Genomic DNA, 144,179 nt, shown 5'->3' on the forward strand with positions numbered 1-144,179 from the left:
TGAAAAAGCACAGGTGTTTTTACTCTTTAATTTCATTCGTGATGCACAGGGCTTTCTAAATCCTTCTAGCCATTTCAAATGAAGAGGTAAAAGCCAGGCATAAGCTTAAATTACAACATTCTTTCTCAGAGAAAAATATGCATGTACGAATCAAAGCTATTGTACTGTCCTTATTATCTGCAACCCAAGGGCTCTGTTCCAATTAACAGAATACCACAGATGGACCGTTCGGCAGGCATGCACACAAACGAACCTACAATAGGTACGGTAAAATACCCGGTATTACAGAGCCAAGAGAAGAGCTTTTTACTTTAAAAACTATTTAATCAGGAAAATCAACGCCTCACATCAAAGAAATGGAGATGAGGGACAGGCGGATAAAGAGGCTCATCAAAGAAGGAGATCTAGTTCGGGATTCAACGGCCTAATTCCCTTTCTCTTAAAACCTTCGTCAGAGGGGGCACAGGGCCAATTTGCTCCCTAAATGGCTGTGTGTGAATGGGCAGATTGCTTTGCATAGCCGCTGGGAATCTGCGCTTCTTCCTCTTTTCCTTCTCCACACGGAGCCTGTGAATTAGAAAAGATCCAGAGACAGATAGGCTTAACGGAGCCCTAGCTACCTTCCCTTAACTCCAGAGCCCTGTTCCAACTTCCAACTAATTCAATCCATAGGCCTAACTCAATTAATGGACTCTAATGCACTGTTTCTTCTTTATCTTTTCTCTTTCCTGGGGATTGGGGACTTCAGTTGGAGTTGTCGAGTAATAAGAGCAAAAAGGTTTGGATTGTATGTCTGCCTGAATGTTAAGACAATGACGTGTCCCAGGGGCATTACGGTTAATCATATACGCATCCTTAATCTCAAACATCTCTTTAATTTCACCTTCTGGGACTCGCTGTACTTTAATGCAATGTAGTGCATGAAGTATTGACAGACAGTCTCCCCCGTCTCTGTCTCTCCACTATATGCATCGCTATAGGATTCATTAGTCAGAATGTCCTTGAGAGGACCTCCGAGTATCCATGTGATGAGCCCCTGTGTTCTGTACATCATGTCAAACCAATCATGTAGGATTGTAACCCCCACCTCAAGGTGAACATTACATTTGAATCAATCGAGGGGCTATTTCAATACTTTTGAATGAATACAATTCATTATTTGGCTTTGAATTGCAGCACCAAGTACATATACTTCAGCACATATACCGTACTAAACCTGCGGAGAAATAAAGATCACATAGTAAGTAACATAAATAATTTAAGATCCTGTCAGTTCACCGACCCGGTATTCTTCGGGGCATGCGTGCACCTCACGAGGACACAAATGTTATGCTATCCTCTCCGCTCAACAGAAACATGAACCTCATCCGAGTGCAAATGTGTGTACGTCTGTCTGAGCCGGTAGATCTGAGACCAGCTCTCCGCAATAGGCTTTCTATCACGCCTGCAGTTCCGATTGATCGTCTCGGCAATCAGCAATTAAGCCGTAGTGATCAGAGCGGGAGAGGGGAGGAAGGGGGAGGGAAGAGGAGGGGGGGGAGTAGCCCCCCCCCCCCCGCCCAACCCTTCTCTTGTCAGCCCGGGAAAGGCTTCACTCAGCTGGGGTGCGTTTGGCCCGGGGCTGGGCTCACTGGTGGAGGTTAACTCCAGCATAAATAAGCATCTTTGGACTCATTACAGGGATTAGAGAGTAATTCGCCTGCGAGGAAGGAGACGACTGCCAGGGTTTTGGTACAGTTTACTACAGTCTTATAGGGGCGAGGGCCCTGGAGATTACAGAGGGAGAGAGATGGAAAGGCAGCAAAAGAGAGAAAGGCCAAGAGAGGCTGGCTGTCAAGTGTGTGTGTGTGTGTGTGAGTCAATCCAAGCCCCCGGCTGCCCCCTTGATCTTGAGCATGTTGGGGTGCTGTGAAAACGGATAATGGGAGTTAGAACGACCGGGCCCGTCGAGAGAGAAGTGTGCTGATTGTTATAACTTTCCCTCATCTCTCTCTCTCTCTCCACTTAACTAAATAAACACCCAAGAGGTAGCACTCTATCAATTTTAATGATGTTGAAATACAATTTAGGTACAAAATACACAACAAATGCTAATTTGGCCATGATGAGAGGCATCAGAAATTCCTCCCATGATTAATTCAGCTGACTTTCTGCATTTTTCATCAGAACAAATATTCCCATTTCAACAAACACACACACACACACACACACCCCCCCAATTTGGAGCATAAATCAACACGTTCACTCATCAAATATATGCTGTGTGGTCCTCTGTAGTCCGTCCAGTGCACCAAAGACAAAGTTCTGTCCAAAGTCCAGTTGGAGAAATGGAAGGGGCAGAGGATTGTCAATATATGCACACATATATTAAACATAGCAGGTCTATGTGTGTTCAGGAAAGACAGACATCATAAAGACTGAAGTCCAGTCATCAACTCATACACGACTACCATGTGAATCTTTGACTATTAAACCCCATTTTTTCATGTTTTGATATACTTCTGTCTTTACAAAATATTCTGACATGATCAAATTGAATTGTTCCATACATTTACATCACAATACAAAGGTGGTTAGTCATGCGTATGTTCGTATGTGTCTTCTATATGAGCGACTATAAAGATTTGAACGGCACCATTTCAATAAGTCCCTGAAATTACAAGAAAAACTCCGTCATGACGGCTTCTTCACACCATCATCTGCCAGTCATCTCCACCGCCATCTTGACCGGCGCAGGCTGCCCTGCCTCTGCACCACATTTGGGGCAGGTGAGGTAAGCGTCTGCAATGCTGTGGCTTTTGATGCAGTAGTAGCAGAAGACATGCTGGCAGCCCGCCGTGTGAGGCATGGTGGGCCACTCTCCGCACAGGCCGCACTCTTTCCACGCGCCGTGCTCTTCTGTCGCCCCCTCCCCATCAGCGCCGTCTCCCCCCAAAATAAATGACGACACGGTTGCCTTCAGCTTCCTTGTATTGATCAGTGGCAACAGGAAGATGAGGAACTCGGCAAAGCCGTGCCACAGCAGCTCGCGGTTCATGTACTGGTAGTCTACGTCCCGCACCACATTGGGCTTGCTGAAAACCGCCCGAGCTCCCACCATCCTTTCAGCCAGCACGGGATGGCAACCTTTTCTCAGGAACACGAGGAAGTTGATCAGACTTGTGAGCTGTGCGATACTGGAAACAAAGGTCAGGCAATTGCGGAGACCCTGTTGGAGTAAACCGCCGTCTCCTTCAGACACAGGCCCTCCTGAACTCAAGCACAGCAGCAGGCTGCGGGAGCGCTCCAGGAGCCAGCGGGGCCCTGCAGTGAGCAGGGCCAGACCCAGCTTCTGCCTGCGAGACAGAGGTCTGTAACGGGGAGACGAGGGGAGGATGTTGTGGTAGCGTAGACTCAGTAGAGACTGGCCCACAGTGGCACTGCTGGAATAAAGTGTGAACCTCCACAGAAGCAGATGGAGCAGAGCCCTCAGTTCAGGCTCCAGCGGCGTGAGCAGGCCCGGGCGGCAGTTGTGGAAGCACTGGGAGAACTGGGTCCACACCAGCTGCTCGAGGGACGAGTCTAGCTCGAGGGCATCCAGCTGGCTGATGCGCAGCACTGGGGTCTGCGGGTCAACATCGGTCTCTCCAGCCAAACTCTTTTGGTTGTCCTCGCTTTCCAAACCTGCTGGAAAAAATAAAACCAACGAGTGTAAATATGATAATCGTGTTTTTCAGGAAATGTATGCGCGGACTATCAATAATGTACAAAAAGAATGTAAACAATCATTTTTGTTTCGTTTGGCCTTCAATCCGAGGGTTAATACTAAGTTGATTGTTGACGAAATAATCCTTGGCTTTCCACTGAAGTGCATGAAGGCATCAACATGAGTAATCGGACAGGTTTTTGAATAACGGCTAAAACCACATAAATAGTAAGAAGTCGTAAAAAATAAAAAATAAATGAAAAATTGAAAAACTTCCTCCTAAAACGGTTAATCAAGTATTAATAATAACAATAAAGTGTCTCGTGACCGTACATTATTAAATACCTTATAAACCTACGGGCGACTCCATACTTGACAGGGACATGAACATAATGTACACAAAGGCACAACTATTAATAAGGACAACTGGGTTGTTGGGAGGAATGAGGCCCCGGAGGTGAGGCCCATCCTGTTAGGAAGGTTCGTTTCTTTATACATCGAAACGGAAATCACTTTTCACATGTAAAACCCATCCTTAATGCAACCTTTGAGCTGCGCAATGCAGAAGAGCAGGGGGTCTTAGACTGCTCTCTCCAGTGTATAGACACACACAATCCAACACACACACACGAAGACACACACACACAGATACACAGGAGGCAAAGCTCGGGGGCTCTTGGTGCCGGCTCCCTCTGGAGATAGGGGTGTGTGTACAAATCACATCACTAGGGATTAGGCTAACGGCACAGTCTCTGGTACACCGTAAACATCTGCCAAATGTGGAACAATTTTCCTCCCCCTAGAGTCGCCTCCATGTGGGATCCCACCATTGTGAAGTCTGGGCTATTTTGCGCCGCATACGATTCCAAACTGCTCACAGTTCCCCCCAGTTTTATCTGCCCTTTCCTCAAATGAAACGCTTAAGAAGTGGGGGACTAACTAACGCAAGGAGAGACAGAGCGAGAGAGAGAGAGAGAGAGAGAGAGAGAGAGAGAGAGAGAGAGAGAGAGAGAGAGAGAGAGAGAGAGAGAGAGAGAGAGAGAGAGAGAGAGAGAGGCCTTTTTCTGACAGTGGCTTTTGTGTCTAGCTGAACAGGATTTGTCACGAGGCTTTAAAAGAGATTTCAGCCGGGTAAATATGGCAGTTTTGACAGAAAGAGAGAGAGATGATGGTCACTTTAGACGTTTCTCGAGGAGGCAAAAAAAAAAAAAAAATTCTCTTTAAATACGCGGTGGCAATGCTTGGGTTTATTGTGGCGCACAGGACCATCTGTGTATTCATGATGTTTCAATAGAACCAGGACACACCGTCCAACTAAGTTAGAATTAGCAAATGAATGAAAAAAAAGAGTGAATTCACGCTGAAGTAAGCAGGTGTGACAAATTCATTGAGCTGCATTTGAAATGCTGCCATGTTTAGTGACTCGAACCTCGCCTGTGACGGAAGTGGAGTTTGGCTTTAAAAAAATAAAAAAATAGAGGTAGTCAGACTGTGTATGGTAACCAATAAACAGGCTCCATTTGTTTAGCTTAATCTGAAAGTTTTTCCTTGATGGGAGAAAATGTGGAGATTATGTGCCTGTGTGTGTGTATGTGTGTGTGACTATGTATGTTTGTCAAGGGTAGCCTTGATCTATGCAGAGCTCTCATACAGAGCTAAATTAATCTATCAGTGCATGGTAACACACACACACACACACACAGCCAGGTGGTGGAAATCCCCGTCACAGCAGCAGCAGCCCTCTCGGGAGAGCAAACCCGGCCGGGTCCAATATTCTTTTCAAAGCCTTTTATCGAGCAGTTTACAAGTTATGAATGAATCTGTTTTATTTGGGGAAACACGGTATTGACAGCCACCTATCAATAGTAATGCGACTATTGTCAAGGGTCTGTCAATATTAATGTAATTATGATGTAGAGGGATCAGAGGGATGCCAGAGTCGGGGGCCAAGTAACATCTCCTGCCCACTGCCATATCAATTGCTGGGATTGCTATTGACAGCTTCCCTTCTGACTTGCAGCACTTGCCAAATATGTAACAAGCAGACACTTCAGTCAATGCAGGGGCTGCCTATAAAAATTAAGCATTTGAATTTACAAGGCTCTCACCGTGGACGGCTGGAAATCCATGTTCCTTATGTAATAGTCAAAAGTCACAGTCAATGTCAGTGTTTACAGAGCACTGGCACGGTGTGTGTGTGTGTTTGTTGGAGGACAGCCATCTACACACAAGAAGTGCACGGATACAAGCCGACGGACTCTTTCTCGGATGATTTCGCACACAACCACGCACGCCTGATGTGATGTATTGCCTTGATAATTCTCTCGTGGGTCAGCCGACCGACCCGACCCAAAGACAAAATGCCTCTCTCCTGGTTTGTCGGCAGCTGACGACCAGCAGTCAGAAGGCAGGTTAGAGGAGTTCACTGAAAAATCAACAGATACATCTGGGGTCTTGCTTTTCTATCAAAGCTGTGTAACATACTTTAAAAAAAGATCTTCCTGGGAATATTAAAAGGTTATTTTGATTCAGGTCAGATGAGTTTGTTTCCCCCCCCCCCCCCTTGTTCTCTTAGTCGGTGCATCTTGTTCTGACAAAGATAGCGCGCTGACTCAAGGCTGACTGCCGTAGCTTACAGACAACAACAACAACAATATCCAATATAACAGGGAACAAACTGCAACATCGCTTCAAGGCAAAAAGGGGCCATGACCAGTGTGAGGAAGGAGAGACGAGGCAACAAAAGCGTACAGAGCATCAGACCGAAGCCTCGCAGCTGCACCGGGTCCTCTGAACAACAGACAACGGGCTGTAATGACACCCAACAGGAAGATACAGAATGACAAAGAGACAGACGCGTCACGAAACCCTCAGCCAGGAGCTCTAAACTACTGTCTACTGATACAGTGAAGGGGATAAACAAAAGAAAAACTGGGGGCAAAGATAGCTCGGGAGGAGAAAAACAGATAAGCACCAAACCCTTGGAGCAGACCTTGAGACTGACGGTCACAATAAAGGAGGCGGGAACATTCCTGAAGCATGTGCGGCTCAGCCCCACTGAGGTGCCGGCATCCAGGGAATAGCCTGTAGAGAAAGAAAGGCTGCACTTTCTTCTTGACCTTGGCTTTGGTGTCTAGGGAGCGGATGAGGGTGTTTAGGGCAGAGGACTAAAGACTGAGGGATACTGGGAAGGTGGAGTATCTCTGGGGGGGATTGCGTTTGGCTTTTTTTCCCGCAGCGGACAAGTGCTCTGAAGCTGCTCACAGGGCTATCATGCCACGCCGTTTGGAAACGGTGTGTCCAGAAGTCTTGATTCAGCTCATGGTTGTGGGGCAGGGCTCAAACACCTATGCACTTAATAACTGTGGTTGTTAGCGTAATATATTTGCTGAAATAATGCATAAACGTTCCCTTAGCTTTCTATGATGCTTGTGGCAAGAAACCGGCTATGCATTGGCAAAGCATGCTGGATTACAACTTTACATTTTCTTCTCTCTTTCATGTAAATTCATTTGTGTAAAAGCTCTGGTGAATAGATCCTATTTCTCCGAGCACTCTATAGTCGCGTTTTTTTTTTTTTTTTTCTTCCTGTCTCGCCCCCTCACTTTATTGCCCTTCTTTCGCCAGGAAGGAGCGCAGGCCTATTAGCCATGGCCTTCTAATGTCCTCACTGTTAAAACAGATGAGAATGTCAGATTTAGAACTTTTAAGAGAGTGATGTCATACAGCAGACCACAGGCATTACGGGGACGCTAAGATTACCCAGGCGGTAACCAGACTAATTGTTATGAGTCTGTTTCATGAAAAATGAATGCGTTCAAATGCAGGGGTCTTCAGGCTGTGTGTGCGCGCCACACACTAATGCTTTATCAAGGCTCTCCCCTTTTTGTAATCACCCAAGACTCCTCCGAGCCACGGGGTGAGGGCCAAGTTAATGCCTGAGCACAAAAAAAAAAAAATACACATCAGTTAGAACAGCGCGTCTGACATGTGAAAAAAAAATTTGCTCTGCTTAATCTGGTAAATTATTTAAGAGAATTAATTGATTTCATGAGTAGGAGGGTTGAGTATGCTGGGGCTGTATGAGTAATAAGTACAGGGGTTTGCAAAAAAAACAACTTAAAAAGTAATGAAACATTTAAAAGGGCAGAGGCACAATGAACGTGGAAGAAAATAATGGAACAGCTGAGAAACGAGAGAACTGAAGTTGTGTCTTTCTTCGGACTCACAGAGGGCACTGGGGCCTCACCTCATGCAAATAAAATGTGTTGTACTGAGGAAGATTTGATCGGCACATTTATTAACTTTTGCTTTATGCATGAACACATTCTGTCACTTTGTTTTTTTTGTAACAATGAGAAAATTCTAAACTGAGGTGAACTTTTTGTCTCCAGTAAATCTTTGAGAATGTGAAGGCCTCTGCAGGATGAGAGATTTAAAAATGTGCAGGCAAACCCATGGTACAGACCCTACTTTTAGGAATCCCTCTTTTATATCTGCGAATCAATTTGGAGAATTGGATTGCTGCCTCTGCAAATTGTACCCATAATGACATGTCAACATGTTATAGGCAACTTTCATTTTAGTTTGGAAGTTTAACGCCTCGATTTCCAGCCAAAATGTACACATTATAGCCAGTGCACTGCAAATATGATGAAAAATACTGTGATACTTGGAGACAACTGAACATGATGTATATACTTGAATGCAATTATTTAAGCACACTGGATGTAAATAGCTGCAACAGGAACACAAATCTGTTTAATTCCTATATGTCTATATGTGGTACGTATGGATTCTAGAGCAAAAAGGAAATTAATGAAATGACATAAATAAAAACAAGACAAAAATCTGTCTGAGAATTAACATAACCGTTAGCTGTACAATGTATGTGCGATATCATGTCTTTTGTTCTCTTAAACGACTAAAATGATAAAGCTAATTGAGGAGGGTGGAATTCTTTCCCAATGAGTGCACAGACAACCCCTCTTGCCTTTATCACTTCCCTTCATCTGGAAACTGTATACAATGACCTTATGACCGAGTGAGATCACAGCCCAATTTAACTTCAGCGACTCCCTTAAAAACACACTCATTACACTCAGTGTTTGGCTCCAGAGGCACATGCCTATACTTCAATTTCATGCAGCCGGTCCACATTCTCCTCATAATGACATGGTCTCTTAATTTTTTAAGCTCATGCCCATCAGTCTTTAACAACAACAAAACTCAAATCTGCTCCATTTTGATAACAAGGCCAAAGCATTATGAGATAATCACAGTGGGGATTAGGTTTTGGATAGAGTGTGCAAGAGCAGTGCAGTCAAAGCCAGTGGAAAAGAGAGATAGAACCAAGAGAGAGATAAGAGTAGAGGAGTCGTGATTGGGATGAGAGAAGTGAGTAACGTTGGTCTCTTGAAAATCAATAAGATCAACTTCACCTTGATTTGCAGTGTGGAAGGTTTTGATCTCTGCCACTGATTATTTAGTGGAATAATGTAATTATGTGCAGAGCAGTACTCTTGAAGGAAGACACTCACTCAAAAGGTTACCATCCAAAGTTGCAGATGGCAAATATACCTGACAACATGACTCACAATTCATAATGGTTGATCGTTTGAACCGTATCCACTAAACGCATCGACAGGCATCAGCAATCGATTTGATTTTAAATTCAAACATGCAGGTGAAGGGGGACAAATATCGCTTCGGAGACACAACACTGAGAGAAGACAGCAACAAGGAGGGGAGTCTTTTAAAATAAGCGGAGGTGGCGCATTTAAGCTTCCCGTGGGAATACCAGGGTGTGAAGAAAAATAATGCACACTTGGATTTTCGCTAAACAGCACAACGCAGTTATAATTACCCATTTCTGTTCAAGGCAAAGCTGAGCTCAGTGCCATTCCTCTCTGACCAGACCAAAACAACACGTATATCCGGGTTGTGCGAATATGCACCGCCTCCTAAAGAAAACTCACCAATGGTGTGCAGCGACGTCACGGCCACGAAGCCAGATGGTGCAAATGAGCCAATCAGATCGCACAGAGCCAACGCAGCGGTAAAGCATGAGGGTGAAGCGTCGGTCTGTTTGGAAATAATTCACGAGTCCTCCGTTGTAGGAACGGAACACAGAGACCAATTTGTTGGTGAAGCCACGGTAATTCACATAAAGTAACACAGACAATATCTTACATGCACTTAAAATGCCATGCATTGCCTTTTTTTTCCAGGTTTGCGCAACAGTCTGATAACGTAAACTGTGCAAAGACTCAACCAGAGGAACAAGCCGTGGTTTTGAGTTGTAGCTTTTTCGAAGCCTGCGGTTTGTTGCATAAACATTACGTGCACTTTTATTCGAGCCATGCTAAACACTTGCACAACCACATGAGCCAAAAGACAAAAAACATCACCAGGGTCAGGCGAAAAGTGGAAGCTATCGGTACAGGGGATGGATGCTTTGAACCTGCCCTCTCCTTCAAAAGAGGAGCTTAGAGTAGCCATCCACGACCCTGGGATGGAGACAAACAGCTTGTACACGAGTTCAGAGGACTTTACGAGCAGAGATTGACAACTCTGGAGCTGGACACCAGTGTAACCAGAGAGGAACTGCTACAGGTGAGTGCCCGACAAGGTGTTATCACACGTGTGTGCTTATGGTGATGGCGTCGCGCGGTCTAAATCTCACGAGATGTGGGTTCAAAACCCCCGCTGCCATTATAATTGTCTAACGTTATGATGAGTAGTTATTAGCTGCTGTAATATGTGCAAGACGTGTGACATCATTGACTGATACTGTAACATGTAGTGACTAACAAATAAATTACAACTTGGTTAGTTTTACCGGTGCTACTTTGCAGCCTTCTTAGGTAAATCCAGGGCACTGAACCTTGTATTCATAGGTCCACAACATAAATTATATATATAAAAAAAGAGGAATTATTGAGGACCTTCTTCAGACCCAAAGTCTCCACAGTAAGTGCAGTTTTCTTCCAACATCCATTGTCATTAGGTTGTCATCCATCCAATACAAATCAAAGAGCATCCTGTCCACCGTGACTCGGGCATCAGAAGATGACCTCTGTCCTGTCAGACAAATGACAGGAGGAAGCGCAGGGGTGCTTTCATAAAGCCGCAGCACTTGTAACAGGTGGCAAATTGCATTATGTTTCCATCTGAGCGGCAGGGATCAGGAACACAGATCCACACTCATATTTAAAAAAGAGAGGTTTCTAATCATCAGGATTGTCATGTGACATCATTTAGCTACAGAATGTAGCCTGTGCGAGCTGGGCTGTGCATCAAAGCAAGTGTAACAAGGTTTCAGAGATGGGTTTCGGTCAGCCGGCCCCAGTCGTGGGCCCGCTTAACAAGGTTATTTGTTTAGAACTCAGAAGCTCCCGAGTCCTAAAGGTTGATGTGGACAATTAATCATAAAGCTTGTCCACTGAAAACACACAGCCCATTCATCCATGAACCCATTGTATGTTTATAATGTTTCCTAACATGTTAGAACAACCTCCCAATTATAGAATTCATATAAAGTATGTTTTTTTTTCTTCTGCTTTGTGGCAGTAATCACTGTGAGGGGCCGAGCTGGCAGGCATGAGGAGCCTCAGGTGGAATTTCAAAAGGCGCAAACAATGACCATGATATATGCAACAAAGTTCTGGGCCCACAGAAGAGGCTATGCTAAGTCAGTGTAAACTAAATAAAACTGAACACACCAAACTGACTGAACAAAGACAACCCACGAAAAGCTGAAGACAAAGGGAAACATATGATCAGACCATTTTTGTAACAAAGGGGTAACACAAAGACAAACACAGCCAACTAAACACCAAGTAAAACAAAACAAAGCAGTTATCATCAATATACATATTTCAGCAGTTCACCAAAACAAAGCACAACTTAACTAATATATTCTAAAGAAACAAACTATAACCATGATGTGACTAATACATGGTACATTCTGATTGGCCACTTCCTGTATTGAAGAGCTCTGCTTTAGGGCGGCATCTTCTGCTCCAGCCTTGCAAAGATGTCCCTCAACCAGCAGCGGCACTCTCAACACTGGTATCTCAAAGTTAAATAGAAATTAGAACAACTTAAGGCAAATGTATCGAAATACAAACTACAGCGCAGCTGTACAGTAGTTAACTAAGTGTGTGTCCTTCAAATAGAAGCGAATGTTCTACCAACAGTACTACAGTGTGAGTATGTTGCTTGAAACAAATGTGTCATTGTCTATCGGTTAGCTGATGTATGATTGCATTAGGTCAATAAACTCTATGAGGAGAAAATAAACTGTAAACAAAGCTAAGGAGCGTGCTGGAGGGTTACTCTCATTTAAATCAGCTGTGTGGCAGCAGATGTCCATCACAATCACTGATGGCTGTTTCAAATCTGGAAACCGGTTAACCAAAAATGCTGTAGTCATGTATAATGGATGTGTTTTCAGTTTCACAACTTGTTATTTCAGATACTGTCATCTATCTACATGCTTTTTGAAAAGTTACTCTACCCGAAGCTATACATCAGTGTTGTATTATGCACCAGGGGACGGTACGAACCGCTTGTTGACTGTTTGGCTTTAGGGGACAGACGTTTTATGAACACAGATGTGCAGGCTCTCCTCTCAGGCAAAATGATTCTGAAATTCAGTGGCACTCCCTTTTTATCAGAGCTACTATCGTCGTATGTGTATGCTGTCTGGCTACCCGCGCAATCCCTTTAAGAAACAAGTGTATTCGAAAAAAACAACTGAGATCACCGGGAAGACTGTGCCGAAGGAGTGTGAGGATGTGATACATGATATCATTGGTGGAGCATGTTCAGGTGACCTTTTCTTTTCTCAAGCGTAAAATGTAACGCTTAGAAGTGCTTTCTTCCACACACAAAGCAGCCAGGAAATAATATCTTCCTGAGCCTGCTCTAACCCCTAATACACTACACATAACGAGAGCAGGTGAATACTTTCCACAAAAGGCAATAGAGCTGCTGTAAATCTGATGTAAGAGCATATCTGCTTTGATATCGTGCTTATTTTACAGCTTTCCTCATAGGCAACGTGTTGCTGCTCTCTCTTTTGCGGGTCCTACTCCAGATGTCAAAACTGCATGGTGGTAGAATCACAGCCTGTCATAGACTGGTGACTTTTGGCCCTAACGTACTGTAGGAAGTAGTTTCAGAGAGGAAATAGATTTGGATGGATTAGTTTAGTGCTTGACCTCACCACCGTAGACGAGCATTTGTGTCCCCCGTGCTGTCGTGTAGTGTGTTTTAAACATTGAATATTTGTCAACGCTCTTTCGTTTACCATTTGTTTTAATGGCCGTTGGACACAAACACAAATATCACAATTCAGTTACCACAAGTGGATACTGAAGGAAAAACAGAGTTTTAAACTGTCCATAAAGACACGTTTCCCTTCAAGCATACAAAGCTAATGCAGAGTAGTTTATCAATGTAATTCTGAAGGGAATCTGGGGGATTTTGTTTCTGAGAGTTGCCCATCGGTTTCAGCTTGTTGATAATTTGACTGGCTCAATAAAATGAAACAATTTCTATTCCAGTCGAAAAATGCTTGGTTGTGCTGTCAGCTTGTTAAAACAAAGCTAATGAACTCCCCTTTGATGCTGCTGTTGTTCTTGCAGAAGAAAGTGAATTTCCTGAGGTCTAATGTGAATGACGTTGCAGACCAGAACCAGGTGCTGCTTCAGACCATTGAGGATCTGCAGAAGGAAGCTGACTACAAAGTCTCCAACTGGGGAATAACGCTCCACACCTGATCGTATATTGGACGTAAGGTTTTTATAAATGTTTTTTTTTTGTATTTAATGAAGTAGTTGGCCCATCATTATTTTTAAACAGATGCACAGTATAGTCTTCTTTATGGTATTTAATTCCTTGATGTACATTTGTCTTCAGGAGAACAATCTGCAGGAAATACAGTCAGGTTTTCAATACATAAAGAGCATTAGAATATTTTTAGAGACGTGTTACACAGTATAAGCATAATGGCAAACATTGTACTACATACAGTACAATTTGGAGCATGTGACCTACAACCTGAAGATTCCCACTACTCCCAGGTGACACACTCCAAAGGTTTTAAATATGAATTTTAGGTGTAATTATATATACAAATAAATGTACTTTCTTTCATATTACCTTCCTGTTTAACCTGGGGCATATAGTATTCTGTGAAGAAGCATAGCCCAGCGATAATCCCCCCCCCCCCGCAACACTGAATAGGATAAGCGGTTTCGGATAGTGGATGGTTGGATGGATAGAGAAGCATATGTCAATAGGATGAAATGTCTATTCGTAAACCCAATCTATATGAAAATATCAAACGGGCATAAACACAGCAGAATTTATACAGCATAGAGAAAACAAGAGGGAAAAATAACAGCTCATGGCTGTCTTTTATGCAGTATCTATTTCCAAGATCCTTTCTTTGTGCACACTTCTCGAGGCCAAGGCCACTTCAACTTCACAGATTAAAAGCGTCAGGGATCACACTGAATTTGGTTAACAGTTAAGAAGATGAAAATCCCTCATTGTTTGTACAAAGCAGGATCAGCATAGAGTAATGGCAATATAGAGAGCCATGCAACACTTTTCTGTTTTTATTGACGTCAATTCTTTGCAGAGACTGGTGTTAAAGATGCAGTGAATTATTCAGGATGAGATGAGACAAGGAAGGAGTCAAGCAGAGACAAGTCCCCTGTTCTTGTCTTTTAACACGGTGGACCCAAACATTCTGGAGGAGAGGATGGATTAGCAGACATTTGTAGTGAACTGGAGATGGAAAGTTGTGTGCAAAAATGCTCTTCCATAGTTATTTTTTCTTCTCACCCCCCAAGATTGCAGCAAGGCAAGGCAGGACTATAAAGACATCACCACTTGATGTAGTGACTTTAAAGTATTGTTCCATTTCAGTTATGGCCAGGCTTCCATCAATATTCGCTCTTCTGAGTGGATTTCGCTCACGGAAAAGTAATTATGGCCTTTTATCCATCAAAGTACTGATCTGCTCTTATGGAGAAGGTCAGAGGGATGTGGCTTTGTGTGCGCTCTGCACTGGTCAAAAAGATCATTGTAAGACGATGCTTAGCATTTGTTAATGCTGTCCATTTTTTACTTTCATGATTGTGAAACTTCATTCTCCTATATTGCATTGCTTTGGCAACAACAAATTCAAGAACTCAATCTGCACAGTTTCTCTTTCCTATGAATTCCTCAAGTGCCTCTATATGCCGTCATATGTATTTGTTTTTGTTGCAAAAATGCATGTGTACTGAATGATGAGAATGGCCAAGACCTTTATCAGTTTTCACATGTGTTATCAGTCATTGAATTGTAGGCCAATTTATTTCGCGCTCTTGCAGATAATAATAAAAAAAAAAAAACAGTTTAAAAAGAAATGGGTAAAGAAAAAAATCTGGAAAAGGGATGAAATGACGTTCTCTTAGTTGCAAAGAGTCCTTCAGTTCATTTAGTTGCACAATGTTGTTGTTGCTCGTGAAAACAGCAGCTTCATTTGACCGCCAAAGACACAGCGTGTGGGAACATAACGGCTTGTTGCCGTACTGTCGACCCATCTTCTGAGCTTTTGAATCTCCATTTTCACCCATCTTAAACGATGCTCTCACTGTCTGTTTATGTTACTTTGTATGTTTTCCGGGTCTAGATTGGTAGACAAATACAAACAAATGGACTGTTTCACTCAACAGTCTATTAGGATAGCCAGGGGACAACAGTGTGTTTCTGCTCTGATGTCCATAATGTGAAATCCAATCAAATGAAGAGCATTTAGAGCTACTTATGGACCGTTCCACCATGTAAACGATGCAATGAGCTCTGTAATAGGAGCTTGGCTAACGTCTGATTGAATCGTAGTGTATGGTCTTGTTGATGCACAATAGGGTTGAACTGTAATGGACACGAAACAGAGTTTGTTTTGTGGTCGTAATATCATGAAATCCAAGTCTTGTGTTCTCTTTTCTAGACTGCTTCAATTAGCCTGTTGTCTATTTGTCATCCATCGGCAGACGGATGTAGCATCATCATGTTCCCTGCATACAATATAAACCTGAATTAAACAGTACTTTGTGAATAATACTAAATGTCTATTTTAACCTGTGGTTACAGGGCAATGACATCCGTACGCGCAAGTTCAGTTCAATATGGAAGTCATTGGAGAATCTCTTTAAAATGCAGTCAACTTCTCCACTTTTATTGACCAATGTGACTCTATGTACTGACTCGATAAACTCCACCAAATATGTGCTCCACCCAGGTTAAAACTTATTTTAGTAATTCTGTGGAAAAAACTACAACCACAGTCATTACACTGAGGTTAATTTCATCCTGTGTAGTATTCATTGACACTATTTACTGTGGAATAAGGATGTAGTTGTATTGTGCCAGTGGCAGCTGAACTCTAACGCATCATTGTTTCACTCAGAGATTGATTGGTTTCTGTTAAGTAGCTTTCCAAGCTTTGAAAAGATATATGGAAAGTGCTGAACTTTCTTTCTGTTGAAATAAAAGGCATTATTATGAGCGCAGAGTTTGGGAAACTTCCTCACAGTAATTTCCTCCAATCGTCTGGTTCATACTCCCGTTGGACAGTCTTTTTGGCAGCTTAAGGATAAGTAATCATGTAATGCAATAAAATCGTCACTTTATTGACCTCAGTCGGAATATCTTTTTTTCCTTGCGTCATTCCAGGCACAAGGGCAGCTACAGAACAACTTCTGGAGCTACTTGTGTTGGCCACTTGCCTTTTATAAGACGTGTGATTAAGAAAACATAAATAACGCTGCTTGAAGTTAATATGTTCTTTCATGTCGTCATATTTTATAACAGCAGGCTGCAGATGGTAAGAAGGTTGATTGGTTGGTAATTGCTTGTTAGACTCTTTTTCCAGATCTATTGGACATTTTGTGTGTCTTTGTGCGCGCACACGCAATACGTGTAGTCGGTGTAAGTTTGTCTGTTGGGTCGATTTTTTTAAATTCAGAGTTTAGCCCCTGGGCTACAGGGCAGGATGGGGGACTGTGAAGGCCTGAGAGGGATCAGTGTAGATCAGAACAGATCAGTCGGGATCATTTAGGATCACTGGCCCACTCTTTGATCCACTCATCCTGTCATCTCACCATTCCCACACAATTCTCAAGTTATTACCATACCAGCATATTCATAAGATCCATTGAGACTGGTGCTTTGTTGTGCTGGGGCTTCAATTGAAAGTATCCCGTTTTGTTAGCTTACCTTGTTTATCAGAGACAAGGTTAAGAAGACCTCATTTATTTTCTCTTTTTTTCTACCTGAGAAGAAACAAACTGGTTATAACGAGTGACGAATACAAATTTGCTAACTGAATGCCGGGAATGTCTCCAGCTGTGATGAGAGTCTCCAATTTATTTTGTGTGATTCACAAAGTGACTATTTATGACAGTCCCCATAAACCACAGAACGGGGGCTATTAATGCGCTCAGGAACCAAATGAGATAATTGGTCTCATGACTTAATCCATGCTCATGAGAACATCATTCTTCCTGACATGTGCAGCACCCCTCTATGGTAGCCCTCTTAAGGCCCATTTCAATGAAACAGTACATTAAAGAAGCAGAATGTAAGCTATGGCGTCGCCGTCGGATGAAAACCTTTCTGGAATTTGCAAAAACAGCCCTCTTTTCAGAATGATCCCAACTTTTTGAATTCACAGGTCAAAATCACACATGCAGATGCACGACGATTGAATCATAGTACCACAAATGCATGCATACCCTTTTCCCAATCGCACTATCGCTAACCCGATTAAGAACAGAATTAGGCCGGCGAGCCTGTATACTATTCACGCCTGGAGCGTAATGCAAAGAAAGAGTTGCTCCAAACCTGGTCTGACCCTCTGGAGTAGTGACTGCTCTGCCCAAGTCAATGAGAGAAGGTGGAAACTCAATTCAGGTCTGCATTAAAAAACAGTCTCTGAACTGTGTGACCTTCATCAACCCCCTCTTCTCTCTCACACACACATACATACATTTGCTTGTGTAGCAGCTGCTTGGAGGGAGAGTGAGAGAGCAGGGCAGGTCAAGGGGTGACGATGGTTGACTATGCTAATGCTGTTGTTAATGACTTTGCTGTGAGTGATAATTGATCGTCTTCATTACCATATTAACTTCTCTGCCCCCACCCCAACCCCCACTCTCTCTCTCTCTCTGTGCAGTAATGGATGCCCCTGTTTGATCCTTCAAATAATGAACTAATTAGCTTAATTACAATCAATAGAGGTGCCAATACCGGGTTAGACATCTCAGGGATGCTGTCTCTATCTGCAGGGAAAGGAATTTTCAGAAAGAGGTGGTGAGAGAGGATGGATGGATGGTTAGAGGAGTAGTACATAAACAACAGGAAGGGTGGGAAAAGGTGAGGGTGCAAGAGTAAGAGAAGACAGGGACAGGGACGGGCAGAACACGAGGAAGAGGTTATTTGAAACGAGAGCATGACAAACACAATGAGGTGAGATGGGTATGAACAAACGGACAAAGAAGAAGTGGGACGGTAGGAGTTGGAGGTTTGAAGATGGTAAAATGTAAAAATGAGTGGGCAAGGACAAGAAAGCACGAGAGAAATATCCCAGAAAAGGAGGGAGCCACGGAGAGGGGGGAAATAAACGAGAGAGAGAGGGCAAAAGAGGTTCCTAATGCTGATTTATGAGTGCTTGCCGGTCGTTAGCTGGAATAAATGGCTTGTAGGAGTGGCTGCAGCATTACTCCCTGTACAGGATACTAAGTGCATTGTAAGGTCAGCCATAAGGCCAAACTTGCATGTAGTGCTCTGCCCTTGTAAACCTTTGTTAATATATCAGCCAGACCTGTAACTACTCCATCTGATACACATGGACGACTGTGACTCCTGTATGGTAATTCTTTTCATTTCACTTTGATTTTGGGAACAACGCAGATGTTTAGTGGACACAACTTATGTAGTTGGACAGCACAGGAATGAAAAGCACATCCTGTGTTTGGTGTGAATGTAATTTAGTAAAAGGCAGCGCTGCAACAATGAGTCAATTCATTGATTAACTGATTGCCAGGAAACTAATCTGACAATGTTATTTAGCCATTAATCATGTAATCACGTCTATAAAACAAGAAAACGTGCTAGCAGGTTCAAATGTCAAATCTTTGGTTTTGCTGCTTTCTTCAGTAAAGTGAATATCAGATATGGACGGCCGGTCGCTCACCTTGTGCAATTTGAAATTGTCATTGGATTTTTTTTGTAATTTTATTGACGCGATCAATCGAAGAATTACAAAACGTTAATAAAAATGTGGTTAAGTTATTAGCAGCCCTGCTACAGTCCTTGCTCAGGCGTTTTGTGCACAGTCTTGTTGAATGAACCTGCACACGGTAAACACGCTGCTTCTTTCAATGGACAGAGGAAGTTAAAAGGTTTGTCTTGCAAAGGGTTCGCATAATCTATAAAACAGGCAGACATCTGCCAACCGTACAAGGTTGTAAGTCAAGCCCCTTTCCCACTGGACAAAAACCCCTCTAACGTCTGGCTTTTGTCTTTGGTGGGAAAGTTTACAATTTGCATTCATTCCCGGGACGAACAATTCTGCAGGAGTCACGTAATAGTATTTACTGGCAGTGATGGGAACATGACACTCTGGTGGAAGTGCAAATGTTTGCCCTTTTTCCTGCGCAATGCTATGTGACACACGAAGTTGTATTTAATCCGTGTTGAATAAAATGGATTTGGACAATTTTTGTGTAATTTATTAACGTACAAAACAAACAATTAATACGCACTCCTCAAAGCCACCAGTCTCCAGTCAGACAAAAGTAATTTAGCCTCGCCGGTCATCGAAACACATTTTATTCAAACTCAACAGAAACAAAAAAAGAACTCATCAAACCTGTCTTAGTCTTTCTACTTCAGCAGTCACCAACTCTGGTTTGGTCAAAATAAACCCATAATTAACAGAGTTAGATATGAAAAGAAACAGTATTGTTGAGCTTCTCCAAGCCACCTGAATGCATCGACAGATTCTGTAACTTTACCCGACTGACCATCGCAAAACACACTTAATTCAAACTCAAGAGAAACAAAATAAAAATGTACAAACTCTAGTTTGAGAGTGGGATGGACTCTCAGGTCGGACAGTTATTTTCAGAAGATGTCGTAATAAACGGTCAGAATGTCGAATGAAAAATGTAATCAACTTGTGTGGGTATACAGAGTATATTTATATGAAGGTTTGAGTGCATTTTGATGCTGTAAAAGTTATTATAAATATGGCACAGAAACAAATCCCAGAATGTAAGGCTGCAGATGTGTGTTTTTAGTTCATCATCACAGTTGCATCACTTTACACTTGCGTCAAGCTCACTCTGGACAAAATGAAAGGCCACATTTTCAGTCCACGTTCTCTCTAAACATGCAGCCCATGACACAAGCCGCTGGCGTGTTCCGTCCAGTCACCATCACCGCGAGTCGCGTTATCTTACTTATTTTCATTCCTCGCTCTCCGTTGTGATGCGGTGGCTCACACGTCGCTGCCTTTGTTTTTTCTCCTCTCTTGCTTTCAGTTGACCTAGCTCCAGACAAAAGGAATGGAGGGGGAGTGGGGGAAATGGAATGATTGCGTAAATGGCTGGCTATTTTCAGAAAGAAAAGAAGCAAAAAAAAAAAAAAGTGAAAGTGAGGTGGGGAAGAGGGGGGGGGGGGACAAAACAGGGAAGAGGAGGCGTGGGCGAGGGACAAGTGGATGAGACAGGAGGAGACAAGAGGATGTGACGAGGTTGAAAGCGGAGCGATTCTGTGAATGACTGTTGCTGTAATAAGTTGGCTTTGTTTGTTTGTTTCTAAGTAGAAGTACAGCTGCCATTTCTACTTTTAATATTATATTACAGTCGTTCAAATACTTCTACCAGTGAACAGATCCACAGGCAGAGGATTTGTTTGACTGCCGGTACATTCCACATCCTTGCTATTCTGTACTGGGGACTGCGACGGGATGACTTTAGGAAGGCTCAGTACTGCTTGTTATGGACAGAGCACCTTCTATTCCAACACTTTGCATGTGCCCGTTCTGTTTGTCTCAAAACCGAGTGAGAACACGTAGTTGTAACTAAGATGTGATGCAACATCCATGCAATGCGCTCTCTTTCTCTCACTCTGCTGATTGTGACCATTACTTTATTCGTGTATTTCCTCACTACTCTTTAATGGTGTAGCTGTAGTTCAAACAATAAAAAAAAACAACGACAACCTGCATTCAGATTCAAGCAGACAATCGCATGCATGCCCTCCCTCTAAGAAATGAATGTACCGTGCTCATAACCTTCACTGGGCTCATTATCATAGATTGCAGGCCTTTTCATAAAGCTGAGACCACTGGTGACGGATTACCAACGGGATGGCCACACACACACACACACACACCGTGATCCATAATGAGACCTTATTCCGGACACTCAACCCCAGCTGCCTGTAAATTACAGCCGCCACTCTGCCATACATACTTAATCAGCTAATGTTGTTTTATTCCTTTATTATTAATTTGCTCCTGTTTCTGATTTATCTAAAGCGCCCTGCATCACACCAGTATTTTGTCTCCTCTACAGTTCAGAGAGGCAGAGCGAGTCCATGTGCTTATTCATGTACTTAGGGGATTGCATCTGTAATGAATGGACCGGCTGTTTAGGCATACACGACACAGCCTACTACTCACCTTAATAATGTAAGCAGGTCGTAACTCCTGCTAACCCAAGGGTATATAAGGCATGCGTACACAGACACACACTTTCACACGCCCAGCCACACACAGTCTACCTGTATTAGCCGCCGACCTCTATGTGTGCCATGTCTTCTCACTGTCACATTGCAGCTGCATTAGAATATGAAATGTTTTGTGAGTGGGGGAGAAAATCGTGTGTGTATATCTGATCGTCTTTATGTTTGTTGGTTGGGGGACGCAAGCACACTTTGTTTGCATTAATAAGATCTACTACACATTTAGAAAATCATTTTTTATACACTGTTACATTTAAAAGGTGTTTAAAGATAGTAACTTATTGGACTTATCAGTAAAGAGTGCACCGTGAGGTAAAGAGTGAGGTATAGGGAGTTAACAAGTCAGTCTGTGTTCAGCATTTGTTGTTTCCTGTATTAAGTGGAGTCCTAAAAAAACAACGAGTTCCCGCGGCAGTCTTAAAGTAGCCTGTCTGCCTGTATCATGCATCAAATATTAACTTCACACATAATGGGTTCAATCCCATCTTTCCGTCCGCACCAGCTCCTCTTTTTGGATGTTTTTTGCTTGTTCTTGTGTGTATAATTTGGTCACTGCCCCATATCCTGCATTCACGTAAACACACAGTTGCACACATACCCGTACTTAAGACGAGCACATGCATAATTGAAACACACACACACACACACAAGCTCATACTTAAAGCAGACACACACATACGCTCACACACAGGGCCGTGTGTTGACCTGTGAGTCATTGCTGTCCGCATTGATTTCCTTTTCCCAGAGTGACCCCTGTCACCACAGCGATAGAGTGGCCGATATTTCACCAGCACAGCCGGCTCCTTCTCTCTTTCTCTCAAAGCCCCTTCTCGCTCTCTTTCTGTAAGTCTAAGACTCTCCCTGTACTTGCATCTCACTTTCTCTCTTCAACTCCTTCTCCGTACCCTTTTTTTCCCCTTTGTCTCATCTGTTTATTTTCTCCATTTAATGGTCCTATGTAATGAAAAAGCCAGGTCACTGTAACTGTTTACCTCTCTTTTGTGCACCATTCATTTATAGTGTTTCTTTATGTTCTCTTTTTGTACAGATACAGTATGAATTGACCCCACAACAACAATTTTGACCCATATTATTCACCCGTCCTCCACAAACCAATGTTAATTATGGAGAGATGCAGGCAGACAGGGTAGTGACAGGGTTATTTGAGTCCAAGGAGTTGTACTATATCTGGGAATGAACAGAAGACTGTGTGTGTGTATGTCCGTGTGTGCACTTTCATCTAACTAAACTAAACTGTGCTGTCTCTTCATCTCAATGTCCTGACATCCTGTGCTTCCATTGCGTCAAATGTATTATTTTTTTTTTTTAAATCCCCAAACAGGACAGCCAAATTATTAAGTCATTAGAGTAATCATATTTCAGATTTCATCTTCGATTCTTTTCTCTATATTTGATTCTGTCAGCTTTTTGATTTGATTTTGGTGATTTGTATGCCGTTGGCCCCGTTTTGAAAATGAGCAAAGGAGAAAGTGGAGACTTTTTTTTTTCTTTCATCAATCGTTTATGCAGTTGCATGCTGTGATTTTATTTTTTTTTAGTTTTATTTTCCTGTTCTTTTTCCCGAGACGGTATTACCATGTTTCTGTGGTCATAAAGAGGCAAATTCCAAGCGATTAGTTCAACTTCATCACAGTTTACAGCACTTGGAAAATGTTTTAAAGAATGATTTTCCTGTATTGAGCGTGAGCAGCGTCTAATTGATTAATAAAAGTCAAAATTGCATTCGGCTGAAAATGTAACTCCTCGCATCAAGTACAGTATATGTTCCCCTTTATATAATTTATAACATGTTGTTCTACTTGGTATAATGTTCTCTATACTAATATACATCGATACTAATATACATTACACTATCTCCGCATGTCCTTAACAAATGAAGAAGCATTGCTGCACATGCCCCATGTGACTAAATCTGTTTGCCATGTCTTTGTCTCTCCAAGGTGTCTGAGGTCGATGTGAGGACTTTGTTGCTGGATGAGCTTGTTGGACCAGCGTCTCAAGTCCCCCACAGGTATTGATGGATATCGCCAGACGTGCTGTATGCCACTCTTATTATGAGTTACTCAGCTGCCCTACATCAACAAGGATTTTTTTTTTTTTCTCAGTAAAAGTTTACTCTTGATAACTAATAACTTCTTCGTAAGAACTTCATGAATCGACCACACACTCTCACACAGGTCCTCTACTGCAGAGAGAGGTAACAGTGTTGGCCTCAGGGGCTCTGTCTCTCCGGAGGGAGTTTGAGCTCCTGAGGGAGTCACTGGAACACCACTGTCCCCATGGCATATGCAAATCCCTATATGATATTTCCCACCATGCAGTGCTCCAAGGCCCCGAAAGACTTGTTCTGTTTCTACTTTAGACCTTTCCTGAAAGACAGATTCTCATTTTAAGTTTCACACATTTTGACAAAACTAATGAAAGGAGCATTTTCTGAATCTAAATCTGCATGCTCATACATATGTGCCTATTCCAGATGTTGCCATTGCTAGTTAGACACCTGGACTTACCAGACCAGGGAGAGGTTTGATATGCAAATCACGTGAGTTCCAATAATCCCCATCGCTTGCTCAAGGTTAAGTTACCCAGTGTCAAATCGAGCACAACCATCAAAACCATCCTGCAAATAAAACATTAAATTCAATTGAAATTGGCACTTTAATACTACTTCTTAACATTAACTTTCCATTGGTGTCCTGTACTGACAACATATAAAGTACTGTATTTCTGCCAAATGCTATATCACACAAGTTGACGTTGTAATGGTTAGTGTGATTACACGAAATAAACAAACATAATATTATATTCTAACGCTGTCATATGAAAACTAAGAACACATCCAAATATGGTCGGAAGTAACCAGACAGTAGTTTGACAGCCTGCAGTGCAGCCAATTAAAGCACCAGGCAGAGCAGGAAAGGGTGGTCTGGCACCATGTGGCACAGTTGAGTTTGTGGCTGTACAGGCTTTCTTTGGCAATCCTGCGAAAAGGCACTGAAGGGCATGATGGATCCTCAGCCAGTGTTCTCGCTGTCAGAGACACGGGGATTTGCATCACACCTTGAGCGTTTTAAATGGCTGCACATATACCGTAATAATAATGAAAAAAAAAATGAAAAAATGAAATGAGTAAATCGGGTCTCATGAAAAGAGATGACAGGCAGGTTGAAACAGTGGGTGAGTGTGTGTGTGTGTTTCTTGCCACCAGCGTCAACATTAAACACATCAGATTGAAGCCACCCTCCAGGGTAGCATCACTCAGCCAGGTGTGTGTGTGTGTGTGTGTGTGTGTGTGTGTGTGTGTAAATGTGTGCGTGTACATGGTGGAACCTAAGTCTTTCATCTACTTTTCCATTTCCTCTGGTTTTTTGTTTATCTCCAGCTTTATTTATATATTTCTGCTCAAATGGTGTTCCGAACACACACGCACACACACACACACACACACACACACACACACACACACACACACACACACACACACACACACATTGATCTATCGATGTATTGATGTGTGAGTGGGTGTCAGTTTTTTTATTTCCCATCTCCCTCCAATTTTTTAATTATTTTCCCTTTGTATAATCTCCTGCAGAGTTGTTTCCTCTAGAGTTAACTTGAGTGCTGTTTTCCTTTGCTTAGGTTAAAAAAAATAAAGCTTTGACAGAATATCCTGATTCTCATTTGGGAAAGGTAGGAACTTAACTTATTTCGCACTCCGGCAGTATCCCTCAGTGTAACTGTTGTAATTCAACTCCAAACTTTTCTTTGTTAACAAAAGTGATAAGATATTTAGGCTTCGGAGACTGGTGGTTCATTATTGTTAAATTATTATTTTCCTCATGGCTGTGCTTGTTTTTCTGTTTGTCTCCTGACTCTTTCCTCACCGTTACAGTAGTGGATGCACATCACTTTCTCTCGCTCTCGCTCTCTCTCTCTCTTTCTTTCTTTCCTTCCCACTTCTCTCTCAGGACGTGAGGAGGATATGTCTCTTTTTCTCCATATTGACTTTCCCAGGTCAGGCTCCTCTTCTCCTATTAGGCCAAGCTAACTGATCAATACGCAGGCCTGGTGGGCTGCTGTGTGGACATGCAGACAGGCATACACAGCGGGCCGTGCCCAGGCCAATTGCCACGCTCATTAACACACACACACGCAATCATAGACACACACACACACACAGCAGGACACGTACAGTACACGCATCTACCCAATCGCACACGTTCACAAATATAATTACATGTAAAAAGAACAATGATACAGCTGACTGTAGATTCTAACATTCCTACAATCTGTTATAAAAAATCGCTAATCTGAACACAACAAATTTCTAAATCAATCAGTTCTGTATGAATCTCTAAGTCGTCATTGAGTTGGTTGCTTCTCTGTCAAATCTGAAGATGTAACAAACTCCTCCTCTCCTCTCAAACCTTCTCCTCTCTTCTCCTCCCCTGCTGTTTTCCCAGCTGGTGAATTGTGACATCTGCAGTGCTGCATGGATAAGCAGCTGCCATAGATTGAGGGAGGGAGGGGGGGGGGGGCATAGGAGACAATGCAGGAGAAAAGTGAAGGGGGGGGGTGCCAAAGCGAGGGATGAGGGGCACTGACAACCAGCAACAGTTAGGTGTACAGCAGGGGAAGACAGGATTGTGTGCGTGTGCTCGTGCATGTGCACATACTGTATGTGCATGTCTACGTGTGAGAGTGTATATCTGTGCTGTGTGTGTGTGTGTGTGTGTGTGTGTTCATGGCAACGTGCCAGGCGGTGCCATCTGGCTGCTTGACAGAGCTCTTCTCATTAACAGGGAGGTTAATTGCTGTGGCAGCACCCAGGCTGTGCCAAACACCACCCTGGGGACCGGAAGCAACTTACGATCAGCATGTTTGTGTACGCACATGCACAAATGTGTGTGTGTGTGTGTGTGTGTTTAAGCATAAAATATGGCACTGGCAATCTTAAAACACTTTGGTCAACATTAAAGTGGTTAACAACAAGCTGCTGTATAGTGGCCCTGGCATGTGAAGAGGGCAGCGTAGCCTACCAGTGTCCCGTGTGGGTGTGTGCGCAGACAAGTGTGTGTGTGTGTGTGCTTGTGCATGTATGCCAGGCTACATGCATGTTTATATTATTCTTATGAATTATGTCTTGTTGCTGTAATGATGTAGAAAGAATTGGGTTTACAGAGCCAATGTCTATGGCCCTGGGGGCAACATGCATACCGGCTCACACACACACACACACACACACACAGGACAGGGGGAAGGAGTGGCAATTTGCATGTTATTACTGCATATTCATGACTAATTTTGTTAGCCTTGCCTAATAGGCCTGAGTGACAGCTTGAGATATCGAGAGCCTGCTTTAATATTACATACACTAACGGTGATACACACACACACACACACACACACACACACACACACACACACTTCAGTCACATTCACTCGCCCTGCTCTCTTTGTCCACACAGTAATCATAACAACACTTAGGGCTCTAAATAGGAATTCCCTGTTCATCTGTTGGTTTGACATCGTGTCATTTGTTTAGCACAACTGCTTTATTGTATATAACAATACAGTAAATCATATCGCCTCATTTCTTACGTACATAATCATGACCTGATGTGCACATACATGCACGCGCAGTGAATTAATACATTTGCATTTTGCCTTGTTGCAGGTCAGAATGTGTTGCAGGTTTTCGTATTCATTTGACCAAAAATGAGTTAAAAACTACAAGAAACAACAAAATGATACTCCTTATCTCAACTCGCGAGTGTTTTCTGCAGTACACATATGCATGTACACACTCATACGCACAGACCTCTAAACCCACCCTGAGTATAGGGATGAAATTGGTTGCAGTTACTGTTCATTCAAAACCCTTTTTCTCTTCTCGACTTGTTCCCGTTTCAGACCGTTCGTCTCGAAATAATCTCCTAAATTTGGGGTGATTTCAGTATTTTTCCACCAAACTGACGGGTGAATGCGTTTTTAAAATGCTGATAAACAGACCAAGCTTCTTCACTCCATCTAACAAGCCCCAAAATAACAAGAGAAATCATGTTATAATGCAACTGTAGACAGTTTTAACCTTTGTAAAAGTTGAGGATTGATTTTGTGCATATATTTAGGGAAAGATTGTCTTTGTCTCCACATTTATACACCCATAAAAGCGTACACACAGTTTTTGTTCATTCTTTTTTTTTAAACAGATTTTCTCAGTGAAATGCTCAGCAAAGTGACAATTCATAACAAAGGAACAGTGTAGTTTGAGTGGAATAAAACCATCAAGTGAATTGATAGCACAGAGCACGCACACGCACTCCTTCCCATTCTCTTCTCGACACGGAAACAGACGATAATCTAAAGTCAGTTTGTTCACTCTCCTCTGTGGCTTTCACTCCATTTGACTGAAAAGTTGTTTTTTTTTCCTCCTGAAGTGAACGATTTAACTCTCGGCGCTCTCGATCCACTCACATGTCACTTTTGTCAAATCTTGCCTTCCCCGTCCCTGCTCGGTGCCAACGTGTAGACACGCTTGATCAAATGTGAGTTTACCATTTTTAATCTGCGCAAAGTTTCATCAGAATAACTCCTCTCATGAGGCTGGTAAATATGAAATAGTGTGTGTGTGTGTGTGTACGTGTGCGTGCATGTGTTTGTGAAGAGTACCGCACAGTGCCGTGTGATGTGTTTTCTCCCCCCCCCCCCTCTTCTTCCATCTTGGGTGTGTGACAGCTGTCACTGGTGACTCAGAAGGTGTCTGGGCAGAGTTAACATATTTTCACCGCTGGGAAACAAACGCACACACACACACACACACACACACAGACGCATATCAGCTCCAGTTGCTGTCACCTAGCACAAATTTCACGTTATTTTATGTTGGAAAGCATTGCATGCATTTATTTAAAATCTTAATTACCCATCAGGGTTCACTCAGTGTTAGTTTAGCGTCTCATGTTCTGTCGTTTTTGATACAGCTATCCAACACAGCTATACAATGATATATATATCACCATATGCTGTGTTTAGATCTGTCATGTTATTGTAATTTACTGTAATTGTGATCACATTTTTTTTTTTATCCAATACATATACTGGAAACTGTACCAGTGAATATATCTGCAACTTGTATAGTATTACAAGTGCAGTGGTGGTTTAATTTCACCAGTTTTTCCTGTAAATCTTTGCCATGCATCATACTGTCTCTCCTTTTCTGTCCGTCTTTCTGCTTTAGTATTGGTTCCCTGGTCCAGATCACATCTGAGTTGGAAGACCGGAAAATCCAGTCGCAAACCGAGGACATGGTCATCTCTGATCTGGAGACGGAGCTCAGAGAGAGTTTCCAGCAGAAACAAAAGGTAATCCAGCTGGACCTTGAGTTCATACAAAGGATAAACTACAAGATCACACCACAACATGTCATCAAGACATATGTCCAGCCCTCAAACTTCTGCCTCTTGGTTAAGGTCATTTAGCTTATTGAAAGTCTTTCCTCTGTTTCTCAAAATTCAATTGAGTACAGTACATTGCATACACTGTATTTGGACTGACTTCCCTTATTTCAAGGTGTTCCTCAAATAAGTAAGCCTCTAATGTAAACAACAAAACTAAACCCTATCATTCCAGCTGATTTTTGTTGCCACAGTTATAAGACTGTCTACACAATTACATTACTTGTTAAGGTGAATTTCTCTGCAGGGAGCTTGTTATTCGTTAGAAGCCTGTCTGAGAGGTGTAGAAGTCTTTTTTTTTTATTTTTTTTTTTTTACGATATTGGTTTGGCAGCTGTGCTAGAAGCGCTCCATGTGCAGCCAGGTTTAACAGGAAGCCGAGGCGTGGGTGATGAATTGCCGGCATATCTCAGAGCCCTGGGTAACAAACATGGCGTCGCCGACCGGGATTAAAAGGGAGAGTTTTTTACGGCCTTCCCACACCTCCTTATAGGGTGTCACTAAATTATACCCACTGCTGTTTTACTGTCTTCTGTGGCTTACGGTTAAGACGCACGTAAACACACACAGACTTGCAGATATGCACACACACACACACACATACATTCATGCTTGTGGTAAACCTGGGCTTGTTAGTTGTTTATGTGTGTGTTGGCTGGTTAATGTTTGTTCATTCTGCTTGTGAGTTGAGTCATTCATTTGCACCGCCGCTAATTAGTGGTTTGTGTGATTACACAGCCGAAGAGAAACATGCAAGAGTTACTGGAGCTTGTTCTGTTAATCATATTTGTGTTTTCATTCTGCTTGTGTTTCTGTTTAGCTGGTACGTCTGCGATGCAGATGCATGGGTAGATTCGTTGGCACGGACTCGCGCACACACACACAGCTTTTAAAAGGATGATTGCCACAGAATTGCATCTTTGTTTGTCGGCAATAAGCCAGTTTCTGTGTAATTGAATACATTCACAGAATCTGACACTTCAGACGCCCAATTAAAACTACTTTATATCCGTAACAATGGAAACAAGGCAGGTATACATGCAATTCATTTGAATCTGGCTGTGTAGACGGGTTTCATGTCTGCAGCGGATCCAGAAAGACAACATCGCTGAGAAAGACGTCCGCATCACCAACCTGCAAGCTAACATTGAGCTGCTGCAACGCGAAGGGGCCGACACACGCGCTCAGGTGGGTACCGGCAGATTATGAATGAGTTGCAATGGTGGCAGAAGTATTGAGATACTTTTACGCAAATACAAATATTAATAAAAACAGCATGAAAATAGTCGTTTACAAATGTTTTATTTAAGTACTGCATTTAAAATCATGTTCATAGATGTTCTATAATATTCACCGCTAAACAACGAATGTATATGTAAAGACATCGTGGAGTAATGTCTACCTGAGCAGAGTGTGTTGTTGTCAGAGCTTGTCTGCACGTTGTTGACGTAGCCGGGCCAGCAGCGTGCATGTTAGTGCATGTGAGGATGCCCCACTGACGAGCTTAAAGTACTTATTCTGCAGTCACATTTCCCCGATGACTGATGTTCTATTTCATTTATTATAGATGTCTGTTTTCATGTGAGATCTAGACCTGAAAAAGAACTAGTAAGGTCACCTAGTGTCACCTATTAAGTACAAGTCCCTCACAACTGTACTTTAGTATCTACTTGAGGAAATGTACTTCGTTACTTTCCACAATTCATGAGTTGGGATTCCTCTTTGCACACGTGTACTTCCACATAGAGAACAGTACGAGCTGTTTTTGGGACGTGAAAAACAGCTGGAATGTAAAGGAGCTGAACACAACACATAACTGTCTGACATGCTGCTGTCCTGCAACCACCCTCTTGGTGTTTCAGGTTAGTTTTGCGATTGAGTGACTGGTTCAGATGCGACTGCCTGCCCATTTCTGCTTCTTTTTCTTTCTGTCCGACTTCAGCTCTCCAGGCTGAATGTGAGAGCAAGCGAGCTTCAGCAGGAGCTGAAGAGAAAAGAGGAGGAATGGAGGCAAAGAGAAGACGGACGGAGACTGAAATCTGAAAAGGAGCATCAAAAAGCAGAGGAGAGGAGAAGGCAGGAGCAACAAAAGAGAGAGGAGGAGGAGAAGAGGGAGGAACAGTGGAGGAGAGAGAGGCCCACACTCGAGTCTATAAAAAGTGGACTGAGAAGGAAGCGATGTTGAATTCTGAGGTGAGTTTACAGATGTACTTAGTTAGATCTATTGTATCTAACCAGACTACTCAACAGTGGGTGATAATGTGTAAACTTGGCTGCAAGTAAGAACATTGATTCTCTTCATTGTGTTCCCTCATTTGAATTCTCATGTATGCTTTTTCCTCATCACGAGCTCATCACACAATTGCACACCTGCATCCACGATTAAAAGATGACCAGGTTCAATTAAAGATGAATTTATGTGTTTGAAACAGCCTCTCCTCTTTGGAACTTTGAATATTTTACTTTTTACTTTTTACTGTTTAGGCCCTAATATTAGGGGTGTAACGGTTCACGAAATGCACGGTTGGGTACGATACAGTGGAGCCACGGTTCGGTACATTTCGGTACAGTAGAAAACTATAAATGCAGAGAAATGTACTTTATTTTAAAATATATTTTTCATTACAACTAACATCATGAAGTTATTCTTTGACTTTGAACAATGATGGAACTATACCTGAGTGACCCGTCTTCTGGGGTGTCTTCTTAGCAACACATAAGCATAAAAAACAAAAACTGCTCCTTAATGTTATGTAGTATTGTTACTTCCATCTTGCAAAAGAGATTTTTAATCTCAATGGGACTACCTGGTTAAGTAAAGGTTTTTTTTTCCAAACGTATTCGGTTCGTCATGCGTACAGAACCGTGAGCCTCGTACTGAACGGTTCAATACGAATACGCGTACCGTTACACCCCTACCTAATATAGTGTCGATGTTCAGTTACATTTTTTACGCTGTAGTTTTCTCAATTGAGCGGTTCTAGTTTGTTTACTTACAGCGCTACAGAAGACGGCATATTTACACGCACGCATGTACACGCACTTACACGGACTTGTAAAAAAAAAAGAAGAATTACGACAAAACACTTCACCTTAATTCAGACCTCAGACATTCTCTCCTCTCCTCCACCCCCACATCCCCTCCTTCTTTCCATCCTGCCATCTCGCCACAACCGCTCCAAATTAATCTGCAAAATATTGATTTGAGGAGCATGGGGGGGGTGGGGGCGCAGGATTGCGGCCGCATATTAATACGAACGGGCCGCTCTTCGTCTCTCCTCTATACTTTAAGATCCTCATATCTTCATAATTGATTAATGTTCCTTTGTGAAGTGGGGATGAATAATACATTAGTGGGCCTGCTGCACCCTCAGGCTGATGAGAAAATGTTTAATTTCAGTAAATGTAGCGCTCTGCCTCTCTCTTTCTCTCTCATTTTCCCCTCTCTGTGAGTGTTGGAGTGTGTTTGTGAGTTTTCACTTGTGAGCTGAAGACCAGAGAAGTGTTGTTGATTTGCTTTTTTCGTGTTTACTGTCGGCTAGAAGCGCATGTTAAGCATCACAAACAAAAGGCGGCATCTACATTTGCAAACACGAATGAATAAATTTGGCGAAATGAGCTCTCAGTATTGTTCCATTAACTGCTATAACGGCAAGAGTTGTGTCACTTTACAAGCTGTTTGCCCTAAAAAAAATATGATAAAAAAAAAAGAAAAATCTTCTCTTTGGACATTTTTGCACACAATGCATCAGAACACGCTGTGAACATCAGCTGCTACATTATCCATCAGCAATCAGTGAAAGCATGCAAATGTGCCACAAATCCACCTGATGGGGACAAGTAGCCTCTTCAGCTGCCTGCAGGGTGACATATGTCATTGGCTGTGTGACTGGCACAGCCTGACTCGACTCTGCTCATCTGGTTAACAATACTAATTATGCTAAACAGAAGACTAATGATGATGATGATTAGGGATTTAAGAGCTACAGCATAGCGGGCATGGTGTGTGTGTGTGTGTGTGTGTGGGTAGGGGTGTTGGTAGGGGTGAACGGGTGGGGTCTGATGACTGATGGTGAGCATCTGTGTGTAGAATAGATAAATGGAGTGAACACACACACACACACACACACGGGTCTCACTTCATGCCTACTTAGCTCTGCTTCATTTTCATTTGAACTCGTGCCAGTGATGAACGGGGGATCTATACACATGCACAGCTTCATACATACACTCAGAGTGCTAATTGAAGAAATAATTCTTCTCCGTTAACAAGCATCCTTATTAGTTATGCTCATCAGCCGAGATAACCCAATTAACCCCACAGAGCGAGGCTCCTCTGTGTGTGTTATATGTGGGTGTGCATTTCTATGCCTGAGAGGATATCAGAGACACTTAAGAAAACACATTTGCTTAATTAGTTTTCAATGACATAGACAAGCATTTATGTTTTTTCTTTCATGGCCTGATTGTTTTTCTTTTGAATGCGGAGTAATAGGCTTTCCACACCAAGGAAATAAGCGGTGTTGAATTCATGTAAACTGTGTTTGTGGTTTTCTACATGCATATGTTGGGATGAATGCATTTATATGTATTTCTGTCTGCCTTCTGCCAGTCTGTGTTTCAGTTCTATCCACATGGACATTGTATATTTCTACAACTCTTATAGTAGTTTAAACTGAGTGTGTGTTTGTTCAGAGGATGTCTGCCTGTTCCATTGGTTTATGTCCTTGGAAATACAATTTGGCCTGAAGTTCTCTCCGTTTATTTCAAACCTTCAGTCAGCGTTCCCATCCTAATAGTGAATTTCCTCTCATTTAGCTTCGCCACTCATTATCCGGGCCGTGTGGAAGAGACAGTGTTTAGAGGGGAGAGGGAGAGACACTTGCAGAGGGACAGAGAGAGAAAGGGCGAGAGAATGAGTACAAGCAAGAGCAAACCAGAACGAAGAAGATAGAGGGAACGAATGAGTGACTGAAGAGAGAATGTCGATTTTCTTTGAACCTCACCAAAGCTTCTTGAGCTTCAAATGAACAGTGAGGAGAGCGAAGGAAGGGAGACACCCAGACAAGACTGTCTCTGTGTAGAGAGAGGGAGAGCAACAGATTTATGTCTTACAGGAAGTCTCCCAGATTTGTGGTGTCATGAACCGCCTACCCCGAATCAACTCCATGCTCTGGCTTTTAATTACTACTCAGTTTAAGTTCCTGTGTGCACATGAATTGCATCTTTATGTATGCGTAGTATCTATTTCAAAAATATATATGTTGATAACACTTGGTTTCTCTTTTAGAACAGTTGAAGAGCCACTCTGAAAATTGACTGAAGTTTCTTTTCGGAAAAACGGATATGGTATTAAAGGCTGTACCCAACATTAGCATTAGGTCATGGCACCTTAGCTAATGTGCTAATGGAATTCACTGTGGTTAGCTAAACTGCGGGGCTTAATGTCCAAAGCCTGCACTTTTGTAATGGGAAGACCAAACACGGGATGCGACTCTGTGCGGTACAGGTCTTGAATGGGGGGCGAGATGCTAATATTAGCTCATGCTCACATCAGCTGACTCATGTCCTCCGTGTCCTCGGCGTATTAACTGATTTAAGACTGATTAGATCAGTCTCGCACGAGTGTGCACTGGCTCGCACGCAAGCATACACACCAAATTTGAATATTAAAATGGTATTTCTTGACCAGTAAAAACGAGATTAATTCAAAATGTTTGCGGCAAGGTGCGGGTAAAACCGATGACCGTGCATATTGTTAATGCACCTTGCAGCATTTAAAGCCATTTATGACATTATCTCAAGCTCATGTTATGCAAACACATTTTGCAAGTCAAAGCCACTTATGTTGAGAGTACGGCATGCTCCTTTCCTTCTCTTTTGCCTGGATTTGACTTCACGAGATCATCAGCATAGGTATTGATGTTGCAGTCCATTTTGATGGAGTTCCAGTGAGCTGAAATGTGTATATACCGCCTCCATAATAACATGCCACAGTAACGGAATAACGATGTTGAGCTTTGTTACCACACCACTGTAATATGCACATCATCTGCTTTTCATCACAGGCAACATACACCTCAGATATGTTAAAAGGAATTAAGTAAGCGATAAGAAGATTTTTTTTATTAACATGGACAGTGTTCACCCATTTACCACAGAGCTGTTATTTCTGCCCATTACCTGTTCAACGTATCTCTTTATCTGCATCAAGGCTACACAAACGGATTGGCCATTGCTCTGCTCCCAACAAATGCTACAAATAGCTTTGTCTCCTAGTCTCCAGAAGCTGCCAAGAGATTGCACTGCTGCTAACGGGTCAACTCTCCTCACAGCTGAACAGCGTGGTGGGTGACGTAAGTTTGGCCACCCACAACTTTATTCTTCCTTTTTGAAAAAATCATTTCTATTATGCCGTTGCTGTGGTTGAAGTAAGAACCCACTGTACTCCTTCAGTTTTCTTCCTATTTGAATGCATTGCTCTGTTCTTCTGTGAGCTATTTGATCAGCTCAGAACATGGCGTTACACTTTCAGATAGTTGTTCTGGTAAACAAGAGAACGTTGTCTCGGTGTCTGTTGGGGTTGGAAAGTGGAGAGTCAATTTCACTCAGTACATTTTCCTGTTAGATGTACGGTATACTCGGGAGTAGTCAGCCAATGTCAAAATGCGTATGCTTGTGTGTGCGCTCATGCACAAGATGGCTTGTTTCTACCTCTCTGTTAGTGTGCGTCTGTGACAGTCTCCTCTCAAGATGTTAATTCCTCTCCTCCCTGTTGTTGTCATGCTAACACCAGCAGTGTCTGCACCAGGGAGACGAAGACATATTGGTGTTAATGAAAAGCCCTCCTAAACTCTCCTCCCCGCATGAATGTTTAAACATGCTTGTCATAACATTCATTCGCTCACACATGACAGCTAGCATCTGCAGCTGCCTCGCTCGCCCTCAATATTTTATCATACCATCTCCCCTAACCCCAGACGAGCACAATGGCTGTGTGTTAGCAAACGGAATTATAATGACTCAAAACAGGCCGTGTTCAGACTTACTGCCAGCACGGGCCATACATAATGTATTCAGCAACACCACAGGCCTCATAATGGCACAATTAGTCAGTCTTAAAAATGGAAGAAAGAGAGAGAGGGCACATAAAATAAACGTATAGAGAAAGACAATGAGAGAAATAAATAAACAGAGATGATGAGAGAAAAGAAAGAAGACGGGAGAAAAGCAAAGCGGGGGGGGGAAGGAAAGAAAGAAAGAGACAAAATGAAAGAATGACGAGAACAAAGAAGCAGATAAAGAAAGAGGGGAATCCTCATGTCCATACAGTTTGTTATTCAGAAGTCTCATAACACTGCAGGTCAGCAGTTGTGACCTTGGTGGTTTTGACAGAAGTGGTTCACCATGGCAACGGTTGGTCTGCAACCCTTTCGAAACACCCCCGCACCCCCTCGTCACTCCCCAACCTTCCTTACTGCCTCTCTGCCAATTTGATTGGCCGCACAATTTAAATGTCATTCCTCAGCAGCCCACATGCACACGCAACGGATCAACTGGACTGAAGCAGTGGCATGAAAAGACAAAGTGAGCGATACCAGAGTCAAACTAAATCACACTGGGAGGGGAGGAGGGTCTTAGTTTCGCTTTATATCATTGTAGTCTTTCACATAGCAGGAAAAAAAGAAAAAGGCCTCAACGTGGCGGTTTATCTGAACTCCTAGTTTCAGGGTTAACAGTGTGGACGAGGGGGCCGAGACGCAGAGCATCAAAGCAGAGAGGCTTGTCGTAGCTGCTGAATACAGAATCAAATGAATATTAATGCGGAACCAATTACCTCAGGGAAATGTTGTCTGTAGGTTGGCTTTGCTAGCACACGTGTCTCACCTTTAGTGGGGGGGGGGGAGGCGGGACAGCACTGATGTATTTGTTTTCCTCCTAACAAGCTTGTCCACACCCCCCCCCCCCCCCCCCCTAAAATAGAATTGTCCACCACACAGCTCCTCCTCTCCCTTCTTGTTGTTCCACCTAGATGCAAACTGCAATCTACCCAAAAAAAAAATCAGGGAGATAATAAACGATCAAATTCTTCAACAATGCCTATGGCCGGAAAAATTTGATAAGCAGCAAAAATATCATGTCTAAATGTTTTGCTACGGTATTGGTAAAAGGTGGTTTTTTTTTCAGACTGAGTTGAATAATAAAACTTTTAGACATAATATAAGCCAATAAACAAAATAGGGCTTTTAAAGTCCCTTAGAAGCACCGTTTCATTTCACACACCTTTCCCCGTAGGCAGCAGTTCTGAGGCTCTGTGGTGGTGACATGTATACTATCTTGTTGTGTGAGCATCTCAGCACAGTGCAGCACTGATCTGTGCAGGTCTCTAGCTGCTGCTGATTTGCATAAGTGACTGTGGCACACTTAAAGCTGCTGGCTCCTTAAAGCCCCTTCTAAATCAGTGTTAAAGCCTTGATAATAGACCTCACTGGCCAATTGATTGGCCTTCATATGTTTACAGCTCACTTTAATTGCCTCAAAAATACCATTTATCAGCCATGTGTGTCCATGTATGCATGTATGTGTGTGTGCAAGCATGCCTGTCCATCGACAGAAAGGCCTATTGATTTATCAGCATCTGGATTTGTCCCGTTCATCGTACATAAAACCCCTGCGTATGTGCTGTTCAAAATGGGAAATGGCCCCATCGATTCCCTTAAGTTGGAGCCCAAATGCTAAAGATTTTTGGATAAGCTTTCTCATTATTTAAGCTGAAATCAATAGGGGAGAGCATGGGTCTAATGAATGAACGGGCCACAGATCAGATGGGGTGTGCTCATCCCTGGCCTGTCCTCGTCGATCCGTGTGGGTACGTGTGTGTGTGTGTGTGTGTGTGTGTGAGGGGGAGAGAGAGACTGAAAGAGAGCAAGATAAAGAACCTGACTATTTGTACGTCACAAACCTTTTTTTCCTTGGCACTCACAAAAGTCCACAATGTAGGTCCATCTGTGTCTTTACTTCTCTCTGTTCATTTGACCATTCCTGTTTCATTGTCTTCCCTTTGTTTTTGTCGACATACATTATATCAAATTCAGTATCAGTGGAATAGTTATTCTTATCATTACTATTGAGCTATTTCCAGTAACACACTCTCTGTCTCTCTCTGTAGTTGACGGCCAGCAGGAAGCAGGTCGAGCTACAGAGCAGCGAGCTGTCAGAGTCTCACCAGAAGGAGGAGACGCTTCTCTCTGAGGTATGGGAAACACAAGAAAGAAAAAAAACTCCTCACTGTCCTTAGATTCATTTAACTGTGGTTTTCCCTCTCACTCTTAGTTTGAAATAAATTATAAATGCGATGAATCGTCCACATCTTGCCCCATACGGCCCAATATCCCCGTGGGGCTCAGTGTGGTTTGATCTTGTCTTTTTGCTCAGAACACATTAAGGGGTAAATAACTTACAAAATAAAACATATACAACAGTAATACCTGATCATGGGAGTGACCCGGGAGTGAAAATATACAAAATAAGACCCAATACTGAACTCCTTTAAGTCAAATCTAGATTAAACATAAATCTGCATGGGAATATAATATGCTGCGTGTCCGTGTCCGTGTCAGCATCAGCCAGTGAAACCAAAAATTCAGCCGGAAAGACGACTTTGGCTGACTTTCCACTTTCCATTCTTTCCACTCGTCTGAAATATCCAAACGGTACAGAGTGGTGCATCTCTGGGAAACTGTCTTTGGCTGAGCGTGCAGACACCGTCTCTCACAGTACATTGACCAGACAACTGCTGAGAGTTTCACTTTGTGGTCAGCCCGACGAACTAGATTAGTTAGCTACGGCTGATATTGCAAACAAATGTCATTTCAGATGGTGAAATTGACACTCGCCACCTGAAAATGAGCCCGCAGACATTTAAAGTTCAGAATAAATTGATAATATCATGTCAATGAAATATGTGGGCGACTTTTTAGTAGCTTCAAAAAAGAAGAAAAATTAGTAATTTGTGCATATCAACAAAGTAGGGCACTCTGGAGTGCAAATATCACGAACCAGTCCAATTTTCAAATAGTAAACTCCCTGTCCCTTCCCCTCACTCCCCTCTAAGGTGTCCCGCCTTTTCGACTCATAAATATGGAAGGCGAAAAATGATGAGATTCACGGACAAGAAAGGAATCAAAATCTATTGTTGCGTGTCCTTTTCCCCGTGTAAAGTTTGGATTAAATGTCACACATTAGCATGTGAACTTTTAAATGAGCTTGTTTGCTCTCTGCGGTGTGGGGCATGTAAATACCCATCTTGAGTATGGAATGGGGACTGCTGAGTGGGGGGTTGGGGGTTCACAAGAATTGGGAAGTGTAGGACATATTTGAGTGTTGCACCGGCAATTAGGCCACAGTAAGGGACCAGGAGTACCAAACAGCTCTATTGACTGGTTGCGTCTGGCTGGTGTTCCACACCTGAAGTGGCAGATGGGAAAGCTCCCTGTACCTCCTGGTGATATGAGTAAATGAGTGAAGGAGATGATTGACAGGCTCTCCCAAAATGAAATGATTGACGTGCACTGTCACAATGCATCTACTCGTGGGCTAATTCAAGTGTGAGTGGAAAGAAATGTGTGTGCAAAAGTATCACTATGAACAGTAACAATGAACAACTTGTTAGTAAATTAATATCGCGCAACTATTGGACATTCGATTTCTTGATTCATGCAACGATGTAAAGAGAATTTCAAAAAATATAACAAAAAAGGTTTCTAATATGCATTACCCCTCGAGCTTTAACCTATAAAAAAAAACAAGTGTAGAGCCATAATAATATGCCCATAAAGTTTTGTTTACAAAGAAGTCAGACAGGATCTTATATTTCCGAGCTCATGATATGCCACAATGATGTGCATGTACGTGTGTGCATGCGTTGCCGTGTTGTGTAAGATATTTGATAGTAACCAAACACCATTCTATATTTGCACCATTCTTTTCATTGACTATAGTTCTCTTTGTTTTAAAATGCGAGGCTGCTTATTTATTGACATCATTTCCTCTCAGTGAAGGGCTCGTGTCTGTAAAACACATTAAAATCATAATGCAATCTTTGCTAACCCAGGAGCAACGTTATTGTTCTATTATACTCACCCAACAACAGTATCCCAGCCTGCTTATCAATCCAATATCTCATAATGTGCTCTCTGCTTGGCCATTTTGAATATAAAAAGATCTCACACTGTTATTGTACCGTATTTCCGATATTTAGTATCAATCTCTTGTTCTGACGTGAATCTGACACATCCAATATGATATTTGATTCGTTGTTTTGGTTTTTGTTGTTGTTTTTTTCATTGTCTCCAGGTGATATTGGATACATGTGCAGAGCAAGTATTATGTTGGCTGTTTCATCTGGGTATAAAAATGATTTAGTGTGTACTCAGCACGCAGTGTCATTGACTAGCTTTAATTTCACTGCAAGGGTGGGCTTTATTACTCCGCTATTCTCTGAGTGTGTGTGTGTGTGTGTGTGTGAGAGAGAGAGAGAGAAGGAGCAAGAGAGAGTGAATGTTTCTGTGAATATATATCTGTGTAGCTGGTGTAGCAGCATGACACACCTGTGCACGCTCATGCACGTGTGCATATCTCTGTATATATCTCCAAGCCAGCTGTATGTGTCAAACATCTTCAGCACGTAATTACCATTCGACGGAAGAATCAACCAAACCAACGCGTGGAACAGCTCTCACGTCACACTCTGGCCAAACCGGTGGTCCCGTTTCAAGGAAAACATCGGGGCTGCACTTTGCCGTGACAAACCTTACTTTTGATCAAATGCTACAGAACCATAATCATGTTTGTGCCACTGAATTCTTTAACCTTTCCATGACCCCGCTGAATGCCAGCGGCCCAATCACAGAACCTAATTGAATCTGCTCGGCGGCGCCCCCCCGACTGATGAAAAAATAAAATTGGAGGTGAAAAATGAATACAGTAGCAGGGAGAGAGAGAGAGAGAGAAGGAGGGAGGTGGTGGTGGTGGTGGTGGAGGGGGGGGGGGGGGGGGGTCGCACCACAGTTTTATAAATACACAGATGTGCTCACAACACACACAACCAGACACGTACACACAGTCACACCTTTTTCAATCCTGCAGGAGAATGGGGAGTGGGAAATGACAGAGAGAAAGAGATGAAGAGAGGGAGAGGGGTTGGGCCCAGGTTTCTCATTACCCCCTCGGCCCATTCGGAGGATATTCCTATAAGATAATCTGATTTATTTGCAATTTTCCTTTAAGCGGCTTAGTGTTTACCTCCAAGATTAATATTTTTCTCTGTTATTAATATCAGACTGTAATTAGGAGTGATGTGTCTCGCCCAGCACAGTTCCGTGGCCGCCAGGCAGCTAGCTGGATGAAACTCTTGTTGCGACTCTGTGATCTGTGACAAAAAAAACCAAAAAGAGCAAGGAGAAGGAAGTTTTAAAAGGCGGTAAGAGGCTGCAGGGCGGGGATGTAGAATTACAATTGCGGCATACCTGTCTTTGTGTCTACGCTGGTGTGCATGTGGAACGGTAGGAATAGGGGAGTGTGTATTTCTTTAGTTTATGTCTGTGAGTGTGACAGTGTGATGGTCCCCTCTGATTGATAAGGTGTCTGTGCCGGCTGCAGATTGCTCTTGCTGATTGCTTCTGAGAGCTCCAGCTGATTTATAATCAGAGCAGGATGAAGGATTGAGCTGTGGATTGCTTATCTGTTTAGCCCCCTCACAACATAAACTGACAAATTATCATGTTGAACACACACACACACACACACACACACACAGAACATAAACAGGTTTGTTCATCAGCACAGTCATACTTTTATGATTGCCCAAAAGAGTGCAATCAGTCTCATTTGTTTACACGTCAGTGTGAGATGTATAGAAGTCAAGTTGCAATTAACTTGTTTTATAAACTTAGTTTTGATTTGCTCCTTGCTGAAGAAATATTTGTAAGATGTTGTACCAATGATTAAGGGTGTGGATGTTTTTCTTTTGTTTTTTTGACAAGCGCTCCTCGCTGCTTACTTTACTTGATATTAAGCTTTTCTGCGCATTCCTAGAATCTACACTGTAGGAGGAGTTGCTAAATAACAATAACAAATGCACATACTTTTATTGCGCAAAAAGTCAGATTGTGTGTTTGTTGTTTTTGATGAAGATGCTGGTATACTATGTGAGACTAATTCTACGTGGCAAGCCAGAGTACAAGGCAGCAGGTTTAAATGCTGACAGGTTTAGTATGCCCTATGGCACAGTGACAGCTTTTTCTGTGTGTGTGTGTTTGTGTGTGTTTCTGCCTTTCTGTCTTCCTTCCCATTCTTACCTGTCTGTCTGATTATCTTTTACTTTCTCTCATTTTACCACAGTTGTTTGTAAATGCACAGTGACAGAATCACCAAAGAAACACAAAAACACAAAGTACAGGAGCACTTGGCGTCCCACACACACACACACACACACACACTGACGAATGGCAGCAATTAGATGGGGAAACCAAGCATGTGAGGACAGAGGAGCGCTGAGGGGCGGCAGCCACTGTATGCGCGTGTGTTGTCCATTTTTGTGTGTATTTTGAAGGTTTTTATCCTTCGAATGCACCACCCATCTGTCTAAATATCAACACCGTCTCATATGTCACCGGACAGTGGCTTTGGTGGGGTGCAGTTGGTTTTGGGGGTGTTAACATCTGCAAACAAGGACCAAATGAGAAAAACACTGGGTGACAACATTATCAGTTTGCACAAATGAATTGCTCCTGGGACTAAAGCGGGAACAGAAATGATTTTGTGTTTGTCAGCAGTGACACTTATGTACAAAAAACACAAGGAAACAATACAGACAGAAAAGTACGGTGGCCCTGAGGATAAAACACAACATTTCAGGAAACATAACAGCAAAAAAACAACAACACAACATTAAAGTGAGACTCAAATTGGAAAAGGTAGGTGTACTGTATATGTTGTGCAATTATTCCCTGACCCTGAGTGGGTGAACTGTCTTTCAGTCTACAACAAACAGAAGTACTTCTACTTCTTTTCGATTTCCGGCAGACCGGATGCATTACGGCACATTGCTGCCTCTTCCAGGTTGGGACGATAAGATACGATAATCTTCATCAGGACGCATTGTATTCAAAGTGTACAACAGATGAAAGTAGATAACGGCAAGAATGGTTGTGCAAAAATGGGAGGTGACATTATTTGCATATATTCGGTGGCAGCACCTCAAGCTCATCATCTTCCAACATGTATGAGGGGTTGACCGGAGAGCAGTCGGCCTACACTGGGCTGCCGGTGTAAATTAGTAAAATAGTAATGTGTATATGTAAGCTTTTAAATAAATACAAGTCTGTACTATTGGCAATATCTACACTCACACTTACACTACTGCACAGTAAGACACTTGCCTCAAAACCTGAGGGGAAAACCAAAATAACACGGTGAAAACACTGCGAAAGCAACAACTTACATCTGTTGTACACTCTGAACTGATACATTTATATTTGCACTCTATGTTTTTGCATTCTGCCCACTTTGTTTTGCTGCACAGCAATTTCCCTCTTTTATTGTATCTTATCATCCCAACCTTTGAGAGGCAGCAATGTGCTGCAAGGCGTCCAGTTTGTCGGACATCGGCATCTGAAATGTCGTTGTGCTCTCTGAAATCTTGTGCTTTGACTCTCAGGGCCACCGTACAACTGCTTGTAATTTCTTTTTTGCTCTGGCTCTAGTTCCATGGCAGCCCACTGAGTTGTTTAACCCCTTGACACTGAGACCTTGAGTGTCCTCTGCTCATCTCCTTGCTTCCCAAGGGACGAATACCCTTCTCCAGTCAAAGCAGCAGTCACTTTTCTTTTCATGTGACATTTCATCGTTTCAAGAAATTCCTCCTGTCAGCCTCTCTTCTCTAAATCAAGTATATTTCTATCGACTCCAATTGCTAATAAACAGGAGCCATATTCGTAAAGCTTCCTAGTATAAAGACGTTCTACTTGTGACTAATTCTAAGACATTTCTCAGAAGTATTCGCCCTTACAGATCAGAAAATGAAAATGGGAATGATAAAAGTTATTCACAAAGCATCTTGGCCCTTGAGAGAAGTCCTGAGGTGAAAAGAAATCACAGAAAGTGATCCAGAAAGTTGAGCCATTTTCCCTCAATATCAAATAGATTAAGTACTAAAATTAGCAGCTAAAGAAAAAAAAATATCCATCAGTATGTGAAGAGACTACTGCGCAAGTAGGCCTGAGTGTTCTGAGAATGTTGTGGAGTAACGGCCCCAGATCTCTATCCTCACCTAGTTCTGTATTTCCCTGCTTTTATTGAACACTTTGGTAGCACTTTACAGACATAATTTACAGGTAATACGGTCTTGTCTCTTAATCATTTTCAGGCCATGTTGGAAGCCTTTTATTTGATCTCTTATTTCATATTCTTTCCAACCCTGCTTTAGTGCTAGATGAGATACGTCTGTTGAATTTCATATTTGAAAGTCAGCATTCATAATCTACAGTTGACAAGTAATCAGGACAAGCCAGATTTATTCATCTAAAAACATGTATAAGACATGCTCGAAAAAAAGACACGTTATAAGTGCATAACAAACATTTTTAGAACAAACTCCTGTTGACAACACAACTGCCCTTTACATATCTTGTGTCTGTCAGATTATTTTATTCCAAGTATTTGCGGAGGGTTTGATGTGCGTGAGAGCACATTTGTGTGTTTTCGTGTTATTAACGGTCTTGCCTTCATGCCAACTTTCAGCCGATTCATGCTCTCCTCTGTGGGAATGTGCACATTTTACAAGCAGGTGTATATGCGTGCGTGTGTGTAGATTTGTATTTATGACCACTGGAGATGTGTGTTAGACACCGCCACTGATGAATTACTTCACTTCTGATTGCTTGCATCACAAATCATCCCCGTATTATAACCCTTCTCTTGCAAATAAGTCGGCACCGTGTGCGCGTGAGAGAGAACGGCAGCGAGGGCAAGAATACATGCGTCTGCAAAATGATGCAAGCTGTTCTTTACATACAAGCTAAATGTACACTGCGAGTTCATATACAGTATGCGGCCCATGTATAGTATCTATGTGTGTGTGTATTATGAATGAGTAAGTATGCGTGTGGGGTAACCCTGTATCGCTGGTGAGCTCATTTCTCTCAGAAATCAAAGTTAAATGGGTCATCTATCATGAGAATATGTGACTGGGACGCTTGGCTCTGTGTGTGTGCGCCCAAATATGCACACAGATGCAATGCGTGTGGTGCAAGGGCAGCTTGTTTTTGCTTCTGCAGCTGTGTGCACCCTGTGTGCGCGAGTGTGTCTGCGTGTGTGTGGCGGCCACTTGTCTTTGCCTGCGCTATGATTAATGGTTTACATTGGGCTGTTCAGCCATGCATGTTTCTTGGTTTATCGTTTTATGCTGTCTCCAATTAAAGCTCCATAACTTGAGTGATGGCTTCACGCCAGTGTCCATCAATAGAGGCCATCAGCGGCCTCATGCATCCAGGATATGGAAGCCACACACTAACTATTATCCTCTTGTGTCAGAGCCAGTGGGCAGTCTGTGTGTGTGTGTGTGTGTGTGTGTGTAAAAATGCAAATGTCCGTCCGTGTGTGTGCGTACGCGTAAAGGGAAACAATATTGATGTTTAACTGATGACCCTTTAAAATAATATAAGATTCACGTCTTAAAATCTTATATTAATTGTCAGTGGGGTAAAACAGTGACACTTTTTTATTGAATCAATATCAATCTTAACGTAATCAATAAAATGTTTGTTGTAAATCAAAAGTGGAGTCTTCTCATCGCAATTTCAGTTTCATTTTTTCTTTCTTTGTTTGACATTATAAGGGAACAAAACTGAAATACTTTATCCAGGAATAAGTCTCGTACATTTTTGCAGCGTGTGCATGCATGGGTCATTTTTGCATGTGAGCTCGTCCATGTGTGCAGCACACAGGCGTGCACGCGCCACGCAATATCATTTCACGCAATATTATTCCTCATATAGCTGCAATGACATTAGGCCGATATGTTGATTATACTGTCGGCAAACAGCAGCCTGATGATTGGGTTAGCATATTACCCTATATCACATCTCTCCATTCATCCCTGTGTGTTTTTTTTTTTATTGCCCTCATTTTTCCAAATCACTTCCCACTTCCCCAGTTTCCTGGGCGAGGTTCCAGGCTATGCAAGCAGGTGATGTGGAGTAATATGATGATAGGAAGGCACAACAATGCAAGAGAAAAGCTAAAACATGGAAGCAGCTGCTGTTGTCCAGGGTAAAGAACAAGGCCTGGTGATTGCAAAGTGTTAACTTGTGTGCAAATAGCGGGGTAAATAAATATTTGATCACACTTGACAAAAACACAAATGAGCACACGCAGGTTGTGTGAGTGTGTGTGTGTGTGTGTGTGTGATGGTTTCTGGTCTACATGTGTTATGGATAAGAATGAAGTGAGGGCAGGTGTGCAGATTGGTAAAGAAGAAAGGTGTGATTTAGTGCAGACCTGGAATAAGTAGGAGGGGGTCGGGCTCCTCAGATTGTTGTCGAGAATGAGATTTCATCTGCAGCGGGGACATTGAATGATGTCACCCTTGGTGTGTGTCTGTCTGCGTCTGCTTGTGTCCACATGCGTGCACACATTAATGGCTGAGTCTGTATTTGCACATAGAATATGTATCATAGGACAAACTGCAGGATTGCTTGTACATTGTATATTTCTTCTGTGTGTTTCAGTTCCCTCTTCCCTCGCACAAATCACTCTAAAACACACCACAGCAGTATAGATCCACCTCTCTTCTACTTCTCCCTTTGTACACACAAACGTTCTCAAACACAGATCTCATTATTAACTACCAGGAAACAAACACTACACAAAACACTCCAAGCAATATCTGTGTTATGGTGAAACGGAGACTTTTGGTGCTGTTTGGCTCCTTTAGGACTGCAACTTGTGCACGTCTACCTTCAAGATAGGACATTTCACTGCAACACACGAATGGTGTTATTCAGTATTTGTACCACATGTGCAGGTAATGATTTAGCCATACATAGTGTACAGGACACACCATGCAGTAAATTGAAAAAAGACAACAATAACTCACATCAGCCATCCCTAATATATAGGCTCCAGCACCATGTCATGGCTATATGACACTTGGAGAAAAATGAACCGTAGTTATCTGCAAATTAAAAAAAAGAAGGTGTGATTTAATATTCAGCAGTGGGTGAGGGGGCTGGGGGAAGGGAAAGAAGGCGGACCTATATGCATGGGGGAGGGTGTGGAGGAGAGTAAGACGAAGGGAAATGAATCAGTGGTGTCCTCTCCATGGGAGTTTTGCGAACAACCGACATCAGCGCTTTAGTTGGCCTATGAGGGGAGCTTCTGATGTACCTGCTGCCATAACAAACCACACCCACCAAATGGTCATGCATGTAGATTTCCACACGCACACACACAGGTCAAACATCAGAGCATTACGAGCCCGACACTTTCAGAGAAGGTCTGTGTCATCAAAGAGCTGAATGGAGTGAGACAAAAGGTAAGATCGCATGTGTACACAAACACACACGCTTTGGTGTTTCGGTACAATTGTAAGACATAACTTCATGCTACATGTTACAAATCGTTAAATGCACGTGTCCAATCGTCAGACTGGCAAAACCTTTATTGCTGACTCAGTAATGATATGTCGTGAATGGAGACTGCCTATTTAGTGTCAAACACTCAAGTACACACCTTAATATATAATAGTGAAAAGATTTGGAGCAAATAAAGACTTGTGTGGCATTGTGACGCTTTGGATAACCTCAGTGGTTGACCGCTAGGATTCTGTAAGCTAATTTAAGTGCATTCATAGTGCTTCAATCTGTTTCGAGCCCCCTCTGTTATATTTCAATTATACAGATTAGCAATGCTGCTCGAGCTTATCGAGCTGTACCTTTGGCACAAAGGCACACCAGGCCCATTGAGGTACAAGCGCCGGCAGAAATACACACGCAAACACACAAGTACACACCACTTGATCTGCATATCATTATGCCTTTGATCGAATGCCAAGGTTTCAAGGCTCGTCAGAGTCAAATGGAGCGAGCATGTACACAACACCTGTAGGATTTGTGCGTGCGGGCCCGGGGGAGAGGCAGCTGTGAAATCTGCACCTGTTTAATTGAATTAGTCGAGTTAATATATTCACAGCGGCTGCCAAAAAAGCACGGCTTTAACGAGCTCGTTAGATCAATTAGCTAATTAATTGTCTGAATAGCAGCCGGTTCCCAAAGAGCTGCGTCTTCATTATCTGATGGCTGCCGCCTGTTGGATCATTGAATGGGAGCTGATAAGCATTGCTGTCACACTGCGCTCATGACTCAGTGTGTGTGTGTGTGTGTCTCCTTAAATGTCATATATTTCTCCATATATGTCTGTATATATATACTGTATGTGTGATTCTTAGATGCTTGGATGGACGCTCGTGCATATGTGTGTCCGTCTGTGTGTGGTATGCTCAGAATATGGCGGCCAATATCGGTGTGCATATTGCAGTGAAAGGTTATGTGGGGGGCTGTCACTCCCACAGGTAAAGACAGCGCAGTCCTCCTCGCCACTCTCTAATCTGTCTTTTATTAGAAGTTAATATCTCGCCTGCTCTTTCTCACTCCACACTCCCACCTGCTTAGAAATGGCCCCGCTCCATCTTTTTAATTCAATTATATTAGCCACCCTCTCCCTTTCTGTGCCCATAACTCTGCAACTCACATCTCTCCCTCTCACACTCAATCTCGCTCTCTTTTTTTTTTTTTTCTGTCTCTTTCCATCTCACCCCTCCTTTCTTTGTCCTCAAATGTTCTATTTCTATTCGTAATCCTAGATGGAGGATAGACTTTGGCCAATCAAGGATTTACGCAAGCCGGTCTCCCGTTCTCCTCTCCTCCGCCTTGGTGGCAAAAACATATGATGGCTCGGAGCAGAGAATAAAGGAAAGGAGATGGGGGGCGGAGCTGAAAGGAGGACCCCAGGGGTGAAACCTTAATTGCTAAAGTAATGAGACTTGATCAGATTGAGGCTTCTCTCTCAATAGGGACTACTAATATGAAAGTCCAAGGCTTAAGCACTAATTTGAAATAAAATCACAAATCTGATATACTTTCTTCAGGACATCCAGCCAAGGTCCTACACTCCCCCACTGGAGAATTAAGACTCTACACAGACCACATGGGAACTTTTAATCATCTCTGATGGTGGCAGATTTGGAGATGAGGAAAGTCTCCGTAATGTATTCATTATGTAACAATATCACAGAGTTCTGAAAGTCGGCTGCGTGAAGACCTTGGGCTACGGAAGAGTTTTTCACAGACATTGTGATCTTTAACAAGCAGCCTCATAAATAGCAGTGACCATACAGTGGATGGGACTGTGAATAAATCCAATACACTGTATGAATGTTTGAGTGGAGAACTAAGTTCATCAGAAATTAGAATCAATGATGAGCAACACAAAATATGAAATAATGTTTAAATACCCTGTTTGGATATGTATCAGAACTGCTTACATGCTTTGTAAGATTGATGTGACTTTTATTATCTGAACATGCTACATTACAAGATCAAAAAACAGATTATATGATAACATTGTCCTACTGGCTATCCTGTAGGCAGTTTGTGGTATTTATAATAGCTTTTACTTTAGAATCCATATTAAGTCGCACACATCTTCACAAATGTCTCATGAGGTACGAAAGGGAAGTTGAGAATGGTCTGTTAAAATGTCCTCAAATGTGAAACAGGGCCTCAAATTACACTGTAGTGATGAAGTAACTAATTGTAGAGTTTACCTTCTACATTTAATAAGAGACAATCATGATTTGTTGCTCTTTTCCTGAGTGTTTTTGACAAAACAACAACTTATCAATTGATGAAAATGACTGGTTGGGGTTTACTTTTATGTGTAGGCCTTTATGGGTCATGGGTCAATTCTGTTACACTATCATTCTTTACAGGAATAACTGCTCGGCAAAAAAAAGGCACACAGTGTGTTGCTACATGAACTCTAAAAAAATACTACCATAGACCTAAGCTTTTTCTTGAAATACACACCCTCGAGTTCTGTCAAACTCATTGATATGGATTAATGGTGCCAGTTATAGAAAGATTTGTATGTAATATGTGTATGTACTGTATATAATGTCTATTGTATCTGAAATATCAACATGAATCGTACAGTAAAACAGTTACAGTAGCTGAATATTTGGAGCAATCATTGCTTTAACATCGATGTTTTAACATGTAATGTTTAAAATGCGTAGAAAATGTGCTCTTTTGCTTCACGTACATTTTTCATCTGACATCCCTCTTGATGGGTTAAAATAAAGAGCACAGGCTTTTGCCCACTTGTGTAATGTGCTGGACTTGGCTGAAGCACTGAAATTCACACCTTATTGTCTCAGTTTTGTGGAACTTATTTTTTATTTCCCAATGGTCACACTACAATTTGGGGAATATCCAGATAAAAGCGTCATTTTAATTCAGTGTCGCAACACGGCCATTTTTTAAAATAATTGTTACCATCCATTAGCCATGCTGTAGATGAGTTAACGGCATAAAAGACCAGCTTAAGCTCGCCGTTACAACAGGTTGGATGATATATATATATAGACTGCATCGTCTGGAGAGGAGGCAGAGCTGGCCTGTGTCTGTGCCAAGACACAAGTTCAGAACCACAGCCTGCTGTTCGAGGAGGCAGAAGTTCTAAACTATGGTTGTGCTTTGCTGGGTAGCGGTATCGCAAAAGCTAACGTCTTTTTGGGGGATTTGTTCCTCTCCTATAAAGAAGGATACTGTACAGTAGAACCCACTAAGTGTGTGTGTGTGTGTGTGTGATTCTATTGTGTGTCGTCACATATCTTACATGATCCTAACAACATTGTGTGTGTGTGTGTGTGTATATGTTTGCATGTGTGTTGACTGTCTATGAAGCCTCCTTACTAATCTAACACAGGGCTCTTTCAACACAGTGCTAATGAATAGGGGCTTTGATTTGACTTGGGGTTCTGAACCACAGGCCCACACACACACTGACAACCACGCACGGGGTGAGGAGTTCAACCTCCGTCTGCCTCCTTCGTCTCTTGTTCCCGATGATAACTCAGGCACTCATTTATTAAAAGTAATGCACAGCAACAGTTTGTGGTTTTCAAGTAAATAACGTGTCTGTGTTTTATTCTCTTCCTGAAAAATAATGATGCTGTATGTGATGAGTTACAATTTCAATGGTTGAGGTTGCTGTTGAGAATAATGATGCTCAAACTCTAGTCCAACCATTGTAATAGGATATTTCTAGTAGCATGTAAAACTGACACATTTGCCAAACAAAATATCAGCGACGAATGGACCACTCACAAAACATGACCAAGTTGTTTTTACATGGAATTATCTTTAGTTCTTCTGCCAACGACATTGTGCGACAGACTTTCCACAGTGATCAGAACTTGTGCTCGATATCTGTTGCACAATGTTTTGCTGTGCTTATCAATTGGTTACGAGTGCGTACTACAATTTGAAAAAGATGTGAGGGGATCAGAGAGAGGTCACTGAAAAAGCGTTGAGGTGTAATCAGCTCAAAGACTTCACACTGATTCACATATCAAATAGGAAATGTATGAAAGAAGATATTAGCTTTGACATGAAACTGACATTTTGCTGCCTTATTAATTATAAGCTTTACTCCGAAACAATGAAATAATGCCGGCGAGTATACTTCTTTTGTTGGCATTGTTTGTGTCTACATTGTTACGAGGTTTGTAATATCTACAATCTGTAGTTGGCGTGTATATGTTTACGTACAGTACCGGCTTTTCTTTTGTGTGTGTGTGTGTGTGTGTGTGTGTGTTAGATGAAAGAGAGAGACGAGCATGTGAGATACCTGGACCAGGATGTGGTTAGTTTGCGAGCCTCTCAGGACTCTCTGAAGGGAACCTTGGTAGCTATGAAGGAGCAACACAAGCAACAGCTGGTCCAAGACAACGCACAGCTCAAAGAAAGCCAGGCTTCACTGCAGAGCAAAGTAGCTCTCTCTCTCTCTCGCTCTCTCTCTCTCTCGCTCTCTCGCTCTCGCTTTCGCTCTCGCTCTCTCTCGCTCTCTCTCTCTCTCTCTCTCTCTCTCTCTCTCTCTCTCTCAGGCACACAGAAAGGGAGCTCCTCTTGAATAAGGAACAGAATTGGGCAACCTTCTCTAAATCAAATCCAGTCAGGTGCATTGGGGAATTCTCCTCATTTTTTACTTCCTTCACAGTTAATCATCCGTCCTTCTTCCCCTCCTCCTCCGCCTCCCCTCTCTCGCCCTCTCTCCATATTTAATAACTCATCGCCACCATCTTAGCTCCGCAGAGGGTTGGCTCGTTGTACAATAAAGAACCGTGTTCATGTGAATATCACTTAGCCAAGAGATGCAGCAAGAGTGGGGGAGGGGTTAAATGTTTTTTCTTTCTTTCTTTTGTCCGTTCCTTGTTTTTCTTTCGATCATTCTTTCTTGATTGCTTTCTTTCTCTCTCTCATCTCTTGTCCGGTCTCGCCCTCGCCCCAATGAGAACCAATGGTAATGTATGGGAACATTAAAGAGTCATACGCATGATGAATGGAATGGCCTTTAGGTTTCTCTCCTTGTCCTTTTCCTTTCTTTTTTTTACAAGTCTCGCCCTCTCTCTGGCTCTGTATTTCTCTCTCTCTCTACTTCTCCTCCCCCTCTTGCCCCTCTAGGTATATCAGTGCGGAGCGTGGCAGTGATGTGTTTTAGGCTTAAAATAACCCATTAACTGTGTCCTTGACCAAACCCAGTCATTCATCTGTTACGAGTGTTTTAGCGGCGCGGGTGCCCGGCAGCCAACGAAACAAAGTATATTCAACATAAAAGCACGTTAGTTACTTGACTTAGGGAACACTTGAAAGGTGTTCTTAGAGTCTGACTTCATGCCCTTTACTTTTTCAAACACTAACTTAATTTCTCCCTTTACCTTACTGACATCATTAGTGTAGTCTGGAGGTGGCAGCAGTTTGAATTTACACATGTCTTCGAGTGCTGGGGCTCACTTTGCGTACTCTGGGTCACAGCTTTGAGTCTGTTTTTCCTCTTTTACTGATCTAATGTTTGTTTGTATTGGAGTCCAAATGAATTTGCCAATTGACACAACTAAACAGGAGCTCACATGCAGTATAGTGATGCAAGATGCTCTGTGATAACAGACATAACTCAACTATTTATACTTTAACAGCCCGAGTAGTATTAGTATCAGACATTTTGAACAGCTTACTCCAGCGCCCATTTGAAACAGGTTTCTGTTAACCATTCCAGGGGTGTGTGCCCATGAGATTGGCAGCATTACATCAGTGCACAAAAATCACCACTTCTCCCAGCGAGCCTTGTCGATAAGGTTTAAGAACCACCAGTGAACAGTTGGTGTCCTACGTCTTTATGTGTAGTCAAGCAGTTTTATTGGTCCTGAGTCAAAGCAGTAACTGTAGGGTTCCCCAACTTGGCACAAAGCCTCAATGTTGTTCCTTTTCACTGCTATGGAGACAGAGTGGAGGCAAACGTCCCTAAATGATGCTTTCATCTCCTTCTCCTCCTGCTTGTGTCTTGTTGCAACGGTTCACCCATTCTTCTCCTGGTGGGCTTCTCCTCCTCAGCTCTGTCGTACAGCTGCCCGCCGGCTTGTGACTGTCCCTCTCGTTTAGTCTTTGGATCAGACGTACTCTTGCTTGTTCTTCAAGACCAGCTGCACCATGCCAACGAAGCGATGGCGCATCTGCAGCAGGAGCTAATACACGTGCGTCACACCACTGAAAAGAAGGTAATTGCTTTCTTTCCTCAAGGTCTGAATTCCAATAATTAAGTGATATATTCTTGCGAAACTTTGCTTGTCCTTCCAACTGTGACACTTCAACTGAGATGACATTGACTTCCCTGTTGTTGGCCACGTGTTGTCATTACTGATACATTATTAGCGAGTTCGTTTGCTCAAAAGGTCAGGAAGCATTTTCTACACAAAAGCGGAAAATGTTAATGAAATGGTTAAACTGAAAATACGCAATTTCTACTGGATGGACATGAAATATAATATTCACTTTAATGTAATGCATTGTCTTTTCCCCGCAACGGGGCTGATAAGAAGGGTTGTATAGGTGAGGGATTCATTTAAATATTCAATTTTCAAATGTAATATTCACTGTGACAGGCATTGTCTATTTCTACAATGGTGCTGATAATAAGGCTTCAGATAATGGGTAATGGGATGTTCTGATATTTAGAGCCTTATTAAAAACTTTTGACGAAGACAGACTTGACATCAATTTGGATTGTTCTGCTAAAATGGGATTTTTTTTTTTAGCTAGGACTGCGTGAAGACTCAAAGAAATGATCCTATTGTGTATTGCTTGTTCGACAGCTTTTGCTGTATGTATGTATGTATGTATGTATGTATGTATGTATGTATGTATATATATATATATATATATATATATATATATATATATATACATACATACATACATAAATTCTTTGGTAGAATAAGATACTTTAATTCAAGATTTTAGAAAATATGTTTGACCTCTTGCTATTCACTCTGCTGGAGTGAACACGAACGCCTTAGGATTTCACAGGTGCAACTAATATGCAGGATTGGTCAATTCTTTATTTGTTCATGTCTATTATGTTGTGGATATAGAGTATACAATTAGCTGCAGTATACTTTACGTCTGTTTACATGTGTATGTGTGTGTGAGGTTGTGTCTGTCATGTTTGGATTTGATTAAGTCAACGGATGGACCATTACACTCTGTCCAGGGATCTGGTTTCTGCTCCACATCTGGTGCTGCTTTATGTGCCCAAACTGTTCTTTCTTGATCTATTACAAGCTTTCTCTCTCTCTCTCACACACACGCACACACACACACGCGCACACACACACACACACACACACACACACAAACACTTACAGCTTTGCGTTCTCTCATACACACTTCATTCCATTACTGTATGGACAGTGGTAGCAGTAGGTGTGTGTAAAAGAGAGTGAGGGTGCTTGCTCCCACTTGAATAAACTGTAAGTGAAAGTGAGAGAAGTTTTCCTCTGCAGAGCTAAATGTCCTAACATTAGCACAGCTGAACAAATACTGTCAACACGCTGCTTCATCTGTAATGTACTCTGCTGATTCACTCTCTTTCTTTTACTCTCTCCCTCTCTCTCACTTAGGCTTTTTCTACTCGGAAGAATAGGAAAGCAGTTTGCGTATTCTGTAGAAAATGAGTCGTCCACTCCCTTTTTTTAAATTTTATTTTCCTTTTTAATTGTTTTAGATCTCATTCACTCAAACAGCTGGGAAGTAGATGGGAACATGGATTTGGGTCATGGGGTGTAAACATGTCCAGTTAGATCAGCTGTTTATTGTTTTTGTGTAGAAAACAAAAAAAAATACTTGGAAAATTCACTAAATAAAAGCAGATGTTTGTGCTTTTTTTTGCGTGAAAGTAATATTTTAAGCACAAAATCCTCCTTAATGTCTTTTTAATCCCCTGTGCTTTATTTATCTGTGTCCCTTTTTACTTGTTTTCATCTGTATTAGTAATTCTCTACATCTCTCACACATCATCTTCTTGCAAACGGCCACATGTCGCTGCAGTTTTAACATGTGGTTAAAGTGTTCCAAACTCCCCCCACTGAGGAACTTGAAAGCAGTGATCTATTAACATGACATGGGGCTTTGTCAGAGACGATCCGCTTCATCTTCTCAGAACCAAAAGTCCCTTCTCTTGAGGCTCCTCTTTTAAATGTTCAGGTCATAAATGTACACAGGAAGGAATGAGCGAGACGGAAGGATGGATTTAGTGTGAGCAACGTGGAAAAAGGAGAGAGGCTGCAGGATGTAGGGGCAGGGGCGGACTGGCCATCGGGGATACCGGGGGAATCCCCGGTAGGCCGACGGGGTTTGGGCCGGTCTCTGACATCGCCGGCCCCGACTACCTATATTATATGCTTCACAGCACACGTTCAATTTACTCTACTACCGAAAGTCAATAATCAGTGAAAACTGTATCAACAGTATAGACTGACATTATACTACTCCTCGCGATCTGCGCTCGTGCCGGGCGACGGTCGGGGCGGGGCCGGCGCAGGTGCGAATGGCCGCCATAGACCGGCGAAATACAGAGGCGGCTTTACTGTCACGGCGTCCATGAATCGAGAAGGACTTCTTACTGGAACTGAAACGATGTACTGGGATTAAATTCTTTGTCAACAAAGAATTTGGTAAGTGACAAACTGCGTTTGTTTTTTTACATCTGCAGTAACGTTTTTATGAATAATATTTGATGGCTCGTGCTCTTGTGTGGTGGAATGCGTGGATCCGCTGCAGGTCTGCTGGATTGATGTGCTTTGTTGTCATATGAATATATGTGACTGGTTCTTATGACTTTGTGGCTGTCCTTGTGTTAATTACGTTGATTTGACTTTGCGAGTTACAAAGCGAGCTCAAACGTCTGGCACGACAGTGGGATAGGCTGAAGGCATCAGTATTTGAGGAGTACACAACCAAGACAACAGAAGCCGGCTGGAGGATGCTGAAGATGAGGCTGAAGAGGCAGAGATGGTTTACAAAAAGTGCTCATCTTGCAAGGACTGTCCAATCTGTTGCTACCGAGTTCTGAAGCAGTACAGATGCATACCACATCATAGGCCTTGCATACAGGTTCCTGATGACCCTCTCTGTCACACAGGTAGCATGCGAGCGAAGCTTTTCGACGCTGAAATATATCAAAAACAGGCTCAGGAGCTCGCTCTCTCAACAGCACCTGGAGGCTTTTATGTTGATGGCTACTCAGACAGATGTTTTGCAGATGCTGGACAGTGAGAAAATCATAGACAGTGTTGCAGAAAAGAGTGAGCTGCTGCAAAAAACGTGTATTGAGTGGGCCGGTCTGACAGTAACTCCCGGGCCACTTTTCCCCCCCAGTCCGCCCCTGTGTAGGGGAGATACCTTGTGATCCGATGGGTCGAGTTTTCAGTCAGCGACTGGGCTGTGAAGTGTCGTACTGGTGGCGTTGAGAACTGAACAAAAATACAAAGTGGTTTTCTCCTTTCTGCCACGACATGGATCCTGTGCTCTACTTCTGCGTCCTCTGGACTGAGGGCAGACTGGACGCAAGAGTGACTCACTGTCTCCTCTCGAGGTATGAGTGATATTACAAGGCAGGACGGGCTGATGCTGTACGTGGTTAGTATGCTCATTTCCATAAATCACTCTGCAACACAATACACAGATGTCTTTGACACAGTGTCAACACTTGCTTTTTCACATTTAGTTGATAATCTTCGTTTATTTTTTAAAGTTGAGTCGTTTAAAACAAAAATTCTTGCCAGATCTTACACATTGCTCCTCTCACGGCCTTTACATCTGATGGGTCTCCATGACACAATCGTGTTTAAATTGTTTGATCGTGAATCGGAGCCGAATTGAGCATTTCCGCTCCATTTTACTGTCGCATGAGAGCCGTGTGACTCATTGTCATGTGCTCGTAAGATGCAGCATGAGAAAGAAGATGAGAGGAAGAAGAAAACAAAACTGAAAGGAGGCACAAAAGAGCAGTGCAGTGGAAGGTAGGCAGCGCTGTGGAAGGTTGTTTCAGCCTTCAAGCTGAGACTTGGACAAACATTGGTCCTCACAATGCGTTACCACCATCAGAATGACTTACTGCGTTCTCCTCACTCGCTGCTTTGTCTCTTGATCGCTCTTATTGCTCATTTCTTTTCTTGCCTTTGCCATTTCTCGCTTTCATCCCCCCTCCATCCCCCCTCCACCTCCGCTACCCCCAACTGTTAAAATATTATTTCTCCCCCTCCTGTCGTCCCCCCCCCCCTTATTTCTCCCTCTCTTTATCTTGTCATTGCCTGTCAGTAGGGATTCTGTCTGCGCTGAGTGTTGTGTGCGTGCGGATGTGTGAACACATTGAGACTGAGATACACTTAAGAGCTCATTGATTTAAAAATAGCTTCGATATTGGGGGTCCCCTCCTGCAGATTCGTTCAGAGGCTTATCACACGCGAATAGACATCCACGTAGAGATATGCATAAACCAAAGCTCCACTCCAAAGTTTCTCCTTAAACTTTGTGATTGACCGAGTTCGCTTGTCGTTTTGACAAGTTGTCTGTTTTGACACGACATCCTCCGGTGTTTATCAACATCCATTTTGCCTATCACACGCTCACATTGGGGATACACACACACACACACACACACACACATACACACAGTAGATGAATCAATCCGAGATTTGAAAATTGTCAGGAAGTAAGTGTAGTGTTTGCTGTGGGTAAGTGGAATGACTTGTATTTGTCACATTAAATGTATGCCCTGGTCATTTTTTATTTTTTTTGTGTGCGCTAACGTGTTTTATTTTATCTAATGTCCACGGAATGCAAAACACAACCTTTATTATTCCTGAGCAGGGCAAGTCCTATTTGAAAAAGTCTGTGCGTGTTTACACGAGCAGTCATTTGTGATTTAGCTGCTATGTGCATGGCAGTGCGTATGCAGTGTTTTTCTTCTTCTTTTTTTTTTTTTTTTACCCTCCCCTTGCCGTAGCTCAGGTTTAGTGTGTTTAGCGAGCCTGGCGCTGACAGCCAGAGGTGAGAGGTCAAAGAGCCAAGTTAACTCCATCAATCCCCGAGGACAGTTACAAACGAGCCCTCAACTCTGGTCATAACAATCCCTGGATCATGCAGGACGGGCAGGAGGTGGGAAAGAGAGGGCATTCAACTCTGTTTGCCATTAAGGACTGCGTGTGTATATAAATCCAAGGCGGAGACTACGTCGATTAAATATGCAGTCCAAAGTCGACTGAAAAGTACAATTTCTTCATTATTATTAGTTATGTCATCATCACTATTATTTATTTTTTTTAGGTTGTGGAGTAAGACAGGGCTGGGGTTTTAGTATATAGAGAAAATTAACTAACCTATATATAACAGTCCTGGTTCCCTAACTACCACTCATGGGGGGTTCCTCTTATTTTGGAGATGCAATATTTAAAAGCTTAAAAGAAAAGTCTTAGCATCGTATCAAATAAATTAGTCAGACATAAGTGCTTGTATACAAATATATCTGAAAATACATCAGTAACCTGTTTGGCTCAAAATAGGCAGCACAGTGGCAGATACCTGGCCATTTCGACTGACCGTAAACAGGAAAACCATGAATGTGTGAGGCATCACACCCACATTAAAGCACACACACACACACACACACACACATTTGGCATATTACTGAAGTAGGTAATTAGGGAAGGTCACCAAGGGAGCACACAAACTCAGAAAATTGTCATAAATACTGTACACTCATAAACAACCGTTTCTCCACCGTTACCGTAAACACAAATATGTAAAAAACAAGACTGGATAATTGAATCTTTCATTTTGCAATCGGCATCATAAATTCTGCTGTTTCCTGAGATGTAGTTTGTGTTGCAAAGGATTTTAGGAAATATGATTCTAAACAGAGTTATATTGTCACGATATCATCAAAAAGAGCATCTGTGTCTTGCAATGAAAAGAAACATTATCCGACGATCCTAAAGCATTAGAAATGTGTTTGTTCTTCCAGGTTCAGAAGAGGGAGATTAAGATGTGCGCGCTGCTGAGGGAGCTCACGGAGAGTAAGATGCAGCACTCTGAATGCCAAAGAGAGGTAAAGACAACAGCTTCTTTATTCCACTAATTGAAATTGTAATGCTCATAATTCATATTAATGTTAACTGTGTTAAAGAACATTTTATTGTTGATTACTCTCTCAAATGTTACTGCGATTTTTATTTGACAGTGGAATTAAAATGTAAACTCAATGTATTAATGTGTAATGCACTTTAGATAATGTTGAGTGGGTTTTTTTGATCCTCGAAATAATATTTTAGTACTTTTTGAATTGATTGTTACTTCATTAATTAAAATATGTTTTTCATTATCCTAATGTGGGTGTTGTGAAGTGCTGTAGGATCTTAGCACTGATCGAGCGGCTCAATTTTATTGCATATTTCCCAGTTGCTGGAAAGAGAGGAGGCTTTGGAGAAAGTGAGCGAGGACAGCGATGAGCCGAGAGCCAAGATGGAGGACCGGAGCAGAGTGTTTGTCCACGTCAACCAGACCAAAGAGAGACTGGAGGCTGATTTGGCCCTGAGCCATGAGAAAGTCCACACCTTGCACCTGGAGGTCCATCTCGCTCTGTCTCTGTGTGTGTGTGTGTTTCTGTGTGTGTGTGTGTGTGTGTGTATGCATAGGTCAGACTTATGCATCAAATTCTGCGGTTGTAAACCAAATATTTAACTGAAGGATGGGCTGAAGTGCCACAATGTATTTGTATATTTACTGTTAAGTGTGTTCAGGTTCGAAGCAGAGATCAGTTCATTCTGCAGTTAAGAGCTGAAATGAAGACAGCTGAACAAAAGCATCAAAGGAAACAGGAACAGGTGGCTGGCTTGTTTATGTCTGTATGTAGATGTGTGCTTTTCCTGTCATTTGTATCTACGTATGTATTTATCAGGGCTTTTACCACTGTATTTATGACTTGTGTTTAAGATTATTGAGTATATTTTCAACTTATAATATTGCTATGATATTGGAGTTTTGATCAATTTTGCGTAAAGTACTATTTCTAAGAGATCACGCCTGTCCATTTTAATCTTGCTACTTTTGCATTCTCCAGCTATGCTCCGTGAGAAAATAAGTTTACGATTTGTTTCCATTTTGGAGTTTTAAATTTGTTTCAGGGCTTATATTCAATTCCAGGTAGCCTGCATGGGTTTTCAACCTGTCTTACTCTTTTTTTGTCTTTTCCTTTGATATGCTGAGGCTAGGTTGAGTGAGCACCCCTGTGTTTTTTTTAGTTTTTTTCCAACAATGACCTGTTTTACACCCACAGAGTTGCACATATCTACTCAAGGGAAGTGCCCAAACCAGCAACAGTTTTGTTCAGTTGGCTACTGAGCAGCTCCATTAGAACTGTGGGAGGTGTAGCACTTTGCTCAAAGGCTCTTCGAAAGTTGGAGCTAAGGAAAGGGGAAATCGTTACTCATTCATGTCTGCCGTGCCCACATTTTCCCAACTGGTCCAGAAACTAAACTGGGAAACTCTCTGACTCGAGCCTGATTCCCTCACTGTTTGGCTGCTGCCGCCCCCTCGCTGCCTTTTCTGTCTGTGTGTGCTTTGTATGTCTACATGAAGTTATTCCATTTCCATCCTTTTCCTCTTTCCTTTTTTTTTTTTTTTTACTCAGGTGGCAGCACTGAAGGTGGAGGTGAGACACTTGAAACACAAGGCCAGAGGACACCAGGATGAGAGGTGTCCGCTTAGCGAAAAGGTCCGAGATATCGAGTGCCTTATCGAGCAGAAAGAGAAAGAACAACAGCAGCTACATGATCAGCTCCGTATTGGTCAGCAACAGGTATGGAAGCATTCTCTCGTCTCCTCTTCACCCTCGCTCATCTCCACCTCCCCTAGAGGAGGAGCTATAGATCAGTTGAACTCTGACTTGGAAGCTGTGAAACAAGCTCTCAAGATTGATGCGGAACGCTGGAGCCAGAGGAGGCGTCCTGCTTCACAGCCGATTGAAGCAGAACAACTCTGAGCTCAGCCAAATACAGAGCAGGCTGAAGTATCGAGAGTCAAAGGCCACGAAGCTCAAGGCAGTTTAAGTCAGCTGCACATAGCCGCTGAGACGGCAAGCCTTTTGTGTGCTCAGTTGTCAATCAGTTGAGCCATGAACCTACAGCAGAACAATCTATTGCATTAATCCACAACAAAAAGAAAAAAACAAAATTGGATGCACTTATGCGTCTGTGTGCGAGTGATCTAAATCACAGTAGACAATCAACTAGTCAGTCTTTTGCCAAGAACAATAAACTGACCCGTTTACAGCAGTCGAGCTTTATTATGTAGTCAACTTAGACACATCCCCGTCTACATCATCTGAATTACCAAACAAGACAAGATGACCCCTCTGTTTGTCAACCTCTCACATCCAATTGGACCCAAAACATGAATAGAGGGGAGAGAAAGACGGGCCGAGAGATTAAAAATAAAAAAATAGAGGAGAATGAAGTTGCAATCAAACGAGGGTCATCTTGGGTAGTCATGTGACAGCCATGAATACTGAAACACCAGGCCACATGAGGGTCAAAGCGACGTGTGTCCTATCATATTTAATGAGGGGCTGTTTGTTTCCTCAAAGCACAAGCTCCTGATTATGGTCACAAGAAAGCCATGGTGTTCCCATGGAGCCTTTTTCATAAGGCCTTTCATCCGGCGACAGAATGAAACGCTAAATCCACCATTCGTGTTTCGACAGCAGTGGATACATTACCAGGAGAGAAATACTGAGGCAGAGATCAAGTAACATTTACAGTTCAGCTGTAATAGGTAAAGTTGTCATGTGACACCCTCCTTTATATTGTGTGTGTGTGTGTCTTTAAAACTGTTACCTTGTGTAACCTTGGATAAAACATTCACCATCACACTTGAATAAAGTCGAGTGTACATGGGCAGTGTCGATGGTTTTAAACAGTCCACGCACATACACCTACACGGCTTGTTCAGTTTTGACTGGAAACTAGAAGATAGAAGTAGATGTTGCCGCTCCATCCTCTCCTCTGCTTTGTGTCTCTTTCCTTTACACGAGCACGTTTTTCTACCGGCGAACCACTGAAATCTAACTAGTTGGCTGTCATTAGTTGTAAACCCTCATGTTCTGATCCAGATTACAGCGGGATTAACGTGGATGAACTCGAGATGAGTGTGAGAGCGGGTTTAACTTTCTCCACCTCTCCCCTTGAAAGGTGAGCTACGGTAGGATTCCTTGTGTAACACCGGGATTAAGCCCGGTTTCACTTCCTGGGTTCCCCTTTCATTACGAGCGGGGTTACTGTAGAGCAGCGCAGTGTATTGCACCATGTTAGACAAACTAGTCGACCACCATTATTTATTTATTTTTAATCACGACGACGTGGCCTGTTTACATAATTAAGGCTTCCTGCTGCTTTTGTCACCAGTTACTTGCAACACATTCACTCTGTAACTCTTCACACACCTGGTGTATCGCACCTAAACGTTAGGGGACTCAAAATGCTGCTTCCCTTAAACATGTAACAATGTTTCGGTCACACTATACCAAACCATCAGACCAGAGCTGTTCCATTTAAATAAACAGCAAAGGTTTATTCTCATCATTTGTGCTTGACTGTACTGTGTTTGCTCTCAGGTGGAGACATTTGAAGGGAAGCTGAAGAAGCAGGAGGTTGAGATGGAACTTCTTCATCAGCAGCTAAAAGGAGCCATGGAGGTGATAAAAGATGCCTGTTTACAAGCCCAGGAGCAGAAAGAAACGGGAGCCATTTTTAGACAAAAGTACACAGCAGCGATAGAGAAGGTGCATAGGGTGCAAGGGCAGGTGGAGCTTTTGGAAGAGGAACTACAGTATTCACAGTAACAGGTATATCATAGCAGTATATTATCATTATTGCATTTTGCTTGTTCTGCACCATGTGAAGAGATGTCATCAGCGATATAACTATTCTAAATAAATAGGCTACAATTCACCCGTTGCCTTAATCACTTTTGTTGTATTGGCAGCTACGAGATTCCCAATTGGCAACGCATTCGCTGAAGGAAGAGCTCGCTGAGATGGAGCAGCGGTGGCTGGAGAAGGTTGGCCAATGGGAGAACGCCCAGGAGGCTTTTGACCAGTTGACGGATGAGCTCCAGGCCGACCAGAATCTGCTGAGAGAGAGTCAACAAACAGCAGACCACCTTAAAGGCCCGGTGGGTTCCTTGCAGGAGCAGGCGGACACGATCAAACAGCAGGCACACGTATACACAACAACAACAACAGCATTTGTTTGTATCAGTCCTAACCTCATGATTTTGGAATATTCCTTTTACTACAACATTTAAGTGTTCTTACGTGAGCTCCCAGGTGCGTGTCAGCTTCATCAATGTTGTGTGAGGGCATGCATGGGCCTTTGTGTGCATGTGTCATTGCGCCCTAGAGTATGCGTGCATGTGTGCACTGGAGCGTGTCACTTAATCTTTTCTCCTTTTTTCTTTCTGTCTGTTTTATATTTACTACGTCAGGCAACAAATGAATCATCTTTATTACGGAGAAATTTAATTTGGATGAACTTAACTGCTGCCGCCAAGGTCAGACGGGCAGAATGTCATTTTAATCCAATCAACTTTAATCTGTTGGTTATAAAAGAGTTAGGCTGCTGAAGAATGGCTGTATCTCAGGCCCTTTATTACACTGGCTAATGACTTTGATTGTGAGGCGCCTATCAAGAGGTTAGGAGTTCTTATGGAGCTTCACGTCCTGCTAATTCTCTACCTCGTGCAACTGTTGGGCTCAGCTCACCCTAAAATCACTGATGTCTTAATTCCCTGTTTACAAGAAAATCTAAATTGAAAGGAAAAGTGAAATAATATCAAATGTATAAAAAAAATATGAAAATGAAATCACGTTTGAGCACAAGTGGAAAAAGAAATGTGACTTATACAGTTATAGTATCGTAACGCGATCTATATTCTAGTCCATTGGTATTCTGACCAGGGAAGAACGTAAAGATGAATACTATAAGATGTGGAATTCCTCTCCTTTCCTACAAAGATGTCCACTTTTGAATGAGTAACATCATTTGCCTCGATAAAGGACAGCAGTTAATCGACAAAGATTGAGGCTGCTGATACATTTAGAAAACACAATGAGCTACAAGGTCTTTTTTTCCAAGGAGACACTCCTTTGTCATTTTGAGAACATTGCTAAGATCTTTAGGTACCCATTGCCGAATGTAGTTTCTCGCGCTAGATTCACTTGTCAATATTATGTTGGCAGTGTTGGAGTTTGTCAGCTGTGCTTACAACATCAAGGCCATGTGTCTCTGTGCTCTGCGACGCAACAAATCAATTCACAAATGAGTGTCGTACATAATGATGTATTTACTTCGTGGCACATCAGTGTCATTTATTAGTAAACCAAAAATGCGTTTCTGTAGAAATGCAATTCATTCCAATTGATACCTTTGGGACTTCTTTTTTTAATCAGTTGTTTGCATTTTGGTGGTTTCCTTTTCAGTGCATGAATGACTAACACCACCCTAGTTATTGCTTGCTTTAATCTTACTATTATTATGATTGTTATTTTTGTTGCTGTTCATTTTTATGACAATGTTGTGTTTGTTTCCATTGTTAGGCCATCATGGTTTATTGTTTCATATGTAGTGCCATTTCCCCTTATTTTCTGATCCCTACATTTGGCTTGTTTAGTCTTCTCTTGTTTTATTTACACCGTTTTAGAATTGCTTTTATTGTTATTGTTTTTGTGTGGACTGCATAAAAACTAGCGACCACTTTGTGAACGCTAATGGGGATCCAAATAAATAATGAATGAATGAAAAAAAAGTCTGCCAAAAAACAAGCAATATTTAGTAGTTCTGTTAGTCCTATGAAATATTAACAATCTTCTTCTTTCTCGCTACCTATCTCACTTGCTCTCTCTACTCATAGGAACTGATGTTGGAGTGTGACCTACAGAGTCATTCTGATGAGGAGTACCTCAGCCTGCTAACACACACAGAGCAGCTGCAGAAGGTGCGGTCATGCGTTGTGCTGTTGTACACTTTAAGGTTACGCATTACAGATGGGCATATTTTCACTGCATATTCGGTACTTACAGTTCCATTCAGCGATAAGACTTGAGGGAACATGTTTTCGATCTACCTATATTCAAAAATAACTCATGTTTCTGACTTCAATTTTGTTTAAGAAAAAAATTACATTGCTACATTCCAGCGCCCACATTTTTGTGTGTGTGTGTGTGTGTGTGTCAGCGCTGCACTGAGCAGGTTGAGCGCCTTGCAGAGTGTGAAAAGGCTATTCTTCAGATGAAGAGCTGGAGAGACAGTAATAACCGAGTCTATAAAACTCTCATTCTCCTCGGCTGATCCCGGTTCCTGTCCTTGTCTCGCCTCTGGTGCCCTTCCCATCTGCCTCCGCCCCCTCCTCTCTCTCATTCTCTTAACAGCCTGCATGCCAAATGGCACACAGTAGCTCACTATATATTATCTACAGATACTAATGAACACAATAATCGATTGAAATCATTATCTATTAATTATGCTTATCTGGTTTACTTTATTCTTATTGCAGATCGTTTTTCTTTCCCTGTATTTATTGGTGCTATGCATTCTATACACAGTCTTTGCTCTGCTCCCCATAGAGCCCAGCAGAAAGCAGGTCTGAGGCAAAGTCTTGTTGCATCCCACCACACAAACATGAGCAATCGCAGCCAGCTGGAACAGGAAGTGATACGTCTGAAAATGGCGGACACCCAAAAGGTATTAAAGTAATGCATATCTGCTGTCCTCTCCTCTAATTTAGAGATAGCCGTGTTATTTAGACCTTTTGAATTAAGTCGCCTCATATACTGTCCTAAAATGTTTGCCTATGCATGCATCTCAGGCTGCGAACATGGAGCTGGAGGTTCAATTCAAGTTCCCAAAGAGGAGTACTCAACCCACCTCCACAGACACCACACACCCACCACTCATGTGATTGTCCCGTGATTGCCTGGCAGAAACAAATTGCCTCGCCATTAATTATTGCACCGAACGTGCCAAGGCTGGTGAAATTGACTCCAATTAAGAGCTCAATGGGACACTAAACATTAAAATTACTCAAAGTGGCAACTGTAGCCTGGCAGAGTGCCAACATTGCTGGCAGTCATAGCCACATCATTCATGCGTGTGTGGTCGAGGTGCACGTGGGAGCATTTGATTTGACACATTAATTTGTGTGTCCTCTGGCACATACAAGTGATAGACATGTCATGCTTAACAAGAATATCATATGCACATGTTGATTTTAATAAACGCACACACACACACACACAACGGTAGAATATTCTCCTCTTGCTTTCAGGTCTTTTCTATTCATTCAGCCTAATGTCACACAATGCGTCATGGTAGGACACAGGCGCCATTTACATCTACGAGCAAGGAGTATAAAATAAAGTGGTCGGTAAGCAGGACTTTCTAATGTGTTTGCATTATGCAGAGTTGACTACTGTATGCCTTCCAAACACCTTGACACAAATAAATCGGACATGATTTTCAAGCTTCAAATGTTCTCCAGCTGCACGACAGAGGCAAACATATATTTATTTTGATGTTTCAGTCAAGGTTTCCCATGGATAAAAGCAAATGTAAGATAGGGAATCAAAAATCAATTAACAAGTTGTCACTCACACACATTTTATGGCAGGTGTGAAAAGCATTCGAGACCCAATCTAGCAAGACGCTTGATCTGAACGAGGCCACAACACCACGTGTGTGTGTGTGTGTGTGTGTGTGCATGAAAACGCAGTCACTTATCCACTATTACTCTTGACCCTTACTTGTACTGCAGGTACGTGTGGCACTTCTCAGACAGTCAGAGGAGGAGCTGAAGGAGGCCAGACGAGAGGCAGCCAGACGGAGCAACGAGCTGGTCGTACAGAGAGCAGAGGTGCAGGGACTTCAGGAAGAGTTACAATTGAGAAAGTGGTGCAGAAGCAAAAAGTTTAATTTAAAGAATTGAGATTTTATCTCACTTCACTGTTTGATACACGCGTCACGCTGCTTTTCTTGTTTGGCAGTGGATGCTATCAGAAGCATATAGGATGCTGGGGAAGCTTTTCAGTGTTCCCTGCCTTTTGTTTTGAGCCAGCCACACTGCTGTTAGCTCAATCAGTTCGCTCAAATTAGCCAGCAGTGGTGCAGCGATGTGGTGATTCGGTTGCTAGCTGTCAGCACGCAATGTTGGCTCAGACACACACACACACGCGCGCACACACACACACTGTAGATAGAGGTTTGATTTAATGGCGCACTGCTTTGGCGGTATGGTAATGATCTAGTTTGTGTGTGTGTGTGTGTGTGTGTGTGTGTGTGTGTGTGTGCGCCTGATGGTGGCCTTTGTAGTAGTGTGGCAGTGCAGGAATGGTGATGGCTGGGTCTCACTGGGCACAGAAATGTCTCATTAAGAATTAACGTACACATCTACGGTCACGCCAGGCAAACACCTCTCATACACACACGCACACAGCCATTTCTCCAAACTCCCACTGCTTTAATTAGCATATACCGGTACACGCTTGCTCTCCGAGGTACAAATATACACACACTCACCTATTGTCCGCAGAGAGATGAATCTGAGGTCTTTCTCTGTGGCAGACAGTGGCTGGCTTGCTCGGTGAACACTGCTCATTAACCAGATAGAGACAGAAGGACAACGCTGTGTAGCTTGGCCTTTGTCTGTGATCAAAACCCATTCCCTCAACTCTACGCTCCACACAAAACCACATATTATTACGCTTTTACCTTCAGCAAATACAATCCAGCAACGTCGAGCCTATTGTAATGCCTTAAGAAGAATAAAGCTGCATTAGTATAACAAAGGGGGCATTGTTTACCTGCATATGGCAGTTGCCTGAATAGACTGGGCGAGGAGTCAGCTTCAGAAATGACTGTTGTGGACAAAAGGCCCTTCTTATTAACATGGAGCCCTTGTTGAGGTACTTTCTGTATTATAAAACAACATCTTGAGTGGAGATGGTTGATAACAGTAGAGCTGGTCTAGGATGGAGTCGATTGTGACAAAGAACAGGTTAGAATGCAGATTGTTAGATGGACAAACACAAAAAGGTACACTGTAAAACAATGAAGACAAAGCGGCAGTAGTCAGTACATTTCAAAGAAAACACCATATTTAAGACTGTTACGTCATTTCAGTACTTATTTCTGTTTTAATGGATGTTATTTGTTTGTCTGTGAAATGACAGAGTAAAAACTTTGCAGCTGATGATTCAATTATTATTTGAACTTACATATGTTCTTGTGTCTATGGTTTATTGTTTTACTTATAAAGTTGTTTGTTGCTGTGAGACGGGTAACATGTTGCATGACTCCTACATTTAACTGGGCGTATACAGGGCTGTACTGTAATTGGGATGTGATGGATATTATATTAGAGGGTCTTTGTGGCCAGCTAGGGGTAATGTCCACGGGGTGAGAGAATCGGAGGATGAGTTGGGAACCAGAGAAGTGTCATATGGATGAGATTGAAGCAGCTGAAGGTAGCTGGATTCAATCAGACTGTGGCAGGAGAGACGGGAAAGAAGAGGCTGATTAAAAAGGAGAGAAGAAAGTCCTGAAACCTGCCACATGGCTGTATGTGTCAAATTGAATGTCACTCTTTGACTGCATGCATTTTCTGTATGATTACCACTTCACTAGATATTCTCTTTCTTACAAAATATTCAGTCCGGAGAGTAAACCAAACACTAAACTGCACTAAGTGGAGAGCCAGTGTGTGTACCATACATACCTTGTATTTACAGTATATATGGGTCATTTGAACTGAATTAACAACTGACTTGTGGCATGATTTTTGAAACTCTTAAGACATATATTCAGACAATAAGTCGAAAAGTTTTGTTCTTAATCAGATTCACAGAAAACTGTATGCCTAATAATCTAAATGGCGGGTTAACTGTTTTGGGAAAATGTTTTTGTAGGGCCCACCTGTGACAATCAAGCAAAGATGTTTGAAATATTCAAATATGGCTGATCGTGTCATCTTACATCTTAAATAAGATGTGTTGTAAGGTTTGCTGTAACGTGAAATAAATGTGATGCTGTGTGACCACAAATGAAATAACGGCATAAACAAAAACACAATATCCATATGTCCACACTTCCACAAAAACAGAAATGTGATATTACCACCACTCTGTGCTGCTGATGTGCATCTGCCTAAAGATGATGAAATCATTATTGTGTGCATGTATGTGTGCAAGTCTGTGTGTGTGTGTGTGTGTGTGTGTGTGTGTGTGTGCGCGCTGCTTTCCAATCTGGATCCCTGGACGCACACGTGCACATGCCTCTCTCCTCCAATTCACCTCTATTACTGGCTATAATCCCATTTCACACTCTATCGATCCCCAAAACTGTTGTTCACCGGAACCAGCAGCAAACACTGCCATTTCTCCCCATCATTTCACTGCCATTGTTCTTTATTACACAAAGAAGCCCCCCTTTTGTCTCAGAGCAAACTTGGCCCTGCTGAAATATGAATTATAAATGTATGGCTAATAAAAGAGAACGGGGGAAAGAGAGAGATAGAGAGATAGTGAGAGAAGGGGATAGAGATAGAGAGAAGTGGTTGGTAGAAACATCAGAGAAAATGACTCCTTTACAAGAGTCTATTGATCAGTTTCTATCAAAGGGGGATGTCAGACATGAGATTACCTGGCAGTTTGAGCATTAGGTGCCGTGTGTTATAGCCCCGGGCCCTTGTACCGCTGCCAGAGGATTGTAAATAAAGCGAAGAGGACAGAGCAAGAGGGGAGTGTATTGGGGTGTATGTGTGTGTGTGTGTGTTGCTCTTTGTCTTTGTTAGTGTTCACTGTTGTGTGCATATGATATTTTTCTTGTGGTGTATTTGTGTGCATGACTGTGTGTGGCTGTGCGCCTGCACCTTTTGGCTTATACCCAAAAGCAGTGTTGCAAGCCCATGAAACTTCAGAAAGAGAGGGAGTGAGTCTTGGGAGGCTTTGGGACGTCTCTCGGGAGCACCTTAGCCCGCTACGAATCCCCCAACAAAGCCAAAGGAAGCCCCTATGAAGCCTTATGAAGCTTTTATGAGGGCCGGGCAGGGCCCAGCCCAGCCCCAACCACTGATTCAGGGTTAGCCGGGTTCTCGTACCCTCTCATGTTAAAGGTTAGCTCCGAGAGCGGGGTAATCTGACTGCAGATCTGTGAATATAAACTGATGCCGTATGATGGGCTTTGTAGCTCTTATGAAGGCATTGAGAAGGGGAGATTAGATTATGAACTAATGTCATACCATAAGTTGTGAAGCCACTATAAAAGGGTCAAGAAAGTAAGAGACCCAAGATCGCATGTCTCATTTCCACTGCATGGTTCGGCTCGACTTGACTCCCTCTTGGTACCAGGTCCTTCTCTCTATTTTGTGTTCCACTGCCGATAGTACCCACTCAGTGTAGGCCAGAGTCTCACCTGATCGCCATATCTACGCAGCATTAAATTACCTGACATCAACTTCAACGCAACATCCGCTGAATCCTTCCATTGGCAGCCAAGCAGAGGAATGCCAGCACTTTGTCAAATGCATGGCATAGCATTCGGCGTAGTTAAAAAATGAATAAATCTGGGTAGAGTGAATAAAAATACAATTGCCGTCACTATTGACGGTAGCATGGCAGGTTTGTGCAAGTGGCAGTTTTCTCTGACCAATCAGTGGTCTAATACCGGCTCGGCTCACTTGGAACTTCGCTAGAGGCGGTCCCAAAAACAAATACCACACACGACTTTTACTAAAACCAAAAAAGAGCGAGTTAAGTAGAGCCGTGCCGCACCATTGTGGGGAAATGCAGCATCTATTTTAAGCTATTAAGAAGAATTGATTGTTGAGAAATCCACAATCCTCTGCGGATCCTCTTGTAATGTGGAAAATGTTGGCAGCATTTGGTCATCAAACCTCAGCTAAACATACCACACATCTTATTTTCTCGAAAGTGAACTCCTGCTGTATGTCTATGTTTGCTGCTTTGTACTTTTGTGTGTTTTCTTATTTTATATAGAAGTGTCTTTTCACTTAATTTAGTGTTTCCGCTGTGTGTGTGTGTGTGTGTGTGTGTGTGTGTGTGTGCGTGTGTGTGTGTGTGTGTGTACAGATAGGAGCGCTTGTGTAAACGGTCAGTCTATGCAGCTAATTGCTCTCTCTGTGGCCTCCCCTGCTGGGAGGTGTCACTGAGGTCACCTCAAAACGAATGCTTTGATTGCGAATTTGATGCCCCAACTCAAGTTTTCTTATTTCTGCCTTATTGATTATTGAGATTCATAAACTCAAAACTCAAACTTTCACCTTGAGATTCAGTGGAATAGCCACGGTAGAGGCCGCATGCGCACACACAAATACAAGTGTCTTTGCATTGTTAAATGTTTAGCAATTCCAGTTGCAGCTTCAATTTCCCCAGGGCTTCAGTTTAAACAGTTTGGATGCTGCAAAATCATAAATGAATCATGGCTTTATTAAATGTAGATTTTCTTTTCTCCTTTCCCTCCATTCTGGTATTGGTTTTAGCCTCCCCCTGTTCAGTCTGTCCCACCACTACATCACAGTGGTGCGTGGCCCGAAAAGCATCACAGCAATACAATAAACATTTCTCCGTTTCACGCACTCAAATACACATGCACACCCACAAAGTCATGGTCCGTCCTGTAAATATTCAACACACACACGCACACACACACACACGCACACACACGCAGTACTCAGGAGCACACCTCTACATATTCAGCACACACACCTCCTCAATATTCGCTAGCCTTGACCACCGATGGCTGACAGTTTATGTTATATTCACTGAATACTGAATATAGTGAAAAGGTTTTAAGAGCTATGAAGAAACATTGACTCACAAAACAGCATACAGAACAAAAAAAAAAGGGGGGGGGGGGGGGGTAAATCCTAAATTTTAAATTCAAACTAAAAAGGGCCTGCATAAGCATACCTAACCAAGGAAGCACTCAATGTGCTAAACTACTAAGTGCAGGACAATGGGGTTTTATTGCATGTAGACGGAGGGGCCGGCTGAACAGGGAATGATTGAAGGGATGCAGTCGGGAGTATGAGCTCATCTGGCTTGCTCAAGGTAAAGAGTGCCATCTATTGATCAACTCGGGGAGCGCGCTTTTATGTCTCAACAACAGGGCTGCCGCTTCGTCTAAGTGCAAGCAGTGCAATACTTTCACTTCTGCCTTCTTTCAGCGCTTCTTCTGTGGTCGGAGTGCGTTTTTGCTTTGAAGGTGGCTCGCGGTTCATATTTTGATGCTGAATTTGACGCGACATCAAGAATCACCTCCGTGTATTCAAGTTTTGCAAATCATTCTTTAAAACCTTTGTCTGCTGGAGCATGTAAGTTACTGTATATAAATGCATGTGTTCCGTGTTTCTTTCTTTAAATGAATGAGACAACAAAATGAACTCAGCCTCAAGATCTGACATTACATCTGACAATATAATGTCTCATTTAGAACGTATATTTTTCTTCTGTCGCGTGGCCGTTTGAATACTCTTTAATGAATCTTAACCAGCAGGTCTGAAGTGAACTGTTGCTCTTCGTCTCGCACGTGCCTGCCCCTGTCGTTCCTCTCTCTCTCCTGCTCAGTGGAGGAGTTGGCAGCGCGTGCAGAGGAGGCGAGGCGGATGGAGGGCTGCCTGAATGAGGGAAAGCTAGCAGAGGAGAAAATAAGGTAAGAAGGGAGAGAGGGAGAGAGGGAAAGCAGCTTCCTCTCTTATCCTATTTCCCATGGTCCCCTGTGTAAACTCAGTAATCAAAAACATTTCGCTTTTTCGCACGCGGCGTACAGTAGTATAACTGAACATGTGTTGAACAGAACAGCCCTAAGCTCTAAATACGTGCATTGTTTCAGAAAGTCTTCAAAGCAAAACGCCTAACTTTTTATTATTTCTGAAGATTTGGATATCCCAGCGGGAAAATGAACTTCTGCACCCGAGTGAATCGAACAAATGTGAAAATGTGTGTCGATGGGCCGCGGTAGGTAAGCAGCTGTTAGGTCGGGGAGTTCAGAGTTGAGCGGCGAGACCCCCGGTTGACCCCTGTGTGGCACCAGAGCTGCGGTGATGACATCAGCAAGCATGTATCACCCAGTGGAGTGTGTGTTTGTGTGCGTCTGTTTGTGCGCACATATCTGCGGTTGTGGCTTTGGCTTCCACGCGACTTCACTGCAACGGTCTCATATCGGGAGTTTCATGGTTAAGTTGAGCCATGGAACATTTTCATCTTCAACCCACAATTTCGAACTCTGCATGGAGACTTTATATTATGAATTATAACGTTTTATTACATTTAAATCAATTTTAGGTCGTGAATGGTAAAGCAATCGCTGTGTCTGCATATTATATCCATTTGCAGAATCATGCTGTTTACTGCTTAATAACCCAGTATTATCTAATAACTGCAAAGACATGAAAGGTTTTTAAGCAACAACGCCACACTAATGGCTTCCATCTGTGCTGTGGGAAATCCCCTCCTTTCTCCACAGGATGCCTCCTCTCTTCCTTTCCTTTCTCTCTTCCACTCTGTGCATCTGATCGTGTGTTCTCTCCATGGGCCGATCTGTCAGGCATTTTCTCTCCTTTTGGTTTCGGCCGTTCTGCTGCAGCTTTTACCACCACTGAGTTACTCTGTTCGTTTCAACTTCAGCGCTGAAACATGGAGTGAATTAATCTGTATATTGAGATAAAGTGTCATTTATTTGGATATATTTTAGAATGTAAATATATATGTTACTGATTTGAAAATATAATGATCATTGATTTATGAATACTGTACTTTTCTTTTAGACTAAGCTTTTGTCCATCTATTAAAAGATTTAAAAGAAAACAACTTAAATGATTCGACAATTGGTTGATTGTTGAAAGAAATGAACTGGCAACAATTTTGATAAATCATTTAAGTGATTTTTCTGAAGTAAAATTGCCAGATATTCTTCCAGTTTTCCCTAGAAACTAAATGGAAATACCTTTTGAGTTTTGGACTGTGGGTTGGACAAAACATGTCATTTGGACAAATCACTTTGAGTTCTGGGAAACTGTGATGGACAGTTTTCACTGACGTGTTATAAATTAAGTGATTCATTGATTGACAGAAGACAAAACTCAATAATAAAAACAATTGACAGTTGCGGCCTTAAAAAAAAAGTAGAATCCAGTAACTTGTGATAGGTCAATGTTTTCGGCAGTCAATAGCCTAAATCAATAACTGAGAAAAATAACAGATGATGTACAGAGGGAGAGTGGTAGATATTGACATGTGCATCATTTATTGGGTATTTTCTATATGTGTCAATTTAACACAAATGCCATTAAAAACTAATGGTCAAATGCTGACTTTGTGATCTTTCACTGCACAGTCATTCTTTTTTATTTTACTGTAAAATCTACAATACACTAACTTTAGTTCACTGTCCCAAAACTTTTGCTTGAAATATGTTTAACATTCATTTTTCATTTGCTTTTAGAGGTTCGGGTCAAGAGTAGGGCTGGTTTGTTTTGGTGCACGTGTGTGTGTGTGGAGAAGGTCGGTCGGGGTGTTGAGGCTCACTGAGCGGCCGAAGCGAGGCTGTGGAGGGAGGTTTGTGGAAATGGTAATCATTTGTCGTATTGATCTCGCTGTAGCCAGGGCAGCTGGCACACACAAACTTGCTCGCACACGTGTACACACACACACTTGCAGACACTAACTGACTCACGTACACACAGACGCACAGTTGCGTGGCAGGAATAGACCCCCTCATATTGATCCCCTTCACATTCCCTTAGCTCGGCTGCCACACACACACACACACACACACTCTCACACTTACTGGGCCTATTTAAACACTCCCACAGATCTTGATTTTCGAGAAAACTTCATATTGAATTAAATACTTTCAATGTGTTTGTCTTTAGGATGGTTTATTGTAATAATGAATGTGAAAATATTTAAATGACTTTTAAAAAAAATGCATCCAAGATATATCACGAATTCTTTTAATTGAATTGACCTTATTCTAGTACAGAGATACATTTAATCGTTGTGTTTGTGTGTTCAGGTCAATGGCTGTGAGGCTGGAGACAGAAGTGGCAGAGCTGAGGAGGAATCTTCAGCAGGCTGTCGATCACAAACTGGAGGCGGTGCGAGAGAAACGGGATGCCGTGGAACAGGTAAATGAATGCACACCAGACCTGAGTGACACAGCCTCTGCAAATCATTCTGAGCGTTGCTTTTGAATTGGCTTGGAGCACAGCGCAGGTGAGGTGTTTGTCATCTGAACAATTCTAAGATACTGACAGAAAGCTCTTCCAATTTTACCACTTAACGCCACTTAAATGTAATCATCTAACCCTTCTGGCCAGTAGCGTATTGATTTTTGTAAGTGACCCTACCCTTTTTATAAGGTGGGTCCACTGTACGGCATAAACAGGTAGACTAATAAGCACATGTTGAGGTTTCCTCCTCGTTTCATGCCCTTCCTCTCCTCTCCTTCCCCCCTCTTCTCTCTCCTTCTAACACCCCCCGCCCCCTTACCTTTTTGATGATTAGTGGCATATATCCGGTGCTAGAGCCTGGATTATCTTGTCCAAGAGAAGGAGGGGGTGTGTGCGGGACCTAAACCTGGCAAGGTGATTTGGAGCATTAATTCCTGGGTGTAATATTCCCTGATATTCCCTAATGTTCTGGCTGGGAGCGAAGGGGGAGGGCGTCTCAGGGGAGAGCAGTTGTCAGAGCTGAGCCGCCGCTGTACAAAGGCAGAATGGATAATTAAGGGTAAAGCCAGGACGGGGAACTGATGTTCATTTAGATTCGACAAACTTTGAATTCCGTCCTAAGCCCCTGTGCACAGTCCTGCTCTCTTGGATCTTGATTTAGCATTTTGTTCTGATACTTACTCTTCTCTTTTCTCCCTTCTTTTTCTCTCTTCATTCTCCTGTTCTCTCTCCCTCTCTTTTCTCACCCTTTTCCTCCATACCTTTTCCCAGTCTCTCCATTTCTCTCTCTTTCACTCGCTCTTCCTCACCTTACTTTTTCTTTCACTCCGTCCTTGTGAATAATGCAGCCCACATAGCATGGCTCTCCTTTTTTTCCTCTTAACATTAGTGCACCAGGGTTTGACAATGGTGATCGCCCAGGGCCAGTAAGACACTGACTTAGGCCAGATGATTGGTCAGTCAGTAGCCAAGCCAGTGCTTGCGAAGAGTTCTTGAAATATATCTCAACGGGTAAAAATGCTTTCATGTCGGCCTTTGCTGTGTGACTGCTGAGAGAGTCGTGGGCTTCCACTCTGACTTTAGTTTGGCTCAGGTCTGGGAGGGATCATTATGCGCATGGACCTCTTGTGGTTGAGGTGATTCCCAATTTTTGAAACACCTATTTTATTACATTTATCATACTGCTCCTTGCTCCTCTTTACGGGATCAGGGCCGCAAGCGTTTCCGGTAACCGGCTCGGCTAAAAACAAGCCTTGCCTCATGTCCAGCAGGCCACATGTTGGCCTTTGTTGTGGCTCAAAAACTGACATCCATAGAAAAGGTTTGGCCTCATTTTAAACCAGAGCATCTGCAGATTCATTTAATTTCCTTCAAGTTAGTTACAATACAACACGACTAAATCCCTGTTGTTGTTTTTTTTGTTTTAAATCTTCACCACCATCTTGACTGTAAGGCAGCCGGGGGGGATAATTAAGTGAGTTTCAACTCTCCTTTGTTTGGGAGGGAAGATGGAGACACAACTGGCTCAGATCTGCACTCTACTTGCGTGTACTTTTCTAGCGTATTCCCACATTTGTAGGAAACTGTTTGGGTGTGTGTGTGTGTGTGTGTGTGTGTGTACTTATCTGCATGCGTTTGAATACGTGTCTTCTCTGGCATGCTCTTTCACTCAATCCATTACACTTCCCCTTTGCGTTCTTGCTGTGTTCCATCATTTCAACAACAGATGGGCTTTTCAATGAATCTGACTCCAAACAGTGTTTAAACACCACTGTGATGGCCCTTCTGACTGTGACTCCTTCATTAGGTCTCAATCTCTGTTATTGACCAGCAGAAGATGAATTATCCGCTGGTGAAAAAAATCAAAGGGTTTGAAATGGTAAATGGTACACTACAGTGGCCTATAGAGGAAATCTATATTACAAATTGCCTCAGTGCTCAGTAGCTGAACCTCAGATAGCTCTGTCTTTCTCTCTGTGTGTGTGTGTGTGTGTGTGTGTCATTGTATACACAGTGTGTATATGTGTGTGTTTGTTTTATGTGTGTTGCATGCAAAGTCTTGTTTACGTTTCCCAGGTTTGTTGAATGTTTCTTTTCTGATATGAAGAAAAGGATTTGGAAGTTATCTGCCAGTCAATTTTGTGCTTGCATGTTTTGCCGCTCAGCATGCGCGGGTACACACACAGACACACACACTGACTTCACTTGATCCTGTCCCTCTGCATGAGTCCAGTTCAAATGCGAGTTGTGGTCAACATGAGGCGTGTTTTTGTGACTGATCAGATCAGCCCTCACTCCTTACTCTGTCTCTCTCTGACACACACACACACACAATCACAGTCATTAGTGTGTTTACCTCAACTTCTCTTAGCATGGAGTAAACGGTTTCAAACAGCTTTAATGAGGATTTGCAGGGAAGTTTTCAGATAGCAAAAGTTTATAAGCATGTTTTCATTCCCATAAAGTTTTTACGACGATTGATGTCATCCTACAGAAGTACAATTAGACAGTAGCTTGTAATCATTCCTAGTCAGCAGGGCGCCTGCCTAGTGATTAGAGAGACGATCCTGGTCGCTGCTTAACTTGAGCAAGAAGCTGTTTTATTGGTTGACAAAGAGAAATGTAATTTGATCCATTTTTCTTCACCACTCCACAACTGATAGACGATAGATAGTGATTTAGCTTCCCAGCGTTGCAGTTATCTAATCATTTTTGACACATACTTGCAGGTATCAATCACAGGCAAAATTGTTTTCATTTGAAATGTGGCGGTGCAATCATGAGTGTGCAGTGTTTTTTTCATTTTCTTGATGCTAACGTTCCCATCTGGTCATTGATCTCACTCGTTATACCTGATAGAAGCCCCAAGCCTGGCTTAATTAGCTTAAAATTACCCACACTAGATCACCGTTTTTACACACACACAGACAGACAAATGAAACTCATTTGTTTAGTTGATGAATAAAGAGAAGTGTCTGACTGTTTCACCATGGAATGGCCTTTGTATTTGTTCAATGTGTGTGTGTGCATGCGTGTCCTTGTGTCCCATCACCCTCAAACACCGTTCATTAAGCTACAGTCGTGTACGTAATTCATCTGAGGGACGGGATGGACAGTCGAGCAGACGCGGCTGCTGTTGTTCTTGTGTTGTCTCTATGACTTTCTGTGCCCCTCTTAGCTGTCACTCTCTTTCTCCACCTCACAGGTTGCTGTATGCAAAAGATCATGAGGGGCATTTAATATTTAGCAAAGGAAGCGGGAGAGAGAAAGATGTGGAACAGGTGCATAGATATTAAAGGTTCTCTCTCAGTAGGCTTGGCCAATGGTTTCTATTTCCACATCATCCAATGGGGTATATTCAGGATCGCCAGGGGGCAACAGTGTGGCTCAGCCTCTGTTGTCCCCTTTGAAATGCTTGAATCTTGAAGCGTTTTGCAGGCAATACAGTTAGTAATGTAAACATTTATACAAGTTTAAAGTCTAAACATTCGATTCATCCAGCAGTGTTTCCTCTATTCAAATTATTTTTAAAAGTCTATGTGTCTGTGCTCAGCACAACAATTCCATCATAACCAAAGCTAGTGCTGCATCAAATAGTTCAACGCTTCATTCATAACGTTGACATTCAAGTTATTACTAATAACTTACAGAGGCATTGTGCGCAATAGTCCACCTTCTCTCCGTCACTCTCTCACCCACACAGCCAGCGATGCGGCGCTCCAACAGTCAACGTTTATTCAAATAACTTCAATGTAATCATCGCACAATTCACATTACGTTTTTCATGGAAAGTCATTTTCTGCTTCAGTCCAAAGGCTTTTTAACGGCGTTTAGCCTTTCAGAAAAAAACACTTTCACTGCGACTAAAAGCTCCCGCTTGCAACAGTGAGGCCCGGACCTGACGGAGCGCTCTAGCACCAATCCTACAGCACCACAAATTAGTACATTCATGTAACCACCACAACACAAAATCATTGCATTCCCAATTTTTTGACGACAGACATTCAAAGCTTCATTTGAAGACCTACAAAAGTGACGTTTTGACACAGCCCTATCCATTGAGTTACCTTCTCACATGTTTGCTGAGCAGGCATATGGAGAACAGAGATGCTATAGTTCGCTCCATGGACAAGAGATGGCAAATTGGTTTGTAATGAAGGATTTTGAATTCCCTGGTCAGTCGTGCTGATTAACGGGGCTCGGCAGCTCCACCAGAAACGTATCTAACTGCACAGCACAGCAGATTCTAAGCATCTTATGAATGAGCGTATGAACAAACTTGTCGATCATTCCTTCAATGGTTGATATATAGTCCGATCGCTGAACACACTTCTCTCATTCTCAGGTCACGTTTAGTTTAGCTTCATATAACGCTTTAGAGACAATCTATCACTTAGAGTTCAGACTCTTCACTTTTGTATACCTGTGTTTGAGACGTTGGTAAAGGGAACTTGTATAATGGGTGGAAATACAAATGCGTAGGATTGCTGCTATTGTAATTACTCAAGGCCATCCTTTAATCATCTCACCTTAGCTGCAACTTTAACTTGACTAAAATCCTATTCACAGGTTCTGAAAGAGCTGTTTAGTATCACTAATGATGTCTTTGTCATTGTCAGTCTCAGAAGCAAAGAATAAAGACTACCGATGAAAGCAGGTTTATTCTTCTTTTCAGCATTTTGCCACAGCAGCACTTTTATTAAGTGATTTGTTTTAGTAAACCTCATGACCCACTTCTCATACAAAGGCTGCTCTCTAAGAGAACATGTGAATAGGATGATGCTCACTGATAACCCTGCATTTCTGAGTTGTGGCCTCCTTCACTGTACTCTAAAGTGAACTAAGGGCCTTTTAAGAAGAGATCGGCCATGGCACGTTGTGTGTGTGTGTGAGAGAGCAGAAATGGTTTCCTACAATTCAATCATGTAGCGGAAAATAATAAATAAATGCTTTCCCACCTATACATTATTTTATATTCCAAGATTCTATTAAGGTGCAGGAATAACAACGCGGCTGGTAGTGTTTTTCCAAACTCTTGCTGCATTAGCTCATCACTAAACAATGCAGCAACAATAAAAACCTAAAATTGTTCTTTTGTGCTGCTGCTGTCAGTCCAGGTGACCAGGGATGGTCACCTGGACAACTAAACATCGGAGAGTCTGCCTGCTCACCACTGTTTGCATCTTTTTTTTCCTCCAGGAATCCTGCTGCAACCTCAAGAACTGGCTAGTTCAATGTAATGCAGAGTCAGGTTAATAGGTTTGGTGTTGTTTGAACGATGCAAGTGCTGACATGATGACTGAATTTAGTACGATATCAAAAAAGAACTCGCCTTACTTTCAGAAACTAGAAGAAAGCAAAGTTCTTGGAAGTTAAACGTCATTTAAAACAATTATTCTTGCAATGAATTTGAATGCAATATAAAATAAATAAATGCAAATGAAATGCTGTCTAAAATTGGTAATGTTACGATTAAATTCAGAAACTGTGTGATCCAAGGCGAGGTAAAGAGCACTCCGAATATGTGCAAATGTATGGACACATGACAGTCTGCACCCCAAAACACAGCCAGAGTCTCCTCTATATTTTAGAGTAGCACAGGATAGATGTGGTGGCTTCCTCCAGCTGGTGGGTGAGAATCTTCTACCAAGGCCGGTAATGTAGTTGTGCTCACGCAGGCTACACACAAGATAGGGGACTTCAATGATGGGAGCCTTTGATAAACAACCCAGCAGCATGCGTAGGAGAGTGTGTGATAAAAAAAAAGGACTCTGGGAAAGGAGTGAGGCCATGCAGCAGCAGACGAAGGTAATTAAAGAAGCCATCATCAGCATCATTAATATGCTAGATCTGCTGTGGCCCACTGACTAGTCTAATGGAGAACATGTCATCATCGTCACCATTAGGGACACACACCAACATACGCACATGGTCTTAATGTTGGGTCACGCCATGATTATCACCATTAAGCCTAGAGTGAGAAGACCTGCTTAGGGAGCCTCATTCTCTCCTGCCACCTACGAGCACATGCACACATACAGTGTACTCACACACACACACACACACACGCCTGTAGATCTTTAATTCAGACCCTGTGAGTGATAAGTGTGCATATTTAAGTGATGTCAGGCCTGTTGGGTCTTTTAATTAGACAGAATGAATGAATGTTTTATAAAAACGTGTTTAACAATAAATGTGTTCATTAATTTGATGAGAGGATGTGCTCTGATGAGTTGAGTGGAACAGAGTACCGGCTCGTATTCAGCTCTGGCGGTTTGATGGTGATGGTAGCAACAACCAGTCCCTCATCTTCATATTCCTCTCTTTCCCAAGAAAAGTTAACTTTGAGTTAAGTTTATCCCACGGCCTTGGACAGCTTGGTGTGTTTGAGTCCTAAAGCTGATGTGCAATGTGATACTCGTCCACAGCTCCATGAAGAATAGAAAAGAAGGAAAATCCATTAACTGCTTAAGTCCCCACACAGTTTTTATTTATTTTTTTGGCCTGCAGGTACACTATGAGGTTTGTCATAAAAGTTCATTCAGATGTAGAAGTTCAGAAAAAGATTGCACCAAGTCCATATTGTTTCTATTGTCAATGAAAAGTCTGGGCTGTGGACTGGACAACTCTGCGTTATTTTTGACAGAGCAAACAAATCAAAATGACAAAAACTGTTGCAGCAGCTGATCCCACATCCTTCACCAGCACTGCAGTGGTAAACTCATATTCTCTAGCATAGACCTGAAAGGACCAGTGGTATCGCCCGACTTGGTTAGTGTGTCCCAAATGCATTTTGTTGCCCCTTTTAGCCCCCATCATCTGCTAAAATATTTGCGCAACAAAACCAATCTAAATGTTAAGCAGGTATGCTACTTTACTCCTCCCCCTGCCTGCAATTGCACCTCCTTTGTGCCATTTTCTCTAAATGTCCGTCCCGCTCTCACACTCTCCCCCTCTTCCTCACACACCCTTTCACTGCCTCCCTTGACACCGGCGGAAACAGAGTGATGGTGCGTAATTTAGTCCTAATCACAACATCAGACTTGTGCTGCGATTTGCATCCCTCCACCAGCCGAGCCAGTCAGACGGTCAGGAGAGAGACGTTAATGTGGGACCACAGGTAATTACTGTCATTACAGCGCAGATCCCACCAGCGTGTGCGTGAGTGAGCGTGTGCACGCTCACGCGTGTGGAGGTGTGTGCAGATGCGGTGTGAGTTTTGTGGTGTTTTGAGCTTTTGAATGGTAGGGTTTTGATATTTCTGTGTATATAATTACTATTGGAGTATTAACGGGTGGTTTTGGGCGACATAAGGACCTCCTTCACGTGAAGATGTGTCCGTGCATGACATGAAACAGGGTATCCACAATATGTATTCCATTGTTGACACATGCAATTACAACTGATGCCCTGACTGAGTTTACTCTTCAAAATTAAATGATTTGCTTGGTGTAATTTCATTGTTACTTCAGTTTGTATTTATTGCTTTATTGGCAAAAAACATGCAGCCCTTCCTTATTCTGATTGAAGTTAAAAGTCAAATCTTTCATCATGTTATTCAATTTGAATCATTGATTATATGCCGCTGTCGTCTTCACAACTTCCTATCATATGTGAAGCAGCCTATTCATTTGTGTCGTTCTCTTCTTGAATTGCACATTTATTATCTCACATTCATTTGACATGTGGGAGGTTGCTCATGTTGCTTGTCTCACAGACAAACTCAAACCTTTCTGTTTTTCTTTTTTGACTACAATCTGACTTTACTGAAAGTCACCTCTGCATGACAAACCTCATGTCAGCCGGGTGGCGTTAACCTAAATGTCCTCAAATACAAAGCAAGTGTGTGAAGTATGCAATCGATTTCACCAGCGCTGCAATGCATCCTTTCAGCCAACGTTTGTATCAAGTATCAGAACTCTGGTGCAGCATTTGCTCATTTAGCATTTTTTTGTTTCATTTAATGTCGCAGCAAATTGTGATACTACATTGCACATTTTGCTGCAATAATACAGAAGCAAAATATGTCACGTTTCTGTGAGTTGTTGCGCGAATTTCGCTTCTCTTAGATACAGTTGTACATGTTATTTTCCCTTCAACCTTGCGGTGCACAGGTGACCGTGCTGTGGATGTGGCCTGTGGGAGTTTGACTTACAGTGCATACTGACATAATCCCCAACAATCACTGGATCAACAAGCACAGACAAAGTTACAGACTTTATGAGCACTACAGACAATTCGTCTCTGTTGTATTTGTCATCTTGATGGTTCTCCGCTCTTCGCTGTGTTGTCCTGTTTCAACTGAAGTCGTTTGATGAAATGAAGGCTCACTTCTTTGATTACTCCTGCTTACTGTTTTACAGTCCGCTCAGCATCTATAGGATCAGCTGTCTTTCACATCTAACTCTGCGGGGTTTTTAAGACAAACATCAGCGGGAAAATATGTTGGTGTACGTTTGGCATTCAACGAACACGCACACAGTACATGATTCACCTCGCACAGCAGTTGATATTTTTGACATTTTGGGTTAATCGTATGACATTTTTGGAATCCTTAAATCATGGCCCACATATTGGAAACTTTTTTTCATGTTTTCCCAAGTCTTTGTGGGAAAAATGGTATGGTATATCAATGTGTTTCCATGGCGATAAGGGTAATGTGTCAGGGTCCTGAGAGTTTAGGCCTGGAAAGGTCTTGACTGATAAGCAGAACGAAAAAGTCAGCAGTTTGGCCAGTGCCATCCCATCCCTGTTTTCACCCCTCACCCGTCTCTTCTCTCCAATCTCGTCCTCAGTCTGCTTCTGCTCTCCCCATCCTCCATCTTTCCTGCTTTGCACCTGCTTAATACCTAACCCTGTTATTTATACCTGCGTCTGCAAATGCCATCTCTTTCATCCCCCATTATTCTCCATTTAACTGTTTTTTCTTTTCTTGTGTTGCTATTAGGCTGTATTTCTGACATTTATTTTCACCCTGTCATTGCGTCCCATCTGTTAGAGCCCCACTTATCCCTCTTTTGAGTGTAGAGTGAGAGACGTAAACCCATATCTGGAGAGCCAGCGTTAGAAGTTTATATCTTCCATGAAAGAAAGTTATGTTTTTTTTAAGCTGTAAAAACATCTGGTTTAACTAATGCACATTGAAACAATGATGGAGTGAATGTTCCAGTTTCTGTTCATCACGAATCCAGTCAGATAATAGATGGTGGGTTTTTAAAGTTAGGAAATAACTATTTTATTGAAAAAAAAACATTACTGTATGACAGCTTGCGTTGTGATCGGTAATCTTTGACTGAATTGTAGGTGGACGCTCTCCTCTCGGAGGGGGCGCGGTCTGACCAGGCAAACCTACGCCATGAGAGCCAGCTGGTCATGACTAACGTCAACCCTTGGATTACTGAACAAAAGTAGGACCACACTTAACCCTGTGATGTGTTTTTTATTACGAATTCAATTCGTTTGTTTTCGAAAAAAACAGTTCCCAGTACCTTGCCTGCTTTTTATTTGATATGGGTTTTGTACACTGTAAAGGCGATGACCACTGAATAAATGTTAAAGTAACACTACTACATTATTAAGGTAAAAGATGCTGTGTAACTGGTGGGTGTTTGTGTCCTTAAAAAAGCCTTATTTGGTTTAGTTTTCCACTCGGTAACATTGACATGTCAAAGTCTTTCTTCTCCTCTCAGGGCTTCCAGCGAGAACCTCACTGCCCGGATGAAGGCCCAAAACAAGGTGCTGCTCATCGTCACTGAAGAGAAAGAGTGAGTATTTGTTATCTACCCTACTGTTTCAATTCGTGAATTTTGGTTTGTCTCTATGTGTGTGTGTGTGTGTGTGTGTGTGTGTGTGTGTGTGTGTGTGTGTGTGTGTGTGTGTCTATCCTGTTCAGTATGTTTGTTTACTAAAGATGGCTAAAGATGGGGGGTTAAACAGCACAGCAAACCGCTATACCTGCAAACTGGTGATTATTTTGTGTGTGTGTGTGTGTGTGTGTGTGTGTGTGTGTGTGTGTGCGTGCATACGTGTGTGTTTTTGTGTGTAGTAAGTGTTTCTGTGCATGTGTCTGAGTGATTCGGGTGGATTCTCTGACATGCTCGCACCTGGCCCTCATTCTGCATATCTGCGCCATCATGACTCACGCACACACACACGCACACACATTGGCATGGGCGTGACATCTTCCTTTTTCCAGAGATCAAAGCGGTCCAGCTGTCTTCTGTCATCCCACCCCCTGTGGTGCCTCCCTCAGCCCCGCCCAGCACCACCATAACCGTCTGTGTCTGCTGTGTTTCCCCTCGCTCTCGTTCTTAAGATACAGTGTGTGTGTGTGTGTGTGTGTGTGTGTGTGTGTGTGTGTTTGGTTAACGTTTTTGCTATGGTAACCTGTAGCAAAGTATTTTTACACCAGGAACACACGGGCTACGTGAAGTTAGAGCAATAGAATGTTTCTTACATACACACAGGAACTCCCTCAACATAATAAAACATAACATGTCTACATCTCCTCCCATTAAATAAAAGTTTCATGCTTCTGATTTGTAATATAGTAGTACAATAAACATCAGAATTACAACTTGTTTTAATAGTTCTGGATACTAAAATAAATAGCCACAAGGGTAAGTAATAAATGGCTGCTGAAATATATACAGTGTTTCATTATAATAGATCATGAAGTGTGTGTGCGTGTGTGTGTGTGTGTGATAATGTCTGAACTGCTAGTTAAATGCTCTCCTGGAAGCAGAGCAACACAGACACCATTGCCGTTGTGTGGCGGAATATTTAGTCTCCCATGTTAACTAGAGACTCTTGATGATAATAGGTGTCTGTTTCGCTCTGTGTGTGTGTTTCTCTGTTCAATTTTGTCTCTGCGTCTCCCTGGTTACGTCGGGCATCTTCAACACTCTAAGGACACATCGAAGGCGGAGGTAAAGCGACTGAAAGAAGTGGGGGATGAGATGGCGAGAGACATGGAACGCTTCAAGGTGAACAAGTGCAAAGTGGAAGAGCAATGAACTACAAGTAGGGAGAGACAAAAGAGAGTCTTTCAAAAACAGGCTTGTCTTTCAATTTATAATTGTTTGCAGGCCTGGATCCGAGACCTTGGCATGCCGCAAGAAGAGAGAACGTGAGTCATCTTTCTGTGTGTGTGTGTGTGTGTGTGTGTGTGAATGCATACATTTGTATGCATCCACCAGCTGATCAGAGTTTAGCATTCACATCCAACAAATGCGTTGCCCACCGTGTTTCGCTCCTTCACACACAATCTAGCCCGAACAAAGCTGATGATGGTAATAACAGCAGGAGTGCCAAGTTGTGAATGAAACACCCTGTGGGCCTAGCCACCTGTGTGTATATGTTTGTGTGTGTGTGTGTCTGTGCGTGTCTCTTCGTCAATGTGAATACGTGATTCACGCTGGGCCTTTAACAATGATTACACTCCAATCAAGGGCCCATCCTCTCGTGCCTGCCACCCCCATGGCTGTCAAATAGCATTGATCAATAGAGAGGAGATATATTTGACATGTTCATTAAGGCAATTAAAAGGAACGTGGCACAGATGGGATTGGTTGTAGGATGGAAGTGAGAGAAGGAGGGTGTTTGCGTGTGGGAGAGGGTGTTTGCGGGGGCACCTGCCTGTAGCAGTACTCCCCATACTCCCAGTGTGACCCCCCCCTGAGGTCTCCCTCATTAACGACCCCCCCCCCCCCCCCTTCACCCACCTCACCCCGTTTTACACACATGCACACGCTCATGTTGCACCCCTCCCCTAATGAACCACCGGGCTCTGTTTCCAAAACGGATCAGATTTGTTTTGACTGGAGTGGGTTTCCATTGCTATTCAAAGCTGTCAGTCATTTTAATGATATCATTAAGGGGCCGCGACAGAAAGATGAATCGCTTTTCTTTGTCTTTCCCTCATAATTGCGAATGAGCGAGAGAGGGGGACAGAGCGAGAGAGGCAGTTCATATAGATGTATGCATAAGAGGGGTTTTGATTGAGCGAATATAATAACATGGAACGAGATAAAGACAGTGAATGAAAGCCTCTTCCATAGCGTCTCCTCATCCATCCTCTCTTCTTATTTCCTTCTCCCCTTTTTCTTTATTATGAGGACTCCTAATTTATTTCATTTCATTATTGTAGACCCGCCCCGCCAACACACACACCTAACCAAAATGCCATATGTATGAAAATCATACATCCATGAGGCAACAGATGTGTCATGATATTTGCATGGCAGCCATATACATTCAGTGTATAAATCTCATTACTGGTGGCAAAGGGGATATCTGCAGTGTCTCTCCGCTGTCACTATCACTGGCAGCAATCGACACGGCGTGGAGGCTTTGTCATTAGATATGCCTTTCTTTATTAAAGAAATATATTATGATTGCATGGCCTTCTGTTCCAAAGCAGAGTGTCACGGCTTCACATTGTAGATGGCAGTTTGTACCAGTAAAGCCCACGGAGAGGTGAGGCATTGAGAAGGTAAACATTTCGATTGATAAGAGAAAAGTTGTTTCAGGCCCAAGATGAAGAGTATAGCACCAAATTCAAGCATGTACTATGTATTCTATGTGTTCTATGTATTCTATGTCCACTCATCATCTGTCAATTATATATGTCTTTATTTGGATGGCCGGTTGGAGATGCTGGTTGTTCTGAGACCAGGGTTTTTTGGCTTGGGAACAATGCTGATTCGGATCAATGCAAAATGGCTTCTGTTTGTGCCACGGAGCAGTGTCGATGCTGTAAATCAATCTGCTGCCAGGTTTGCTGTGAAACCTGAAAGGCATGCAATGCAAGCAGAGATGCAAACATCTTCGTGTGTTGCTCGACAGAAATGACACTCCAGTCTCAAATCAATTAAAAAAATCTGTCATCAAAATCTTTCACAATTCACCTCAAATTATCGAAAGCGATATTTGAAAACATCCAAATGCAAGTGCACATTGAAATGCACTAAGTGGTGGAGGCAGAGCTGGAGGCTGTTTGCTGTGACTGTCTGACACAACCCATCTGGGGGTGGGGGGGGGGGGGGGGGGGGAGCTCTCATAAAGCATCAGGCTTCATCAGTCGCACCATTAACAATGTGCTTCCAATTAAGAGCACCCAGTGATCACAGCAGAGGATTTGTACAAACACAGGGAACCAAAGCGACAGAGAGACAGCGGGAGGAGATAAGACGACTGCTGCAGAAGACAGTCAAGTCTTGCATAAAATTTGAGATGAGAGCAGTAAATAAGAAAGATGAGAGCACGATCGGAGCAGTGAAGGGTCCATGTAGTTTATTGCCTGGTTTAGAGAGCATGGCAGCTTGGCTTTGACACTAATGACTGTAATTATACACACGCTGATTGGGTTAGGCCGCTAATTACACACATCCATGTTTGCGCGTAAGCACGGGAACACATGTTTACACAGGCGTCTCGCATCGGGTGCATAAATCTCACACAGTTGTCTCAGCGGCGGCGATGTTTCACGATCTGCTGAAGACCGCATTACCATCGAGGAAAGCGTTTAAATCACGGGAGGAATCTGTGGAGATGTTGCGCTTTTGGATTTTACGCCTCCTGTTTTTTCCCTCGCTGTAGCAACTCCTCTTCTAAAAGGCCTTTACAGTTTAAAAGATCAAAGGAAACGTCAGCACTTCTTCTTGTTAATGTTCTTTGTATCGTCATTACGGTGTGAAATTAAAAGATTTGGAAGGGTCAGTTGCAATTATGTTAGGTTTATGAATTTCGTTTTCAGGAAATGAGGCTTCTTAAAAAAAAGAAATGCTTAAATTGTCCAAGCCTGATTAGTTTGTTGGTTAATCGGCAGTGATCCAGATTATGTTCTGACAGCTGCTGTATGAATTATGAATGAGTGAGTAAGTGAATTATTATGAAGAATAATTTCATCATTAATATTTGACTGAAACAGTGAGCAGTATATTAGACAAACATTAATGATGACAAGAACAACGACTATATAGTATCCCTTCACTGTGTTTCTTCTTTTCTTGCTTAAAATGGTTTTTATTCAGTTTTATAGCTATAAGCTGCAACTCAAGGTTGCATCATATTCCATCGAAAACCAAAAGAGAGATCCCAGTCGAGAGATGGAACGGTGGAAAGTGTTTTCATGCAGTGGAGCTACCGTCACTGTTGTTGTTATTGTCTCTTGGTTGAGGTTTACCACAGATGGTTACAGAATACATGGGATCTGAATTCTTCCACGAATGAATCTCATAAACTTTTCAGACATAAATGTCAGTTCACATATTAGCATCTCCCTCAAGTCTCTCCACAGATCTTAAATGTTTTAAGTTATCGCTAATAGGGAGAAAAGTTTGTGTGTGTGTGTGTGTGTGTGTGTGTGTGTGTGTGTCTCAGCTCATCCACATCCACAGGAACAATAATGCCATTCATTAGCGTTGCGATGAGCGTGCCCGTCTTCTCAAGTGAAGCAAAGCGGGACCGTCTTTCCATCCGCTGCTCTGATAGAAAATCCCAGCTTGCTCTTTTCCAAGAAAATTAACATCGGGGAGGTACAGTGGTGCTTTAATGGGCTAAGAAGTCTTCAATGAAGTATTTAGAAGGTTTTTCCGAATGCTAACTGGACAGGTTCACTGGGGCATGAAGGAAAGAGCGTAAAGCGGGGGCAGCTAGATCTTCAGCCCGCACAGAGCACCATTATCCACCGTCGTTAATTTAATAGACATTCCTTAGTCAGCCCTGGGTCTGAAGATAGCAGACCCCAACATTTGTTTGTCATTTCCCAAAACGTTTTTAATAAACAGTTAAAATCTTAAATGGCTTCTTGTACTCTTAATGTTCCCTGGCTGCGGTTGCGTTCGTTTTGTTTTTGTATTTTTTTTTTCCCCCCCCCGTTTTATAAGCGCTTTCAAATATAATTTAATGATTTCTGTAACTCATTTGCTCACCCATCTTTGAGTTTAGTAATAAGTTATGATGAAGATGATGTACGCTAACTTCTTCATGCCCCAAATTTTGAGGACATTTGATTGGAACTGTTTTTTGTCTCGCAAATGCATATCATCGTACAAAAATACGACAGTTCAAAAGTTGACCATGACAGGCGAAGTGTATACTTAATGTGTTTTTATTGTAAACTACAACTACAAGCCAGTTTCAAGCAGCAGCTGGAAAGTAAAGTTTATCATTCTCAAACAGGTAGTAAGAGTTATTGTAAAGATGTCAAAGTTCATTTCTTATATATGTTTGTGTGCGTGCGTACACTTGTGTTACAGCATGGAAAAGCAGGGTTGTGTGGCTCTAAACCGCAGCAAAATCGAGGACATGCAGACTAGACTTTGAAGCAACCTGGAGGCCATCAGAATGCTAACTCAACAAGTAAGAGCGCATGCATGCACACACACACACACACACACACACACACACACACCAGGTCCTGACAGTCCTTTTACCCGGCAGATACAAACACACACCCACGCACCAGCCCACCTGCTGTTGAGCTCACACAGAAGAGGAAGCTTTCATACGTCCAACTTCAAACACACACGCACACTTACACACCGGCACACACAGACATCCATTTCCTCTTCCTACGATAAAAGTGAAAAGTCTGCAGCGGGGGGGGGGAAGGGGGACAAATCGTATCGGGAAAAAGCAGTGACGTTTCTTCAACTGGTAAATGATTTCCCTTTCATGAAACTGAGAGAGGGATGTATATCAATACAGCCGCGCTGATCTCTCCATGACAGCATAGGGAAATGGCCCGCTGTGATAAAACAATGTGGGGGGAAAAACACAGAGGAATATTCTGAGGAGAAGTTGACATTATTTTTCTTTTTTTTTTTTACTGTGTTGAACTTCAGAAGAGTCAACAAATCACCAAAGGAGAGACGAATCAAAAGTACTCCTCAGCCCCCTCAGTTCTCCAAAACTCCAAGGCCTGGGGAACGGCTCACCCGCCTTTAGTTCGTCTATGGAATCGCCCGCTGATTGACGAGATACGACAAAGGCTGGTACTTGTTGTAGTTTTAACGTCGTGTTTTTTCCATCGAAAAGCAAATGGCATTGGCTTGCACGTACATGGCAAAGAAAGGCGGAGCAGAGGAAGAGGCCGACAGAGAGGAAGAGCGAGGTGTTGTTTAACAGGTCAGGTGTGTAATAGCACCTCTTAATCTCTAGTGTGAATCATTACACACATCGATTCAACATGGACATTCTACGCACACACAAACGTACACGCACGGTCGGAAAGGACACGAGGCCATTCCCTTCACTGTCCACTGGACAAACTCACGCTCACACAGATACAGATATCAGCGAAGAAGCTGGATGGAAATGTCTCCGTATATCGACGTGAAAGGAGTCGGGTTATAAATCAGGTCCGTGTCTCTTCTTTGGATCGGTCTCATTTACTCACAGTCACAAACTTGGTTTAGTGCTGTTGCGTTCTCACTCGCCCACAGGCGCACTTTAACACCAGCTATACAACACGCCGCATCCGTGATTTACATCCGACTGTCAAGCGAATTTCACGCAAACTTTTGAAATGTCACACAAAATTCGATTTGAGTTAAGTGATTTTCCATCAACTGGGGGTGAAGATGAACATCAGAGGGAAGAATTGAGATTATTTCAAGGCTTGATTGGCTTTACGCGAGCTGGCACTGTATTATGCTGTGGTGTCGGCTAATGTCCAGGTTGTTGCACGCTTTCATGCAAAGATGAAAAAGAGATGCATAAGGCAGCTGCAGAGAGGGATGGGCCGACAGGTATTCCACAGTATATTCCGTTGTTGCCAATGGAGACCAAACTCCATTAAAGTACAGAAAATGAAAACCTTTTTGCCACCGAGAAGAAATTTACTCAAAGTTTGCTGTCTCTATTCATCTTTGCTAGCTCAGTAATTTGTATAATTTGTATTAAAATACTTGAAGGGAAACCCAGCTTTATAAATAAAAAGGTGCAAACACACACTCATGCACCAGCAATAACATCCCCCCCCCGTGACTTTCTGTCTCTTTCGTTCTTTCTTTCTCCCCCACTTACACACATCCTGTTCCTCCAAACATATGCACCGCAATATGTGAAGGTTGAGGAGACAAGCTGTGATTTTTAATTTCACCCCCCCTCCTCCTCCTTTGCAATTAGAAAAGCATCCAGAGCAACCAAAGAAGAGGGAAATTAAACAGGTCCCCTTGAATAAACGGTTAATTATAAATGTCAACCTCAATATTTTTCATCTGGAAATTCTATTTCTTTTGGCATAAGATGAGATGAACACATTGTAGGATATTTGCCTGTTGAAGATAGTAAATACTCTATAAGGGAGGTTTTGACACATCGACATGCCATTGGCTCTTCGAGGGTTGAGCCTAAGACTTTGCTTTTCTTGTCATGAGATGTAATACATTTGCTCAGATGTATTGTGTGTCTGTGTGTGTGTCTGTGTGTGCACGGTGTCTGGAAGGGTAGAGTTAGCAGAACCATCCGGAAATGTGTCTGCCTCATCTCCGTTTGTGTTTCCCTCTCCCCCTTCACACACACACACACACACACACACACACACACACACACACACACACACACACACACACACACACACATGGCCAGACATGTCGATGTGACATCATTCTTGAACCGCTGCATTCACACAGACACACGCACGCACACACACTAAAAAACAGATGTGGATGAGTGCAACTGTCCTTACCCGTTGTCTCCCTTTTATCTGCCTTATTACAATTTTTCGACTGGCACATGTTGCATATAATTACCGCGCTGTACAACAAATGTAGACGTCTTTTTTTACTTCATTTTTTTTGCATTTAAAGACACTTTTTAACTCGCACTCCTCCCTGCCTTTACCCAAATGTCCCTGTCAAAAAATAAAACACCCTCAATTTGGCTAGTCTGTAATTGTGTTTCAGGGAGCCCAATCATGTTCTGACGATGTGCGATTTGTTTTGTGTCACGGATGATTTTGTGTCAAATCGACCTCTAATGATCGCTCAAATTGGTTGTTTTCATGTAGAAATTTACACCGTCGCATGACTCCGACTTGGCAACCATTTCAAACTGTGAAGTCAATGCTCTCCTGAAAAACCCCCCTCGCAATTTTCCACTTGCATTTCTGTTTCAACAGGCATGAAAGTAACTGTGAAAGATGAATTAAGCACATAATGGGATGTCAGCCACTTCATCAACTTGATAGCTGTTGACTGGTGGTGTTTGATATTTATTGGTGACTTCAAATTAAGTTTTGTAATGCGGTTGATTTAAATAAACAAGTGTGATGTTTGAACTTCCTTCGGGCTTCACCAGAAAACGGCCCTTGAACTGTTCCACCGTCACACGTGAAGGTTTATATAACTACTGTTATTCTCTTTGTCTCTACATGTCTTTCGCTGTGCATATGTCTCTCTCAACATCTCTTTCTTTCTCTTTCCAGTTGAGCTCTCTCAGCAGGGAGAATAAGCGGTTGCGTAGGCAGCTGGAGGAGGAGAGGTCCATGCGTAGACAAGTGGAGCGACTGCTCCCTCCTCCTTCCAGCAGAGCTCCATCGTCCACCTCCCCCTCTCCCCCAGTGCCCGCCCAGCTCCTCTCTCCACCTCCTTGTTCTCATCCCTCCGCCTCCCTCGTCCCCTGAGCCTGGACAATGCAACGGGGCACACTGATGGGATTCTAGCCCAAACCAAGCTGAGCGGAGCTGGGCTGGAGAGACCAGGTGAGTCCGAGGCGTTGGTGTGAAGCGTTCTGGATGACGCCGAATTCCTCACTGGAAAACGCTTGGTCTGGGAGGACAAGCAGGGATCTGAAAAAATGAAGCCCCCTGAAGACTTTGACCTGTCATGACCTGTAGACCTCCACCTCCTCACCAGGGAGTGTAGTCAGTATGAGGTTAATGTCCTGCAGGTCAAAGTCAACTCCCAGGGTGCTTTTTGCCTGAGGGGGGTTCCAGAACCAGCGAACGATGGAATTCCCTCAAATCATCAAAAATCAACTCAAAAACTCTACTCTGTGCCAAGAAGAGATTTATTCCAAGAATATATTCACTTTTCTTTGTAATAGATTCTATCACTTAACATAAAAAAGCTGTTGATTTCATGCTCAAAATGCTGCAACGCTCTGAATAGTGGCAGCCTACAACATGAGCAATTATGCCTTCAAGTAATGATCTTGTTTTGCAACAAAACTGCAGCACTAAGCGCGAAAATATATTTTGTCTGCACTTCTTTGAAGATTGTGACAGTTCTGATGAACGATAATCACTTTGATTCAACTTAAATAGTCAAATGAACGAAACGGAACAAGTGACTGACTGCACAGTTGTTGACGAATGTGTCTTTACGCCAGCAAAGAGTCTCGCTTTGGATAAATGAGGGACGGCATATCATCAGCATCCACAGACGTACCTCGGACGTTGACGTGGATGGCTGTTACGCAGTCCCTGATTACGCTGCAGCTGTGCGCCATGTGTCATGCATCTACTGCGGTGAATGCGGCCGCGCGTCTGAATGTGTACATCATGTGTCGGCGAGGCTCCTGTCTCTGCAAGTGCCTGTGGATGAATGTGTGCCCGTGTGTGATTGAGTATATTCGATGTTTATTACCGTCGATGTTGTTTTATATATTTTGTTTTCTACTTTAAAAACTATGAGTTGATTTCTCTCTGTCGCTGTTTTTTCGAAGCCTCCGCGTTGTAAAGACGGGGGAATAAAAACGGATACATTTGTTAGTGGTCATACATTTCATCCGTCAATATGTCATGAATATTTTGTATGCGTATAATAACAGGCTAGCACTGATACGTGTCAACAGACATTTTTACTGTTCATGATTTACATAGTTTCACATGAGTTACAAAGATGTCGAAGCATCGGTAACCAGCAGAACCATTAGATAAATTATCCTCCGTGTGGTTTTGAAGCAGGGACCATATTGACCTGCTGACTTTCCATGTGCATCTCCACGTTGCTCTTGGCTCTTTTTATGTTGATAGTGGTTGAAGAAGAGCACTGTCCCACACTCGCACTCACATCGACAAGGAGAAGAAGAAGCATGCAAATATTTGAACTCAAACTGAAGGAGCGCTATTATACTATGATAATGAGAATTCTAGGGAAAGCAGGTCTCAGACCACAATTGGCTTCCTCATCTTGCCATTCTCTCTTGTTGTCTCCCCCCCCCCCCACCTGTCTTCCAGTCTTCCTTTTTTATCCTTCATTGGTTCTGTTCATACATAGCTGTTGTGTAGCCGGTCAGGATGTCGTACATTTTAATGATTGCGAGTAGAACTGCATGTCCTTGTTAGCTTGGTTTTCCTCATTTGCCATGTCACACTCAAAAATACCCTTCTTTTATGTGCAAACACACATGAGTGCACCCGCTCACACATCCGCACGCATCTATATTCTTTCACAAACACACACACACACACACACACTTACGCAAACGGCACAGTCATTAAAAATGAAACCACAGGCTTTTTTGAAAACTCCCAGGACTGAGGGAAAAGTCAGCGGCGCAGCGGTGAAAAGAGTCCCCCTGGAAACAATGAGGAGAACGATCATTTGTTGTTCTTGAAAACCCGGTGAGGTTTCACAGAGGTTAAGCTTCCCTTTGATGTGTTTTTAACTCGTTTCAGCTCTGCGGAGGGATTAGTCAGCCTCTCGCTCACACAAACTCAAACGCACACGTTTGCACACACAAGCGCATACGGGCTCTTTAATTTCCACACCATGAGCTCTTCTCTCACAAAGGCGGAACGCACAGAACAGGCTCCTTCCTAACCTAATTTCATCAACTGAGAGTGGGTGGTACTTCACTGCTGTATGTGTGGTCCCTTGGAAATCTGTGGTAAACCAGCAAAATATTGCGAGTCAGTATTTTTCTTTTTATCCCAAATTAGCGTCAGGCTGTTTGTGAACAGAGTGGGCCCTCAACCACGGGAGAGACAGACAGAGAGACCGAGTAGCTGCTGATCATCACGGCACTCATTACAGTGTTTACAAGGCATTATTTGATCCCTATTTTAAGATACAAATGATTGGGTTGCCTATTATGTGTGTGTGTGTGTGTGTGTGTGTGTGCCCATGCCGTCAGCAGCTCTGCAACAGAAATTGTCTGCAAATGATTCTTCGTGTCTGTTTTAACCGACGTGGAGTAACAGATGGGTGTAGATAGACCTTAGAGTCCTTGTTATGTTTGTTCGTTAAATCACATCTCTATTATTTGCCAGGCTCACTATTATCTATAACACTCACTAAAATGAAGCAAATTGGTTCGTTCTGAGTTCATTTGTTTTACTTGAACTAAAAGTTGCTCTTGATTGTAGCAGCAGCTGATAACTGCTTTGGCTCTGTGTAGGCACTGCTACTGTAATAATAAGTACATGCATGTTTACATTTGTTCTACCTTCATGTATTAACTCGGCCATACGTATACTGTTGTTGGTTTATAATTGGAAACATAAAATGCATCAGTTTATGTGCCACTAAGAATAATTGTAGGGACCTTGCGACGACTACTTTCACTTCAGGAATTTGTTCAATATTTTATAGAACTATGCTGTATGTATATAGATAGCCATTTTTAAATCGTCATATCATGACAACCTATATATCCAACACCTGGAACAGCCACTTTGTCATGTGAAAAAATGCTTTAGCTGGGACGAGCCCAGTATTCTGCCACTGTTGCAATGATTTCAGTGGGGGAGGCGGTTCTGTCACACCGCGAACACAAAGTGACAGAACAGCAACAGAGGGTGAGAAAGAAAGGAAAGTGACAGGGAGCGCTGGCAACATGTCTCCTCTAAAAGTTAGGTCACTCAAAACAAAAGGAAAGAAACGGAAAAAGCAGACAGTTATTCACACAATGTTTCACTTTTAAAAAGGTGGGTTTGTGTTATGTGCTATGTGTGTGTTATATGACTATACAGCTGCACGAGAGCAAATGCTGACATTCTGTTGGATGCAGGTGAATTCCGGCTGTAGGCAGAGATTTATTTTCACACTGACACAATGTCCCGGCAGACAGCATCATTTCTCCAGCAACCAACCCACACACACTTATCACACCATCATCTACGTTTTGTATTTAATGTTGTTACATATGAAAGAAAGAATCGGAGCCCAATGCCATTTTTCATCTGTAAACATATTTATAAAGCTTCTACAGCCTACGACTGCGACAGCATTCATCCCATGCTTCATTTCAACATGTTCTAAATGAAACTCTTTCACTGAACAGATAGGAAATGTTTGTTTTTTTGTCCCACTCTCTATGGACCGAGACTTCCAACCATTCTGTAGTTTTGGCTCCGCCTCAGTCGTTCATTCCGGTATTTTGCCTTTTCTTGCTTTGCCTTGCCAGCAGCTTCAAATGTTGCCCAAAACTGTTACTGCTTCCAAGTCATGATTCCAGTTCTGTGCATAATATCCATCCATTATGAAGTTACAAAGAGTCAGTATGTATGAAGCTCCGACAAAAGATGCAGACGGTCGACTAAAAAGAAAAGCACATCCGGATTAATTGAAACTCGCATTTGCAAGATTTGTATTCATCAGCTGTTAGAATAAAACCCAACTTAGTATGAAAGTGTATCGTTTATGAACCACAGTATGTTCAAACAAACATCGTTCACGTTGTTGAAGAATGATTTCATTTGCAGCATGTGTGGCTCTTTTAGGAATTGAACCCTTCATTGCCAGAATCATCCTCATGCATATTCCCTCACCATCTCGTTTTTAGGCCGTCACCATCTTGGCTGATTGCAACCAGAAGTAACCGGAAAGGGTGGAGCGAAGTACGACCGAACGCTGAATAAGACATTTTTAGGCGACCGAAACGTTACACCGAACTTTCATGAACTGTAAACACACTATGAAAGGGTTAAAGTTGCAAGACGAAAACACGAGCAACTCGACTGTGCAAACGTAAATCCCACAAGCAGCTGTAAACTCAAATATCCCCCAGAGGAGGACTTGAAGTGGTCATAACCACTGCTACTTATTTGACTCCCATGCTCATTGCTGAGTTGTCAGAAATATAAAATAAGAGTGAAAAGATGTTGTCGTTGGTAAAGGTAGAGTTCAGAGATTTCACGAAAAGTAGGGACGACAATACTCTGAATTGCAGAGTATTAAATTGCAAATAAGGAGCAATTTGAATAATAAACACATAAAATGCATGTAAAAGCGATCTGACTACCGGAGACTGCTTCTCTGCTTCTCTGCATGCCATGTTGAACTTTGATTTGTACTTATTGACTACGGTGTACAAATGATGTTGATTGGTAAATAACAGCAGAAGCAAAGCTGTGCCTTGAAAATAAAAATTGCTGAAACATTTTTAAATAATATGAATTGTTCTATTCGGTGTTCATGTGCTCTGTGAGTGGACATTTATCTTATCTCTATATTCACTCTCATTGCCTGAAAAAAATGGCTCTTAAAATCATACGTTTAGCTCATAAATGGTCAGGATCATGAATGTATTGCCGATTAAATTAGTTTTGACAATGAATTATGAATAGAGCAACACTAGCAACTTCTTATAGTTGATATCAGTGGTCTTACTCGGGGTAAAGGTACTACCTTCCATCATAAATAATATGTATCTTAAAGCTTTATGGAGTATAGAAGCAAACAGGGGACATGTGACAGATTTTTGTGTCATGGTAAACTGACCATCAGTCCGATTTTTCAACAAAAAGTGGATGTGTTCCCTCAAGGAGTAAAGGAAGAGGTAAGAGGACATGGGGGGGGGGTGGATGGAGCAGTTTAAGACAGTAGGAAACCTAGAGGGGAAAAAGAGATTGCGAGACAATTGCAGGAAGAGGAAAAGAGGAAAGGAAGGAGTGAAAGAGGGATGCATGGGGTAAGAGGCTGAAAGAACTTTACTGGCGATTTTGGGAGTAAGTTTGGGAACGAATGGGGGGAGCAGAGTGAGAGATGGATGCAGAGGGAGGCCGACAAAGGAATGAAGGGAAGGAGGTGTCTGATTTAGAGAGTAGAGAGGTTAAGAATGGAAAAGAGAAAAGTGGAGGAAGAGAGTAATGGGACGTTCAGGGGAAAGGTGGTGAGATGCAAAGAGAAGTGAAACGTGAGAGACGCATGAGAAGGAGCAATGATGGAGACACTGGACATTTAGCGAGGGGAAAGATGGGAAAAGAGTAGAATGAGAGAGTAGTGGGAGATTTAAGGTACATATGGAAGAGGGAGTGCCAAAGAAGAGCATATTGTCCTTATCGGTCTGCTCCAGAAAGCCTGCTCCCTAATGGGGCTGGTGTGAAGGGGAAATGAGGACTAGGCCTGATGCTACCTGATTAGCCATAGACTCAAACACATCAAAGGTGGGGAGGGAGGGTAAGGAGTGCAAGGTGTGTGTGTGGTTGTGGGCTGAAGGTGAGTCACCATCGCCTCATTCAGTGGAACCTCGAATGGAAATCACTCTCACTGTCCCCGCACACACCTACACAGACACATGGCCATTTTCTTCAACCTTGAAAGGGAAAGCTGCTCTGAATAAGGAGATCCTCTGAATGGGGGTACGGGGGAGGAGAGGAGAGAGGAAGGCGGGGTAAATAGACAAAAAGGAGGTGGGAGGCGGGGATACGGTGGAAAAGGGAGGGAGCGGGGAGGAGGAAGAGAAGGGGACGGAGACATCAAAAAGAGTCATCTTGCTCCATATTAGCGAAATAATGAAATTTGCCTTTTAGCTAATGACATCTCGGGACAGCTCTGTTAGTTTTCACATAAATTACAGCGAGCCGAACTGCATCTCTCACTTGCTACCTCGGCACAAAGCCATGCAAACAGGCCCACGCACACACACACACACACACACACACACACACACACACACACGTACGAGTGGACACGAGCAAAACACACACACCCGAGAACGATCAGTGGCAGTGGCGACCGGTTGGTGTCCCTGTTTGAAATTCAACACTCTCAAAGACCTATATCCCTTTCCTGTTCCACACCCTGAATTCATTACTGTCACACACACTCACACACCAATAATCATATTCATCATACTCGCCGGAGCCTCCCCTACCTCTCTGCCTACATTTCTATCCAAGGGAGCCGCGTGATGGCTCCTGATGACCTTCATTAGTCTCCCCCTTTCTCTTCCACGTTCTACCTTCCGTATTTGTTTTTCATCTCTCTCACAGTGCATATGTTCACAGGCATTTCTTCTTCTTCTCTTTCTCTTGTTTCTCTCTGTCACACACATTCAAGAGCTTTGTTGCATGTAGCTCTTCTTCACGTCTATTCTTTCATGCACTGTTTCCCGTGCCTTTCCTGTCCTCTTTCTCCCTGACTCTTTTATTTATTTTTTTTTAATCCCGTCAATCTTTTCTCATTACTCCCGCTCTCTGTTTCATTAGCATACAGAGTAAGAAGATGGCGCCGGGGGTAATCTGCGCGAGTCGGCGGTGACAAAATGGAGGGCGTCACCGCAGGTCGCCGCGCTGTCATCAACCGGCAAAAACCTTCTGCTGATGTCTGCCTGTCACACGCTCACACCAGCGCATGCATCACATGTATTTGCAGCGCACAGGGGGGAGAAAGAAGGGAACGTGTATCCGTAATCAGGTGTGACACATCACAGCGTAAATGCCCGCAATCTCACCTGACAGCCCACGTGCACACGTACACGCGTGCGGCGTTTGCGTTGCGGACCGCCGCGACAGAAACAGACATTGACAGGCATCTGAGTATATTCTGAGATGCACAGAACAGCAGCTTTAATAAATACAGCCGGCTTGTTTTCTTTGGGGGGGTTTTTTTCAGTTGGTGAATTTATTAGGGTTTTACAGGACGTAGATGTGGGAGCCGTGCAGATGGAGACGGACTGTGATTTGTGTTACAAATCGTGTGTGTTACATTGGCACGAGTACAGACGAGTCATGAAGTCAGCAAACTGCAATGTCACACACACACACACACACACACACACACACAAAGAAGAATCTGTCTAAAGTATGCTAACATTAGCTATCATACCAGACCAATTACACCAGCAAAACCCCTCAGTGGATAACATTAAGAAATGGTTACTTTTATTGCTTATGAATTAAACTTTTAACTTGAAAGATTAAGATTAAAGTTATTTAATCTTTCAGAAGTTACAGCGTCGCCTCAAACTTCCGGATTCTCAAAAGCAGTAAACAGGCCAACGTAACTGACTGGAACAAAATGTAAATGTACATCATGTCAAAAAATATTTCCATGGCTGTTTTATAGATATATACATATATATATTACAAAGAACAAAACTAAACCATTTTTAGCAATGTAGTACTATACAGGTCAGCTTAACATACTGAGCAAAGGGATGCTTTTGCTGTCTCGAAACACATGGTATGGTCCACATGGTAATACTGCGGCTGGGTGCCTGTGTGTAACATGTATTACTTGTTTTGGCCTTGTTGGTGCTGCAAGATTTTCCAAAGAATTCCCAAACAACAGTACAGTGATCAAGAGAAGCGAGGGATTTCTGTTGCATCTGTCGTTGACCTGCGCTTCAGTTCAGCACTGCAGTGGTTAAACACAGACATACGATTTGAAGCAGAACAAAACACAACTGACTCATCGCCGGCTTCACTGAAAAGGTAATCGATGCATACTTTACCTTTTTAGCTGATCAAAGCCGTCAGAAAGTGAGAGAAAGTAGACAAACAGCTGAATTTACCATCTGACCTTCACAGAATCATTTTCGTTTACAAATCCTGTCATGTTTTTTTGTTGTTGTATTTCTTCCTCACCAAGGGAGGAACTGAACTAAATTCATGGGTGTGTGTTGATCAGTTGATGGCCTCCTACTCGCTTCTTGATTAGGAATTGTACGCGACCAATATCTGTGCTTTGCTTGACAAGCCAACTGTGTCTCACCAAAGTAAATGGTGTTGGGCTTTGAGAAGAAGAGTGTTGGTGTATTAAGAGGATGGAAGAGACGAGAGGCGGCGTAAACGTGGGGGAATGGTTATAAGTGGCGGTAGCCAAGGAGAGGGAGAAATGGGAAACAAGAGGGGAAAGAGGGCAAACAGAGAGTGAAGTATGAATTCCCAGCAGGCAGTGTTAAGTTGTATTGGTGTGTGAGCTTGTCACTAATAGTGTCCCTGCCGTGGTTGTGAGAGCTAGAAATACTTTGGTGCTAATAGACAGATTATGGAGAGAAACGAAGCATGTCCTGAAATCCTCTTAGCAAGACTTCACCTTTTTTATTTATTTATTTCCTGCCATATTCCTTTCTTTCTTTCTCTCTCTCTCTCTTCCTCCCTCTACCTCGGTGGCCTTGGCATTGTCTCGCTGAGCGTGTTTCATGTTCTGTCTGACGCTTGGCGGGTGGTGTTGTCTCTCTCTCGCTCGATCTTTTTCTGTCTCACACGTTTTCAAAAGGCACTTTATTTATTGTCCCGGGGGAGCACTACATTATGCATTAACCTGTTCAATTATGCATTCATTTATGCAGCCGTTGCCTTATGTAAATGCACTTTATGATTAAACAAATTGTTTCGCTGTTTGGCCGTGTGTTCCCCACATTGAGTGTTTGTCAGTGACATCATGCAAGCGGTAGCAAGAGACTCCATGCCTGTAGTGTGTATGTGTGAGTCCTATTTGTGCCCTATTAAACTGGTGAAGGGGCCTCAGAGATTGCAAGAACACTCTGCGGGCCTCACAAACTGATACCGAACACGAAAAGGCAAGGGTTTGATGCCCCTTAATCCAGAAGGCCACAGGCCAATAGAGGAATCTTTTTGGATGCTGCCCAATCAACGTATGCAAGCCGGTTTTGGTTTTCCACACTTCCACTTTGTTAAAACAAAAGAGATGAACTATTATGATCCATTAAGAGGTTGTATGCTGAGAAAAATACCTGCATTTGAGTTTGCGGTTACCATTATGTCAGGGTCATTAATGACTTTTGTTTTCTGTAATTGCAAGCACGCCATAAATCATAAAATCATAAATCATGAAAAAATGTATCTAGAGTTTCTTTGCAGCAAAAGTGCAGCTCCATTTTTATTAGAAAGCAAGCGGTGAAATCACTGTGGGTAGAGCTCAGCCTGCCAGTGTTTGTACTTTCATGAGATCAGCTAAGTGGACGTGTGCCAAATAATGAAGTAAACCACAGCGATGTCACTGTGTCAGACACATGCGCTCTTATAAGAGCGTAGAACCCTCAAACAACCGCTAATTTTAAACAAATACCCATAATCGGCAGTGTTACAATGTCTGCAGAGGCCTCCTATTGACTAAAGACTAAGCGAGTTGCTCCAGACATCTTAATCACAGCTATATATAGTCTCCCCCACTATCTGACAAGAGCAATGAGCAGCCATTTAAGACAGATGAAATGTGTCTGGATGGCAGGTAGACTTATCTCAACCGCAGCCACACCTTTGATCTACTCCAGAATCTCACATTGGTTTCCATCTGATACAGGCGATCTGATTTCCACACGCCACTGACGAATGAGAAGTTTTAGAGGAGAACAGATGAATGGAATATGCATTAAGACACCTCGACTATGCAGTCACTCTATTTTTCCGCCTTGCTTTCCCCCTATTTTTCTCTCCCCATATGCAGCCATTCCTCAATCATGCGGTTGTAACACTGACTGTAACTCCTCCACCACTTTCTTCCTCTTTCTCTCTCTTCACCTATATCTCTCTCTCTCTTTCCCTGGGTGCGCCTCACTCTCGCTCCATCTCCCGTCTCTGGCGGGGTGTGAGTGAGTGATGGAGTTTTAGTGGACCCTGCGAGCGGTCCTGGGGTTTTTCAGTGCCACACATCAGAGGCAGAGCATTAGCCCTCTGCATGCTTCAGGAGTTTGGCTTGGCAGAGCACCAGGCCCTAACTACCTCCTCTCGAGCACTCGCTGCTGCCAGACAAACTACCTGAAATTAAGCTGTTGTCCCACTGTTTATATTTATATTCATTAACCTTTATAAGGACGTATGTGTGTTTTCATTACATTCATTTTCTGAGTGTACCCTGACACAGAATGAGTTCAAACAAGTTTATATTGGCTGTTTTTGAAGGAAAGTGGGTCCCGATCTGCATAATATACAGTAAATCTTCATTATCCCAACCTAAGAAAGACTGGCCAGTCTGAACGCTTGAAGGAACAAGCATAATGAAAAGAATATGCACAGCAATGGGAAGTTATAGTCTGATCATTTTGTACATTAATAAAAAAAAGCTGCGTGGGACTTGCATCTTAGAGCTATAAAATGGCGTGAGCTTCATGAAACACCTGGTCCGGGTGGAGATGCTGGACCGAAGGAAACGTGAGAAGTATGAAGAAAGGCTTGCGCTCATGTTGGTGTGTGATTCATGTATTTTGACATATGTATACACTGGTTTATAGTGTGTGTGTGTGTGTGTGTGTGTGTGTGTGTGTGTGTGTGTGTGTGTGTGTGTGTGTGTGTGTGTGTGTGTGTGTGTGTGTGTGTGTGTGTGTGTGTGTGTGTGTGTGTGTGTGTGTGTGTGTGTGAGAGAGAAAACTTTTTCCAACCACCTGCAACCCCTTGTGTAGTACTTGCAATTGCACGTATATACACAGTAACTGTAATTAAAGACAGATGAACATTGGTAATCTGTTTTTTTAAACACTGCAGGGTCATGACAGTACACAAGTGTTGAATAGAGCCAAACATAAACATCCATTTATTATTTACCACATATTAGTATGCTGTGTGCGAACAAAACTGCAGCACTGAGAGTTCTGACATTCCCTGGGATTGATATCTCTAAAGCCGCTGTTATCATATTGGCTTTCATGTAGCGGTTGTTTTTTTTGTAACTTTTCTAGCTGTGGACAAAGAGGGCATTTATTCTCACTCTTGGTCCTTCTCAGCTCGAAGTCTTCTCAGGAGGGGGGCCCCACAAACAAGTCCCTGACATTTGTTTGTCCTGAGACACGTTTTTAGAAAAAAGCAGCTTGATTGTGAGTGGCGGTCTGACGCATTTCTAATGAAGGACAGAGAAATGTGCACATTCCACACATCGTGTTCCAGCTAATTCCTGGACGTTGCATTTGGCTAATACACATTTGAAACGGCTCTCTGGTGGTGTTGCAACAGAATAATTCATCAAAACAAATGCTCCGTTTTATGCTGTCCCCGAATTGAATGTGACCAGCACTAAAAGATGCAACACTTTGGCATGCGATATGCATGCAATTATGCTAATGCACAACACTTGCATTCATTTATATCTGCACATGGACATATGTGTAATTGTATTACTTAAATCTGCTAAGTGTAGACTAATATTCACAATATATAGAGATAAAAGAGCGGACTCAGCAACAGCCTTTTTTTGATTACACTTCACTGGCAAGACTAAAAACGGATGGACGTGAAAGACTTGTAGAAAAGTAACGCACACACATTCGAACTCAATCAATCCAAATTTGCTGAAATGTCCATATGAGTTGTGTGATTTAAGAAGGAAGCATCATCATTAAAACATGCAACTCTGCAAAAACATACTCAGGAATTATGTGGATTTATTTGCTGCTGCATGACATCGGAACCCCTTCAACTTCACAGAAAGATGGAGAACATGTCTGTGTTCGTCTTTTGTTGTGTGAATCAATTAAGCATTTCAATATGCGATTCATCACGTGTAGTGTTTGTATTGTTTTATGGTCTCAATCACCTCTGGCAAGATATGTTGGCAATGAACCTCAAGGTGATTTTAAATATGCATATTCCCGCACTTGAATCAATCATTTCGACCGATGCATCACACTTGTTTTATAACAACAGAAATCTATATCTGAAGAGCAGCACCTCAGGAAAGTTCAGTTCAAGTCAGAGGCTGTAGCTTTATGCTGCTAAATGCTGCCTAAATGGATGTTTAGGGGTCCACACACACACATATATATATATTACAAACATTCAGTATGCTGGTGACACCTCAGTAGTCACATGCTTGGCTATATATCTATGATAATGGTTACTATGCTGATGATCAGAGCTATTTACTTTAAATGGGTCATTATCAGTGGAAGACTCTACCTTGTGATGGTGATGAGGGCTTTGACAGATATATTGCCAAGCGGGAATAGGTGGTGATGATGAGCCACAGAAGTGCGCTACTATTCGCCGCTTTCGTTCTCTCCTTGTGTCTCTACACCTCATCGTCGCTTCACCTCTTTGTCCTTTGCTTCAATTTTTGAATCACAAGTCGGGAGCAGTCAAGTGCTGCCATTCCGCCGCACAACGGCGTGTCTCAGAATACTAAAAGAAGGCAGTGGAAATGTATTAGTTACACAAAGTCCGTGCTGTGTTTTTATTGAATTATGAAGGATTTATGACAGCAATTTGATCTGGTGTATCACTTTCAGCAAGGCTCTTGTTCTGCATGTTTAAGATATAGTGCAGCACTTGAGTATCTGTCTCTTCGGGGAGTTGGCAGGGAGCAAAGCATGCCGTGTGATGCGCCGCTCATCCCAATCACAGCTTTGAGTCTTCAAAGAAAATATGATGTCTCAAGTTCATATTTGACACGGTAATAATAAAACTACTTAAAACTATAAAGTCTCTCTCAATTTCCCCCATTTTCATAAGCCAGTGTTTATCTCCCCATTTTAATTAGTAAGTGGCATTCATTTCTGCTGTTGCTTTTATCACCAATCATTTACAAGCACAAGGATGATCATGTTAATATTGCCGAATTATGGAATACAGTCCCTAGGTTAATTAGGTTGTTCCTTTTAATTAGAATGTAATTCTGTGAATTGGTGTCTTTTTAAGGGGAAGTACAGGCCAGCAGACAGCGTAGGCGGTGCAATGTGGCTGAGACTGTAGGCAACAGTGCCCTCTAGACGTACAAAAAGATAACTGCATTGTTGTTTCTGTGTGCTGAAACTGGCCTTTTCTAGTCTTCGTGTGATGGTTTGTGTGTGGGTACCCACTGTATGTGTGGGTCCTTGTGTTCACGCAAGTTTAGATTTGAATAAAGTCTGTTTTGTGGAATGGGCCAATATGGGGAAAAAAAAGACCGTTTTGAATTGTATGTGAGGCAAGATGACCTCTGAGTCCCACAGGTGTAAAGGGACATTTGATGGTTTAGGCTTGGGTTAAGTGCTATGGGTCGGATTAGGTTTTGAAAGTGTTATGTCTGGTTGAGCTTTAGAACATGGTTAAAGTGTAATGTAGGATAAGTTTAGGCTGGACTGCCACTGAGACCACTACGGTCATGTCATTAAACATGCTTCTAAGAACGTGTCGGGTTTAATGACACGAAGAAGAGTTTTACATTCTATGATAGCCCACATATTACACATGTTTTAAGGCAAATTTGCGGAGAAAATAGCTTACATTTTAATTGTTTGGGGCTATGAACTGAATGAATTTAATCAAAATATATATAATGTCTGCTCGCCATCACAATTACATGCCTGGCAGTGTAGAGGGGGCCTTTGAAACAATATTTAAACCACAGTGCGGGGCATTTACAAAAAAATGAAGCCTTGTGGTATAGTTGAGGCAGGCACAAAAGTAATTTCGTAAATATGTTCCATACACTGTTTATCCGCGACCTATCTCTAATGTTAGGTGGTCCATATAAACATTTGGCACTCATTCAGCCTGCGTTCAACAAGGCTGAGGTCTGTATCCTCTCTGCTACAGCACACTGCTGCTGCCACCTCTCAACAACGCAAACCTCCCCCAGCCTCCTCATGTATGGCCACGAAGAACTCTATTGTGTTTCTTTAATGTGTGTTGATGTAGTTGTGTGTCAAACTTGCTCTGGCATCACATGAGCAGAGCCACACCGCCACACACAGTGAAACACGTATTCTTGCAGTGAATGGAAATATGATTAAAACATTAAATTAATAAATAAAATGAGTCTTTGATGGTCAGGATTGTGTTGAGGAACACAGTCTCGGTATTTCTAAAATTCTGGCTACCACCATGACTTTAGGTGTGTTGACAAGAAAAGGAAGCGGCCATTAATGTTGTCCACTGGAGGTCCTCACCAGTTTCATGTCTGTCCATGTGTGGACATTATTCTGCACTAGTCTGTCTGTCTCTATACCTATAGATGTTTGCCTACGACTTACACACATCAACCTCCAACAGAATCATTCAGTGCAGTCCCTCTCCCTCGATCACCCTCACAAACAGCAAACATAGCAGGCCAGGTAAACAGCACTATCTCTAGGCCAATCATTCACATGGGGTAAGGCAATTACAAACTCTGCATGTCACCCCACCATGCCACCTGCATTACACAAACTTACCCACACACACACACACACATCTATACACACACTCTGAGACACACCCCTTAGTCTCGAACCACCCTGCACACTTTCTCCCTATTTCATCTCTCTCTAGGTCCCTCTCCCTCCCTCTCTACATGTCATTCTCTGTCACTCGCCTTGTGCAAAATTGCAGTGAGGCGAGCTGCCACAGTATTGAGGAATAGTGTCATATACTGGCAATTTCCTCCCTAGGTGTCAGGCATACTTTACCTTAATATGTCTGCAGCGACTCTTAATAAAACAGTCTTGTCTATATACATATCTCTACCGCAGCCCGGCCTGCGCCACACTGCACACGGCACTCAATAGCATGCTGTTAAATATTTACCTCCGCTGAATGTCAATGGAAGAGGAGTAGGTGGAGAGGAGGAAAGGAGACGGAGGAGAGAAATGGAAAAATGTGTCCCCGGTTGGCGTTTTAGCTGTCTGCATCTGTTCCAAAGCAGTCTGGGAGAAATTCCATATCAGCCAGCGGAATGTTTTAGGATATCGTGACACAATATCAATGTAGTCTGCCTGCTTGAGTGGGGGAAAAAAAATAATAAAAGATGGCGAGAATTGGAAATTGAAAAATAGTTGGGTATTTGTGGAAAGAGGAAGTATTTGGATACACAGAAATGTACTGTGCCTGTCTGCCTTGTGTTCATAATCTTCAAGCCTTGCCCAATGTGTCAGACCGCGATGTACTGACAAGCCTTTGACTCAGAAATGAACAGTAGGTCCCCTGTAGAGAGTCTGGGCAAACTTTATCAACGCTAACCAAGACAGACTATTGTGGGCTAGGAGGAAGCCATGCATCGCATGATTTCACTGCTAACCATGCTTCCTCTAACATGCTTTTTTGTTTTTGTTGTCACATCTCAAATATGCAGAGCTGCTTTGTGTTGGTGTGTGTTTTTTCAGCTGCTTCGGATACGGATACTTCCTGTAGTGTAGGGATGAGGAACAAAGTTAGACATTTGACACTTGACCTCAACTTTCAAGGTACTAGGCTCAGATTAGTCTTGGTGTATGGCTTTGTTGGCACATAGAGGAAACTGATTAAAATGCAGTTTCCCTGGGTAATTGCTAATATTATATATAACTTATCAACCCATTCTAGTAGATTTACCCTGGGTACACATGGAAAGCCCAAATCTACTGTCCAACCCTGTGAACTTTGTCACTTAGCGGTCGTATTCTTTTGAGTGAAAGTTAGAAAAGTATCTCCTGGATGTTAACTATGTGGCAGGTGATCCTGATAATAATCATGAGCTTGAAGGAAGGAAAGCTAACATCTCTCTTTAAGTGCAGATTCTCCAGCTCAGACTTGGAGGCAGAAATATTCTCAGCGAGGGGAAACAGGGAAAAAAGCAGGAAAAACGACGGCTGGGTTTTTAATGACTTTCTGCACATTAGAATAATCTGTCATTTCAATTAGCGGGATTGTCATCTATGAGATGTCTCCCGCCGCATCCACACAGACACACACACACACACACACACACACATACCACACATACCTATACCTTGAGGTTGTCATCTGTACCCCTCATGGGAGAGAAGCAGGGTTGTCAAAGCAACCCCCCCCCCCACTCACCACCACCACGACACGCGCACACACACCACCAACACCACCAGCACCACCAGCACCACAACTACACGCACACACCATCCCTAAAAAACAAAGCGAGGTTTCAAGGGAAATTGCTTGACAGCAGCTTAAAAGCCAGTCAGGAATAACTTATCAGGCGAGGGCTGCCATCGTGCCTCGCGGGGTCATTTCATTACGATTACCTTACCCTCCTTAACTCAAAGAGAGTGAAGCAAGAGAATGAGTAAGAGGGAGAGGGGGGTGGGTTGCAGGTGGTAGTGGTGGTGGTGGTGATGGCAGGGAGGGGGTAAACTCTTCAAGATAGATAGAAAGGAAGCCGAAGTCTCAGAAAGTGCTTAACTTTTACTTTTCTTCTTTCTCACTCTCTGGTTTTTAAACTTGTCTCAGTAATGAGCTTACATCTTCTTCTTTTTTTTGTGGGCTGCTCCCCACCATATGCAGTATGTCATTGCTGTTTCCTCTCTCCTGCAGGTATTATGGAATGTTTCAAACTGTATGACATAAAAAAAAGCAGTTTATTTGTTTCCTTGTATTGTCTCAGTTTTTTAAGGTCAACATTTATATACAGTGGAACATATTTGACCCAAGACCTTATTTCCCTGGGGGGCTTTTGCTGCCTTCAGTACAGTGTGTGCAACAACAGGGATTTCAAGCAGAGGAAAATAACTTGTCCAGTGCAGTAACTTCATTCAACTTTTTTTGTTTATCGAGGATTACTTGACCCACTTTCAAGCTGTTATTACTTCTATCTAATTATGTTTTCTAGGGGAAGGAAGCATGTATTTCTTTTTCTTCTTCTTCTTCTGTACCTCAAGGCAATTAAGTGGCTTCAAGAAAATAAGGCAGCATGGCATGTAGGGATGATGTTATGATTGCTAATTATGCTCTGATGCAGCCCTGAGAAATGCTCTGCGCTCTGGCTTTTGTCCGGCCGGCTTTGCCAGCCCAGATAATATTTATGAAATGTAGACATTCTTGGGGCTAAGGCAGAGTCTTTATAATGGGAGACAGATGGGGTCTGCTTCGGATTAAGAACGTCGACTCCCCTATCTGTGGGAACACCTTCTCTCCACGTGTGTGTGCACTTAAATGTGTGCACACGTTTGGCTGAGCACGCTTTGCATCCGTGTGTGTGCACCTAAATGCTCGCTCATGTGTGCGTGTGTGTGTGTGAACGCAATTGTCTTTGACAGCCGCAGTGTAGTTATTTTTTAATGCATTTCTGAGTTCTGATAACCATCGCGCAGCCTGCCCCTTCCAATAGCTTAAATATCTGACAGTGGAAATGGGAATAATTGTGCAAAAACGCTTCTCAGTAACAACAAAAAAACCCTTACAATTACATAGCTGGAGCTCATTTGGGCCAGAACTTTGTTATTGCCAAAGTTATATTTCCGAGTAAATGTTTCTCCAGTCCTGATTCATCAAAACGAAATAAACCTCGTCTCCTCATCTCGTTGAGATGAGGAGATATGCAAAACAAAGGCAAATTGCAGACAATATGCCCCTGACAAACAACACTATACACTACGGTATATTGTTTACACTGCTAACATGCCGGCCTAATAACACACGAATGATAGCGCGATAATTCCAAAAGCCTAAATGATCTTCAGACCGGTTCAGCACAGCAACATGCTGCTCTGTCTGTCTATCGTTTGCAGTTGTGCAGATTTAATTATGTCAACGCGATTTCCAGAAAGGGTGAGAGCCAGTAAAGGCATCGCATTATGTCCGTGAACCATGGTAGAAGTATTGTTTGCACATTCGATTCCGGGGTAACCTTTGAATCAGATGATGTCTCAGGATTCATATAGGTGGTTCCTTCTGGCACTGATGTTAATGATACTGGGATTTCAGCTGCATGACTGCTTATCACTCGTTCTCCTTTATTTCTCTGCCGTCTCTGTCCCTTTTTTTTTAGCTGTTTCCCTCCTGTGCCTTCAGGTTGCCCTCTTTATTGTCTCTCTCTCTCTCTTCTTCTCTTTCTCTTTCTCTTTCCGCTACCTCTCTTTCTTCTTCTTTGGTTTCCACTTTCTACCTCTCCTCCACAAACACCTCCCCTCCCTCTGGAGCAGGGGTTGACAGGATAAGAAACATGTTTCAATAAGAAAGTCCAGGAAGGGAAGGATTGATAGTGAGACAAAGGAAGGCTTTGCTGCAGCGTGTCTTTAAGTATTCTTACATGCATGCTTTCCTGTCTGAGCTGTATGCTCGGGTCCTTCAGCTGGAAGAGACAGAAATGTAGTAAAACTTGGATGATTGCGTTACCATTGAACGCGGGTCAGATTCAACCAGCAAAACACTGCTTCATGAAATACGTTGGCTGAAATTCATAAAGACACTAACACTCCAGACCTGAGCAAAGGGAATCAATATTTAAAAAAAACATTTTCTCTTGTTTGAAGTACTTAGGAGTGCCGGACTTCACTTTTCATACATTCCAGGATCCTTAAATCTCCTCCTCAGCTAATTTAAATAGAAAACCTTTGTGCAATTTCTTTTAAAGCCGGCGTCTCCAACTTCTCTGCTGCAAAGTGCTGTAATGTGCATTTTTATGACACAAATCTCCAGCTGACAGTTTGAAAGACAAGAGAAACAAGGTTGAAGTCAAGTCTATTTTGCCCCCATATTAATACTTATCCTCTGCCAAATTGAGCAGATGGAAATTAAGTGAATCTATTGAGGCCACATTAGTCCCATTTGGGTAAGTGTCATTGAAAAGATAGTGAACAGAGCTAAGTCGAATGACACTTTCAGCTCAATGAATTAGGCACAGTTAAGGATTAGCCCACAATGGAGGTCAATTGATTAGCAGTGTTAAACACAGTGTTAAATGTTGAAGTTTGAATGAAGGAAAGACGGAGGGAAAACATAAAAGGGGGCTTCACATGGAACTTGGAGGCAATCTTATTTGTTTTTTCCTCATCTTCCTCGGGTCAGGTTTGCATCATCGTATTTTCCCAACGATGTTTTCTCCCCTGTTGAGACTCTGTTTCTTCAGTGTCAAAGACACGGATCTTCCTTCTTTCTTCCTTCCTTCCCCCTCTCCTTTCAGCCTTTTATTTCTCTCCCCCTCCACCATATATTTCCTGTCACATCCCATCTTTTGTCGTTTGCCTGGTCTCAGTGCCCAACAATGGGGGGGGGGGGGGGGGGGGGGGGGGAATTACATTTTAGCGAGAACGTTTCATGTTGCAAAGCGCCTGCTGGTGTAATCTTTTTTTTTTTTGCAAAGGTGAAAACATCAGGCTGCATTTGCTGCACTTCGTGTATGTAAATCAGAACAGTGGTGCACACCTTCTGAGGCCGATGTGTTTAGACTGCCGATGTGTTTAGACTGCTTAGAGAGACGGATACAGTGTAAGCTCTCGGTGTGTGTTTGTGAGTGTGTGGTTTTGACTGTGCACGAGTGAGCGTGTGTGTGTGTGTGTGTGTGTGTATAGGCCTATGTTTATACCCTTTAGTGACAGCCTCAACATAATCTGGGCTTGCTCTACAGGCATGGTGGGATGATACTTCAAAGTAAGTACCTGCTAACAGACATTAGTCCATGTAAACAGGGCATACTCTTCCTAAGCTGGGTGTGTAGTAGCATGTGTGTGTTTGGATGTGTGTGCACATGTAGCTGGTGTGGCATATTAAGGTAATTACACACTTGTGTGGTGTAGTTTTATGTCTGTGTGTGCAGTTGTAATATTATGTCATGCTGTGCCGGACAATTCGGCATGCACGCACAAGTGTGTGTTTGATTGTATGTAGGAGTGTGTGTGTGTGTGTGTGTGGTCTGTTTGCGTGTCATATTACCTCTGCGGTGGCAGGTGAGAGAGTCAAATGTAATGAGGCTGTCTCCCTCATGGTTTAAACATGAGCATGGAAAGATGGAGACAGAAGAGAGCGACTCAGTTTCACTTCTTGAGGCACAGAAATAAAGAGCGACTGAGCCTTCAGCTGCGTAACAGTTTGCCACTGCAAGGAAACCGCTGTGGTGAAAAAGAGGCATTTTTTATATCGTTGCATGGATTCATTTTACAGATTTTTAGACAGCCTGTGTTGGAGTGCATGAGGCATAACAAAAAGAAATCATAAAATCAACATTTCAAACTGCATTTTTCAATTGTGCTGCCGTTCGGATTTTGGGGCTTTTGTGAATGTTTAAAACTGTTCTGAGAGCAGAAAGCATGGCAAGACCCTGATGACCACACCATATGTCACATTATGTCATTGTATCCTGCATTTCGTCTTCAACCGTATACATCGCCAAAATACATTTTATATCTTTCCTATTTTCTCTGCCAGATGCGGTTTTGAAGCAAATTCAGTTGCTGGATTACAATCACTGGCAGCATTATTTTCCATTTCAGGAAGTGTGATATTATTTTACTGCATAGAATTCAAACGCATGATCTTGGTGTGGGTGGTTCGGTGAACAAAGCACAGGATTTTGAGGTGAGAGACAGTAGCTTGCATCCTGCGTCCCACCGTGGTGGGGAGTGTAGCCTGCTGAAGCACTTGGTTACGGTCGGGGAAAGATTGTGGTTTTGGTTGAATATTTAAAAAGTCATATTCTTTAGGTCTGAGTTGGCTTTTAAACAAGACCATGATCTTTCCCAAACCTCAACCGAGTGCTTTCAGATGCCCAAGCAAGACCCCTTAAAGGTTCATTGCTGGATATTTGAGTGAAAGAAAATGTAAATGTTTCGTAGATGCGTTGAGAGACACATTTTTATACGTGTTTACACATTACCTTTAAAAAAAATTGTTTTTAAAAACACAGCCCAGGCGGCATTTTGTTTCTTTTTGCAATTTGATTATTAAAAGACAGGGTTTTCAGAAGTCACCTGTCCAATGTAGTACCCAATTCTTAACAATGTCCATGATTTAAGTAAAAAAAGAAACACAATCATCCTGAAACAAGAGAAGTAATCAAGCGAAACTGGATCGCGATAAATCAAATGATCTCATCCCTCTCATCTAGTTTCACTTTTCCTCAGAGAAAATTACATTTAAAAGACTCAATATGATTCACTGACTTAGGTTATCTGTTAAGACAGATAACCTCCAAGTCCATCACCTTTACCCTGTACTTCCCTAGTGCTGCTGACAGGATATATATCAAGTGCACTTATCAAACACCATTATCGCACCTCTGGATGCATTGATGGTCACCCAACCTGCCTAAACCAGCCAGCTCATCACTCACTACATCACCACACCACGTGTTTCTTTTACCACCGATAGAAATGAGAGAGCAGATGAGAATAAGGTGTAAAAACAATCCCCCTCAGCACACTGACATCTTTTTTTCTTCATGATTGGCCTTTGTGTGTGTCTTCCATCTGACATACTTTTGCACTTTGAATCTGTTCTTCTTTTCTGTCGCCGATGTCGCTTCCCTCCATGTCCGGGCTCGTTCCTTATCACTTCATGTTCAACACAGGCTGAGGGACTTCTCTCCCTTTCCATGTCCTTGCTGTCTCTTTTTCCTCCTCTTTTCTGCCAAGACAATAGGCGGGCACGATAACCCCTTACTCTAGAATTAATTATCTGCCCCTTTAATTCTGGGCCACACTGATTAGCTCTGTATGTAAAATGGAGTCCATATTAACATAATATTTGGCTATCTCCTCTAAACTGAGGTCCCTTGACCTTTTCAGCCTCCTAAGTCTCTCTCTCTCTCACTCTCTCTCTCTCTCTGTCATCTTTTACTCTCAGGAGGTACCTGACAGTCCCAGCCTATGAATGTGATTTGAAGGGGTAAATTAGATTTCGCTTCTCTCTCTCTCTCTTCCTCTCACGTTTCTCATCCCTCCCTCCGTCCCCTATGTGTATGAAACTAACGACAGTTCATTTCGAGGCCTGGTCATAATTATGTGTGCTTTTTTCCCTCTATCATTGACTGCTCTGATGGCAAGGCTGATATGCTGTGTTAATATAAACGTTTAGCTGGGTTATTATGAGCCCCGAGAGGCGTAAAGGACGGCCAACCTGCGCGTTGATTGTCTCCCGTACAGGACGTCCAACCTTCACTCTCTGCTGCTATTCTTTCCTTTATCGCTGTCCCCCCGTCTCTGCTTTGAGACGTGCTGGAGAGTGCTTTCAAATCAACTTTCTTGAATGGCCATGCATGGTGGGGGCACGCTTAAGATGGCTGCTGTTGGACTTTGGCGTTGGTGTGGTGCCTGAGATGAGGAAAGCTGACACGCCAACACCATCACAGCAGGTTCGTCACACGTGTGAGCAATGCAGCCGGCACTGTTATTTAAGAGAATTCCAACCTCTTCATCCATTAGACAATAATCCCTAATGTTAAATGTCAGGCAATAATTATTCTATGAAAAGTGGTGATTGCTTTTATAGTGAATTGATTAATCATTTCATCAATAACATATCAGAAAATAATGAAAAATGGCAATCACAAGTCCCCACAGCACTGGATTTTGCTTCAGTCCAAAACAAACAAATATTGAATTGACACTGACAGCAGACAATGTGAGACATTTTCACATTTGACTCACTGGAAACAGCAAATGGTGCTAATCACGAGGTATTTGGCTTGATAGGTGACTTCTAAAATCAATTGATGATGAAAATGATTGTCAACAAATAGTGCCAGCAGTAGTTCAGTAAAGTCTGTTACATTGTGCTGTTGTGTGTTCCCATATTTGTTTGGTGAATCCACGGATCCGAGTGCTGGCTGTGTGTGACCAAAGTATGTGTTTATGATCTGTCTTGGAGAAATTGTTATGTTTGTCTTCTTTGATGAACTTTTTTCGAATCATTCTGCACTTGACTATATCGCATGCTGCACAAAATCACAATGTTTGGAGGTTTGGCCTCCAGACAAAGCGCTGGATTAGAGTATGGCGTATTAGTATATCATGACATCTGCTGCTATCTTTGATTTTATTGTAAATGTTAGAACATGTTAGCTTGGTTGAGCTTGACAATTCGCGCTGACCTTAAAACGAGTGAACAAAATCGACTTCACTTACAGTCCACTTACTCAATATTAGCTGTTTTTTTAGGACTCAGCAGTCCAACATGTGTGTTGTGCTGGATAATAGTTTTTCATTACAGTTTCAAATGGGTAGTCCTGCTGGCTCACACATCAAAGTGTGCTTGTGTACATACACAAATACACCTCGGGCCTTTTCCCCCACCACTCTATCACACACTCAGCACAGCATTAGCAAAGTGTAGAATTAGAAACATCCACAGTATCAGCTAAGGAGATGGGCCTTTAACTGCCCACGTATGTGCTGGAGATTTGCTCTGTTTGTGTGTGGCTGCACTGTCCTCCTCTTCCTCGGGCCATTTGATATGTTGTTTCAGCTCTCGGCAGGTAAACATTCCAATCAGCTCGAAGTTTAATTAATTTCAATCGATAGGGCATGTAGCGTATGGAAAGCCTGCATTCCTAATGTGTGTTTGTTTGCGTGTGTCTGCCTCCATTTAGACTCCCTTATAACCCTTTCACGGTCAGGGTGTCTAAAACTGCTGGAAAGGTCAGCACTCTCTTTAGCCTGCCTCACATTTTAATTGACTATCGCCCACGCGCTCCACCCACACACATGTACTGTACATACACACACACACACACTCCCCCATCATTACTGTGGGTATGGATCCCAGTATGAATTGATGATCTCCTATCTAAAGCCTAATCACTCTGCGGGACCTTAGGGAGGCTCAGTGATCCGTTTCCCTCAACCACTCCACAGGAAGCTCACACTCACACGCTGAGCCTGTTGATGAGGAGAAAATAAGCTTTCTACCTGGTTTAATTCATCACAAAGTCCTGTGGAAAATTGAAACAGACATGAAATGGCACTGGGAGAGACAGGCATCAAGATTGGTGAGATTGGTGGAAGTGAAGGATTAATAGTAGCATGCAGAGGCAAATTTAGATCAAAACTTCCATGATGATTTCCCCATTTATTGGCAAGTAATCACATCTAACGCATCCAGCGGTAAGATCTATGAAGTAAGTTGATAGAAAGACAGACGGACGGACAGATATGTAGATGATGTGTTGTCTCTGATCCCTGGTGTCCTTGTTGAAGTACCAGCAAAGGATCGAAAGAAAAAAACATAGAAGTACATTCAAGGTAGATATAGAATTTCATTTTACACCAGTTTACTTGCCCACTGCTGCTGTTCACAATAGTGGCTTGTGTGGTGAGTGCAGTGTTGGCCGGTTAGGGAGTCAAACATGGGCCGTCGTCATTATACTTTACTGGCAGATAAGAGAGACAATTAGGCCAAAAAATAGACAAAAGACACAACAGCAAATGCAAAAAAATGAGAGTGAACACGTTTCTCAGAAGCTCTGTGGATTGACAAAGGACTTTTGAATGACACCAAACTTGCTTGTTTACTCTTGATAAAGAAATTAATCTTCAACTGGAAAATTAATCATTTCATGACAAGCAGTAATCATTACACTGATAAGGGTCAGTAAAAGAGCAGTGTCATATATGTTGGTTATAGAGCAAGAGAAGAGGGAAAATGAATTTAAAAACATATAACAATAACAGGATATATCTGTCAGTTGTGATCGTCGGCAGTTTGTTTGTTAAAATCCTGAGTTGTTAAGATCGACTGAGAGACAGACAGACACGGGCAGAATTATGGAGACTCGGTTATACAGGCAGACCCTGGGTGGCAGCTGTTCAAACATCTACATAATGCCCATTGATGCACCATTCCCTGAAGGAGCAAGACAGGACCTCTACATACACACTGTTCATACACGTGCAATCACACAAACAAGATGGCAATGACACAGGCCTGCTTTTGTCTCAGCCTTTTGCAAGTGGAGAAAAGGGGAGTGTGAAAATGAGTGAGCGAGAGAAAAGAAGCCCTGGATGAGGTGTGTTATTCAGCCTCGCCACAGGGAGTCAGGACAACTAGGAGACCAGGAGAGTCTGCCTATTGTCCACACACAAACACACACACACACACACACACACACACACACACACACACGCCAGACAGATAGCAGGCACTGCCGCAGCAAAACCCAATATGTTGCAACATTTGCCAAAGAAAAGTGGAAATGAGTGGAAATTGAGGTTATTTTCTCCACCTCTCCTTCTCACTTATTTATCCAGTCACCCACGACTGCGATGGGGGTTCATTCATTGGACACCCCTTTCTGTGTCTGGGGTTCAACACGGCCACCATACGCAGGTGTGCCACAAGAAATGTAAGGAACAGAGAGCCGGAATTACTTTTTGCTCAACCGATACTTCTTTCTGAGACATATTTTTCATATGAAGCAAAGGTGATCAACATGTTTATATATCATCCATATTTGCATTAGTATGAATCAAAGGCACTCTTAGACCTTCAAATCTGCTTTCTGTGACCCCTAGGCTCCGCCCCTGCTACTAGAGGGGCACAATATTCGTTCGACCACGTTAGACTGCTTAACAACAAAGAAAACAGCACTTAGGTATACTGGAAGTCTTTTTATCTGAGGACGCAGCTTTTAACGTCTTAATCTCAACAAAATAGCATAAAAAAATAACCTTTATTTATCCAGTTTATAGTCACATTGAGATTTAAAATCTCTTTTCCATAACTGTACATAACAACACAAATAACTTAAAAACAAAACAGCAAAAATTGAAAAAACAGCATCAGCATTTCACTTCAAAAAAGACAAGTAACCGACTTAAAGCAGCAAATTGAACAATCAAATTTCATTTACTGCATCACAGTTATATTAACATCAATCTTAAGGTTCCGCTGTTGAGAAAGCAAAATAAAAGCCCTCTTGGCAACAACCTCTGCAAAATAAAATGTTTTATAAAAATGTAATACTTTTGAATTAAGTTCAACAGAAGTTAATTGCTAAAATGTAGATATGAGCGGTCATGCGTCTGTATCCTGTCATCCACAATCTGTAGACGCAAACCAAAGCAAGACATCTCCGCCAACTACAGCACCTAAAAATATGGTAAATTGTTTTCACAAAATGAGATATAAAATATATTTATTTGTCATGGGCAGTGCCCCTGATATTTATTCAAATTAAATGAAGTGGTAGCTACTTTGAAAAATAACAAGATTAAGGATTGTCATCATGTCATAAAATCCAAAACATTATCAATTCAAATAAGTGCAGAAAATGAAAATTCTCAGCAAAATATTGTGACCAAAACCATGTGAAGTTCTCACATCGAGCTACAGTCACAATTTCCCACTGAGAACAATTCCTTGTCTCTCAAATCTCACTTTTCCTCCCATGGGTACCAAACATTACAACCAATATATTGCACCTAGTTATGGCAACAAACAGCCACAGCATGACTCATTACGACATTGATCAGTTCTCAAAGCTTTGGTGTACTGTATATATTTCTTTCACACATGCCGTTGTGTGATAGCACCACAATAGACGAGCAAGAAGCTGTGAATGAGGCCCTTGATGATGAGGATGAGAGTATTGAGCTGGAAGAGGAGACAGAATAAGAAGTTGGACAGTACACAATTGTGATCCAGTGACGAAGTGTTCAGTTTAAGTGTAAGTTGAGGATAAATCTCTTGCAGGAACAAATATGTGTGCGTACTGTATTGTCAAACATTCCCAGCTGTCAAAGAATGTATTTCTTCATTATCCAAAACCATGTGAACCCTGAGTGGAACTAAACAAAAAGACATCATCACCGTGTGAGAAGCAAAGATGCTGTCTGTTGTTTTGAGAGTAATAAAAATCAACAAATTCCATTTAGCACATAGGAAGATTTACTGAGCCCTGATCTGGCTTCATCAGGAGAAATAAAAGAATGCTGTGCTCCATCACCAATAGAAATCCTGTTTTGCACCTCCAAATATTTTTTTGTTGCCATTTTATTTTGTGTGTATAGAGCTCAAAAATAATCCGGGAGTATCTGATGCATAATTGTTTATGATACATGAATATCACATACAGTATATCTAGACCTGAGCATATTCAATAAAGTATTAGATCTACTGATTTTTTTGTGTCATTGATAGTCATATTTCGGGGCAGTCTTTAAAACATCCTTTTTGCTCTGCCTTGTCAAAATTGAGTCCAACCCAAGTGTGAAAAATATTGGGAATATGTTCTTGCACATGATCAAGGGATTCGAAAGCTTTGATCTTTTATTGATTTCACCTTTTTAAACTTGAGGGTGAGTGACTCAGGTTATGAGAAAGACACGGGTTAAAAAAAGATTTGCAAATTGACAGATGGATTGTGGAAAAAAACAAATGGAACTCATTATTAAAATGCCATACCTAATATTTTGTAAACTCAGTGTTTATTAGCGATGCTGAGGTCCTAATTTGAACTGTCTTCACACACACACACACACACACACATCATATTACAAGACACAAGCTTACTTTTCATTTTGGTGTAAGATACCCAGTACAAAGTGGGGACGTGTAACGCATCTGGTTGCTTTTGAAAAGCAAGTCGATAAGGGTTGATAATGATATGGAGCACTACAGTAGGAACTGTCATCATTTGTTCTTTTCTGTAGCACCTTCCAGTCTCACAAATCAAAACTCCAAACCAGAGGCTCTCCATTTGTCTCCGAGCATTTTGATCATTCTGCTTTATCAGTTTCAAAGACAATATTGAAAAAATAAGAAGAAGAAAAATCAAAAAAAAGTGTCACAGGAGCTCGGCAATTGTGACACTCGGGAGAGAAAAGACAGAGCTTCGATGAAGGTGTTCATTGTTGTTGAGCACCAAACATGTCTGTTTGTGTTCTCAGTCTGCGCTTTGCTGATGCCGTATTCCATCTGGTCCACTGCTTTAAATAGGTGAATGCAATTTGTAAATGTTGACTTCTGTCAGGTAAGTTTTTGTGTGCTTTCACCAAGTAAGGAAAAGAATCCTCTTTGAGTTGCGGCGATGCAAAGTCACACGACAAAACAACAATATATTTATGAATCCCCCATATCTTATTGAAGTGAAGCACAGGAAATAAGATTGTTGTACATGACATGATTATTGTTATATTACAGTGCACATGAATATTAACTGCATCGTTTTGCTATGTTGTCAAATTAATGGATCGGCTTTTTTCATCTATTATTGGATTCAAACAAACAGTTTGTAGGAGAGACACAGAATGGCTCCTGGAGAATAGTCAGATTGGTGAGCTGTGACGTTAAAGGGGGGGGGGGGGATTGACCACTCTAACCCAAGTCTTCATCATTTCACAGTACGACCAGCACTTACATTGCTGCACAGCCATTGGCTGGGCAAATGTTCCATAATGTGCTAACTGTCATGTGTTCATTACAGGTGGATCTGTGAGAGATTGAAATGAGGAGAAGATCTCCTGTTCAGACTAAGCTGGGATGCTCCAGAGGAGAAAAAGAAGAAAAACATGGTGATGTCAATCTTTTATTTAATTGTCAGGAATGTCAGTACATACATACATACTCCACCACACGAGGGCTGTGTGTTGTATGTTTATGAGCGCAGTGTAATGATAGATTCACAAGCTGCTCCCGTTGGACCGTGCGCCTCTGCACTTTGACCCTGAAATCTCCAGTCAGGTTTAATGATCCAACCCTCTCACACCCTGGAATATGTTACCATGGAAACATAGCGCCCCCCCCCCCCCCCCACACACACACACACACACACCCATAAGGCAGGAGAGTTCTTCATCCGTGTCTAATTCAGTCTCAAGCCAAGTCGGTGACCTCTGAAGAGATGTCTGCAGTCTCATCAGTGTGTCCACAGATATGATGTTTGGCTCCCTGAGGCTGCTGTTCGGATTTCTGCAGGTTAAATACTACAGTTAATATAATTCACAGTGACTGTTACTCCACGCACAGGAACAGTGTTCCCAAGCAAACATTTGCATGACATGATTTTAAAAAAGAGGCACAGAATAACAATCTTCTGAGTCTATTACGTAAATGGATAGTAAACTGTTGTTTTGCTCCTTACACTAAAAGGTTGTTTACCTTATTGCATATTTATGGTTAAATTATTTTGGGCTTTATCCGATAAGACAAGATGTAATTTGTAAAGTGAGCATGTGAGTGAAGTGTTGGCAAATTGTTGTTCACACATAGTTGTTCTCAAGTTTGATTCAGTATTTGCGATCACAGCTAGTTTAATCATAATCATTAATGTCCTTTTGCACATGGCTGCGCAATGACAAAAGAAATCTGCATATTAGAGATTCATATTACGTTCAACACAAAACTAGAAGCCATACGAGCCGCGGCAAGCTAAATGTTAACCAGACAAAGTTAACATTGCAAAGATCCTGCTTGTCCAGCTATTGCGAGGGAAGGAATGGTCCCTTTTAATCAATGTGAGTAATATTTGTGTCTGTGAGCTGGGGACCAGCCACATTATCATGTCAAGTTACAAATTAAAATGCCAGGCCGCAAACAGACTGGGGATATATCACGGCCATCTAAGTGTCCTAATGGCATTCTTTGCCTGCCAGACAATTAATTCTATCAATCTGCATAACCTTTCCCAAAGCTCAGAAAACAATGGCACTTTTATGGATCAAAATGAATGGAGTCGGACTGAAAAGTATGCTGAGGCAATCATTACGTTATTTAACAAATGTATTTAATTGGATTTTGATGCCTGGGTGTCTGGGCCAATGCGCTGACTCCAGCGATGGCTAATTCAATAGGCTAAATGGAATCACTGGAAACACTCTGAAATCATCACTGCATTAGGACGCTCGTTCCCATCATGTAAACATTGCTTTGAGCTCTTGCCATTTATCTTCTGGTCTCTCTGTCTCTATTTCCCCTTTATTTCCACCACTTCTCAAGACATTCTTTCATCCTCCGTTTAATGAAAGTTGAGGTTGAGTTCCGTTTTGGACTCAAGTGAATTCACAAAAAGCAATTTACCAAAAAGCGAGCACTTCTCGACGCATGAACTGCTTAGCTCCTCACTTTTCATAAATTAGGGGTGGAAGGCTTCCATCAGACAGGGTCTCGGAGGGATTGGGAAGGTGCTAAGCACGTCTGCCTTTAACGGAGGTGAAAAACAGACTAATTCATTAAGCATTGATCACCCCAAATGACAGCAAAGTGCTTCGACATTTAGCGGGCAAATAACTGACAAATTGGCACACAATTTTTGTACATTTCCAACTGTTTAATGGGTAAAGTATGGAGTAAAAAGGCAATAAAAATGTTAGCAGACAACCCGATGAACAGCCCAGCCCATTATGCTCACCACTCCTTACAGCTAAATGCCCTTAATGTCTTAAACTGTGGGCAAGGGCTGCCCTAATGATGCATTTTGGTGAGTGTTTCTTACTTTTTGATCAAAATTACATGTTTTATTTGATTCTTTTGAATGCAGTTTGTAACAGGAGCCCCATTATGCAGTGGGCGAATGGACCCATTATGAAGGGTTAGGCTCAAAGTACCTGAGTATGTATTTGAGTAAATATGCTTAATCTTGGATGGCCTAATACCATTTCGATCAACACCCTGTTCCAGCCTGTGAGATGATTACTGATATGACCTCATTATTGTGTTATCGGTTGGACTGCACGCCTAGCAGACACACACAAGCACTCACATTTCCACCTTCAGGCGTACACAGACAAACGCAGAGTTCAAGTATATCAAATGTATGAAACGTGTCAGTGCACACACTGTATGCACACACAAACAATCCCAGACGCATAATTACTACAGATTTTGTATTTTTTAACAGATTCAACCTTTGGCACAGCTTCCCGTTCAAGGACAATTAAAAGGGATTAGGCCATGTCAGTCATCGCAGTGATGCAGGCAGCCAGCGCTGAAGGTGTGTTTGTGAGAGTGTGTGAGACTGGAGTGCAGCTAGATGAGCAGCAAGCTGACCTGAGCCCCAGACAGACTTTATTAATCAAGGCAGGAAACGTGTACAACCTCTCAAGCTTGGCCTAAAGACTTTGCTTGGTGTCTTCCTGTGATGTCTGCTTCTACGTCTCAATGTTCTTTCTCTGTTTGTGTTGTTGGCCGTTTCTCTCTCTCTCTCTCTCTCTCTCTCTCTCTCTCTCTCTCTCTCTCTCTCTCTCTCTCTCTCTCTCTCTCTCTCTCTCTCTCTGTCTCTCTCTCTCTCTCTCTCTCTCTGTCTCACATGCTCGGCTGATAAATTTTGTCTCTGAGAAGATCAGATAGCAGCGCAGGGATTTCAAAACAACACCTCTTCAAGCAGGGATTCTGAAGGGTGGTAATGATTTACAGCATCATACCTGTGGAGACCCAAGAACTCCTGTGTCTTCATGATTCATCTCTTTCATCTTCTCATTACATTGCCACGGATGGATGGATGCCTGGTACTGCTACCCTTAAAACCTTGTTGTTGTCGTCGAGCTAAATTGTGCTCATTTGCAGTATTTTGTGGTTAGTTGTGATTAAGTGTTTTCGGTTTCCTGTGGCTGTTTTATTGTTTTGTGCTTATCAGGCTTTCTTTGTGCCATTTCACAATCGTTGTGGTTGTTTGTGAAATGCTGGCCGCATGTAGGAAACCTTTCCGTCAACCTTTGCTTCCTGTAACAATGAACTAATTCAACAAATCCCTTATCCTAGCATTGCTTTGTGTCTGCTTTGTTTTATTTAGGCAAATAAGCGTGCACAGTACCAGCATTGGTCATGTCAAGAGGTTGTTCCCAGTTCATTTTCTACAAACTAGTTGCACACAGATTCAGACGAAAAGGCTGCTGGAAATTGTTGTAATTCCTTTTAACAGCGGCCTTATTTTTAATAGCCTGATTATAGTAATGTCAAGAAATGAATGCAGGTAAGATTTATTAGTATTTCAAGTGCAGTATTACACATGAAACCTTTGAGCGTACATTTGACCCCTGCTGCTTAGTGCTAGATCCTCAACTATTCCAACTCCTTTTGGTCACAGATAAATGTAATTAATAGCCTCAGTGAAGTAGATGGAATTTAGCCTTGAAAAGTTGCTTTGTTTGAAACATATGCGGCAGTTATCAGTGACTATTGCTCTTGCTGAACATTGCGGACATGATTTGAGAGAAGTATGCTGTCAAAAGAATATGCAGAACCAGATCTAGCTGTGAAGTGCATTTCACTTGGGGTTTCCATATTCTTCTACCAAATGACGCAAATAAGGCAGAGACGAATGATTAATGTGATTGCGTGAGTGATTGCAGGACTGATTGATGGTTGGCCTCTTTTAATACAAAGTTTGTGACAAATAATGTATTTTTTTTCCGTCAAAAGGAAAAGCAGCCAAAGTACGGCAGAGTTGGGAGGAAAGTACCCAGACAAGTTGGTGCAATATTGACTGTGCCATCTGTGATGTGTGTGACTTCAAAGCTACAATTACTTTGAGCGGTTTTAAGACCGATACCTGCTCATGTTAAGAAGCAGCCTCTCACCTCCGGAGAGCTGCCTGCCAGACGAGAAATAATTCATTTTTAAGAAACTGAGGCGAGGGCAAATTCTGCCGCGCAGCTCTCTTCACATCCATCTTCAAAGAGAAGCAAGTTCCTATATGAAACAATGGAATATTTGGCTTCTTATTCATGTCATGGGGCTTTTTGCCAGCGCAGGGTCCTTTAATTCCTCTATTGTTACTGACAAGCCCTACTGGGAAGGCCTAAGAGGCTTTTTGGACCCCACTGGACACTCTTAAACATAGACCAATCAGAATGCACAATAACAAGTTGAACATTCATTCCAGAACTGCAGGGATTTTGGTATCGGGATGATCTCCATCTTTAGAGAGACAATAAAAAGTCCCAAAGACATCCGCGGTGTTTCCACGAGAGGCCATTTTGTTCACTGCAGCTGTTTCCTCGTGTCTCTTAAATGACAGCTTTGCTGCAGCCATTAACATGCATGCCACTGAAACAAGTATTATAGTTTAATTCCTACCATGAAAAGCTTCCAGGGGCACAGAAACGGAGCCACGATATAGAGGGGGGGGGGGGGCAGCAGCAAAGACAGACAAGCTCCAGAGGCCTCATTGCTTGTGTGTTGCGTTGACTTAATGGCAAATGGATGTCATTGGAATTTCGAGCGAGGCAGCAAGATCTTATCGCCCAGATAAATGAATTAATATTTTACACTTCAGCTGGATTTTTTTTTTCTGCTACAAGAAGGCTCGAGTTGAGGGGGGAGTCAAGTAAATTAGGAAAAAAGAAAAGAGAACGAGAAAGAATAGGAGAGAAATAAGAGCTTGGGATGTGAACTCTTCTAATGTTATTCAGAGGCAGTGAGTCATGTAAGAGAAAAGGATCTTTTCTTGTACCAGTCAAGGACATTATCTGCTCCTGCTAGCAGTTATTAGCATTAGCATTTATATATTCAATGCAATTTTGAGGTCTGGTGATACTCTGAGGGGTCAGGAGAGAAAAAACGAAATGAGGGAGTAAGGATAAAAAAAAAAGGTCTCTGTGTGCAATTGGCGCTAACCAGGACAGAATAACCAATGAGGTAAGACACAAGGACATTTCATGCTGGAATTCAATCTGTGATCAGAGCTCAAATTCTCTCCATCAACAGGAGGAGGCCACACCCAGGAACAAAGCAGAAAGAATATGGACAATTTCAATATGATCAAGGAATGAATGCAGATTTTAAACCAGCAACGGTATCTCAGATAATCATTTGAAGTTCAAGCAATACATCATGCACGTATTTCGTAAAACATGTTAATATTGTGTGTACGTCGTGAGATAAACCCATCCAAGATCCACATTCTAGAGATATGCGATATATGAGGTTTGGTTGTATTCGCAGCAAATGGTTTGAGTAATTGAGAATCTAAATTGTGTTCTCCGTGAAAGTAAAGTGGGGGAGGGTGATCAACTTGATGGACACACACACACACACACACACAAAGTGTCTGGACGTAGTCCACTAACCCCCCCCCCCCCCCCCTCTCTGAGAGCTCAAGCACTCAGGACGGTTTGGCGCAGTTAAATGCATCATCTGGTCAATTTAAAGACAAAAAAGGGCAATCAAAATGGTCTATACCTTTCTGCGTAATTGGGGAATTTGGGCCATAATGACGGAGAGGATTTTATGATTCTTCTTTTGAGAGAAAGCCTTCTTTTGAACTGCTTCGACACTCTTTAACAGAATATAAAGCTGGCACCCTTCACCAACCGCTGGGTTTTCATGCTTCTGAATTATTCTTCTAAAATACACATGCAACCGTATGATTTGCATTGTTATTTGAGACAGGCATCGTTCTATGTAATTAACCTACAAGGTAAAATGCTATGCACTTAAACATGCCATTTCAAACGTCTACGCAGCATTATACACTGCACCGTAGTTCCTTTGACTCGAAAGACAATAGCTACTCCCACTTCAGCGATATCTGTGCATTTCATGCACCTATATCATTTTGAATTTGAATTTTCACTGGGAATGTCCGTTAAGGAAGCTCTGAAAGCAAAATGAGCTTTTTCTGTAGCGACAACAGAGCTGGAAAAAAAAGCATTGTAACTAAAACTGCGTCCGTTCCTCATTTTAATATGTAGCAGAGACAGCGAGAAAGAGAATGAGAAGCTGCAATCCATGAATCTTTTACCGACATTCATGTTTCAATATAGATTTCGACACTACTTATGTGAAATATCATCTTTACAGTGCATGAATTCATCCTTTAGTGTGTCCACAAAAGTCATCCAATCTCAGATATTATGAGTCTCTTTATTCTCATCATCTTTGTGTTTGTTCCATGAGTAATTTGGGGGGGCCCTAAGTGTCATAATTTGCCCCCCCCCCCCCCCCCCCACCCTCCTCACGCACACCCACAGCCCACCTTGTCCTAGACAGTCATTGTGCAGTTGTATTAAGTGGTAGGGGGCAGAAGAGGAGGGGATGGGGCACAGTGAGAAGGGGGGGGGGGGGGGCACATTCTCTTCTGAGGCTGACTTTCGAGATTGTTATTATCATTTTCAAAGCATCAAAGCTTTCTCTCTCGCTTTCGCTCACTCTCTCTCCATCCAAGCTTAAAGAGATGAAAGTTTGCCTTTGTTCCATCCCCTGCTACATTACCTCTATGCATTAGGCCTCCTCTTTATCCGTGAAATTACCTTTTAGCTTTCTCATTCAGCGCAGGCAGTCTGCATGCGACGAGATGGCTCACACTTTTTCACCACATCATATCCCCCCTGCACACCTCTCTCTCTCCCTCTCTCCCTCTCCCTCTCTCTCTCTCTTCTAAAATGATTGTTGCATTTGCAGTTTGATTTTGTCCACACCACTCTCTCACTCTCTCCACTTCATATAAGGTCCATCTGTCCCTTCATTATATGGTTAGTGTTGTTCTTTGATCGTTCTATCTCCAAAGCAAACACAGGGGTCCGTGTTGTTCCCCCATCACGCAGATGGCTCGGATATGAGATACTTCTATTCTCGCTGCTTTTCAGAGAGCCACTTCCACAGCCTCTTAAAGCGCTCTTTGAAGCTGACAGGATGCTTGATCGTCATGCAACCCCCCCCCCCCCCCCCCCCCCCCCCCAGCACGCACACATACACACACACACACACACACGTTTTTGGTTATGGATGTGTTTTATCTATCGATCTACCTATTCACTCCCGCCGTTTCTCTTATCGACAGACTCGAAACTAGAATCTTGGGACCAGGTGAGATGACTTCATATCGTGATTGTATTTTACAAGCCACAATAAAATATTCTAAAACTCCTTACTAACATCATTACAAGCAATGGGAGGAAGTATCAGGGTCAACTAAATCAAGTCAATAGATTTCATAAATGCTCTCCTGTCCACAAAATGCTCATAGGAGTGTTTGCTTTGCAAAGCAACGCATGTGAGTAAAAGTCCTCTCCACACTCATCTGCAGAGTGGCACTTACTGGGCATTGTTTGGCCGCAAGACTTACTATACAAATGAGCAAAAAGTATAAGGATGGGAGATCTACACACACAGACAGAGATACACACATCGTCTACACAGCTGGAATGACTCTTCGCAGACTAATGTAATTAATAGCTTTTTATCCATGTAGAATTTGAAATGAAGATGTAAATTGTTCATTTAACATAGCCATAGGACATGGAGGCTTCTGCTGTCAAAGTCAATTACAGACTCAGCATAGTCCCAGACTTTATGAAAACCTAATCAAGATGTGGTCTGTGTATCTGTGTGTCTGTGTGTGTGTGTGTGTGTGTGTGTGTGAGAGAGTGTGTGAGTGTGTCTGGACAGAAGATGAGACATGGAGTGCGAGCTTGTACACATGCATTTGTGTGTAGCTTCTGTCTTTGAGAAAGTAGAATGTTTTACACTGATTCAGTTATGCTGATGTAAAAATATCTACAAACCAAATCTTATCGGCAGAGATAGAAGCTAGTTCTCTTACAGCCACTTTGGTGGAGGCGGGTTCTCATCTTCGAAAAGTTGCTTTGGTCTGTTTAATGTAAAAATATACAACTGAAGTGGTAGTATTTGTAATTGTGAATTCACAATATAGTTTTATTAAAACGAGACGAATCAACAAATGCTATGACAATAGATCAGAATTTACAAGACATATAATCCTCTTATGTATTGTGAAAAAAATGTAAATATACATATTAGTGCATACAGTGATATATGCATCTACAGCACTATAATCCACTCACCGTAGCAACAGCAGAAGTGATTTGTCAATTAACTGATTAGTCGAGTGAGTTAATTGGAAACAAGTCATTCATTAAATGTGAATATATTCTATTTATATACTCTCCTAGGATAGTAAAACAATTATGTATTTGGGTTTTGGACTTGAATTAATGTGCCATTTGAATATATAACCTTGGGCTTAGGCATTCTGTGATATGCATTTTTAGATCATTTTCTACAGCTTATAATTAATCGAAGCTGATAATAAAAGCAATTGTTCGTTGCAGCCCTTGCTGTAGCCTTGTGCACACCAGGGTTTGTTTCACTAAATGACTTCAATTCATCAGTGTCTTCCTATAAACTATGTGGTATAAACCAGTATACAATGATAAAGCCTCTGAGTTAACATATATATATATATATTTAGTTCTTCACCTGCTGATCGTCAACTACCAACCATTTACCAACACAACACTGTTTATCTCTCAAAAAGTAGTGAAGAATCTTGTCGAACTTTCTAATGCAACTTGTCATGGCAATGGACAACTGACACAAATTCTGTTGACAGAACTCAAATACCCAAATGAGCTCAGTGGAGTAAGACGTGCAGACGGAGGTTTGCTTGTGCGGAAAGTCATTTATAAATGCCAAGGGTAGCCATTCATGCTCAATGATTTAGGACTTTCAAAACACATTTCTAGCTCATTTGAATAATAACGGTCATAAAAAACATTGCCTTAGGCACAGCAAGCATACATCAAGCAACAACAAATGCCTTCTGAAGTTGTCGAAAGGCCCACATACACGCAAAACAATTAGGACACACAACTTCATTTGCGAAGAGTATGTTCCTCTGTTATGCCACGCTCATTTGAATGAGTTTGAAGGCTGTAGTGTCCTGTAGTTTCTGCTGCTGATTGATTGACTGTTGCAGCCGTACTGTGCAGGCTTAGACAGAGACCTCTACTAAACCTCACTATGTGTTTGTAGTTGTACACATGTATGTCTACTTACACATGCACACACAAAAACACATTTCCCTTCCTCTGGTTTCTTATGTCTGACTTAATCGCACCAGGTAGCTGCTGATAAGACATTCAAACGCCCACGTGCACACACTCACACAAAGCTGGATCAAACAAACCGATCCACTTCAAACAGATGACCTCATGATTGCCTTACATCAAAACTAGCATGCAATTAAGGCTGAGTAGCGTTCATCAGCCTCGCCTCGATTTGTCCAGAGGCTTTTCATTGTCCAGCGCACTTAGCAGCAAATATCAGTGTAGAGAATCAAAAGATGAGCACAATTACATTCTGCCAGTCCGTGGGAAAGAAAGAACCTCAACCCCTTAACTTCTGAATAAAAAGAAAATTTGATTTAACCATAAATTCTTGCCTTGCAGCTGGCTTGACCCAAAAGACATAAAACATGGGAAATAATATCAGTGGGAACTGCAAAAAAATACACTGAAGCGTATGGTTTAATAAAAGTGTTCGTAATGTGATCGAGTGTGATTGAACAGTTCCTCATCACATTGTAAATGCCTTATAGTCACACTCTTTATCATAATATATTTTAATCATTACTTATATTATACACAATTTACATTTGTACATCTGCCATTTGTACTGAAATGTAACCCCCCCCCCCCCCCCACACACACACACTTATTGCACAAAGTGTCTTTATCTCTTTTTTTTCAAATGAATATACTGCTTGCATTACAGACACTAGTCCAATATCTCTGTCAGGGATCACCAGTACGAGATGGATTTGGTTTACCTGGACAGTGTCACTACCGTTGAGTATCGGATGCTTCCTTGCAGTGTTGTTAAGCTGTATTATTCGTGGTAAAGCACTCCCATCTGGTCCTGCAATGGTTACAGTGTCAGTACACTTTCAAGTCGACTCCCTTTCCCCTTAAGAAAGAGTTAGAGTAGGGAACATTGCATTAATATGAATATAATTGCCAACTGAGAAAAGTTTATTTTTCTTATAATGACAAACGGATAAAAAAAAACAAGCATGTCATCTGTTTTCATTTTTAACCAGACCAACTGTACAATCCTGATCAACATTTCTGAATAGCAGTCCGTGAAGAGCATCCCTAAATCATGTTCGATAGATTGAGTAACAAGACAACACAATTGCGAGAATGATCTCGTTTCCACTCGAAAACATGGAAACGTGTTAGCCAGGTGGATGCTGCACACTTTCATGAGGTTTAAGCTTGAATAAAAAAATGTTTTTTTCCTCTTCCGTAGCTTGTCGTACACTGTGGCCTCACTGATTGGCTTTTATTGTTTGTGTAACAATGAGAACCACACATTGTCTGTCTCCACTGGAGGCCATGTACACCATCCAAACACTCGCCTACATGCATGCACACATGAAACAACATGCAGCGACACACGCACACGCTTTACGCACAGAGGACAATACCCACCGCAGCCGAGGTGGAACTGACACAAACAAGCACGCACAGCTCCTGACTGAAAAAGCTTCCCAGCAAACAATGCAAAGTGAAAGATATTAATATTTACATAGATCATTTGCAAGATTGGTATAATTAGCAGCTCATATTCATGTATTCACTTCAGGGATATCGCATTGAGACATGTCTACTTATTCAAATAAGATGCAACATGTCACAGGGTGCATATATGCAAATGCACATATGCCGCTAATTACACATTGCCTGTCACAAAAGGAGAAAGGCTTTCAGCAAAAATGTTCAAAGTTTTCTATGAACTGTTCAACCAGGCTGCTCAGGTCTAATTAAAACATGCATGTCCCCAAGGCCTTATCAAAGCGCTGTAGAAATATGTACATCTCAAATCGAGTAGAATTAGCAAAATAAAGGACCTCCCTGGTGCTTTTGTCCTGCTCACATCCAAGGCTCTGCACTAACAAACTTTATTTCTGATTGATACTGATATTTCACCGCAGGGATTTGAGAATATTTTGACCTGAGGCGGGAGACTTTTTATTTTGACATCTCCTCCCCCGGCACAATTCCAGATTTGATACTGTGCTTGACACCAGCTGCATTGAAGGCTGTTGTGACGGAGATTGCTATTTCAACGAGGTGGGAGTGAGAGGTAAACCTTCCAGGAAGTGTTTTCTAATTAACCAAAAATGAATTGGCCTTAAGGGTTGGCTTCTGACAAATTGTGCATTGGGTTCCACACAAGAGTGGTCGAGTTTATTTTAAGCCATCAAACGAAATAAAAAACTACTTTTTACAATTGTACCATCACGTTTGCCTGATTCTTACGATGAATATAATTTCATTGTAGTTTAATTTGATGTAAAAACAATTGAGAATCATTTCTGAAGTGAATATTTGATTCCTATTTCCTCCACGTAGATCTCAACATGGCACGACTGCTGACCCTGTAGCCTCGCAGCTAACGGTGCTAACAGTGATGACAGAGCTAACAGTGTTTACCTGAGGGGGGCAACCGGAGGGTGGCGGCTACGCTTCCATGGCAAAGCCGTTGTTCATGATGGCATTATCATGCTGTACCTCGCCGTATGAAACCATTGTAGAGCGACGGCCGTGAGCGAGCCAGTGGGGCAAGTTCACGTGCTGTAACATGCACTAAAAGGCATGCACGCAGGCAGAAGCTTAGATTATTTCTGAACCAACTGTGGTGAAAACAGCACCCAACTCTCACCATTTCCCTTTCTGACAACTATGTTTGATCAACACGCACATGAGGCTTTAAAAAGCGTTTTCATATTTTGTGGACAGCTTCAAATTTGCTTTTCTGACCAATGGAAAAAAGATGATAATATTAATTTGAGTAAATTCTCCAAAAAAAAAAAAAAACACCTGACAGGTGTAAAAAAATACATCCGTCAAAGACTTTTGTTGAAAAGGACATTTGGTGTCTCACTCTCTTGCATTCAAATACGCATGCATGTTGACATGCATTTGCATTTGCAGCACACAAACGCAAAGGCTAAAGCACCCGTTCTGGAAAGCTCAGAGTGCAGAATTGTCCAGAGGCCTGTCTGTGTGAGGAAAATGTATGCAGCTCAAATCAAAGTGATGTTGCACACAGTAATCTTTCTCTATTAAGGATGTCACATTTTGCAATCTTTTCTCAATTGCGGCCTAATATCCTTTACCACTCCACTGCTGGGTTGGTGAGCTTCTGCAAGCACGCATGCACACATACACTCACTGTCTCATCACACACATCCACGGTGCGTAGGTATCCCGCTGAAGGAGTCAGTCATGTGTGTCTTTCAGATAGGAGTTGAGAAAGCCCTTGATTAGGACGGGAAGTCATGTGTGTAAAATTCATACTTTTTTGCCACCACTGTCTCCCTGTACATAGCGAAGGTAGTGTGTTTCTGCGTGTAGCACACATCTATAGAGATCATAATTAACTGACGTAAATCGTAATATGAAATTAATCACACGCTAACAGTGACTTCCTTTGTAGCTTTTAAAGTGAACTCAGTTCTAAGTTCGGGGTAAAATAATTATATCTGGAGCTGTTTTTGAAATGAAAGGCCTGGCCTCTGTATGAAAGGCATATTATTTACACTTGGTTTGTTTCTGATCATCTAATCCAAAAAGGAGACCCAACAGTCTTGTGGACTGGAGATAAAAGTCTCTATTTTCTAATTCTACTGATCTTTCTCAGGTGCATTTCTATATTTTTTTCATGATTTAAAATAATTAACTCAGCAATGCCCTGATTCCAACCACAACGTCCCTATAGCATGCTAATGTTGACCAGTTGCCACCAATATGTTCATATATTTTTTTATAAACCATTTTGTAATTGTGCTTGGTAGGAAAAAAAATGTACTTCAAATGAAGAAAGGGCCAGACAGTGTTCTTGAACTGCATGCATCCAGCTTGAAAGTTGGGTGGAGGGAGCAAGGAAAATGGAAAGATCAAGGAAGCTTTTCCAGTTCAGGGTCACCAATTACTCAAGACACAACATGTCTTGTGACTGCATTATCACATTATGGACTGTTGATGTGACTGTCGCTGGGGAAATTGCCATCTCTGCCGCTTCTGTGATGGATTTATTCCTGATTGCCAACATGAAAATGGTCAAAAGCCCTTCCTCCTTGATTCTCAGGGACTGAAAACAAACACCTAAGATTTGAAGATGATGTTTTAGATACAGTACATTTCTCAGCTATGCAGCATGATTTTGGCTGCTGGGAACATCTTTGCGTGTCTTTATTTGTGTAATTTCCATTTTGTTATCTGCAGGAATGAATACCAACTCTTTGCTTATGGCCCAATGCAAGGTAGGGCAGATTTTCAGGTTGTCTTTCTATTACACTTTGTACGGCTATTCATGTTTCTCAGAAGACGAATCCGACTGACTTTGGTAAATCACTGACTGGTCCCCATGTGCCAACATGAGGTTGATATTTTTTTAATGACATGTCTCCATAACTATTGGATAGATTGTCAAGAAATTTGGTAAAAATATTCTTGGCGCTCAGATGATGAATCCTTATAATTTAGGTAATCCCCTGACTTTTCCCGTAGCATCACCAGCAGGTCAAATTTGTCATTTATAATTTCAACAACACAACGTCTGACAAATGGATTGTCACCAAATTTTTTTACAGACATTCATGGTTCCCCGAAAATTACGCAAAATGACTTTGCTGTTCCTCTGATTTTTCCTCTTGTACTACTACAGAATAAATTGATTTCAATCAGGGGAGACAAGTTCGATGAAGAAAAGACAATTGTTTATTTTTAACTGATGATATGTGGTGATAAAGTCTTGTGAGTCTTTGGCGCTTGGACTCTACGAGGAGATTTGTAATCTAGGGGCGTCTGCACTGAGCAGCAACAAGATAAATCCCCTCGTGGAGTCCAGGCACTGGTGGTGGTGGCTGATGAGGCTGATAGAATGATGGGCTGATGAAGCTGATGAAGCTGATGAAGCTGATGAAGCTGCAAAGACTTGGCGGAGATGGGGAGGTGGAGAAGTGTGTAACAGCATCATGAACATACTGAAGGTAGATCATATTATATATATATATATATATATATATATACATATACATATATATGTATATATATATATATATCCTACAAAACTATACATCTGCAAAACATCAACATGTTAGCCAGGTATGGTGTTGCAGTGCTGCTAGCACAGCTAAATGTTTTTCTTTTAATATGAAGACGTGACCTAAACTGGGTCATGGGTCAGCTTGCTTATCCAATCTGATCAAACTGAAGCTCTTGGGTCTGCAACATGCTCTTATGCAGGGGTCCTTTTGAGTAGAACACTTCAGCATGTAATGTAACTGAAAAACACACCTTTTAACCAGAAAAGGTGCTTGTTTCAGAAGAAGTCAAATCTGCACTCGTCGGCCTTCGTGTCACCCGGTTAAAAACAACTCTAATGAAGTCATTTTCAAAGAGAGGTATCCACTTAGCTTTGATTCCATGTTGCTTAGTGTATAAATGAGGGCAGTATTCATGGACCCTTATTACTATTTGATATCACCTCTTATGGTGCAAAAGATAGCCCACCTACACGCTACAATTTGCAATACATTTAGGGTTATTGACCAAGGTCCATAGGCACCCTATCATTTAAGGAACCAAGCAAAGACTTTTACTGTGCATCACAACAGGGTTCCTAATGTCCTTTGGATTGAAGGTGATTTTGTTTATGCTGCAAACCTGTGAAACCATTCGAGAGGGTATAAAGGTAAGAATCTCCTCAATGCAGATGGAGTTATCTGAACTCATGGCTCTAGTATTTAGTCCTTTCTCTCTCTCCTTCTCCCCTCCCTCCTTCTTTACTCTCTGGCCCCTTCTTTCTCAATTGTGTCCCTCGCCTCTAGCAAATGGGAGTCATTTGTTTGTGTGAACTTCCCATAACCCGTAGCGCGTGAGACACTTATCATTCAGAATGGGGCTGCGTCGTCCAGAGTTGAAATACCGCTTCCCTTCTTCCCTTCCTCTCCTTCATTTATTTCCTTTCACACCAGTACCATGTATGTTCCAGCTGACTCTCTCCATGGTTCATCATCTTTCTCCATTCTTTCACTCCCTCTCATACGCCCTGCTTACCCATTCCCCCCTCAACAGTACGCCCCCTTCAGCCTCTCTCTTTCTCCCCCTTCTCTCTCTCTCTCTCTCCAATCTCATTCCCAATGTAATCTCGGGGTACACAGGACCATTTTCATTACGGCACTACTCATCTTATCATCCACCCTGTCATCGCCTCTGTGCTGTCTTTTTTATATTCCTTTATTCTAACAAGTCTGCATCTCAGAAGCCATCAGTGGTCCACCCCTCTTCATTTCCCTAATGCACCCCAAACACACACACTCACACACACACACACACACACACACACACACACACAAACACACACCCTTGCCTGGTCCTAACCCCTAGTTGCATTGCCTTAACCTGGTTCCCATCATCATGATGTAGAGCACACCCCAGCTCCCTGGAATCATGTGAATCACTGTGTGTGTCGTCAACAGTGCAGTATGCTTTTCTTTAACATTTCATCTGTGCGAAGAAAGACTAAGATGGTTACACACACAGGGGTGAGACAGAAAGTTTCAAATGGAGAGAGGAAGAGAGTGATTTTAAGGAGGAGAGCTGTTATTGAAGGCCGAGGTGAGCCTTAACCCTCTTGCTTGCTTTAATCCCTCATTTATGTGAACTCAGCTTTGGAAATGAGGCTGTCACTGTATTTTTCTTCCCTTCACCCATGCTGTGGTATAATCAGAAACCTAGCATGCAACACACACACACACACACACACACACACTGTTGCAGGACGGAGTCACAGAAAATCACTCAGGAGAGGTCTTAAATTAATTCCAGAGTTGGAGGCAGAGATTCAAACAGCCTCACCTTGTCTCCTAGAGGAGGAATCATCGGATATGTTCGAGACAGAGGGGAATTATGGGTAAATGCACTGGTGAGGAATGATAGCCTGCAATCTCCGGCTCTAATCTGGGATCGCTGACACATGCCATTCATTTCAGACTTGCCAGTATTCCCCTGGATGGCGTAGAGTTGAGCTTACGTGTGTGACTTTGCAATCTTTTTTGCCTATTTTAGAGACAAAGATCTGTTCCTGCAGTTTGCAAACATCAATGTAAAAGTAAATTACAACATGCTGAAACACACTCATTAAAATCATCTTTGTTAAGAAAACTCAAAGGCAAAAAATAGATTGCAGATATACAGTATATTACTGTAGAAATACATTATATTGTTAGAATGTAAAGCTCATGGCATTCAAATATGAAAAAATATGTTTTTTGATTACATTTATTTTTTCCATTTGTTGTCATTTTGACATAGTATGACAGAGGAAGGGCAAAGTACATTGATGACAGCCATTAAAGGGCAAATTGTCTATTGTGAAACCACAGACTTGTACTGCCATCTAGTGGTTATGGGAGAAAAGGGATGGATGGATGGATGGATCATTTATTTGATGCTTACGTGGATGACCAGAGAAGAGGAAATAGCTTTATTCAATACGGGTCAATTTGTCTTTAACTCTCTCTACAATGGTAAAATAAATATATTCAAAAATGAAGCTAACCACGAATAACCGGTAATACATTTCATGATCAATGTATTTTAATTCAGTAGAAGAGAGTAAATTATTGTTCAGAAGTGTCTTACAACTAATTAATGCTCAGATTTTTTGTAGTATTTATTTAATTTGAATATTTTGAACAAATTAAAAAATTAAAAACGAATGTGTGAGAAAAGTACACAGTACACATAATCACCCCGTAGCCTATAGAAGCATTTTGAAAAGCACAGCCTTGAAACTTAGATGAAACTATGTAATAAAAGAAATATTTCATATTTCTGTCCATCTTTTGCTCCTCCATCCTCTATCTGTCCCCCCCCCCCCTCTCGCTGCCCTCCTCAGGTGGAGCGAGCGTCAGGCTGGTGTGTAATAGCGTGCTGTCAGTGTGGGCAGCGGCGAGGTGTGAGGAGGAGAGCGGTGTGTCTCAGATGAGATATGTGACTGGCATGCTAACGCACAGTTTTATCTGAGGAAAAAGAAAGAGACCGGGCCCCCACATCTCCTCACTATGGCCCTTTGATTAAAGCTCCCTGGGTACACACAGAGGCACACACTTCCAAAAACACACATACACAGTGTACACACATGCACCCGCACAGATTATAAATACATTGCAGGTAGAAGCATACACACATACAGTATATATGCATGCACACATCCTCCCATTGTGGGTGGTGTTGTTTTGACCTAAGCCAGGTAGCTTGTCCATTATGAAGTTGATAGGAGGATTTGGTCATGTTGATTCTAGACAGCATCATCTCCTGTACCATAAATAACCTGAGTGTTCTCTCTGAGTCACAACAATATACAGAGAATCAGAGCTCTCAGCTTTATCCCCTGGTCTCATCCACCGCACAGAAACGCTCACACATACAAAACCCCAAGAAAATGATGACAAAATAACAGATTTAAAAGTACAGTTGGCCCCGGCTCAGTTTCAGCTTAAATTGTCCCTTTACAATCTAGTTTGGCTTTAGGCTTTGTCTCAAAGTGTGTTTTCTCAGATGGACCGGTGGGGGAAACTAGTTTGATTTTAGATGAGCAGCATCTTCCGGCAGTGCAGTCTCAATCGTGTGCCAATAAAGCTTTGGATACAGCCTGTATACCCCTGACCAATGGAACCGTGGGGGAGCATGATGACTTCCATGACGAAAGTAATGGACAAACACACTCAGTATTCTTGCATCTGGAGAAACCATATTGAAATACACCCTGTCAATTTATCATCATCTGTCTGTCTCTATTGTTTTCCTTTCAGGATCAAATGTGAAAAAAATGTCAATTTCCATTTATTGCTCGCAATATCCATTGAAATGGTTTGCTGTGGCTGTGGTAACGGAATTTCTCTTCTTTTTTTATCTCCCACTTTAAATTTGGTACCCCGTTAAATTTCCTCTTTGTACCGCAAGAGGGTGCTAATGTGTCATGCAATACTGTGGCTTTTGTGAGTCTCTCACTGTATGTATGTCATGCATTTCTAAAAAAATACATATTCAATCAATTAATTTCAAATGAAGACTCAAAATTGCATTTTAATAAATATACTGCATCAATTAAGAAATGTACACAAACCAAAATAAAAATACACAGCTGATTCTAAAAATTTAATATAGAAAGACACTTTGATGATGTGAATATTTCCAATCATCCATTTGGATATATACAGTAAGTTGTTAAAATATTACAATTTATCCACATTTCTTTTTGCATTTAACGAGAGGTCTTTATGTAAAATAAATGTTATTGTTATTATTGCCATGTTAATCTTCACCACAAACTATAGCACCCCATTATATTATGTTTCAGCTGCTGCATACATGTAAATTCAGAATATATTGAATTTTTTTCACAACCTTTTAAAATAGTTTCTTCCTCTGTATACCCCCACAATGTGTTTTTAGGTATAACATCTAAGTCTTAACAATCAGCAACAATATCTCTGAAGTTCTTTAGAACACGATAACTGATCTAAGACCAGTTTGCAGGTGGAATAGGCCCCACTGATGCATAATGTATGAACAAAACAGAGCATTTCATTTATATTTGATGGCCAGCTGTAATTTGTTGACGATAAGCCACGATTTTCTTTTTGCGTTTCTGTTGCCTTTGCAATTTATGATTCGAAAGTATTTCATGCATTTACACGTTATCAGGATTATCACAGTAAAGAAGCATAAGGACAGAGGGCATTTTCTGCACTTCAATGTCAAATCAAGCAAGACATCAGTCAATCAAAGCTACACTTCAAATAATGCAGAGTTTAAGATAGCATTATCTTTTCATCGGACTAATATCTACTTTACCTTTTGCACTGTCATCATTTCTATGAGCATGTGCCTTACTGACATAACAATGCTGTACAATCTAGATACTGCATTGAAAAACAGGTTATTGGTTCTAGGTGACCACAAACATGTTTTGTTAAACTCTGGCTTGGTGTTTCATTCGTTCACTGAATTTGAAAGTGACACGTTGAAGTTTAAAAGCAGCGTTAATTACGTCTTAGTTGTTGTTGCAACACCACCAGGAGTCGCATGGAGAAGGAGCAGGGTAAAGTCTAACCACAGACCCTGAGCGGGGATTGCTTTCATAATCTTATGACTGGGATGATGGATAGGGGACAAGGGAACTCGGCCCACGTCCGCTTCTTTGACAGAGTGCAGGGAGAAGTCAGGGATCTGTCTATGTGGAAGGCGAGGGGCTGGCTGGAGGACAAAGAGGATGGGAAAAGTGTTTGTACTTCTCTGGGGCAGGACCCTGAGGGGGTGATGGGATGGGGGTGTCTGGAGAGGCTGCAGAGAGAGAGAGAGCGGCAGGGACAGAGATACCTTGTTTATTTTTGCAAATTGACATTGTTTTTGTGTGAATAAAAGCCATGTTGTATATATCAAGTCTGTGAAATGTATCCACTGTTGCCTTTGGGAAATGTTACATCTACAGCTGCTACTTCATAGATACAGCTCCCATCAATCTCGTGTGGCCGTTAGGTTGTGTAATATTGCCAAATGTTTGAATGAAATCATACAATAGGGCCAAGACTCATCAATTCTTGTAATTTTTACATTTTTATGGAATTCTTTTCACATTTGTGATGCCTATTTATTCGTTTCAACCGAGTTAATGGAAACACATCTGGCACACGCTTTATGAAATTGCATGTGAAGAGATAAACATATATCAGTGTCGCTTTGATATTTCTTGTGTGTGTGTCAGAAGGTTTGTGCTTGTCTGGGTGAATGCAGCTTGTGTGACCGTGCTGCGTGTCTCAGGGTTGTCGAGTATCTGGCACTTACCTATCTGTGTAGTGTGAGCGACAGGCAGGGTGCTGATGACCAGTGTGTGTCCAGTCAAAGGGTCCTGGGCCAGCTGGGTGTGTGCTGGGTGGTGCAGGTGTGTGGGCTCTGACGTAAGGCCTGAACACATAACACAACAACCCAATAATCAACCATCAACAGACTAAAAAGAACAATAGGTAGCTTGGATCAATCTCTGTTGGATAAATGATGTTATGGAGAATTTATTCAATTGAGTGGGTTGAGTTTATTTCTTTGCCTTTGAAAGTGTTTTGCCATGTGTGCATGTTTTACAGCAATCGAGTCAGTCCTAACTAACCTCATTTTTAAATTGTTTCGTTTGGTGAGCTTTTTTTCCGTTTCAAACTGTTTCACATTACTAAATATAACAATCTCAACAATGCATTTTAACAGCATTGTGAGTATGTAAGTATCACATTCCTGGATGCTGAAAAATAAAAATAAAAACACACACACAGCGCTTTCTTTGCACAGTCTTCTAAGTTCGGTTGTCATATTCTGGAGTTGTTTTTAGCATGTATGGAGAAAAAAGACATTTTTGGAGATGACTGAGTATTTTATTCCACGCCTCATCTGGTGCTTGAGTTGTCTGTCATGGCCCTGTTTAGAATACTGTATGTTTGATGCATTCTACCTTTAACTACAGACGTCCTTATACATACACATTGTGTTTGCAGATGTCACCGAGAGGCACCTCATATAGCAAGTGGTCTGTTTTGGCTTTGCCTAAGATACAGTATATGTGGATTATAAAAGTATGCCAACTCTCTGCAAAATCCCTAACTTTTTACCCATTGTATATAGCTGGGGAAACTTTGCAGAGTTTGTATACTTTAGTTTTTTACATTGCTTCAT

General features: G+C 42.2%; 4 protein-coding genes across 5 annotated transcripts in view; 2 read left to right on the forward strand and 2 right to left on the reverse strand.

Annotated features, from left to right (window-relative positions):
- Positions 1 to 2,091: 2,091 nt before the first annotated feature.
- Positions 2,092 to 9,613, reverse strand: pex2 (peroxisomal biogenesis factor 2). Of its 2 annotated transcripts, none has more exons than XM_079291836.1 (2): positions 9,552 to 9,613; positions 2,092 to 3,663 (listed from the first exon to the last, which is right to left on the reverse strand). In XM_079291836.1, the coding sequence occupies exons 1-2, from the start codon at positions 9,553 to 9,555 to the stop codon at positions 2,696 to 2,698; spliced, it is 972 nt and encodes a 323-aa protein (XP_079147962.1). In that variant the 5' UTR covers positions 9,556 to 9,613; the 3' UTR covers positions 2,092 to 2,695. The 2 variants fall into 2 exon arrangements, with proteins under 2 accessions (XP_079147962.1, XP_079147961.1); XM_079291835.1 differs by having other exon boundaries at positions 2,092 to 3,666; positions 9,552 to 9,600.
- Positions 9,614 to 13,364: 3,751 nt separating this feature from the next.
- Positions 13,365 to 63,552, forward strand: LOC306794305 (uncharacterized protein; the record flags this gene model as incomplete). Its single annotated transcript, XM_079292342.1, has 11 exons — positions 13,365 to 13,486; positions 23,464 to 23,534; positions 28,764 to 28,887; positions 30,048 to 30,168; positions 30,923 to 31,029; positions 31,077 to 31,173; positions 38,150 to 38,233; positions 59,680 to 59,763; positions 60,114 to 60,281; positions 61,345 to 61,512; positions 63,325 to 63,552. Exons 2-11 carry the CDS (start codon positions 23,498 to 23,500, stop codon positions 63,550 to 63,552), a joined length of 1,218 nt encoding a protein of 405 aa, XP_079148468.1. The 5' UTR covers positions 13,365 to 13,486; positions 23,464 to 23,497.
- LOC306794306 (uncharacterized protein) lies at positions 61,431 to 85,721 on the forward strand (the record flags this gene model as incomplete). Its single annotated transcript, XM_079292343.1, has 10 exons — positions 61,431 to 61,512; positions 63,325 to 63,555; positions 63,696 to 63,884; positions 65,622 to 65,705; positions 66,334 to 66,451; positions 67,521 to 67,619; positions 73,348 to 73,432; positions 75,797 to 75,908; positions 85,257 to 85,360; positions 85,643 to 85,721. The coding sequence occupies exons 3-10, from the start codon at positions 63,747 to 63,749 to the stop codon at positions 85,719 to 85,721; spliced, it is 819 nt and encodes a 272-aa protein (XP_079148469.1). The 5' UTR covers positions 61,431 to 61,512; positions 63,325 to 63,555; positions 63,696 to 63,746.
- Positions 85,722 to 142,692: 56,971 nt separating this feature from the next.
- The window catches only part of hnf4g (hepatocyte nuclear factor 4, gamma), a gene marked incomplete at both ends in the record, with an annotated part of 7,216 nt that continues 5,729 nt past the window's right edge, over positions 142,693 to 144,179 (reverse strand). The window contains 2 exons of the mRNA XM_079292422.1: positions 142,693 to 142,802; positions 143,304 to 143,423. Coding sequence (XP_079148548.1) covers positions 142,693 to 142,802; positions 143,304 to 143,423 — 230 coding nt within the window. The remainder of the gene's footprint in view (positions 142,803 to 143,303; positions 143,424 to 144,179) is intronic.

Source organism: Melanostigma gelatinosum, assembly GCF_949748355.1.
Source record: "Melanostigma gelatinosum genome assembly, chromosome: 20".
NCBI classification, from domain to species: domain Eukaryota; kingdom Metazoa; phylum Chordata; class Actinopteri; order Perciformes; family Zoarcidae; genus Melanostigma; species Melanostigma gelatinosum.